Source organism: Scatophagus argus, chromosome 1 (assembly GCF_020382885.2).
Source record: "Scatophagus argus isolate fScaArg1 chromosome 1, fScaArg1.pri, whole genome shotgun sequence".
NCBI lineage: Eukaryota > Metazoa > Chordata > Actinopteri > Scatophagidae > Scatophagus > Scatophagus argus.
In genome coordinates, this window is record NC_058493.1 from 18,963,009 (window position 1) to 19,107,187 (window position 144,179).

Below are 144,179 nucleotides of genomic sequence, written 5' to 3' on the forward strand. Positions count from 1 at the left end.
TTAGGAAGTTGTCAGATTACACACATTAGTGACTGAAGTTGTAATTGTATGTAAATATCACCTTTCATGAGTGGAATCGCAGTGGATTTGTCAGATAAACTCAGCAGCACAGAAACATAAATCAAAGCCAAGGCTGAGTCGAAAGGTGAACATGAGTTTAGGTCAGTTACAGACCGTTTGCCGAATGTCAATCAATACAGAAAGGAATACAACACGACGCCGTCTTCTTGGAAATGAATTTTCATGTCACTTATTTGAAAAGGCAAACTGATTTTTTTTATTTTCAGTGATGCTTTTCTAACAAACACATCTGGCAGGTTGTAAAATGTTGATAATGAACTGATCAGCATAACGCTCACTATCAACATTTCTTATGTATTTCTTCAGTATTGCCACCAATCATAGCAACTCATGTAGGATTGTTTTTTATGGTCATGACCAGTAGTGAAACATAATGAACGGAATGCTAATTTACTCAAATATTGTACCTATGTACAAAATTCAAGGTACTTGTGCTTTACTTAAGCATTTCTTCATGCAACTTCTACTCCACTACATACTACTCAAAGGCAGATACTTGAGTAAAAAGTGCATTTTGTTGATGATAATTACATCCTTTAAATAAGGTTTGAATGTAGGATTTTTACTTGTACTGGAGTATTTCACGGTTCAGTATTAGTACATTTACTAAAATAGTGCAAGATCTCAATCCTGGTTGGTTGTATTTTATATCTCAAAACACCTGGCTAAGGTTAGTTTACTTTGACATGTGACTTCAAGCACAGTTTTTCCTTAACTTCAGCCCTAAATGCCTAAACCTAGACACACACAGTACATGTAACCCCTGAGCTCAGGTGTCAGAGTCCGGCAAAAGAAAGTGGTGGTATTTTAACATGATTCAAAGGAGACAGTAATATTTAGCATTTACTGTCAGCTGTGCTTTGTAAAGAGCATAGAGTGCCAATACCTGGCTGTGTGTAGTCCAGTGACAGCATATATGTAATGCTGGAATTAAATATTTTTTGAGGTTTATAAACAGGATAAATGCAAAAAGTTAAATGCGCTAGCCAAAAGTAATCAAAGGTTCAACGACAGTCGGGACTTAGACGACACATTTCTCATGCCAACATCCTGTTAAACCACCCCATAGAGTTAACATGACAATTGGGTTCATGTAGTACTTTTCACTTGGCTCTTTGTATGTTGAAGTGATGAGGATTTTGCACTTTGTACTGTTGTCTTTAACTGTGCAAGCATCTGTTTCAGTCTTGTTTTGGCTTGCTTTGATTCATCTTGGCGATACTGTTCTCCTTTAAACAAAGCTTACTATCAGATTCTGACTATAATAATAACATGCTCCTAACCCCCAAGAAAGAGCATCCAAAAGTGTTTTGGGACGTACAAAGGGCAAAGGCTCGGAGTGTAGGTCAGGTTAGGTCAGGGGCAGGCCAGCGTTCAGGCCAAAGACGGCCAGAAAGGAAAAACATAGTGCATGCTTGGCAAGTTAATGAAGTCAACACTCATATTGGTTTGATGTTTCAGGTTTTGAACATGGAAGAAAAAAAAAACATCAAAGAAATCTTGATTTCTTTGTCAATTAGTTTACTAGCTTTTTAATTCCTATGAGGGTGGCCAGAGTTACAAATAGTAAAAGATTAGAGACATAAAAGATGTTTGTCGTACTTGATGAATTTCAAATTTATTAAAGTGATATTAAATTAATAAACTGACATCCTGCGAGTTGCTTATTTGCTTTCTTGATGAGAAGATTGAAGCCATCGTGTGTATGGTACATATAAAGTCACTACCAGCAGCTGGTTTTCTTAGCTTAGCAATAAGACTGAAATCAGGAATTAACAGCTAGCCTGCCTTTGTCTAAAGGTACCAAAATCCACTGACCTACACACTGACATCAAATCAGGCGTTAAGGTGATTAGCGCAAGGTTGTGTAGTGGAGTGGCCAGTAACTGGGCTAGTATCATCATTTGGCCAGTGGTACTCGGTTTCAGGCTTCTGGCTTGGGAGCAGCAACTCTTCCAGAGAGCCCCATCGTGAGTAAATTTGCAGAGCATTTCTCCTGCCCTACTGGTGCAGCCTCCTTACCTCCATGATGTTAGAGGCCCTGAGCAACATATAAGAAAGTCTGGCAATCTCTGAATATTTGTGCCTTTCTTTGGCCTACATGAGAGTATAAATATGTCCAATATGTTCACTGACTAGTTGTTAAATTCACCTGTCTGCCTTTTGGTGCTGAACAGGTAGAGTACAGTGATTATAGTCTCTTTGCTGAACACAGCTGCCTCCCACAGCTGTACGGTGGTCATCAAACCAAAATAATGTGTTGAACAAAAACATTGGGGATCTGTTGAGACAGATGAAAACTCTCTTTGGTTCATCACTACGAGCCACATCTTCCACATCATTTAATTCATTGTTACTATGAAAAAATATTGATTAGTTCAGCTTTTCATAAGTTTTGATAGGACAGTCAAAACTTGTGAAACTTACAACAACCTGTAACAAGTTGTTCGTCTGGGAATGAGAGGTCATTTTCAGGGCTACAGTAGCTCCAGACTTGAGCATTTGGTAAAATATCACAAACAGATTTCAAGGAATGTCACAAGGAGAAACATTTTCAACAATTTTTGTTGTCTACAAGGACAGACTAGTGGGGGGAAAAAAGCGAGTCACGATTTCCGTGCCTGCCATTGCCTTATATTGAGGAGTGCATCTTAAACAACATAGAGGCTATAAATAGATAAACGTGTAAATGGCATCACACACCAACACAAACAAACACACACATCACAGACATGTTGTGCATTATAATTGTCTCCCCATTTGAAGTAACTCAAAGTGAATATGTGATTTGTCAATTGATTCTTTTTCTCCCAGGCTATGAATAAAATGCTTTAATTATTGATGTCCTGACGTCAGATGTCCGCTTGAATGTTGTATGTGGTGCAGACCTCTTTCTCCGGGCAAGCTGCTTTCTCCACCCTGCTCTCAAGCCAACAGCACACCACCACCACCACCACCACCTCTGGCTCAGCAGACACCCTCATGTGCTCCCTAACTGAACATGCTTTACCTGGCATGAATATAACTCAAACACGTTGCAGGCAGCATGCAGACAGACCTCATCCGACTCGAAAGGTGTTGAATACACAAACTGAGTCTGCCTTTCTGTGTTTGCAGCCCCTCCCCTCAATCAACTGCAATCCTCCCGACCAGAGGCTTGTCTGTGCTGTTACTTTGTAGAGCAACTGGTATCTTTAATAAATGCATATCAAAAGAGCTGGGCATACATGGAAATGTGGAGTAATGATTCTACAGTTAGTTTTAAAAACATGTTATGAGAGTCACTGTTTTTCACACAAAGTTATCACTCTGTTGATTTTACCAGGATTTAAATCTCTGGTGCATTTCAGAGTTTGTTCTTCCCTAACAAAGCAAGCAAAACTGCTCGAACTTGTCAAGTTTTCCAAAGAAAAACGGGAGTATTTATATTCTACTCCGTTCTGTACGAGGAAGAATGCGAAGGGTTTTGTTTTTGTGATTTTCACAGAAAATTTTAATTAAAAAATAAATAATTAGGATTATTTATAGCTGCAATTGACAATTACATATGGTCATATAGATAGTTAACTTGCTGATCAATTAATGAGTTGGTCTTTAATATATCAGTATTACTTCCCAGAGCTGCCAAAGATGATGATGTCCTCAAATGTCTTGTTCTGTCAGTCCAAAATCTGTACATTTAATTTAAAACATTATATGTATGTATGTATAAGTACTCTACAGTAAAAGGAACAAAATATAAAAAAAAATCTGTAGCTAGAAAATATTTCAAATGATCGATTGATTACAGCTACATTGTGACCAAAGACTTGTCTATGTTCAAGTTTGATAGTCGGTGAAACAGAATAAAAGAAACCATTTGAAAATGTCATATCTATTCCAACACAAATAGATTAAGGTTATTAAAAAACATTTGTTATTGTAAACATTTGCATTTAAGAAAATACATAAATCAGATACCAAACGCTGAAGAACCAATGAAACAAAGCAGCAAAAGCTTGTGTAACTGGTGCTATAACTGTATAACTGGTCTCTGCTAGTCTCAGAGACATAAATGACTGTGACAATAACAGTCAGTAGTTCTTGTTTTGAGAATCTATTTATCCTAATTTTATTTTAAATATCACCAATCAGCGCTGGCTGACTGTTAGGAAAGGCCCTCGGGTGTTTAAATGATGAAGGTTTACAGGATACTTTGTGTCGGCGCGGTTGCTCAAAAGTATTGAAAGTGTTGTTCTGCTTGTGATGGGTGAATCATCACAGCTCAGATCTGCCAGCCTCGATCCATCACTAACAGTATATCCTGCATTAATGAGCTCCTTATCAGCATAAACCTACACTGCTGAGATACAGAGGCATTTGCTCTCTTAACCTGTACATGGTTAGGTCTGGAAGATATGAGAAGCTGCTGGTCTGTTGTGCTGTTCTTTGCCTAACTACCAGTGTCGAGCACAGGGGTGACTCAGTGCTTGCACCACCAAACTGTGCTCCTGTTTGTACATTATCAATACAAAACTATATTTTTCACAATGTCCAGGTGTCTAAATAAATAAATAAATAGACTCCTTTCACCTTACACCTAATCACGAATCTTGACACCTCAGATGATACCTCTTTTTTTCAGTATCCCTCTTGACTATATTTATATAAAAAAGCTTTCACCCTCATTAGTTATAAAACATTTCATGCTTGATGAGTACCCACCCTGAAGTGTGGAGAGAGACAAAGACAGACAGGCATAGCTAGTACTGGCGTATGCCATGGATGTGAAGAGATCCTCTTGAGGAGGCGGAGGGATGGAGGGAGGCAGAGGCACATTGAAGCAGATGCAGAGAAATGTGAGAGGGTGTCAGTGAGACTGGTGATGACGCGCTCATGGCTGCGGAGAGCTGGCGAGGCCGCGGCCCTGGCTCTGACTCACCTCATCCCCACGGGGCCTCCTGGTTGACGTCACTCAGCGTGCGCTGTGGCATTTCTCTGCTTCAACTTCTTTGTGAGCAGCAGCCACACTTGAGCCTTTCTCACATCTGAGAGACTCTGTGCATTTGTCTATCTATCTATCTATCTATCTATCTATCTATCTATCTATCTATCACTTTGTTTAGTGCGCACTTCTTTGTCTAGGTACCAGTGTCAAAGGTGTGAAGAGAGTAACACTCTGTACATTATAAATACAATGTCGCACTGTTCATTTTTATTACATATTTATTTCTTAACAAACCTACTCTATAACTTAGCTTTCTTAAGCATTTATTTCCCTCTGAACACACAACCAAAGCCTTGTCCACAGTTGGGTGGGGCGGGTGAATATATAACCACTGTCATCGACATTTTTCCTTTCACAGACCTTATTAGAAATACAGTACATTTGCAATACATGAAAATGATAACAGTATTTCAGTTGTGCAAATAACCTTATGTAATGTGCAGTACATTTTTATCTATAATGGTATAAATAATGGAGCAGTTGTTGCCCAGAACCTTCACCTTGTGTTTTTACTGCAGCAGAACCACACATATTCAAATACTTGCATGAACAAAAAGAAATACAGCAAAGAAACATACAAGAGATTTCTACCATGACCTAAAAATGATATTGAGTTTAAAACAATGTATTATGCTTTCATTTTATATAAACTGTCAGAGCAAGTGAAAAATACACACACACTAGGGTTTCTACATGAGGGGCGGCGGGTAAATGAGAAAGGTGCAGTCGGGAGCAGTAGGTGGAATGTTGCATTGCTCCTGCGAGTTATAAAAGTGGCTTTTATTTCTGAAGGCCAAAGTGAGGCATAAATCCTGCAGTTGAATAGAAAACCTGTTTACTGAGGCTGGAGTAACATACAAATTCTCCACTGTTTTCAATGTAAATATGCTTTAGGCATGTATACGTATAGTATGTCATGTTGATTGTGTTTTGTTTTTTTTTTGACATGGAACATTTCTATGACTAACAGATGACCTAGTTGTAAGAGGTTGTTGTTGTAACAAGTGTGAAATTCTCTCTGTATGTAACTTTATATTATTCATTTAATCCTGCATAAACTGAATGACATTGTTTCTGAACAAGAATCACTATCAAAACAAGGAATCAGTTACTGAAAACCTGCTCTGCACACTGTGTAGATACAATTTACTGAACACCGTACTTGACTTCAGTTAATTCCTGAATTTGTCACTGAGATAAATCACATGTGGTCAGTGACATGAAGGGCACAGTCATCTGCATATAAACATGGCAACTTGCTGGTATTTTATACATATCTGTGTTTGTTTACCTTGGCATTAGTTATTCTTTTTAGTTTGGGGGGCATTTATACCTTCATTAGATTGGACAGTCATAGACAGTGACAGGAAATGAGGGGCGAGGGGGAAGACATGCAGCAAAGGAACTGCAGGCTGGATTCGGCCCAGGTCACTGCCATGAAGGGATTCTATACATGGGATGATAGTATTTTTGTTTTACTGTGATGGCTCTTTGATGCACCATCATAAATCTTAATATCAAACTGAGGCACTAGCTAATGCTTGATGCTAATGAAAGAGGAACAGGGTAATGGGGAAATGGTTGAACATCCTGCAGGAGCATGCATACTTCTGTAATACTGCTTGGTTTCTGCAGTGTGTAACCAGTAACAGTAAGTATTACTGCTGGATTAGTCTTCTAGTGCACAATTTAACTTTCTGAAGACAAAAATATTCTGTCCAAAGTGTTAAGGAGTGCTTGCATTAATTATGAAATGAGCTGGGACCCATGTGATGGAGTCAGGACAGGAATGAAGTGAATCTGAAGCATTAAGACAGGGAGATAGAGAGCTTCAGTTTTCAGCGTGAGAAGAGAAGAAAATCTAAGGACTCAATGTACTGACAAACATTTATATAGAGATCAAAAACAAACTGGGTGTTGTGTTGTTTAGGTCATTTTACAAAAATTTCAAAAGTTATTTCCCACTTCAACTGTACGAAGGTAGAAGCCGTTCAGTTATTACAGCGGCTCCAAATTTAAAACAAAATAAACAGATAGGTGTCATCAGCATAAGTAGAAGTAGACTACTTCAAAAAAATAATAAAAATTAAATCAAATAATGGCCCATGGTGGACCACACATCGACAGATACAAAATAAAAAGGAGTTTTGGGTGGGATGATTTAGTAATTTAAATATATCAAATTTTTGTCCAACTCAACTATTTCCAACAGGCTCAACAACCTTTATAAATGCTTTAAAGGTGCACAAAATAAAATCCTTGACAGTAGTTTGATCTCCAAAAAGCCAGAAGAAACATACAAAACATTTTGAGTGAGGCTGATGTTGTGATGAATGACTTGTGTTTGATGTGACTAAAGCTTTTGACTGCAAACACTGTTGAACGGTCTCTGTGAATCCAAGTTGCACTCAGGTACTGGACCATGCGATTCATTCATAATTAAAAGACCTGTAAAACTATCCTTAAGTTGATACAGTAATACATAACTTGCATAACGTTTGATTTTATTTAAAAGATGAGCAGCAGCAACTCGAAGTTGAAGTCAAGCCACAAACTAAATCAAGCTAATAATACTTTCCATGGTTTGGCTGTGACAACAGGGAATCAGAAATCCTTATCTGTCTTAAAATGTTAATGCACATCTAATAAAGGTCATGTGTTTCAGATAAGGGTTGAACTTTCCATGAATGAAACAAAAGAAAGATTTTGTTAAGTTTGCTAAGCTAAGTTGAATGCATTGTCGTATCAACAAATTCTCTCAGAAACAGCACCTGTCATTTCAGCAGCTGCCCCAAAACGTTTGGCGTCAAATGGATCCTGTGGCGGCCACAGTAATAAAGACATGAGAAGACAAGGAGGAAGTCAGGTGAAGCTGTTATAATGCAACAAGCCCACAAAGGCAGGAGGTTACGTAACCCTAACCACATGTTCATTACCGTCACCGTGAAGCAGTGGTGAAGAAGTAGGCTACTTTTAACCCAAAAGATAGACAGTAAATGTGTAAGGAAAAGACATATGTTGATTAGCAAATGAAAAACTGAACCGAGCATGTTGTTTATGATCAGTGATCAGCATCCACCCGATACGGCTTCCAACACCTGGTGATCTGCAACAAAATCCCAATCTGAGCTCCTTTACCGAACCACAAAACAAGACCATGAAGGTATCTATTTAAGACTGGAATGAAGGTGTCCTGTGCTATGGAGTATTTTACACTAGCACAGACTCTATCATTTTAACCCCAGGGTGACTCTTCAACATGTGACCTCAGTTTCACTGTCATTCTAAAGAGCGGAGCTCCTGTAAGAGCCAAATGGACGACTGCTGGGAATATTTCAGGCTTGTACCCAGACAGGCAATTTTCCCTACAGTGGGATAATGGCAGTAAGTGGGGGGTGGTGGCAAGACTTAGTCATATACTGTACACCTACTTGGAGGGTGGTGATTTTATTCTGCTGCCACTATCCAATATATCGCCTCATTGGTGTTGATTACAGGCAGCTCCTGGTTTCTAGGTTTTACCATCTCACCTCCTACGACCTGATTTGAAGGTAGTTGTTTTTTTTCCTCCAATGTTATTTTATCTCTTTCTTATTTTGTTATTTTACCAACATGTAGGAAAAATACCACTTATTTTACCAGTAAAGCATTTGGAGAATTGCTTTGAGATGAAACACATTTTGATGACATGGCTTGAACTGAATTTAGGAGAGCACAAAGTAAGTCACAGATCATCAGCTCACATTTTCAGTGGAGCAAGTTCAGAAAGAACACCATGTTCTCTCTTGGTACACGTTAACATTTTGAGATTTACAAACCAAAAGTAATCCTTAAATTTTTTCCTCCTGTATAACATCATGACTCATCTTGCACTCTGGTATGTTCACACATCATGTGATCCGCATCTGAATATATTATCAAGACAACAAAATTGAGCCTTGACATTCACACCTGGTATTAACAAGCATTCACAATATCCCTTCAATTAAGAAAGTGCCATGGAGCCAAACTTCTTGATTAAATCATGACGTAAATCAATTTAAAGAAATGTCTTAAAGCCACTTAAAGAAAGCTTATGTTCCACTGGAGAGATGAAATTTCTTAATATGAAATTCATTTTAGTATTGAACAACAACAGTGCTCTCGGTCAATCCAAAATGTTAATAAACCTTAAACCTGAATATTTAAGGAAGTAAAAATGAGGTTTTGGCTTTCTTAGGAGAATATCTATGTGTGCACAATTATTGAGCAACTGCAGAATTATTATGCAACTAAAAAATGAACATTATCCCATCTCACTTGTTTATTTTCATCTTCGATGCATGTGATGGAGCATTGTCCTGCAAAAAAACAAATAATCATGGTCTTCTTGAAAGATGCAGACTTTTTCCTGTGCCACTGTTTAAAGAAAGTGTCTTTTAAAAAATGACAGTAGGTTTGGGAGTTGATTTTGAGTCCATCTTCAACCCGAAAAGGTCCAACTAGCTAATCTTTAATAATACCAGCCCATACCAGTACCCCACCTCCACTTTGCTGGCGTTTGAGTCGAAGTGGAGCTCTGTGCCCGTTACTGATCCTGCCATGGGCCCATCCATCTGGTCCGTCAAGAGTCACTCTCATCTCACCACTCCATAAAAGCTTTGAAAAATCTGTCTTCAGATATTTCTTGGCCCAGTCTTGACGATTCAAGTTATGTGTCTTGTTCAGCAGTTGTCGGGTTTCAGCCTTCCTTACATTGGCCATGTCTCTGAGCACTGAACACCTTGTACTTCTGGGCACTCCAGGTAGGTTGCAGTTCTGGAATATGACAGCACCAGAGGATAATGGGCTCCTGGTAGCTTCATGTTTAGTTTCAAATCTTAATTTCCGTCTTTTTTTCTCAACACGTTTCTCACGACCCTTTTGGCTTTTTGCAACAACACGTTTGATGGTTCTTTGGCAGTAGAACGTTAATTTTTTTATACATTTATGGGACTCCCTCTTGCAGGGTTGGCGCAGACAGGGCTTTAATGCAGCCAGACAGAAATAAACAGGTGCACAAATGCAACTGGCTGTTAAAGAGGGCCAGTGTTGTCTCCTTCAGCTTGAGACTCTTGAGTAAGCGAGCTGACATCAGGTCACCCTGTACACCACCTGACACAGCAAGTGGTACAGCGATGATGGGTCAGACAGAACGAAGAAGCTGTGATCAGCTTGAGCTCCAAGAGATGCTGAACACCTTGGATTTATTTTAGGCAGTTTAAAGGTGATGAATTTGGGTAAACTCTAAGGAGGGTAGCACTTGTAATTAATGCTTTCAATGTCATATTTTAATCCCTTCAACTGAGTTTCAAATTGAAAGTCAGCAAAACACCACCATAGCCCCTGGCTGTGCACTTGCGCTGTTATCCAACATGGCTGTCCTCTTTCACAGTTGGATCTTCTTCCCGTGAGACCTGCAGGCCCTGCGTCAATCACAAAAATTATTCAAATAGCTTTGACCTCAGTGTTTTTCAGTGAGAAATCTTTTTATAGCAGGCGGAGCAGCAGAGATGGGCGGGGAGTGAGAGTAGGAGGGAGGGAGTGAAGATGTGGATAGAATGAGCTTTCTGTGGCCACTTCAGTCTGTTCTCCAACACTGTGAAACTCATACATTCTTCAGTCTGTCGGAGGGGGAGCCACAGGCTGACGCACGTCTCTCTCTCATCACACAGAGAGTTAATGGTCACAGTGCCTGGCTCTCTTCTCTCCGCCAGGAATGGAGAGATAATAGAAAGCTACAGTCATGGGTTGATGAATATCCAGAGGTAGTGCACAGTCATTCATTGTTTTGGGGAGAGGAGGGAAGATTGAGTTACTGCTTCATGCTTAAGTCTACAGCTCATTTTTCTTTTTTGTTTTGTAGTTGTCAATTTTTTGTCTCGTCTTTGCATCTGCTTCAGGTTTTTCAAAATGCTGAATTTACTTCAATAAATTGATTTTTTTTCTTTAAACAAGCATTCTGAAAGAGCACTGGATGCAATAATCCAAATTTAGACACCAAAATTCCAAGTTTTAGGTGTGTCCTAGCTTATATTTCACAATAACAGAATTATTATCATCAATCAATCTGCAGATTATTTTTTCAATTAATCATTCAGTCAAGAAATAGTAAAAAAAACAAAAAAAGATGTTCAGAATATGGCAATTTATAATTTAAACGAAAGCCAATCATCTTATGTAGAACAAACAATCTGACCACAAAAATGACAAATGAATCAGTTATCAAAATCGTTGCAGATCATTATTGTTTCCCCTCTAAACAGAATAGATTTGGGCAGAAAAAACGGTGCTGCCAGTCTCCTTCAATGTATCAGAATATTTGTAGTGCTGAAGAAATGAGCAAGTTGTCACAATACATTTTCATTCCCAAAAAAGATGATTGAAGTTCTACTGTCTTCATTTAGAGTTACAAGAGCAACTCAGATGTCTCCAGAATGTAGATCATCTTCTTTATTAGGAAATCAAAAGACTGGAAATTTTTTAACAGCTGCCAAGCTGTGTGTTCCCCAAAAACAAAACTTTTACTCTAAGAGACAAATTTCACAACAGAATCCTAGAGAACAAGTCAGAAAATTACAGAAGATAACTTTTATCGTTCATCACAGGGATGTTTACAGAACCAGAGAAAAGGGTAATTTCAACTGGTAATACCTTTGGGTTTACCCTAAAGAGGGTAGCATTTGTAATTAATGTTTCAAATGTCACGGTTTAATCCCTTGAACTAAGTTTTAAATTCAAAGTCGACTTGCAGAGAGACTTGCAGGCCCTGCATCAACTCTTTTAATGTTATTAATGTCCAATATTATGTGGTGAACAAAGGTATTTTGAAAATTTAATGGTGAAAGGATAGCGTTAGCATCACTGATACACTTGTACAAGTTTTGTTTTTTGGTTTTTTTTAAGTAGAACATGCACATTGTCAAAGTACTCCATTGCATGTAAAAATGCAAAAGTAAATATAAAAAAAAATGTCCTGCATTGAAAACATTATATGATGTTTAAGATTTTACTGTTGCAGGTTGTAGCTAAATTGAACTACTTCCTATCCATTTATGTAATCTATAACAATCCATCATATCTAATAAAGCCATATATTTGCATGAAATTGTAAAAGAAAAAAAAAAAGTACAAGTACCTCATATTTGGTTGCAAAGGCAGTACTTACTAAATGTATATTCTGCCACTGGATAAATTTTAAGAACACTTGGTCCTGCAATGTCAAAGAACTACACTAAGCCCTGAAACGTGGCATATCAGCCAAAAAAAAAAATAAATAATAATAATAATACACATGTGAGCCACCTCCTGGTTGTACTCATTCATAAAACAAGTCTTCAACTAAACTCCCTGCATTGACGTACTGAGCAGGTCCTATCAAGCTGCATTCAACCATAAGGCACAATCCCTGGGTATTCTTAGCTTGAAATGAAACAATGAAAGCCAGCAGTGAAGGAAAGACTATGTTCTGAATGTTTCTCCCTGTACTGACTGAGGACCATTCGTTCGTTCCTTAGTAGCAGGTTAGAGGACGCTCAGTGTGTCTGCACTTTCAGAGACGTGATTCAACTACAGTAGACTGATCCAAGTCCACAATAATAGCATCGTCTTTCAGTATGTTCACTGTTATCTGAGGTTACTGTTTCCATGGTGACTGAGAATTTGCAGTTGTAGATAACAATAATTTATAATCACTGAAGTTTCTGTAGCATCATCTCCTCCTGTGATGAGCAACAAACGTCAGTTGTGTTTTATGTTCGGAGAACAAAATTTTAGACAACTTTAAAGAGTGTATTTTGGTTCATTCACTTGTCATTGTCTACTCTGACACTACTTACACTGGATACACAGTTGCCCTGTTATTCAGAGTGTCTCTTGCCACAAATAAAACCATTAAATAAAGCATCCTTGTTTCACCAGAAAGTGAGAAAGTTTGAGTTTTGACATATTAGACATGATCCTTTTTGCCTATACCTTGTACAACATGTGTGACATAATCTGAAACACTGTCAAAGTAGAAATACTACAATGAAAACTCCAATCAAAAACTCTATGTTAATATTATTTGGTAGTACAAGTGTTTACTAGGTAGGACAATTTATTTTGTATGTACAATCCTAATCTGCAAAGTAGAAAGTAAGTAATACAGAAGTGGCAGAGTAAAAACTACTTTAAAATGTAGTCAAGTAGAAGTATAAAGTAGCAGAAAGAGGAACTATTTCAGTAAGGTACAAGTATGTTTCATTAGGATTTATCAAAGTATTCACTGATTTAAAGTCAAAAAAGAAAAAAAAGACTGATGCAGCAACATTAATATTTTACGGTATTGAGGCAACGATTTTAAAAAATACTTCTATAAAATCTAAAATTGAGACACCAGTCTAATCACATCAGAGCTGTGGGTACAGTACATGTGGTGAGCGTGAGGTTGCTATAATCTGTAGATGCTGACTCAGTGTCCAGAAGACTGTATTAAAACACACACACACATCATCATGACCACAACACGTCCTGCACTGCTGTGTAAAATGGTGGCAAAAGACCACTAAAAAATGTCAAGAAACAACCTTTCAGAAACAAAAATTACATTCATTAATATGTTCATTAAAAAAAAAAGTGGGCATCCCTCTCATGTTTCTTTAATCTTTTCTATTTATATGAACACTTGTCATGCATCAGTGTGAAACGAAGTCGTGAGTAATGTCTTCTTACCCATGTTCACCTCCTGTTACATAGTTAACAGAGTGATTCAGTAAAAATTTTGTGGCAATAAACTACAAAAAAAAAAGCATCCAAAAGATTAAATGTCATGACATATTCCATCAACAGGGATGGTGATGTACATGAACTCACATCCACTGATGTCAAAAGGGAGAGACGTTCAAACTCACGATACGGCATCATTTCATATTAGATTAAAACGGCATATAATTTTAGACACAGTTAAATGTTACTTGCGCCATTTAGTTTCCAAGGTAACAAGAAGGGTATATTTAGAGTGCACTAAACTGAGACAGAAGAAAAAAAAAAGTGTTAATAATCTTGATGGAGAAATTACAATTAGTCAAAGTCAAATAGTAAAGATCAAAACACCTCATCTGCTTACAGACGAAGGTGAGAGAAGGCTCAAGAACAACCACCCAGCTCATTCAGCACCACTTCTGACAGTTGCGTCATTCAGTATTTAGTGACATTACTGATTCACATGGTACAGTAGAGGTTTCACTTCAGCTACTCATCAAGGGAGGTTCAGGGGAAATATAGACGTCAATGGGGAAAGGTGTTGTTTTTTATTTTGTTATATATGTTGAACCATGAAGGTGCAAAAAAAAAAAAAAAAAAAAACACTGAATATTCTGTTAAACATTAGCAATGCGAGCAAACAAGATATATTAGAATTGAACACAGGAATGAGACTTTAAACATTGAAATTCATCAAAGTGTTTTAACAGTACTGTACAGGATTATTGCATAGCCAAACCAAATGTGTTTTTAATATAAAACTGGGGTGTAAAAAAGAGAAGCTTAGACATATGAACTGAACAACACAAATGCTTTTACTTGGGCATAAAAAGTTTTCACCACAATTATAGTTTTACGCAACACCTCAAATTTTAACCAACTTTCACATGGTTGTAGCTCTCACTCGAGTTTTGGACAGGTTGTTCAGCGCTAAGGAAAAGTGAGTGAAAGACAGACTGTTGCCCAAGCAGACTGGTGTTCAACTTTAAACATAATCAGCTTCTTCTACTTAGAACCAGATCTTTATTTAACTCATCATTAAAGTTCTTTGAGAGGCCTTTGAGAACAGTACAGGTGACACCTGAACCAGCCTGTTCAGGTGTGACTGTGAGATGTCAGTGAAAACTCTGAAAGCGAGTGAGTGGATTTTTGAATTTATATGATTTTGTTCCATGTAGAAATATTTGTTTGAACTGCCTGTTTCATCCACATTTGAAAAGCCCAGTTTTCTATGAACATCACTCTGCTGACGTGTGCTTCGTTTCTGATGCCAGTTTTTATTTTTCACCCGTCAGTGAAAACAAATATAATAAATATAAACTGAGCTCCAACCAGCAGCCATATTGAGTGTGGGATTCATTCATCCATCACTGTGCAGCACCTTGACCAACAAAAAGAAGACACTAATGCAGTAAAAGCCCTCACTGGCTAAACCATTGAACGCTACCAACTGTGGGTCATACAACAGAGCCAGAGGAGTCGCTAACAGGATTAAACCCTGGGTCTCTGCTGTGGTTTAAGCTAGAAACTAACAAATGTATTTCTTCTGTGTACCAAAGTAAAGGAAAAGTCAAGATAAAAAAGAAAAAAACATCTACAGCAGACAGTGCAGAGGTATTATCTAAATTCAACTGAAGTCTTTCATTTACGTGTTTTTCGTATTAATCGTAACATTTTACATGGTTGTACAAAAGCTCAAATATTTTGATGAACAGATAAAAGTTTTTTGTTCTCTCATGGTTAACATCTGAGCGCTGCCCGAAGTTTAGCGGAGCGTCCTCGAGGATTCTCCGTTACGTCGTCCTTCTCTGGGATGATCACTTTTCTCCGCAGCGGAAGCCAAAAATCACTCCCACCATCTTTTTTTTCTTTCCTGGTACTTTGCTTCCTTGGGCTGAAGTGATACTGATCTAGATTAGACAAGTCGTTTCCCTGCAGGAAACGTTTGACCAGTCTGTCTTCCAGCGAATGAAAGGTGATCACGCAGAGACGTCCTCCAGGTCTCAGTGCAGCCTGGGCAGCACGCAGGCCTGCATGTAGTTCGTTTAGCTCATCGTTCACAAAGATACGCAGAGCCTGAAAAGTCTTAGTGGCCACATGTGCACGTCGGTGGAGCCGGTCTTTACGTGCAAAGACGACAGCAGGAGGAAGCGATCCTAGAGACAAAGAAATGGGCAGAGTGAGAGGATCTGGATGTGAGCCTAATGCACTACGACTGTATTTTTACTGTTAATAATAAGGCACAAAAAACTAATACAAAAAAAAACTCCTATAAACAGAAAAAAATGTTGGGAATTTACAGGGGAGGCTAAAAACTAAATATTTACAAGCTCAAAAAACATAAGAACTGAGATGTAAACACACTCAAGTCTGCAGGAGACCAAAATGAACAGAAGAATAAACGAGTGTGGACAATTCTAAGGCTGTAACGATTTCGATTAAGCATTCACAACATGGTCAAAGGAGCCATGTTACCATTAGCTTATTTTTATGCAAATTCTGAAGCATCACATTAGAGAAGGTTGGGGGAAATGGCTAATGGCTTTTATGCTAACAACAAGCATGCTATGTTCGAGCTCGCCTGCTTTTGAACTTTTGCCAGGTGGAATCCAGTCTGACTGTACAGTAAGACAGAAATTCATCCGCACTGAAAACCAGACCTTGAAACAGTATTCCTTGGAATTACATTCATATTGGAACCACAGCAGATGGGTGGATGGGTCATTAGCATTCGTGACTATCATGCTTGACTCAAGGTTAACAAGTTAACAGTTAATGTTGACTTTTCTTAACCACGACAACTTATCGTACTGTTCCGAACTCATGCCCATAAACTTAACTTTTCCCTTAACCCTTAATCATGCATATTTGTCACTGTTCTATAATATCAGAAGGACAATGCAAAGCAACACAAAACAACCAGCTCTTCGGAGTCAATACTACACAATCTACATGCAGTTAAAGGACGGGAGAAGGAGCGAAGGAGGCAATTTGTGTCAAACTTAAACAACCATCTATGAACAAAGTGGGGGGGGGGCTGCCACACCATTCATCAGCTACCACTCCATACTGTGAGTCGTGTGACTCTGAAGGCTCTCATGTGACCTAATGACTCATGTAGGACCCTCAAGTGTTATCAGTGTGTGAACTATGCAAAAGACCGAGAAATGCCTGGGTTCTTCACTGATCAGGAGAGGAAAAGAAACCTTTGAAAGGAAACATTTTCAAGAACAAAAACTGCCTTTGACTTTAAATTTGTAGATATGTAGTCTTCTCTTTGGTTGACAGGAGTCTTTCAATTAAGTTCAAAGAAAACAAGATGGAGAACTAGAAACATAGGTTGTTAACACACACATATATATATATATATATATATATATATATATATATATATATATATATGTATGTATCTATGGACTGAAACCAGTGGAGAGAGGGAGCTGCTGCAGCAGGACTGAGTGGCAGGTGCATCAGAGGCTCTATGTGGAGCAGATGGAGGGTGGAGATGGTGTTGATATGGCTGATGTGTCACCAAAATAAGTAAAAGCAGCCAAATGCCCGTCATGATCTCTCAGTTCACAGAATATTCAAGTTAAATCTTACTAAGCACAAACAATTGCCCATGTCCTAGAAAAATAACATGTATATATATGTATATATAAATTAGTTTGTAATTTTGGTAATTTTAGTTATAACTTTAGTTTGTATAAATAAAAATAAAGCATGATTAGCATTATTTATGATAACTCACATTTCATCCAGTTATACATAGCTGAAGAAAATATATGTATGTATATGTATATATATATAATCTACATCCTCCCCCAAAATGCATATGCAATAAGAACAAAGACATTACTAATGACAAGCATACAAAGAAGGCTTCAGAAGACAGAAGGCATTCGTATGGTCTACGTTAGGTTAGGTCTACATAATATATATGGTTAGGGCTAAAACTGAAAACTGAAATTTAAAATTCACTGAATTCACTGCAGATTTAAGTTTGGAAAACATTACTGTCTGTCTTAATTCATGTGAAAAGTTTGCGGGGTCCAGCTCTCAACCACCACACAGAAGACAAAAAGAACACTTAGACACTTATACAGGTCTAAAGAGAAACTGCAATAAATAGAGAAGTGAGTGATGTGGCATTTCTCTCCTCCTGCACTAAACAGCCCAAGGTGTGACTCACACTGCAATCAATACAATGCCTGCACAGCAAGGACCAGCCCTGGTCTGGCCTCACAAGCCATATGCTCTCCCTCTAATTCATCTTTCAAAGGTCCTACAGACATATCCATGGAGAAAAGAAGAGATTTAGATGTGCACATAAAGGGGAAAATCAGGTAGTTAAGAGGGAACCACAATATTGTGAATGTATTACACAGAACATAAAGAAATTAGCAACTCAAAGCTCTTGCTGTACTTTGTACTTTGTGTTGTCTCATCTTAGGTTGCCATGTTTGATGTTTGTAGCATGCATCAACAAAGGCAAAAACGTAACTACATTTGACAACAAGCTAGTTGGACAAGAACAGTGTTTGATGCTTTGGTGTTACTGGCCAAACAAAACATGCTTGTTTGTTCACAACAGCAGGATGAATGGAACAGGAGAACATGGGCACACATTTGTAGCACAACAGATGAGATGATGTATTGGTTCAAGTTGAAATTTTTTAAATATGAGCCAAAAATCAACAGAAACACTAAACTGCCGAGAATTAAGGGGCAGCAACACAAATCTGGGATTTATGAGTGATTTGTCACACAAGAAGGTGGCACAGTTTAAGTCCTAACCAAGCTGGTAGTTTGGTGATGTAGTAACTCCTTGCAGGGCTTGCTCCTGTAGGTCGTGAGCAAACTGGCTAATATGCTAGTGCGAGCCAGCCACAATAGTTAGCCGCCAGTTAGCAAGCTAGCCAGCTCAGTTGTTAATCATGCAGTGATTGTCTGGCTCATGAGTGACTGTAAACCATGCAGTTTATACTTTGGTAGACTAGCGCTAAGCTGATACAACCCATTACCCAGTACTTCATTACTTCGTTATGGATTTTCTGGATTTTTATTCATTGGCAGGTCAGGACTGTAACTGACACAACGGTTTGCAGCTGATCAACAACGAAAAGTCTTTTGTCAAAACTGAGCAAACCTATATGTGCCACAGTTTCGTGATGACCTTCTTTGCTTTCCTTAGAGAACCCACTGATCCATCCAAATGCGAGTTGAATATGTACACAAGTTCAAGTTGCAACATTTATGTTCATCAAATATGAATTAAAAAAAAAATAACCACTGAGAGACCTTTGTAAACAGGGTTCTTTTGGTGCAATTTTAAGGAACTATGCAACAGATTGAGTTTTTCTGAATGCATTAAAATTTACCAGTGATGACACATCCCACAGTGTATGTGCTAATGAATTAATTTAGGTAGATCACAGCATGTGTTTTACTGTTACAGATGTGGCTCTGGGTGGAAAAACAGCTTGCTGGAATTTAAATCAAAAGGTAGTAAAGTAATACTGATAAGTAAAAGTAAAGTAATTAACTGGAATTAGCTTTATAAATGTAATCCACACCCATCCAGCACCCTAACCTTCACACCCTTTCCTCTACAAAATCACTGCCACACTGCCTCCAGTGCTGGAAATAAACATTGGCACGTTAGATGAAAAAGTGCCCTGAAGTCTCGTCCAATCTCAACAGACCTCCTTGGGACACTGGGATGCTGTTTACATCACACTGGAGAAAGAGCTGAAGAACAACTGTGCAGAATATACATAAATCCCAACCACCCCCCAAGTGAAGTAGTTGTTAAAAGTCTACAGATACAGCAGTAAGTCTGTTGTGAAGTCTGCACACAATGTCACAGCACAATACGTTTTTACCAATGTACGCATGGCATATGCATGGTTTTTTTTGTGGGTCCGCATCATTGAGGCCCCTCGAGTGTGTATAAGCACTGCTATTTCACTGCCATGCTTACATTTATACATCCAAATGCTGTATCCATATGATTGTGTAAAATTTAATTCAAATAATTAATCAAGTAACAAGGTTCCCCAGTGGATGCTGATGCAGAAAATCTAAGTAACAGCAACACTCATTATTTGCTTCAGTTTGTCATTTTCATCTAGAAAATTCAGCACTTTGGATAAATATTTACTACTGTGCAGTTTGTAACATAACCTCAAAGACCCTTCTTGTATGATGTCTCAGTACCATCAGCTCCCTAAAGTGTCCCTCACTCCCAACACACACACACAAACAAAGATGCTCTTACTCACACCTGTTCTCCCAGGGTGACACTGACGCACATACTGCTCTGTGCAATAACTATTGAAACGACATCTCACTCGTTCAGCAGCTCAAATCTGGAGGCATGCGGCTAAAAAAACAATCAGTGAGGACAAACAACGTAATCCCAGCGTTATGCACGAGTGTGTCGCGTGCGTGTGAGCATGTGTGGGTGTTTGCATTTGTGTCAGGTGCGTGTGTGTATTTGTAAGTGGAGAAACGGGGGAAATGAGAGGGTAAAAAGAAAAAAGAAAGCAAAAATGCAATGTGGAGGGTGGGTGTGTGAGTGTGTGTGAGAGAGAGAGAGAGAGAGAGAGAGAGAGAGAGACATGGATTACTGTATGTGAGATACTGTTTGCTTTCAAAGCCACAGTCTGCTCCCTCTGTCTTTGTCTCAACTTTAAAGGAAGAAAGGCACCTAAAACAGAGGCAGGAGAGAGGATGCTGACTGAGGTCACAGTCCGCGTAATTTTCTGAGACAAACACGTCCCACCGGGAGACAGCCTTAATAACTCCACTTGTGTTTTATTTTCCCTTGCAGCCTCCAGAATGCTGCGGGGAATTAATCAGGGCAGTGTTGAGCTACCTGCCACCACGCTGGCCAGCTGCTGTGTCCGAGTGATGGGGTTGACACGGCGTGCCTCCACGATTGCTGAAGCTATTTTCCTGGCATATCTTTCTTCCCCATATGCAGTGAGGATGGATGCAAGAGCCTGTTGATCTAAGGTATTCACAACGTCAGCAGCGCAGGGCATGTCGGGGTACCTACGCACAAACAGAAGCCCAATTAAGCTGTTTGACGTCACGTCCTTGCTGACAGTGGCGAATCATGACAACTCTGAGATACAGCTGAAAACCTTCATGGCAGTTATGAAGAGAATGACTGTGAGGGAGTGAAAAGAGAAATGCAGCCTGTGTATCAGCTTATAATGTGGTTATCTTAGCAGGTTGCTTTACACATTATGTTGACGTTGTAAAGAGATTCACATACATTTCTGAAAACATCAAGAAGCTTTATATTGCATCACATACAGTCATACAGTATGTATGGCATCTAACCACACACCCACATGCATTTACATACACATGCACACACATATATATTTATACATATATACACACACACCACACATACATATATACAGATAGAGATGTAGGCTTGATAAATACAAGAATGGCACACATGAGTGTCTGCAGTGGGGTTTAAGATACACTTTAGTGGTAGTATGCATCAGCTTTCAGTGATACGTAGTTATAATACTGCCATAATTTTGCATTTTTGCATTGTTTCTTACAGCAAATATTCAAATGTAACTTCAAAGTATAGCTCAACTGACTGTGGATGCTTTAGGCCAACACATATGGACCTGACCAAGTTTAAAAAAATATTTTTTAAAAATCTGATACCGGTATATCGTCTGTTAATCATTTAATTACATACACACCAAACTAAAACATTTCTCATAAGGAGCCATTAGATTTGGTCATTTAAGAAAATATGTAATACTTTCACAGATTCAAAATTAATTTAACTTAAGCAATTTTGTACTGTACTGTTACTCATCGTCAAGTATATACACTCGCACTGATATATCAGGAATATGCTTACATTGTTTCCTCTGCAAAGTTGACACACTATCACAAACCCAATCATAAAAAATCCATAAAGAGCATTTTATTCCTGTTAATTTCTCGATCCACGATAACATTGTAGCGGTTAGCCGTGTCACATTTCACGATTTTGTTACACAGGCAGAACAAATCAAACCTATTGATTTGTTGATTATATGATAGTTTTTTGCAGTCATGCATCTACTGTACCAAAATTTCAAATACCAGTTCACTCTCTTCTTGCATTTTAGTTTCAAATCAGTATGACTATCTGCAACAAATCCTCCAAAACGACCCATATGACCATTAAAGTATAGTTAGGAAAAGAACACTTTTTTCTTTTTAAAAATAATCACCAAATTTAGGAGAGTAAAATAATTAAAATCTAATCTATATATCTATATAAAAGTCTATGAAGATGATGCTCTCCAGTGTTACTGACTGCTCACATCATTTTTAATAGTTGCAGTTCTGACAACATTGTGCCAATGAGTACTGAGGAAATAAATTGCAGTGTGTCTTATCCAGCACCCCAAAGTTTAACAAAGGTTTGTTTTATGTCCAATATTGTATGCTGCAAATCTCTTACCTGTCTGCATCCATTCTCATATCCAAAGGCCCATCCTTACTGAGGGAGAAGCCTCTTTCTGCCTGATCCATCTGCATGGAGGAGCAGCCAGCATCCAACAGGACAGCATCAATGCTACCTGGCTTAATGTTCATGTTAGACATCAGGGCTTCAAGCTCGCTGAATCGTCCAAGCAACGGTGTCACCCGACCACTGAAGAAAGTATGGAGGGACAGGAAATGAACATGTCACATGACATGGCACATAAAAGCCTGAAGACATTTCAGCTTGTATGATGAAAATGAAAACCAGAAAATACAACTCAGTTTTATGAAGTCAATTTCATATCTGTAAGCCTCTTAATGACTTTTTGTCATCCATTTACTGAAAGTGAAATAGATGTGAAACTTTGCCTGTTATGTTAGCCATGTCCTCTGTGACACCTGCTCTAAATAAAGTTTAAGCGGGGGGAAAAAAAGTATCCCAGGACGACTTGCACACGAAGAAATTGAGCATATATTTGTGACTTCTGAACACATACTGATTTGCCTCTGATGCGGGGGCCTCCAAAAACTGTCAGCGATTAGAAAATCAGAGCTACAGTCCTGTGGTGTGAACCCAGCATTATGTTTTAACTGGCTTACTGAGATCTTTCCTTGTCACCAACAGAGCAGGACTGTGTGTACAAAGTCACATCCTCATGCACGAGTGGTAAGATCCTCCAGCCACATTCATGCATTTTTCATGTGACCTTTTAACATTGTTTGAACAAAGATGATGCCTTAAGAGAGCAACAGAATTCAGCATCTACACATTAGGAGCAGAAGGTCTTCTGCAGCCTTCTCCACCCATCTTTTACCAAAAGCTTTTGAGGTATCACTCTTCAAACAAAAGCCATCAAAACGTTGATAATGGCTGTCTTTTCTAGATGATGACTCCACCTGCTGCAAAGGCTAAGCAGCTCAAGTTGATTACACCTTCCTTATCCAGGACTCACCGTGCAATCAGTGATTCAGTATGAGGCTAACATGCATTTTTAATCTGTTTTCAAAGTTATATGCTTCAAGACCTCAATATGGAAGCTACCAAAAGGGAAACTCCTACTCTGGTCATCATGACCTCTCCTGAGGGACGCACGACTGCTGACATGACTCTGGGACAGTCAGAATATTTTCCAGAGCTACAAGTCTTATCCTACTCGAGCCTTCATAGCTCTGCTCTTGTAATTTAATGGCATCAATTTTCAGTTTGTTTACTGGCAAAATAAGGATTAATAATTAAAAAAAAAAAAATCTGCATTTTCTCCATGTATTTCTCTTATTATTTTTTTTTCATAAAGACAATATGATAATACTGGAGAGCCTTACATGTTACAGGAAGAATCAAGACCAGTGAGTCACCATTTACGTTTTACAAAAAGAATGTTATTTCTCTTTTTTTGTTGTTGTTGTTGTTTTCTCTGCTGTACTGAAACAAACCTAACCATGACCCTAAAACTGGGTTACATTCCAAACTCAAATTTCATGTATGAATGCACCTCTAATTTTAGCGTTTGCCTTCCATGTGCAAGCTAGACCACAAGCACAGGCACAGGCACTTACCGCTCTTCCCAGTCATATTGATGTACCTTGCCAACAATTTTAGTCAGAGTATGCAAAACTAATGTGACTTAATGGCTGCAGACAGGAGTCCTGTAAAGGCTTCCTTGTGGCTGCTGTGAGATTGCGGCTCTGTGGTTTTATTTAAATTTAGGATAATTTAAAGTAAACCAGCACCAAAAGCATAAAAATATAATTGCTAAGAGTAAAATAATAATAATGATAGTAAAAATAGTTATTGCATTTTGAACATTTATTTATTTCTGTACAAGATAATGAGCATGTATCAATAAGAGTACTGACACCAAGCAGCAACGGTATCAATATTGATACCCTTCTCAGATGTTTTATTAACTTTTCCCTTTCATGTACACAACAATGACTCCACATTTCTTAAGATTAAGTGGGGGCATTCGAGGAAAGAACACAAATTGGCAGGTCCTCTATTTCAAAACCCACTGAAGACAAAATGGCAAGGGAGCAACTCACCCACGCTGCCAGGGCCCTCCTTTGCTTTGCTGTTGTTATTCACTATGCTGCACTGTGATTGATTTGTTGAAAAATCTATAATAAAGGCTTTGTTGTTCTCTCCCATCACCTGCACAATCCCTTTCTCTTACTGCCTTCTCAGTTTCACTCTACCCACCATCTCCATTTTTTGTCTTTCTGTGAAACTTTTTGTTTCATTGGTTTTAGAACAGGACTGAACAATATGTGATATGTTGCTGCGATTGCGATATGAGTCACAATTTTTGCGGAAATGGTCTTTTTTGCAATGGAAGTGGATTGGTGGTGTTGGGGGTTCGTTTAAACTTTGCTACACTCACTCGTGACCAACAGTCGGTTCTCCTCACTGGTCTAGTAAGTGTCACGTTTGTCTGTTGGGTCAATTACAATGCAGATAGGAGGTTTTCGGACAACTTTTAACCTGAGAGATTAAATTGTCCTTAATTTCAAATGTTTTTGTGTGTTTTCTTACTTTTAAACTAGCTGACTAGTCCAAGTTTAAACTTCCAAATCAAACTTCAGGGCAGTTTAGGAAGGTCGCTAGTTGAGAGCAGGGCCAGAGATTGTCTTTAAAATGAGCAGAAGTTTATGTTAAGCATTACAACTCTATTTAATGAAGCAGTTAGCCTACCATTTACAGGGCAGAGTTGAGAAATAAATACTAAATACTAAAGAGAGTTTTACCTTTTTATTTTATTGGTATAAATAATTTATAAATAATAATTAACAAACAATTTGAAGTCTGCCATTTTGTGATGGACTGCATTGCAATTATACAGGAATGTTTTAAACAAATTTCTTTTAAATCACTGGAAATTAAAATTCTGAAGTCTGTGCATCCACCCACACACAGGTGATGAACATACCTTCCACTACACACTGTGGCTTCTTCTACATGTTTTTGTAAGCCACTGTAGGATTTAAAAATATGCAAAACAGTTACATAACATTTCTAAATTATTAACTTCTTTATGTGGCTTAGACACAGAGTTGGAGATATAAATGCCTTATGTAAGGTTTTATATTATTAAAGAGGACAAGTTTCAGTGGTGTATGTGCTGAGGTCCAAGTGTGGGCTCATAATTGCTTAAGAGATCTGAGCTATTTATAGTAGCAGCACCCCACAACATTGACATCGTGCAAATTTCTGTTACTCTGGCATCCCAATGGATCAGCCTAACACCAAATATGATTTTCCCAAAGCTCAAGCAGAGACAGTACAAAGATTTGCAGATCGAATCATGGGATATGACATACCAGTGACAAAGACTAAGAGCTAATGCTGATGAAACCCATGACAGTGAATGCTGAAGCATTCACCACCTATCTCATTTGTGCTGTACCATCCTCTTTACTGTTTGTCAGCTCATTATACCAAAGTCGGTCTGTCTTTTTTCTTTTTTTTTTTCAATTTATTACTATTATTCTTATCATCATAATCATTATTATCATTATTGGAGCTCTTTGATGGGCCATTATGAAATTTGGCACAGATATAAAGTGTGACCCTGACTTCCTCTACCTCCACCATAAGGTTGCCATTTACGGTTTTGTGTGGGAAAAAGAAAAAAATTTAGTTTATGACCCAATACTACTACTAACTAAGCTAAGCACAAAGTACAGTAAAATCGCCTGTTTTAAAATGTATATGGGTTCTAATAAGGTGAATCATTTCACAGTGTCTTTAAAGTACCAAAAGGACATTTGAATGAAAAATAAACACAAGGTCACCTACTGGAAATGTCCTTGTAGCTTTCAGCCACTGCCTCTGAAAAACATCTAGTAGTGACCTTGTGCTGTGATTTTTATTTCTCTCAAACTGTTCCAAGGTCAATAATGAACCATTGAACTCAATTAAGACATTGTGTATTTTGCATAAAACAGAATTTTTCCCTGCACTTTAGTATTTTCTCACTAAACATTTCCTTGCATACACTTGTTCCTATCCATCTGGAATAACAGCACACTGAGTGAACCTTCACATCAGCCTCAGTTTGAGCGCATGCTCGTTCAACGCGATGCTGCCTCTTCACAAATCAAGCCTGAAATATTCCCTTGTGTTGACCTGCTTAGTTCCTTTACCTGCGTCACTGAAGCCCAAGACAAGATGCTGATTGATTGCTTTCAGCAGGGGAGCAGTGATGAAAATATCTACAGTCCAGCGAAGAAAAAAAAAGAAAAGAAAAGGAGCTACAAACACAGAACCAACACACACAGGCCAGTGTGTATAAATGTGTTCTGCTCAAAATTTCACTTTGCATTACCTCATTTGACCTGAAGAAGGTATAAAAACCTCTCTATGACTTATTCCTTTACTAATAAAGTGACAGGGAAATTGTGCATTTGTAACCAAACGTCTGTTAAGTCTCCTAAAAAATGATTAAGGCTTCCCTGCTGTTTCTTCACTTTAATTTGGATTATTTTTATTTCCTGGTTCAAAAGCTCACTTCTGAACAGTTAGAAAACGCTTCACAGATGAGGAAAGTTTCCAAATATGGAAATCTACACTTCACTGGATGTTGTCTCCATTGTGTGATTGACTGATTGATTGAGGTTATTAATTAACTGGAACTGAGAGAACAGAAGACGTGTGTTGTACTAAGCAATGCAAAACAGCTACAGTGGACTTGATTTGGTCAAGATAAAAAAAAATCCAATAAACTGACACAAAACAGGTGAGATTTTTAAAAAGAACTGCATGTTAGGAGCAATATTATATTTATTACCTACATAGACTGTATCTTATTGTTACATCTGTAACTTTGGGCGGACATGAATCATTGAACAGCTTGTTGAGGTTTCTAAAATAACATCACTCTCTCTCACTTTCTGCCATAAATACACACACACAAGCACTGCCCTTTGTGAAATGGTTATGTAGGTTTCCGTAACATCGGATTCCTGTAGTACCGTTATTGTCAACATTTATGTGTTTCCCTAGCAACTTCAGGCACACAGATTTTATGTTATAAATTATCTTGAGGCTGTTAATGTTATTTTATTAAGTTGGACCAGGCTCAAATTTTTCTGTAATACAAAGTCAATTGGTATAGCATAGCACCCTGCTGGCATGTCACATACACGCAAACACACATTTGTGGTGGATTACTTTGTAAGGTGAATGCTGTATTCTTCCTGTTTATCTCACTATTGTCATAATGAAAGACAATATATTTGCCAATATGATAACTTTTCAGAATTGTAAAATCCATTGTGTCTGTCAGTTTTACAAACTGTTATGCAGCATTTTGGCATCTGATAAGTATTTAAAAATATAATCTGTCATACCAACTGGGGGTCGTACAACATATCATTTCCACACCAATGCACTGTTTTAGAGCATGGGTGTTTTTCAGTCACACTCCTCGCTAATGAACCGCGTTACCATCTTCTTAGTACCTAACTATCTAGCTTCGTCCATAGCATCCACTAGCAACAACAGCAAGGAAAATGGATTGACTGAACTTATGTATTGACTGAAAATTATTGTTTGCTACTGATGGGTTAGAACAAAAGGTAAAGAAAAAAAACCCTTCACAAGAAGTTGGGATAATATGAAAACAAAACCAGACCGGATAAAGTGAAACAAAACAGGAATTTAGTCAGACTGAGATTGTCAGCCCAAACAATTCACTACAATTTTGTCACATCCTCACGATGTGGACCAAACTCTTCTTTGCTTGTAACAGCAAAAACTAACAAACAAAAAACAACACAATACACAAGTCAGAGATAACATGACTGAAAACCCACGTAATTTGTTTTAAGATAGGAGAATAAAACATTTTTAAAACAGCCAAAAAAGACTTAATAGAAGAATTAATATGTAAAAGTAAATTATAACAATCTGGGCTTCATGTACCAAAGGTGACAGCCAACATGGCTCTTGTGAAATCAACAAAGTGTCCCGTGCATGCAAACAGTTAATACTACACTATATGGACAAAAGTCTTGGTATGCTGAAACATTAAGATTTCCCTTCACCAGGAGTAAGGAACTGAGCTCAACCTCAGCCTCAGCCCCATACCACACCGGAATTCAATAAAAAAGAGGTATGTCCCAATACTTTTGTCCATATAGAATATATCAGTGTAGACACACATGTAAATCCAATGTTTGCCTCACTCAGCTTTTCAATAATGCTTGGTTTCTTCTCAGATTTACAGTATTTGTTGTGTGCATGACTAAAGCAGAGCTTCGACGGTGCAGGGAAGTCATAGCAACAACAAGAATGGTAAAAAGAAGAGAATATTAAGGCTCAACGTACGGGAGACAGATCAGATTAAATACACGGCTGAATATCACTCAGGGAACAGAGGGTTACTTTCATAAACTTAATGCTTTTAAACGTTCAGGGGTGAAATTATTCTTCTTGTTCTGTGAAACTGGGTTCAGATTCACACCAGCACTCAACAGTTTGCATCGAGGTTGTACTTTCCTCAAGACATGGGAGCACAGAGGAGAGAGAAAATCCTCTAACCCTGTTGCGTGGATGCACTGCGTAGGGTGCCAGGGTCTTTTACTCAGGCTTCCAATAATATTGGCTAATTGCTAGATTTCTCTAGCTTCTCTCAACTTGCATCACGAGTAGGCGTGGAAGAGTTTACAGCAGGGGTATATTGCTGCTGACAGAATACAGTGTTCTCATTCTCTCTCTCTCTCTTAATTGTCATTCCCTGCTCACAGGCACATTGCTCTGGCAGATTCCCTTGAGAGAGGTTTCCCCAGAATCTACGTAAAAGGATTCCTTCCCACGCCATGGTCTTAGGAACATCTCATTTTCATCCTCCCGCGCCTTGCTCATATACACACACACACACACACACACACATCCTCCCTCCCTCCCTCTCACCCTGGCATTGTGTCCTCGTGTCTCCCTGTTCTCTCACTCTTTCCATTTTCTTTTTTCTCTGTCTCTATTTCTTAACTTCTCTGGGCTTCTCTCTACTCCCCCACCTCATATCCTATAGATCCTCCGTGGGAGGCAGCATCTCCCTCACACTGCAGGCGTGGGCCCTTACTCTGACAAATGACATGCAGGGCCCACCAGCTTTGCGTGGGGGGGAAGCTTTAAGTTAAGAAGGAGGAACGGATTTGATTGGATGGTGAAACTCAGGGGCTGTATCTTGACGAGCAGTATTTGATCGAGCTCAGGCAAGAAGTGAAAAATACAGGGAGAACTGCTATACTACATCACACCTACAGTATGTTTTAAGAAATAATGACCACAAGCCAAACACTGCTCAAAATGGTTAAGCTGTCGGCTGTGACTATAAAAATGTATGGCAAAAAATATGATGTGTATATGTGTATAAACATTTGTCTAGACAGCTTGTAACATAAGCTTTAACTTGCGTTTTGGTCTTGTTGATATTTTTCAATAAATCACTTACGAATGTTCCTTGGCTAACTGCTCGGCCAGACAAATTGCTGTGGGATCTCGGTCTAAGGCCAGGACTGTGACTTCAGGAGCTGTACTCAGTATTGCTTTGGTATGACCACCACCTCCAAATGTCATGTCCAGGACCACCTACACGCGAGAAAGCAAGAAAACAACACATTCATCTCACACCAGGAGTCCATATACACTATTAATCATCATCATCTTATCATCACAATCCTAATTCTTCATTCACGTGTTTAAAGTGGTGTACTGACAAGCGTCACTTTAAATTAGAGCCCAGCCGATCCTGGGTTAGCGTAAACATACCGTTTCTGCAATGATCTCTCAAACGTGGTCATCAAACACTTGTTACAAAGATATGCAGGATATTTTACAGTGTAAATATACATTTTATTGTCCAAAATGACACCAGTGCACCGAAATGGTAAAGTTCACTGTGACTTCAAAAATTAAAAATTACCCCCAAGCATTCTTTTCTGTTTTTAAACATACACAGCAAAACCAATGCATTGGTAAAGACAGTTGTGTGTGTACTTTAAAATGTTGAATGAATACAGTTTTCTTTCCAATCATATTTCCTTTTGTGAATCTTACAGCCTTGCCTACTCCCAGCCTACTATTATGAAGTTCTTGTCAGGAGTGAGGACAAAATAGACATTCAACTCACATGCAATTTAAACTTTTAATCGACATATATTAATAAAATATTCTGCTTAATAGCTCCACATCCTGTTTGAGAGGCAAACGGTAAGATTAAAAAGTCCCCACAAGTTCTTTTTACATGGTCATTTTGTTCTTCCCTTTGCATTTTAAAACTCTGTGATACATTATAAAAAATGGGAGTGTGAGAACAGTTCATTTAAAAAGAAAAAAAACAACTAACAAAGGATAAACATGGCAGGACCAGGATTTGTTTAATCATTCTTTAAATCGTCTATAATGTCTTGCAGGTCAAATGTTGATTATTTCTGTTGCTTTGTTTTGTTTATTAGAAGAGACTAAATCATTATTTCTCCTCCAGCAACCAAAAAGAGTAAACAAAAAACGCAGGTCTCAGGTTTGTGTGTGTGAAAGGTGTTGCTTGTAGTCAAACACACAGAGAATAATGACCCGACCCCCCTCTGCCCTATGGAGTGGTTTAGCCACAACACTGCTCTCATATGTCTAATTTTCACCAGCAGGAGGACAAAGCACTGATAAACCCAAGAGTTTCAACCAGGAAATTCATTAGCAGAGGTGATAATGATACAATTTTGATATATATAAACTCAGATATATATAACTTGACATGGACACCTTGCATGACTTAAGATCACATAAAACAAATATAAAAATGCCATTGGAAATCTGCTGAAGTAACTTTTAGGTCAGCTGAAAAAAGTCACATAAAAAGTATTAAGGTTTGAAAATCAGTAAAGGATACTTTTACCTTGTATTGTATATCCTGCATTTAGTATTAGTGAATGAATGTATCTATTTATGTGTGAATAACTACTTCAGAATATCCTTATATTTGCATGTCACAGTTGAAGTGTGTTACAAGCATTTGCATCTGTCAACACCGTTTATTAATCATATCATGAATGGGAAGAAGAGGAAAAAAAAAAAAGCCCAATACCTGCCAAGCATCCTGCCACAGCATCTTTGCTGTTTGTCAGGTAGCTGTAAACCCAGCTGTATTCATGGGCAGAAAACGTCTCCTGTTCTGGCATATTTCCTTATATTTCCTGACTGAAAAAAAAAAAAAAAAAAAAAAAAACCCTTAAAAAAAAAAAAAAAATCACAGCCCTGCACTGAGTGTACAGTCTGAGATCGACTGAGTAATTGGCTGGATTAGGCTTCACTTTTTATTTTTTATATATCTGCTCTGTGATTTCTTATAATGTCAGCAAATGGTAGGGAACAGATGTAAAATGACACGAAAGGAAATGCCAGCTATTCCCCACAAAAACATTAAACATGTCGATCGATAGTGACGTTGAAGGTGGGGTGTGTGCGTGCATGTGTGAGGGAAGAAGTGATCAATGGCGGTTCCCTCTCCTTTCCAGCGCACAGCAGCAGATGGGGAGGGGGTGTGGGCTAGTGGGATGAGTCACACGCATAATGAACTTGCCTGTTGTGCTATTCAATACAAAAAAAGGAAAACGAAAACAGAAACACAAACAGCAAAAGTAGGCTGGCTTTTATCGAAACAGTCAACACAAGCGACCAGGAGATGAACCAGTCCTCTACTGGAGTGTGCAGCACTTGTCACAGCAATATTTTGACACATCCTGAGGAAGGTGTGGCCAAAAAGAACAAAGGTAAAGCCTGTTTATGTCACTGGAGAAAATGATGGGAGAGACTGCAGACTGACGCTCAGTATTCTTAAAGGCAGTTGGTTGGAATTAAACTGTATGTTTATTCATATGTATATCACTGAGGACAGACACCATCCATTTTTATGTGGCTTAATAGTTAGTTTCACCCCCCCTCTTTCACTCACATGTTCATTCGCACACACACACGCACACAAAAATTAAGTGTATGCAACCAAATAAGGACAACTGAATGTTTACAAGGTCATTTATAAGGTAAATTGAATATCTAGTCCCCTCACCCCGAGCGAAAACAAGCTTCTTCAAAAGCCCTGAATGCTGTTGTGGAAAATCTTTTTCAAAACGCCTGCTGCTTCTGCCGCCAGATGGACAAAACAACTTCTTGAAAAGATTTGGTGATAATGGGTTTGGCATTTGCAATGATGATTGACACCAAACTTGGGAGTGAGTCATTCACATTGATATTTCATACAGAGGGGTGCCAGCTAGGCTCTCACCTAGACGAGGCCTTTCCAGAAAAAGCAGCACGCTGGATGGAAGCCAGAACACAACGTGGGTCTAAAGGCAGACATGATAACTTAAAATAAAAAAGTAATTACTGTAGTCTATGCTTCGTGCTCTGTTTAAGGAGTGTAATATCTGCCTTTCCCAGCAGAGGGAATAGGAGAGTTAGGAGTGGTCCGAGTGGTGCAGTCCAACAGTGAAGCTGCAAGTTGCTATAACGCAAGACACTTCAGCAGATACCCCACAGCATTCTCAATGAGACCTTTTCTTCCCCAAAGGAAAAGGTAAACATGTTACAGACTCTCATTTGATATGTTAAATCACCACAACAACACGTGTAAGGCTGTAGTGAGGGAGATTTTACCAATATATGTGATGTAGGAACAGTATATTTTTTTGCATTAATTTGATTTTGCAAACATAACACAGCTCATACAACAGTAAATAATATCCTGGCCATATGGGGGAAAAGGGGCCTCATCTCAAGTCTTCTTATAGTTGAATTCATTAGGAAAAGGGGAACAGGAACCTGAGAGAAGGCTGAGTACTTACCTAAATCCTACTTGTGACTCCCCAGCCCAGGTCAGTTACAGTGGGGGATCTAAAATGTCATTGAGGGGAGTTTTTACAGATCTTGTTACACTAACACACAGACCATTAGGGAGACAGATACACAGGTACAGGATCGCTTTTCTTGTCGCGTCCGTTGCCATGGCAAGAGTGGAGGTAACCGGTTTGCATTTCTTTCTCTGTCACACAAAGTTCACGGCGCGACACAAGCGTGCACAAATTTTAGCCGGGTTTGCAGCACGAGAGCACGGCATGAACAGATGAAGGCGGAGGGAATGATTACGGGTGGATTTACTGAGTGCAGAGAGTAGGGACGTGTCCACACACATGCCTGTTTCCTATATGCACTTGATTCTTGATCTACATGTCACACTTAAAAACTTCTGTTCTGCTCAAACTCTATCAAGACTATCTTACAATGAAATTGTTTTTTAATAAGAAAGTTACAGCTTCAGAACTGTACTTTATTCTACCTCCACGTGTTGAACTTTGAAATTGTTTAAACAAGTTTGTCCTTTCTCTGCTTTATTAAAACCGACGTAAAAGGTCTCATTGGTCTTGCAGGTAGGAGGCGGAGGTGGGGGTTGAGGTGCACAAAACAGATGGCCAGTGACAGCAGACGAACTCAAAAGGCATGAAAGCTTTCACTGTCAGTGTCAATGGTGATCAGAGATGTCTGAGATGCACGCGACCTTTTACCTCACCTAGACAACTTTAAAACTAAGCACACTACCTGCGTGTCTGAGAGTAAGACAAGAGTGAGTGAATGAGTGAACAAGTGATACAGGAGCACAAAAATGTTGACAAAAGTCTTTGCCAGTGGGCTCCTTCCAAATGCCTCCCTGTATATGTTGAGATAATCTCTCTTTTGTCAAAGGAATGCTGCAGAGTTACGACAAATACTTTCATTCCTCATCTATTCAGTGCTGTTTGCACTCTGCTGGCAAGAGTTTAAATAAAAAGCACTTGAAGAGGTATTTGAACTAGTTAGGACAAGACACGTCTACACGCGAACAGGCAGCATTGGCTCATTTGACTCTAAAAACACCCATCTGGAGTTTTGTAGGTCATTTCCAAGAAGAATCAACGAATCACATCGGAGGCGCTCAGAAGCCATAAAGAAAGGCCAGCCTTTTTCCGAGTCTGGCAGCACATATGCAAGAGACTTTAAAAAATATTTTAGAATTACTTTTTTGAAGTGTCCCCTGATGTTAGAATTCTGAGCAGGCTAATGAGAAACAGAAATTAATTATGGGAATTTGGTGAAGGGAGGAAAAAACTGACCAGCCTGTTGCAGAACTTTGTTGGAGCTCACATAAGGAACATTTAGTCATGATGTTATTCTCGTGATACAACATTTTTTTTTTTTTTTTTTAAACTTAGCCTAGCTGATGAATGTGCACCAAATAAGGAAATAAGGACCTGTTTGTTTTTTGTCTGGGGCTTAGCTTTAGGACTGAGTGGCACTGAGACTAATGGAATAGGAGAAGGCTGTCTGATGACTCTACGCTTCACCTCCTGTACAACAGTTTCATACAGAAATCAGGTTTAGGTTGTGACTAATGTTTAAAAAAATTAGATAAGCACACTTACTATATGACGTGAAGGAAGGCATACTACGGGCCAGCCCTTCAGCCCTCCTGCTGTTTCACTACTTTGGTCCACAGTCAAGTGTCAGAGACACTAACGAAGAGATTATTGCCATGAAATTTGGTGCTGATATTTATGGTCCCCCAAAGGATAAATTCTAATTTGGTGAATGTTTTCATGCTAACAGTAGGTGACGTGGTTAAATGTATGCTAGTGCTGAGCAAATAGGAAAGGGAGTTGAAAAATCACAAGAGCTGGTAAAATATAAACACAAGAGTAAAATAAACATTTTGAAATTCATTTCATCAATTGTTTCGAAGTAGGGGCAAGCCTAGTATTAATTATTCATACATCTGAATATGCTTTTGAGCCACAGCTATATATTATAAGACTTGGTCAGACTTGTTGCACCGAGGACCACACAGACATGGATTCGCCTCAAGGAAGAGGTTTAAAGGGGTTGCAAGAAGATGATCTGAGTAAAAGTTACTGAAGCTTGACTTAAGTACATCCATGAAAATGCAATTTATTTATTTTGCGTCTTTTGTTTTCTCTCAGTATCGTAGTTTGTGTCAGTCACTGCGCTGTTTTCTGTTCACTATTTTTTTTTTTTTTTAAACAAGCAGCCTGGGTCACAATGTTTGTTTTGCTGGAAATGTTCCCACATCTGCCAACGTGTACGCACAGGTACAACCAAGCTGACAAAGGTTAACACTCCTGAGGGATCAAAGGAAACCTAACGAAGGCATGATAGTACATACAGGGCTGCTATATAAATTTTACTGTTGAACATGTTCACACACATTTCTGAGAGGTTCATGCTTAACTACAGTTGCAATTAACGATTCAGAAGAAGTAGATACCAGACCCAAAGGGACGTCTTTTGTCCTGCCAATTAAAAAAAAAATGTATTCAGCTTATAATTAAATGCCACAGTTAAAAGCAATAAATGAAAATCCCATTTGAGACAGTCATGATTATTCAATTATCAGAGCTTTCACGGTTTGATTTTTGATTAGTCAGCACCAATCTTGATCCGATCTATCAAGCACATTACTGACATGATTTTGCTAAGGAAGCAACAGCAAGGTGCAACTGCAAGTCAACTATGTTCCTCTGAGGAAGGTGCGACTAGGAAAAGACTGAGGGAAAAAAGAGCCACAGACTAACAGAGACTGGTAGTAAATGTGTATCATACATCGCTCAGTCATATCCGCAGAGACGCAGTGTATATGCTGCGAAAAAAAAATAGTACTGTTCATCTTTCAATGTCAGCCATGGACACTGAAAGCGAGTGTTACTGAATAATACAGAATATTATAGTTTTGATGCGTATATCCTCTGTGAAAAATACAAAAATGTTGCCTCTTCTGCAAGTGTTTTGTCCTTTTCCTGGAGACATCCCTTTTTTGGATTGGCTGCAACAGGACATAGGCTATTGGTCTAAAGATGTGTGGTCCCACTGTATTACAAGGCAGAGGACATACTGGAAAACTATCTAAACAATTTCAGGAAGCTGGCTAGTCTGTTTGTCACAGTGTCTCCCAACACCATATATAGCAAATTTCAGGCACAATCTGAGCTGTTACGAAATGCATAGACATGGTTAAGTGTCTTTATGTTCCTCCCGATGTCACCTTGCTCTCAGCTTAGAAAAGAGTCATAAAGCCAGGGACATAAAGCAGCTTATTAACAGCATTTTATGGAGAAATATGTAAATCAAAAGTGTTGACAGAATAGTGCACATTTTACAAAGTAAAACAGTGTGTATGTCTAAACAAGCTGCAGAAATTCTGTGATATAAGAATGCTTTATTACAGCTCTTACATGGTTGTAAGAAAAAAGGGGCACATGGTTAAATAGTAAATATTATACATGTTGGAGGTCAGACAGGACAGTGTATTGTAATGAACCATAACACACAAACAACTGTCCTGATATATGAAAATAAGAAGGCAAAGATAAAGAATGATGACATCTCATCCACCGGAGAATGAAGCTCGGGACATGATGGAGAAGTGGGGAACAACATCAACCAGGGCAAGCATGAGAAGACGCAGCATCACACAGAACTCACAGTTATCAAGACTACTACTCAGTTTGCCATTACTGTTGATGGCCTGGAATCCCTATTCAATATAGCAATGATAGCCTCCAGAAAAAACAGTTCATATGCGATGAAAACCCAAGACAGAAAGAACACAGATGTGGAGATACTTCAAGAGGACACGAGAGCACACACACCGTCTTGCTATTTACTGTAATAGGTCTATCATGGAATTTCCACTTGAATATGAATGCTCTCCATGACTGTGTGGCAGATTTTCTGGAGGGAGAATAAGCAGGAGATGAAACTGCCATACACTGAATTTAAGTTGACAAAATAACAGAGAAGATACATTTTTATGGCATTCAAGCAAGCATTCATGGGGAGAAAACTATATAACTTGAATAGTTGGGAACTTTAACTCACAGTCATCACTGAGATCTACGCACACAACTAATTTAGAAAAAATTTTGAAAAATTTGAAACAGCTTGTTTTTCTTGTGCTTTTATTTTTCCAGCCCCGAAAGGGCTGTGGTTAACGTAACTTTTTACGTGTGCATGTCCGTGAATGATAAACAGACTAAGGTGAAGAGAAAACATTCAAGTGTATCAATAGATCCTGCTGCTTTCGGCTCAGGTGGATCATTTTTAACATTTTGTACAGAAGTGTGCCATGATCGCTGTCCAAGGTGCTGATCCTGGGACAGTCAAGGGAAAGTGGGAGCTGTAAGGAGATACTTAACACTATCCCTTAGGTTTGGTGAACTGTTGGCAAAAAATATATATATATATTACCTGTAGGTGTGGACGTGTCACTTTGCGTTGCTGAAAGGTGGAACCACGTGGGAACCACAACAGAAGTACCACTTTACTGCAGTGGGGTGGCAGCAGAAATCCCAGAGACACACATCAACAAAACTTATCACACACTTTTTTTTGTCGCTATGAGTACATATAGTCAATGGCCACTTTATTAGGTATACCAATCTATCGCAATTACACTATATTGAGAAGTATATCTTGGGAGCAGAATATTAGAAATCTTGTGCAGGTTTGGTGGTGAACCATACCTGTCCAGCCTGTTGGCTATACATGGATGACAAAACCATTGTTAAACACGCTGACCTGACAAAGATCCTACTGTGCAGAAGCAACATTGCTGTACCCAAATTACCTGCTAAAACACTGGTGGGTTAGCAGTGGAATCAGTCTAGAACTTAGAGGCCTAATTACGCATCACTTTATCACAATTTAAGGTTGCAGTCGCTGGAACAGGCTTGGAGCCCTAATGACCCCCTGATTTAATGGTTGGTTGGGTGGTTATTCGCCTTTCTGTAATGATTGCTTTTAAAAGCATTGCTTTAACTCACTTACTAGCCCTACATTATGTAGCTTGAGTGTCAATATAACCCTCAAGCATGGAGAAGGACATTAAGATATACCGTGCCACATTATCCAAGCTCAATGTTACCAGTACTGTGGAAAACACCAGTCCCTCACTAGCACTTTCCTTTATATGAGCTGCTGTCAGGATGACCTGACGGTAGCTCGAAAAAAAAAAATGAATGAGCCTGATCTTCATGTTTTTAAAGTAAACGGTTATAAACTTCATGTACAGCCAAAGATACACTATAAAGCTCTTGGTGAGTTAATAATCAAACATCATCATCCTCACCTCCACCCCACACACATTTTCTTCCTTTTCCTTCCTTCGCCTCCTACTGTTTTTTTTGCTCACCACCACCACTTTCAGATAATTCATGCCAGCTCTGCCTTGGTTCCATTTGTTATATTTTCAATAAAAGTCTGACTGCAAAAAGGAAAACCCCAGTCCCTGTCCTCCTCTACATAAAGCTCATAAAGCCTATGTCAAGCATCCGCCCACTTCAAGGAGTCCTGAGACGGGCTTTAACACCACGTTGGTGCTGAGGAGATCCCTGGAGAAACAGGGATAGCAGGCACTTGTATCTTCTCTGAAACTATGAGCCAATAACTCAATATTTACTGTATGTGGGCAACCCAAGGCAACGATTAGTCTTTCTAACGTTTTATAGGCTTCTTGCAATCTGAAAATTGATCTGAAAGTAATTACGTTTAAAAAATGATGACTCAAACTAGCTTCTCAGAAGGCTATTTTGACAAAGTATTAGTAAGTATTAGACTTTTACCGTCTAAATAAAAACACAGCTCATTGTGCATGACCAGGCTTTTTTTAAAATCTATTCTGCAATATTAGAAGATGTGTGTTTCAGTTGAATTTGGGGCCACTAAATGACCAAAACATCCTCGATGCAGAGGATTATCATCACACGGTAATCACATTATCAAGCAGCAATCTGTGTGCGTTTTCATTTACCTGGCATGCTCTAAACCTTTGCAAATAAAGTGATTTACAGGGGACAGAAAAGCATTGCAGGGATCTGATTTGGAGGCAATGAGTGACAGCTGGGGAAGAACTGATTGGACACTGAAAGAAATGGAAAGGGAGGGACCTCTACTGTGTGTATGAGTCATCACTCTCCACCCCCACCCCCCAGACAAACTGTCTGTTTTTGTCTTGCAGGTTGGAGATTTACTGAGCTACATTTTCTCTGCTGGAAAGAGTCATTTTTGCATAAAACTGAATGCAGACACAAAGTAAAAGTTAAAGTAAATTATTGTAACATCATGAGTCAAATTTGCAGGTACAAATTTTACAATAGTCCAGTTAGTGCAAGATATCCTAAACATACATGTGTTTAAGTATAACAATGTCAGTGTTTAATGTTAATGTTTACTATAACAGTGCCACATATTGGAATGGGGGGGGGGGGGGGCGTTGCTGAGTCCACTATAATACAGGTACGCTAAAATACTTTCTTGACACGTTCCTACATTAGCCTGTCTATTGTAAATTATAAGGATTTAACACTTAAGGTTTTACAAAAGGAAATACATCTGTCGAATCCATAAAACATTCTTCTGTTTACTCAGCATAGCGGCTCAGGATACACAACCTCACATTAGCACAGACTACAGCCTCATTTTTGTGCTGTGAGGGTCTGGTAGACAGTAGTTCATGATAATCATATTAATTTTTCCCACAGTTGAAAACAGGGGCTAAAGGGTGTGTGAAATCCTTTTTATTGCTTTGATTAGTCTAGTCAAATCACAATTGTCACAACTGAGCCAATATATAAATATTCAAAAGGACTATATTTCTGACTATATTTTATTTGAATTTGTATAAAAAATATTATTATATATAAAATAATTATAATATAATATTATTATTTCATTCTTTGTGTTATTGGCCAAAGAGAAGCTTTGGCAAACCCACTGCTGCAATATTAAAGTCCTCCTCCACTCAAAACTGCGCTTTGCTTATTGTTTCTTTACTTGGGTGTTTGACCTTCATTGGCAAAACGATGTCTGTGCTGTTTTGACACTAGACATTGATTTTCACATTCATCTGCTGAAGTTGGAGATCTTCTTGGTGCTCATCTTAGATCTTAACAAATGACTTAAGCATAATTTTGTGACATCACCCCTAGCTTGGGCGCCAGGCTCGTGGATCAGTATTAAACTGACACAAGTGTGATGTGGAAACACAAATCCTCCATAGCACATAAACTGAGAACGGACTTTTCAATAAGTATGAGACATGTTGTTTGTATGTCTATGTGAAATATCTGAATATTGAATATTTATACATTCCTGATTTTTCAGTAAAAAAGAAGGGATAGAGCTAATTCTAACACTTAAGTAGATGCTCCCATGAATAACAAATGTACTATGCTTGATGTTGGTCTGATGCTGGCTAGCACATTATTTTACATTTAAAATGACACACTAGTGAAGTTTTAATGTGCACTGTTGAAGATGGATGCAAACTGCTAATGTCATTGTCCCCTTCCCCAGCATCAAGATCTTAAAAGGGATCCAGCATACTTTTCAGGTCAATCACAGAGATTGCAAAATTTAATGTCCCCTTACTTTTGTTTCCAAGTTTCACATAACCTCATCCACAAGCAGATTTGTGTTAGTGTACACACAAAGAGAGTGCTGCAGCCAACTAGATGGCTGTTGTGTTTTAACGGTGAAAACTGAGAAACTCATATATTATTTTAAGTCTACTATTTCGTGCCCAGATTGCCCACCCCTACTGAAATTATACCATCTTTTCATAAGATGGCTGTCTCGACTAACAACAATTTGTCTGGCTGTCTGATCTGATATTCTGTTATCCTCAGACGACTACAACTGCATAGTAGTTAGAGCGCAAAATACAGATACAATAATAGACAACTGATTTCCAGTGGATGGGAAACGCCACAAACTGTGACAGGAATGCCAAAAGGTTATTTCTTTGTTTTAACCAGAAACAAGAAATAAGGTCAAAAATGATGCAGTGAATCTATTGAAAATGATTACATGCTTCATTGCTCTTCACCACTCTCAAAGGTTTATCCTAAGTGTGACACTACTCTCAATACAGTGTGCCAAGGAAACAATGAAAACTATATAAAGCCAAAGAGAAAACAGAAGAGAAACTGAAAAGAGGAGGTGGAATCATCTAACTATATTCACAAAATGTAAAGAAGCATCAGGAAAGATGGCTTTCTCTCCTGAAGGTGAATTTCATGGTACTAAAAGAAGACAAAAGAAAAACAGGGCCAAGTCCATTAGGGAGTGCAAAGAGGAGTACAGTTAAATGAAGGCTTCGTGGTGGAAGGCATGGTAATAGGGAAAAGACATCTAGAGGCATTTATGAAGATGCTTCCAGTAGTTTGAAGACTGGGCTGACAATACACTGAAATGAAAGGAAGTAGGGAATGGGGTGGGGGCAGTGGAGGTGGCTTGGGGGAGGGGGTGGTTGCGGAAGGAAGGAAGACGTGTCATGCAGCACTCTGTACTGCTGAAGTTGCCTTAGGTTTTTCCATGACTGTCATTATCACCAGTTCACCAATGTTTTCTACATCCAGTACCTGTTTAAAGTGGTGGAGGGGCTGTAAAGGCCACAGAATGCATCACATTCGGAGCAGTTAAAGCTACAAAACAGGCTCAACATAATGTAGAAGTACGTATTACATTGTTTTCTATGGCAATTCTGGTAGTATTAGCTTATTAATCAGACAGTTAGTTTAACTTCTTTTCCAATGTGGACAAGGTGTTCAGATGAGCAGTGTTCTTCTCGGACGGGGGTCGCAGTTTGCCCTAACCAATAAGTAGTGAGTGATGTATCCATCCCACCAACATCACTTCACGCTAGCAGTTAGTAGCTGTCTCCTGGAAACAAATCAGAGATGTGAGTAGCGATTCAGACATGTGCAACAACGTTTATTGCTGTATTAACATTTATACATATCTGTCTGTATGGTCATAGTGTCCATCCCTAAACTTAAGGGGCTGACACAGATCTGTAATTTGTAAAGGTGGACCAAAGGTCAGAATTTGAGCTGCCAGTGGACAAAAGACCATCAGCAAACTGTAGGCTTTCAATCTCTGACATCAGTCTTTTTAGCCCTGGGGGGGGTAGTGGTCAGTCTCAAGAGCCTCTGGCTGCCTGGAGGTTATATAAGCTTGTGTGTAACGGCCGCCTCTCAGCAGGATGCTGCTGATACAGTGAGGCTGAAATTTACTACATCAAGCACTGCTGCCAGTGTGCATATCCTGTCTTTCAGGTACTCGTCATTCAAAAGGTGGGGTTGAGCCAAAGCACATCTGGCCTCTGAGGTGCTGTTTTGAAGCAAGTCTATGTCATGACAAGAGGATTAATTCAAGCCTCATGTGACCTAATGAGAAGACTGAGGTATTCTTTCAGCAAGGCTTCCCATCAAACACTTGAAATGGGAGAAGACTGTAACCATCACTATGCTCGAGAGGAACCAAGCACGTATTTAAGAGACACATTTTAAGCAAGGGGTCTGTAGTATAGTTTCTATAAAGTCAGTGAGTCCAAGTTGGATCACTGGTTAAACCGTAGAGGTAGACAAGGTGTAGGAACAGTGAAGAGGAAACGAGGAACCTTCTTTTATTGGTTTAGGTCAGTGGTGTCATGTAGTGTTGAGCGGACATGTTCTCTCCTTCCAAATTAGTCAGGAAACAGAGTAGGTAAGGAGTGGGAGCACTCCAGCTGAGAACAACAGCACTTCATCTGGATGCTGCCAGGAATATAGATAATGTTGGTTACACAGATAAGGTCACTGCAACTGACTTTTACCAGAAAGGGTGCAACAGCAGCTTAATAAAGATCATTTAGATGCAGAAACACAAGCTGAGGAAGATCAGTAACAGAGTATATATCACACCTGTTTTAAAACACCTTTAGTTTAATTTGAGCACAGAATTCTAAGCCTATTTGAAGCCAAAGACAGTCTTTTTCTCCTCTGTCTCGACGACCAGGTAAAGAATAGAATTACCCTGCTTAACTGACCAATGCAGCATCCTGACGCTGCATTGCACTGTGTCATAAATTGAGCCTGGGGCCCATTTCACCAAATGAGATCATTTCCTCTCTTGAATTTTGTTTGTTTCAACCTTAAACGTTTCAATCATGAGAACAAATGTTATACTTGCAGCTCGTGAGCATGTGAGAGCCCTGTAGGACACACAAATGTATCTGCAATGTGAGAGCAATGATCACTTCTGAAATGTGACGCCGCCACTATTTGAGATCTGTATGTAAGCAGCGCTCACAAATCGCCCTTGTGCAACGGGCCACACCTTTGATGACATTACACAAAAAGCAAGTGTTTGCTGGCCAGTGTTTGCGGATCAGGACGCTTTGATCTACATCATCCTCCAACACGTGCATAATCACACATCTCTAATGTTTACAGTATGGCCAATAACAGAGTGGTTAGGCTTTACAGTAGATGGTAATGATACAGCAAAATGAGATCGCTGTTAAGACAAAATTTCATGCAGGAGAGAAAGCGTCGTAACAGGACAAACCATGAACTGCAAGGTATGAACATGCACTATCAAAGAGTTGTACTGAGAAGACCACAGAATCAGTTATTGCTGGGGTGCCAAACTCACAAAAAGTGTAAAATTTTGACCTTGTACATTGCAATATAATCTTTTATCTTCTTCTTTCTCTTTTAAAATAAAGAACACCAAAATATCTATAAATAAATAAATAAAATACCCTTTCTTCGAGTCTAATTATGCTGAAATGAAAGGTATTCTATGCCATCAGTATTTTCAGTCTAACAGCATGACAAGAAGTGGATAAAAAAACAGTTTCAAATAGGAATTAAAATAACAATAGATAAAAATAAATCATACCAAATGATGATCAACAGGAAACAGACTAAATGATAAATGTTTTGTTATCTAATTATCCTGAACATAAAAAAGACCACTGAGATAGTGCAGTTGGACCTCACACAAACACCAATTGAAGATGTGTTGCAGGAATGAGTCATCTAAATACAGCTGTCCACAGGGCATGTACCTGATTAGCATACCCACACTCACACACCAGGATCAAATGTAAATATTGCAATAAAACCTACAACAATAATATCAATTCTGGATCAAGGATCGAGTCCAGGTTTTAACTAAGTTTATCAATAATGGGTGCAAGTGAGCGCAATTTCAATCCTTGTTAATCAAGCTAATACAAGTCTCTAAAACAAGTCTATGCTGTTGCAGCATACCCTTCTACAGTTTATCTCTCTGCCATGCACTGTTATTTCATGTTAGGTGCATGCATCAGTTGTGAAGAGTTTTCTCTCTCAGACCCTCTCTGTCTATCTGTCTCTCTCACTCACACACACACTCACAGTCAATGTTGTTCCAGCGAATTGAATCAAACATTAATAAAGTGCAACATTTGGGAAAGTATTCAAATTTAGAGGAGCATTTAAGCGTTATTGCACAATATACTGCAAGCCTGTATGATATATTGCTTTGTGAGCGATGTAGCAAAACTGGAAATGAGAGGTTTAGGTGAACTAAGCTATGATGAACACCATCTGCTCAGGTAGATGTGGGAAAGCTTGCGAACCTGAAACTGAAAATATGTAAGATGAAAGGGCTAAAAACTACTCCACAGGACAACGTGGTGAAGCACCCACAAACAGGTTGGCTGCTCAGCAAGGCTGAACGATTTGGAGCCCTGTAGACTGAGGCACCCCATTTGGCTAATGAAGTCCCAGACTGTCTTCACACCACACCCCCACCCACCACTCCACTATGAAATGTTCTACTCATGAAAGTAATGAGGCAGGGAGGGAGAAAGACTCTTCTGGCCACTGATAACCTCAGACTAAACTTGCAACCTTACGAGACAAGGGCCTAATATCTGGCCGTCAATCAGCCCCAGCATCCCTGGCTGGAGTGTTTAATTACAAAGATCAATTATTTACCAGCCTTCTCTTTCACTACTCAGTGCTCCCAAAAAAGGAGTGTAAAAAGAAAAAAGAAAAAAAGAAAAAAAACTTTTAAGACCCATGTTGTTGGTTGTGGTGGCAAATTTAGTACTGAGAAAATAATAAATTGCTTGTTCCAGATAAAGACAGCATTTAATCTGTGCATTATATATGATAGATGAGACTGTCTGGGTTGTTACACCTTTAAATTATGACCACAACTTTTACATGCATGGTCAGATGAATATGAACAGATACAGATAAAAATGCCATTTAATTATAAATACTGATTATAGTAGAAAAATATATTTTAAAATATAAATTAATTTAAAATAAAATTAAATGGTCGCTTCTTACTAAACTCTGGAATGTTGACAAAACGCATAGGTTATTAACAACTACAATACTAAAATCAGGGATTATTTTATATATATAAAAAAAAATAACAAAACTTAATTTGTAAAGTCTTTCTTAAGAGTGTTACAGCAGTTGTTACAATAAGAAAATACGCAAAGACAACATCTTCAGAGCTCTCTATGTCCCTTGTACTTCCTATTTACTCTTAAGACATTTCTTAACTGCATCTGCATGGCCCAAACAGCAACTGCTGGGCTTTTAACTAATTTGAAGAGCCAAGATCATATTACACCTTTGCTTGTACTCACAACAGTGCTTCACTGGGCTGATGCTGGGAATATAAGCTAGAAGACACAGATTAAAGTCACAAATAAGGTCATTTTATATGGAATCTGTATATTTCAATGCCGCCTGTGCATTGACAAAGATAAGACAGAGCACATACATCACACATATTTAAAATTTCATTGAATTGTTGCCTTTCAGTTTTACAATCTAAGTTTTATAGACTGTGTATTAAGTTTCTAAATAGTCCTGCACAAAAGTACACAGTACTGCACCTACACTTGTACTGTAGACTTAGAGAGTCATTTTTCACCTCAGTTGGTCCAAAATTCAGCTGTAAGACTTTAAACTAATTTAAAAAGACAAGATCACATTAACCCTCTCTGTGCCCCTCTTTAAATGCTGGTACACTCAGTACCTGGTAAGAAATTGTCCTGTGCTAATATTAGCACTCTGGAGGGACACACTTGAAGATATGCTGGATTAACGTGCATCAAACATTGATGCATTTTTCCTCCCTGACAAGCTCCATAAGATATGAATGTAAAAATGCGAAAAGGACAAGTTTTCAACATAAAACAGCTGATGACTAGTTAACTTTCTTTCAGCTGTCCTTTACTTTTTCCTAGTCTGTTCAATGTTCAATCTTGCATCTAAAAATGCAAAAAAAAAAGAACAGTGAGAACAGCTGGCAGAGTGTTTTATGGTCATCTATCCATAGAACGGAGTGCCTCTTCATGTGTCCAAATTGCAGCCAGCCGAATAACCCAAATAACAGGGGAAGTGAAAAATGCAGCACTCAACTAAGTCTGCTGTTGTTCAGGGCCTTAACAAGCTACAACACCTGGTGATTTGTGGTTTGCTGGTTTTGTTGTATTTTTGTGCTAATTTCCAGCACCACCATGAACCTTAGCCTGGCTCATGCTATTTATGGTGTGCAAGCTCCACATCAACCATCACCTGCTTTCTACATAAGCTGATATTAATGCTTATGTTTCTCTCACGATGACCCCAGACATTAAAAAAAGAAAAGAAAAGAAAAATCCATTGCTTTTGGTGGTCCATGAACACTTTTATCTTAAAATATACTGTTGTTGCTTTTGGATGTACCAGCATTTAAGAGGTGATGTGTTCAGAGCTGAACCTAATTAAATTATAGACGAATCACTTCATCCTAATGCATATTAACATTACACTAAGTAAACAAATGCTGAACAGAAACAAAAAGTGACTGGGAACAGGATGAAATGTGTCTGTGAAAAGTCTAGTTGAACGGTCTGATGCCTTGTATGATGCTTGCATTTCAGCACCATAATTAAATGTATGCCAAAAAGCAAACTTGTTTAACTTGATTTATAAATTTCTAAAACCAAACGAGTCAGTCAATCATCACGGATAATAAATCTGAAAAATCTGTAACATCAGCAAATTACAAGGATATACCCTTTATGCATTGACTGAAATCAAGAGGAACAAGGTGTTTAATATGTCACTATCCAGCCAATAGTTATTATTTGCCTAATCCTGCTCAGAAATAAGTTGACTGAAGATCCAAAAAAAGCAGGTTTAACACTTATGGTCTCATTAATTCCACAAGGGGGAGTGTGTTGAGACTAAAACGTAAGAGTAGGCAGCTCGTTTCTCCTTCTACAGCAGCACAGGGTTTTTCCCCTGGACTCTCACTTGATGGCTCATTAATCTGTTCTAGAGGAGGTCCCCTACGCAAGCAGCCTGCGCCAATGGAGGGCTCCTCGTGCTTTGTCCTTTTCAGCACAACTCTTTGACTTTAATATTAACTAGTTTAACAATTGGCAGAGGTTGAGGAGGTTGTTAAAGAAGAATTAAAAAGTGAATTTATTATTGTTCCTTTGATGGCAGCAAATTTTCAAAATTCCATGTAAAGTGTTTTTTAATTATTTTTGCACACTGAAAAGGAATTCAATTACTCGCTGTAGTCTGCCAGTACAACCCAGAGCATTAACAGTGAACAGCTCTGTGCAACTTACAGCTTATTGTCTTTGTTTTGCAGACTGCAGCTGAGTCTCTCCAGCTCTCAACTGCAAACATTACATTTATATATTTAAATGTTAAATTACATTTAAATAATCATATATAAATGATACGATTCCGTAAAAGACTGTAACAAAGTTTGCATCCATCTGTCTTCATTTAGACTAATTTCCGAGCAGGTTAATTGTTGAAATTTTATTGCCATTGCAGTGGTACAATAAATACACTCAACATTGACTAGACACTGCAACATCACAAAATACAGAGAACGAATCAAGCTATTGTGCACCATGTAGTTACTGTGCATAGCCGTCGTACTATAGTTCACATCGTCAGTGACTTTTGCATCGCCAACCACGGTAGAAACACGTGGCAGAAAGGATGAGTGCAGGAAGAGAAGCAACTGGAAACAAACCACTCATTTCAAAATAAAGGAATGAACAGACATTTGGCGTTATTTTAGGCAGTAGAAGGCAGTAGATTTGTTTTGGTTTGGCCATGGTTCCCGTTGGCCAGGCCTGTGCAGTTAAAAGGGAAACGTTGACGAACATCCATAAAGCCACGCCGCTATCGTGGCTAAAAATCATCCCCCACCACACATTTTAATTTCTGTCCCAGCATGCTGCTTTATGCAGAAACACGTGAAACCGGTCTCAAAACTATTGCATTTGTCAATTAGTGGTGAGCTTCCAATGAATGTATGCTTTCAATGAAGAAATAAGTCATCCAGATCCAACAAGCATGATAGCCATTGGTAAAACTGTGAAAACATAGTGCAGCCAAGCACCGCAAATAAGCTACCTGCATACATATTTACAGCCAGACGTCCTGTGTGGGAGGCAACAGGGCACTGGAAGGTTCCATTTACACACTTTGGTTTAACTGCAGTACTTGCTCTGACACCCACTGTCACTTAAATACTCCATTCACACACCTGCCACTTCATCTGACAAGAGCAATTACATATTGGTGATTATTTTACAATAGCCATTAAAATTACTAATCTTACTGCCCTCAATGATTTCAGCTGACATTTGCCTCATATTAAAGTTAAGTTTTCCCCCTCACAGCAACTGATCCGTGGATGACTTAACCACTACAAATTTGACTGCTTAAACAGCAGCTCTGCCAGTCATGTCAAAATTCAGATTTGTGATGTTGCTGTGTCTACACTGTTATAATTTAGCTGTGTTAACATGTAATATGTGTCAGCACCCTAATAAGACTGTAGTGTTGCTGTGGTTATAGAGCCACTGAAACTGCAACATCACATTTGTGTCATCAAATAAATAAATAAACTAGCAGACTGCAGTGAAGCATCGTTTTAAAACATGATTTCTGAATGTTACCATGCAACCTTTCCACAGAATGTGACACTAAGTGAGGTCCACAGCATGTACTGTACAAAAAAAAAGAAAATCTATCAAACTGTTTTTATAGCATCTGATTGGCAAGCTGTCTTGGGACAGTTGGCAAATGGGCGGGCAGCGGAGGAGTTTAGAGGTGCTAAAGTTCAGGCAGGAGCGACGCAGCACCCTGTGTCCTGCCAACAGCCTTACAGTGGCGCAATTCCTGACTAAGTTGTTGACCCATGGCCCCCACCTGCCTTGACCATGAATTATATAGGGAGGGGGGAAATCACTTCCCCTCCTATGCTTGCCTGCCACACCAGAAGGCTTTTGACTCATGCCCATCTGTCCTGGTAGTACATACATTAAATGAAAGCCAAGGCACTGGCACCCTGTCCAATTCATGTGTGCTTTCATAACAAATCATTATATACTGTGTAAACAGAATTGGCAGTGATAGAAAATAATTAGCATTAAAGAGGTCATTATGTCCAACAAAACTAACACACCAGTCCTGCAATAAATTTTACCTTTGTGAGGCTTATAATAAACATTTTTATTGATCCTGTCAAGGAGGTTTTTGATTCAACTCAGTAGTGCAGTAGTCGCAGACACCATAGTTATTGGTGGTGTTGAATTAAAATGTAGGACACTGATAGGTGTTCTGACACACATTAGAAGAACAGAACAAGTTTGCATGCCAATGACATTACCACAGCAACCAAAGAAGGCTGGATAACAATGCCTGAAAATACAAATATGACCTAATCACTTGCTATTATCAGGAAGGGCTGTCAGATCTTGAGATTCATTTCAGTCACACATGAGATTTGCTGACAGTCTGAACACATTCTGTGAGCTTTAAATGTGTGAATCAGTGGGTGAATACAGATACAGAATACATAGAAAAAGGGTCTCAATGAATCTTAGACATATTTAAAAGAATATTTAAACAAACTGGAATTCACATCCTTAAGGGCATGAAAAAGCTTGCACAAATGAAACGTTTGCAAACATACCTGACGTGGTTGGATGTCTAAGTATTGAAGCACCTCTTTAAGCATGACAGGAGTGTGAGGAGGCTTTTCAGTTGAAACAGAAGACAGTTCTTCAGATCTGTACAGGAGATCAGGACCGGGACCAGGACCGGGACCGGGACCAGAAGATGCACAAACTGTAGAGGAGTGCTGGCTTAACTTCCATGACCTCCACATTCTCCACAGGGCCAGATTTGCTCTCCGTAGCATTAGGTTGGAGCGCACAGACATGTGGAAAATCATGATCCTTATAATGATCTATGGAGAAAAGAAGAGCATAGTTCTCTGGTCATAGTAGCAAAAACATCAGGTGTTTAAGCCAATTAAGAGGTGCAGGGTTTGCGATATTGCTGAATATATATATTTTGAAAATTTAAGTAAGCTGGGAGTTATGGACTTTAACAAGTGAGTGATGATTTACTTACTTACTGTAAGGTATGGTGGTTACTGTGGTGTGGTGTAGCTGTCTAGTTTATACATACAAAGTGGTTACATACAGTAATGCTTTGTAACATTAAGTATGGTGTGAAAAAAAAATTGGAACAACAAAATCAGGCCAGCAAATGGACAGAAATCTTACAATGCAGGCATACACAGAAGCTTTGATATTTCCAGATGGAATGTTTTAAATGACTTGATCAACTCCAACTAGTACAAGAGGGCATCACACTATAAAGTTTAAGTAGGGATGCACGATACTGGACTTTTGCCAATTGCTAACAGCCGATATTTTCTAATCTTGGTCGAATGCTGATACTACCATAGCTTTGGTGAACGAAAAGCAAATGTTCCGTGGCATCAAAAAATTGCACAGTATTAAAAGAGGTTGCAATAAAAACACTGAGTGACAATGCATGATTGTCTGTCAGGCTGTAGGCCATACCTGCTATAAAATCAACTTTTTATACCTACTGTTTTTACATTAAGGTTGTGCGCATCAAGATGTAAATCAAAATATTAAATCTTTCAGGTAAGGTAAGGTCCTTTATCAGAACAACAGAGGCAAACAAATGATATAATGTTTTAAGGGGTTTTTTTGGGGGGGGTAACTACAGGGAGAAGTTAACATGGTTATTATATAACATTTAACACTATGGTTATTTAATAAGATGTTTTAATCAAGGGCCCATGATTTTAGCTACTTAGCTGCTAGCCATTGAGCTAGGAGTGGGTTCACAGTTAACAATAGGTAAACTTACAGCACTGAGACTGAGTAGCTGATAAAATGTGATTTCATTTCAACAGACATGAAATGAAAAGTGTGCGTTGCTGTTTTGAAGAGCCACAACAAAGCAGCTCTGGTGTGAAGCGGGGTAGCTTTCCACCCTGCTAGCAACACCAGAACTAACGTGTAGAGTCTGTGCTGTAGTACATGTGGATTACAAGGGCAGCCTATACTTACACATGCAACACACTAACCTGAAGACAATGTATGACACTGCTAACATATATATCTTGGAGGCGACTGTGAGAGCAACGTTAAGCTAGCACACTGTTCGTTGCTCTTCATCACGTGTGTGAAGTAGCAGCTCCAACGGTATAGATCAGCAGAGGCTGGACATTTTACACCTGACTGCAGAGCGATATTGTTGTTATGCCACCATGTTGGATGTCCGCGTGCTGTTAGCTACACTGATTATCGACGAACACATGAATATGAACACGGCTACGGCACATTCACTCACACTCACAAATTGTTCAACCAACTTGAATTATGACTGCGAACCGTGCCAACACCTCGGCAAGTTAACTGAGCTTACCGTACTACACCAGAGAGATGCTCCGCCTTCAGCAGCAGCAGCATGTCCGCGCGTCACTCAGATCCGCCCAATGACCAGCGACTCACATCCAATCTGCTGCGACAGAGGAAGAGGGCTTGTTTTTGAAAATATTGGCGCTTGTCGTGGTAGCTATGGCCATATGAGCTTCGCTAGCGAATTATTTTTTTCTAACACGAACTGCTTGTCTCACATCAGAAAGCGTTTGTCGTGTTATTGGCATGAAAGATAACCGTTACTGACAAAAGGTAAGACATATTTGCGCACAGTGCATTCGACATGAAGAGAACGCTAACGTACCGCCGGGAGATGTGCGAGAGCTAGCACAGCTAGCAGGCGTTAACGTTTGCATGGCTGCCTTTATATTTAATTGTTATGCCTTTTAAACTCCATACGACAGTGTATGTTTAAATTCAAATACTTGTGCTAACGTGTTAAATAGCAACCATCCAACAGGAGCGTTATTTATGACTGGAAAAGTAACAAGGTGTTAGTTGTTAGTCAGGATTTGAATGTATTAAGCCGCGATGAAGCTTCATTGATACATTGTAGGCCTAACGGTTGGTTTAACGTACTTGTATTTTAATAATATAGAAACTGGTGTCCAATTACTACAGCGTTAGCGCATTAACATAAGTTTCTGTTTAAGTTGTAGCCATAGAGGATGTCATTTTTATCACCTGTGCAATAGTAGTGATGACAGTGCGTATTGATACAAGGCACATAAACATTGCACACCTAGTCTTATGTAACATTGTGTGATTTTTGTATGTATATACCCTTGCCACTTTTTTGGTCGCATCTGACCTCAATCAATGCATTGTTGTATACAACATAAGCTATTTTTTCCAAATATTGTACATCTCATGTTATCTCTATGGCTGAGGGTGGACAAAACTATAATTGTATGTCACAATACAGCCTCCAATATGACTTTAAAACTGAATGAAGATATCCCTGAAACATTATCAGCAAAACTAAACATTGTAACCATAATGCGAGTAGGATTGCAGGGCTACCCCCATTAACTGATGAAACCATGCTCTGCAGAGTCTGTATCAAAATTTGCCTGTGTGGTCATGTAGTCATTTTATAAGCCAAGGCAAACATTTCAGGGTGGCTTAAGAAACTTGTTGGTGCCTGAAGACAGACAAGTCTGCTTTATTGGTGTAGCCCAAAATCACAAGTTAGTCTGAAATGACTTTACAATCTGCACAGCATACAACTCTATTCTCTATCCTCAGACCCTCGATTTTACACTAAGAAGCCAAGTTCCTTCATGTGCTGTCTTCTGTCCAGCTTTCCCTGTGTCTTTCTCAAGTTGCATGGTTTAATTAGCATATTATTAAAAATTGCACTGGTGATGGCACTATGCACCGTGGGAAATTTAATTAATTCCTTCCCTTTTTTTTCTTCCAGCAACACTTGAGACACTGCAGAGGCTCCAGAATGGCAAATGATGTGTGCAGCCATGTAAAGGTGGTTGTTCGAGTGAGACCAACCAGCGAAAGTGAGAAGCGTGAAAACTGTCGGACTGTGGTCCAGGTTGTTGATAACCACATGCTCATATTTGACCCCAAGGAAGATGACACATGTTTTGGGTCACAAAGAGTACGAAACCGCAATATCAACAAGAAGGCTAACAAAGACCTGAAGTTTGTATTTGACCATGTCTTCGGTGAGAACTCTACTCAAGCTGACATCTTCGACAGCACCACTAAAGGAGTGTTGGATGGTGTGATGAATGGATTTAACTGCACAGGTAACAAATAAAAACAAGCTACAAAACATGTTGACATCCCCAGATGGCTAGAAGCAGTAACTGAACCCTCATAGAAAATGGCATACTGACCCTTTGGCATATCCCAGTCACATTTTTTTCCACTTGAAACTCTATCCTTGATTCCATTACTCTTTAAGATCTAAATTACAGTTATTTTTTGTGTTTTTCTTAATGATACAACTGCAGTATACAGTACACCCTTAGTGTGAAGTCAGTCTGAATTAAAATGAGCACACCGGTGGTTATACATTTAACAGATGAATTACTCTGCGTTAAGATACTATAGCAAGAATCACATCTTTTTCACAGCCCCAGAGTTGCCTTTGTGTTACCTTCTATTGTATTAAGTAATTTCTCTGCCTGGTCATTAATGGCTGCATTCAATATATGATTATATTGATATGACTACAGTGATTGGCTTTATTTCCAAAAGTATCAGAATTGTATCAAAATATGGTTGTGCGCAGCTGGAGCATCAGCATCACGTGACCTGCTAGAAGTTTTTGCCGGTACCTGCATGTACCTGTATTTTCACATTCAGATTATCCTTTATGTGCCTCTATTTTCTTCTTCTTATTATTACTTTGCTGTGCTGGGAACATTTCTGGACGTCACCCTTCAGGTAGCGGGCTTGTAGACCAAAAATGTAGCCACCAGGTTACATCATTGTCTCTGTCCTTTGCTCTGTCTGTGCCATAGATGTATGAAGAGCTGCAGGTGTGTGTGTGTTTGATGTGTGCATCATCTGAATTCACACAAAATCTGCCAATGTGTCACTTTACTGCCGGGTTGTGCGGAGGAGTGGGGTGTGTTTATTTGTGCTTTAGAACATAGCTGCTTCGAAACAATTAGTAAATAATCTTCTGTTTCTCTGTTTGGCTGCTTTGTCGTAACTAGCGCTACTTCTTCTCTTCATTCACCTTTGCTGCACCCTTCCACTGTGTTTCATCAAAATTGGAGTAGTAGTTTTGCCATAATCCTGCTGACACACTGATAAACCAACAAACCAGACTGAAAGCATGGCCTGTTTGGTTGAGGTAATCATATCATTCCATGGATATAATTCTAATCACAAACAGCCAGTTGTAATGACACAGTGTAGAGAGTCTTGGTTAATTAGCACCACCGCTCTGTTAGTTAGCTGTCTAAATTCAGTGATGTGTGCCTCAGCCAACCACAGCTGAGGGTGCAACAACTCACACTGTGGTCTGAGCCAGGGGGGTCTATTACAAAATATTTTATGCCAAGTTAACATAAAACCTATTGTGAGGTAATGCAAGACTTTTCATTAGCAAACTTTTAGATTTATAACCACCTGCCTTCAACCAAGTACGGCTATGAGCCACACTCGCTTCACTTTAGAGCTGTATACTTTTTTTTTTTTTTTTTCTTTCCTACACGACTTGCTGACTCACCCTGCCATATCGTTAATTGAAACTGTTTTCTGATGTTAATTAATACCCTGTTTGCTTGAGGGTTCACTTGCTGGTCACTAGCTCACAGCCCTATGAAGTTCCAGTGTTTTGTATCAGTACATTTGGCAAAGTTTGATAGCTGATATACCCGCTGCAAATAGGACTGAAGACATATTTGGCTTCAGTCATAAGTGATTGACTAAAAGATGCTTGGATCATCTGGAAATCTACTGGAACACTCAGCTGTATGGTCATTTTGGAGGCCTACTCTAGCCTACTCTTACTGATATGAATGCAGTCGATCAGATAATGGAAATACCTTTCAGTATACTGCAATATAGTTTAACACTAGTACAAACTGCAGCTTCCAAATAACTATAATCAGATGAATGAATCAACGCCTCTCTAAATCAGTTTCAACAAAAACTTAACATTATGCTCCACATGAAGGTGTATTAGACAGCATTATTTTTAGCTAGGTGTACCTTGTTTCAGTAATGCTCAGTTAAGCCAAGCTCTTCACAGTAAGTGTAGCTTTCTTAACTTCATTTTGAAATCTAGTGTATTTGAGGCAGTTTGTGGTCAACCTCTAGCCAAAGTAAATACGATAAGCATTGTGTACATGTCTTACTTGACACCAATTTGTCTTTTAATGCTAATTCATTTGCAGTGTTTGCGTACGGTGCTACTGGTGCAGGGAAGACCCATACCATGTTAGGCTCACAAAATGACCCTGGGATCATGTACCGCACCATGAAAGAGCTGTTCAAACGCATGGATGACGCCAAGGAGGAGAAAGAGTTTGCTGTTGCATTCTCATATCTTGAGGTGAATATTTGAATCTTTAATGTTTCATTTGTTTGTTTTCAGTGGTTTGTTTTGTCCTTTTAGCCAAAGTGATTCCCAGACTTTGACTGAAGGATTCATTTGTAATATTCATTGGTAATTAAGCCATACTACTTTTGTCTAAAGACATTGCAGCAGTACATATTGCATTAACAGACAAGGTTAAAGTAGATATTTTTCCTCTGATGTTTTTCTATTGTCAATTCTAATATACATGTCAATGTAAATGTGAGCTCTTATATTTATATGTCTTGTTTGTTCACAGGTTTACAATGAACAGATCAGAGACTTGTTGGCTAATGCAGGCCCTCTTGCAGTCAGAGAGGACAGTTCTAAAGGGGTGGTTGTTCAGGGCCTCACACTGCATCAGGTTAGTAGCAACATGTAAAATACACACTCTCCCATAGCACAGAAGATTATATTAAAGGTACATACTGGTGTCATTACAAAGTCAATATTTAGAATTTCTTCAATTGCTTTTTGAATTCATAATGTAAATGTAATGTTTTTAATTAGTAAATCATATCTTCAAAGTTTTGAGATAGCTGGTGAAAACAACGTTGCTACCATAACTATAACTAAGTGGCCACAAATGTTCAGGAAAACAATTTTCTCAAGTGGCTTTCTCTCACTTCATAAATTAATTTAAAGAGAATGTTGAACTGAAACACCAACTATGTGTTGACATCAGTTATAGAAAATAAGTGCAGGACAGTGTTTTGCTTTATTTTCAAGTATTTGACAAATGGATCAAATCTGCCCACAAATAAGTCTATTTCCTTTATTAGAAACGCTGTCCAAATGTTGTTCCACATAATCAGGTTACATACAGTGTTGAATGTTGATTCCCCCTTACTATTCTGCTGCTGTGGTGTGTAGTTCTGCCCTTTACTGGGTTAAACACCATCTCTTTTTTCCTCTCTCTCTCTCTCTATTCAGCCTAAATCTGCAGAGCACATTCTTGAGGCTTTGGATTCTGGCAATCGCAACAGGACACAGCACCCCACTGATATGAATGCCACCTCTTCCCGGTCCCATGCTGTATTTCAGGTATTTCAATCCAGTTATAGAAAACAACATAAGAATTCAGCTAACAAAAGAAGAAACATAAAAACTGAATCTTTAAGGAACATTATGTAGACATTTTTGTCTAGATCTTTTGTCGGTCAGAGTTTGCGCAAGAATTGAGTTGCACATAGTCCAGAATAGTAGCATGCCATGCCTGGCTATACCATGCTACTGGCTAAACCTTTGTCCAAATGGGCTCCTTTGGACCTCTTCCTGCACCTCCTTCTGGTGGTCCAAAGCTCCTGATAGCAGTGTAGACACCAACACTCCCCTGCTCAGTCATCTCACTGCATGACTAACTGAGCTAACTGGCTGATGGCAGCTACAGTGAATGAAACTTGACTTTTGAAACTTTTACTTGCTTTGGGAGATTCACTAGAACGCAGTTACTGTTATTGTTAGTTCATTAGCAAACATCCATCAATACATCACAGTTTGCTTCCTGATAGTTGATAGTTTTGTATCTTTTTCTCCAGATATATTTGAGACAGCAGGACAAAACCGCCAGCCTCAATCCTAATGTCTGCATTGCCAAAATGAGCCTGATCGATCTGGCAGGCTCTGAGAGAGCCAGCGCCACCAATGCCAAAGGAGCACGTTTGCGGGAAGGTGCTAACATCAACCGCTCACTCCTTGCCTTAGGAAATGTCATCAATGCTCTTGCTGACCCAAAGGTGAGTTTATATTACACCACAGATAACATAAAGACTTTTTTAAACAATAGAAATGTTCAAATTAGAGCACATTTCTGGTAGACAGCTTACAAAAGCGGTGCAATTGTTTTTTTCCATGCATTTAAGTGGCATTTCTTCATCTACTAAAGATGTTAATACCATTTTTACAGACAGTCTGACAAAAAATGTTTTAATGGTATGCAGCCATTCTCATTATCCCAGTCACAGCACATTAAAAAAAAACAAAAAAACGATTGTATTCTGTGTATATGTGTCCAGGGCAAAAATATACTGAATCTCCAGAAGTTTGCACAAACCAAAAAACTGCTGGCAAATAAGATGTTTTGTATTTAGTGCTGTTTTGTGAATGTTTTTGGTCATTAGTGCTTATTGAAATTTTGTGGCATGTTTTTAAGATTATTGTGGTTATAGATATATGAGGTTAACCACTAGACTCCATATGAAACAGAGAGCCTGGGAGGTGGAGTCAACCGAGTGTTTGGGTATTATTTCATTCCAGTTGCATACATTAACCTGTCAAGCAGTCTTCTCATTTTACACACCAGTCTCAAGGGACAAGGCGCAAGCAGCCACATGCATTTAAGAAGTGCTGTGAAAATGTACCGCAGCCATGTTGAAATTCGATGCTTTTTCAACAGGTTGCTTCGTTCTTGGGTTAAAACTATGCTCTTCCATGGACACTGTCCAGTTAGAATTATACTCACCAGTCTTGAGAGTTGCAGTTGTGTACTCATAGTTTGATGTGTTCAACGCCCACCACTAATCTTTAATCCTTCCCGCCTTATCCTCATGGTTATTGGTGGTCCAGTGTTTACAGACGAGGAATTCATGTTGTGACTGTTGTTTACAGCAAAGAATGTACCCACTTGTGTGTGGCCTAACATGCCATTCGTTTGACTGAGAAGAATGTCTGCTACTTCTTTTTGGGCTGTCCAGTATGTCATCTTGCTATGCTGCACAAAGGATTTTGTTGTAAGTTGTTTGCCTTAGGCGATGTAGATACAGTTTACGACATATCCTTTCTCTCTATTTTGTCATCCACGCAATGCCAGTGTTTCCCACTGTTCTGAAAATGTTGTCAACATGGATACATATGATGCTGCTAATATGACTTAATAGTGTGGACATACAAAACTGTGTTTTTTGAATATGTTGATGCGTGTTTTTCCACTGAGTTAGAATTTTTTTAAAAACCTACAAGCTATTTGTTAATAGGGTCAGTTGTCTGACAACAGAAACACAAAGACACATCTGTTCGAACTTGAATTTTGTATTGTGTGGTCTTCTGTAATGTAAAACAATGTAAGTAATAAACAGAAAGCAGTATTTTACTTGGTTGACTAAGGTTGAAACCTGTACCTCATCCATAGTAAACAGTCCTTTGGAAGCTTTCATTTTGTAGCAGTGTTAATAAGGTTATGTAATGTGCCCCACCCTGCTTTCTAGATCATGGCAGTAAGGAGTTTTATTAGCCAACTTCAACAAAGATTTCCTGTTGTTTTGATGTGTAAAAGTGGACGGCGATCTTAAAGAAAACAATCTGAAACTACTACTGTGGCATTGAATTCCCTTTGATGTGTAAAGGGATTTGAAGTTTTTTCCCACATTATGAGCTTGGTTCCTTTATTCGTGGCTGCGTTACACCTCCTATTCACAGCAGTGCAGGTCCCTCCATTCACTTACAAGTCGCCGGTGTCATTTACAGTGAATCTGCGACAGTTCCCCCATGACTGGCCAGACAAAACGAACATTTCAGTTTGGTGAAATATAGCCATCTACCCCTAGATACTGACTTTACTGAAAGACCCACATTTAAATGTCTACTCTTATTAAAAAAAGGAGATTTTCTCCCTTTGGACCTGACATGAACTATAGGTTAGGCCTTTGAATCCAGATGTAGGCTTAGGGTTTTTCCAGGGAGAAGTGCCGGCACAGCTGCAAACCCCAGAAGAGATCATTTTACACTTCTTTGTTTCTTAATTTTAATGTGACTTTCTGCAGTCCAAATGCCCACGAGATTGTGACTCACCTAAGCAGCTGTAGTTTATCTAATGCCATTATTACAGACTGAGCTGTGTTCACAGACCAGCTGCAGAAAGACTCGAGATCAGTGTTGTGGGTGGCTGCTCTCCATTTTAAAAATGATCATTCCATACTGAATTTTGTTCCCCGTTCCCCCGGTTTATCGGTCCCACCAAATGATGTAATCTGACTAAACTTTTCTCATGGAGCCTGTCCCAATGGAGAATGCATTTTAAGGTGCACCTCACATTTGTACTCTTATGCTTATGACAGCCATAACAGACTTGACAGATTTCGTGAGTTGATTTTCGAGGCCACTTTGAACTCTGACGTGAAACCAGCTATCCAAAATGGCCTTATTTCTTTGGCTAATACTAACTTTTCTCTTTTGTTTCAGAGTAAGAAAACTCATATACCATACAGGGACAGCAAGTTGACACGGCTACTTAAAGATTCCTTGGGTGGCAACTGCAGGACTGTTATGATTGCCAATGTTAGCCCTTCATCCAAGTCATATGATGACACACACAACACACTAAAATATGCCAACAGGGCGAAGGAGATCAAGTCCTCGGTTCGTGTTAAAATTACTATAACTTTACAGTTTTACGATTATTAATTGTACTATAACTGTTGCAAATCTTGGATATACATTCTATAAATAGATGAATTCCTTTAAAATAATGATATTTTCTCTCTACCCTTACCTATCAGCTGAAGAGTAATGTTGTAAGCCTGGACAGTCACATTGGCCAATATGCAGTGATATGTGAGAAGCAACGACAAGAGGTAATATGACCCAACCAACACTACTGTGCTCAATTTAAAAAGAAGAAAAAAAATCTTTTTTCTTATACTTTAGTTAATTTTTCATTTCAACAGTTGCCAGGATCAGGGGTTAATCTCTGACGGTTATTTCAATGTTTTCTTATATCTCAAAGATTCTGCAGTTGAAGCAGAAACTAAAAGCATATGAGGAGAAGAACATGGTGCCTGGGGGTTCTAACATGATCTCTTCCCAGAAACAAGCCGAGTTCAAAAGGTAAGAATTGTACGAATGTGATTCAGAGGGTGAGACATATCAGTTGTAGAGGTTTCTTTGTGTGTCATAAATCCTTTTATTGTAAACATTGTAATTGGAGCACAGGCACTGATTGCAGGCAGAAGGAGCCTGTAGCCTGAATTTGCCCAAGTGTTGTACAGTGGTGATACATTTGTAAGATCTTTTGTTTTACTTGCTTCTGGTGGCTTTATATCCATATTAACTTATACTGAAGTGGATCAGGCGGCATACACTGTAATTAGGCCCAGTGGTCCGGGCTATAGCATCAGGAATGAGATGCTAGTATACAGATCTCAACTAGATCTCTGCTCTTATTTTCTCTGTTCGCTGTTATTTAATAGTGACCTATAAAGTTTGGTATAAAAACCATAGACTGTATAATAAATAGTACATGGAGTGACCATTATGTCACCTGTAGGTTTCTGAAGAGCCTTATGTGAAGCTCGGTGTGGGTGTAACCATCTTGGCCTTGTCTGTCCTCCGCATTTTCTCACTTTTGACCGTTTGAGGTACTGCAGTTTTTGGCACCGCTCACTGGCTTGATTTTTCAGCCCCAGATGTTGCTGCTTGATAGTAATTTAGCCATGGGGAGATCAGTTACAGTGGAAAAAGTTTTTTGATAGTATTATGGTTATTCTTCTCCCTTTACATAAACAAAATCCTACAGTTTAAATATAGTTTTCAACCAGGAGCTTCACTTTCAGGGTGTGGTGCACCACAAAAAAACTAAAAGACTAAAAAACCAAAGCAGAGCAGCTTGTTTTTATCTTTATGTATTTATTTATTTATTTATTTATTTTTAGCCTAAAACAGTTCTACATGCTTTGAACGGCAACATACACAGTGTCAGTATGGATATCATTAATTGGAAATGCCAGCTGCTGTTTATTTGTTTATTTTTCCTGCCGTTTGCGCACACACACAACACAAAATTGGTGTTTTTGGCGGCTGACCTACCCAGAAAGAAAGTGTCAGAATTGTTGTTATTGTCAAATTGTGCTACATTGGTGCTAAAAAGCCCGAACCCTGTGTAGCTTAGAGCAACCCTACTTTACCTGGTATTCTTGTACTTTTTAAACAGTGTGTTTGTGTTACTGCTTTGTTTGTGTCACTCCCATGAAATGCTATCCCATGAAACAGGCCCTTGCACTTTCTGGAAGACTGTTACTTCCTAGAAAACAGTGCATCTTCAGCGGTGACCTCATGCTGCGCTGATGGGCATAACAAAAAAGACGAAATTTTCATGACAAATTTTTTTTCAGCATCTTCTGTCAGATTGAACTCCCTTTCTCTTCGTAAGATTGATAGTAACACTCTAATGTCCCTTTGTAACATTATTTTTCAAAAGGGAAAACATGTTTCGGAGAGCGTAAGGGATTTCTTCTTTTTCCTGTGTTTTCTGTCTGTTTTGTGTTTGTATGTTACATGTGTTGTTTTATTGTTTTGAAATAAGACTGCAACATCATACCAGTACCTGCGTGAAGAATATTTTTATACTCAAAGAGATTTTCAGCATTTTATATTCCTCATTCATTCCTGGCCTGTCAGTGATCCTGCATAGAGCAGCCAGATGTTAAAATATTGATAAACAGTGTGTCTGTAATTAATTAAACTCTATTTTCACCATTTTTCTTTAAACATTTCTTTAAAATTTAGAGCTCCATTTTCTTATCATTTAATTTACTGTTGTGTCTGTGCATACATTGTATTTGTCTTTAATTAAAAGGGGATGATATATGAAATACATAGCACTGGCAGTTTTTAATCTAGATATCTAACAAGGGACTATTTTACATCTTGGATTAAAAAATGAGATGTGCCCTGATTCCCAAGGACCAAGACTGAAAATTGGTGGCACTGAAATTTTGTGTTTTGAAAAAGAATTTTAATTTTCTATCTGCTGCAAATATGCAGTAGGTGAATCTGTACAAACAGCTATACCAGTGTTTGATAAAACTGCCACAGCCAGTATTAGCTGACCCATCTTTGTAATTTTGATAGTGACAGCTATATGGTCCCTTTAATTCAAATGATATATATATATATATATATATACACACACACTCATGTATTTCTTTTATATCCATCTGATCAGCCAGATTCCATCTATTTGTCTCTAAGGCACACAGTGGCATCTGTCGGGGTATTTGGGTTGGGGGCGGGGGTACACAGAAAAGCTGAATGAGTCTCACTCCCACACATTTCATTCACTGGCATCAGAATTCACAACTCGCACAGTGAGAGGCTCTGAATAGAGGCTGCACGCTTCTCACACTATTAAAAATTCAACAGTCTAGCAAGGCCACGAAGTCTCCTACGTCACTGGAGTTACATTGAAGAGTGCAGTCACATTTCAGCGACAGCTCTCCAGTCTTATTTACCTGCATGGCCCTCCTGTGTCTTCTCCTGCTTTAAATCAACCAGACAGCCACTTGCATCCAATCTGTATATCACCTGAACGCCATCCCATGAATGCATATATTCATCATTTAGCTAAGGATGCATTTCTTGCTCAATTCGAACAGCATTGACATCTTGTGGAGGCTCTAAATTATATTGAAAGGGTAACAATTTGGCTGTATAATTGACTCGAGCCTTACTGCATCATTAATTAATTGGGGTAAATTATGATTAGACGAACATTTGATGTCATTGGTAAGCTTACTGTAAGCTGTGAAATGCTTGTTTAAATGTGTTGGTAAGGCAATGAAATATCTCATGGCTTTTTTAGGATGTGTTAAATGCATGAAACAAAAGTCTGTTAGAGCTCTTGGCACGGCAATTAATATAAATTTACCTCCTTACACATGGTCCAGCAGCTTCGATTCACATCTGAATGATGAGGGTGACATTTTATTGGATTGCATTAAAATGGGAGGTGTTTCTTATATTTTGTCACACTCTGATACACACTCTGTATGTGTATCAGAGTGGATCAAACCATACAGAAATCACCTTTCAGTATATTGCAGTCCAAAACAAGACCACTACATCCAGTTAAAGCCTTTCTGACAGCGGCTGCACAACCTGAGCATTACAGCTTCAAGGCAATTTATTGCAAGGTTATTTTAATCATTTGAGACAGGCTACACACGTGCACCTATTTATTTATTTATTTATTTTTATTTTAAGAAGCCAGTTCATCCATTTTATTTATTTGTTCAAGTAAAATTTGACATAATTTCACATCAAGTTCAGATTTCCTGATAGGCCCCTTTTTAAGTTTATAACCTTTGAACATCTCTCTCTCTCTCACTCTCTCTCTCCCTCTCCCTCCCTCTCTCCCTAGGGTGTCAGAAGTTCTGCAGCAAATCTTCTCGGGCCGAGCCCAAATCAGGAGCGAGCAGCTGGATCTGGAGAGACAACTGAAGGAGAATGAGCTGCGCCAGCGCTACTGCGAGGAGGACAACATGCAGGTCCAATACTTCTGTGCCAAAGAAAAGACTGAGAAGGTAGCTGATGCTTACGCTGCTATCCACAGATTCCATCATCCCCTGCAGAAAAACAGCTGCTGAGTCATCATTTCACTTCTCTGTTCTCTATCGTTGTCTTAGCCTCTCATTTACGCCACTACAGGACAGGGTCACTGCTCCCCAGGTCCTGGCTCTTTACTGCTGTTTGAGTCCCAGATTTAGGCCTGGCTGTAAATGCCATTTGAAGTGTTTAAAAGTGAATTCTCAGGGTTTTTTTAAACACTTGTAAAAACTGTTCTGAATGCCCCATTGTCATCTAAAACTGAACCGTGGGAACAGTTTTGCTGAGGGTGGTGAAAAAGCTCTGCCTGCATCTTAAATAACAATAATAATGAATAATTTAAAATATTATTTAGATACAATTTTAAAACGTTCCTCTACAACATTGAGTCCTTCATAAAGATGAAAGATTTTAAATAAATCTGTCGTCTTAGACTGGAGCCTATTTGCAATATTGCTGCTTGCAGCTGTACTTATTGTTATTTACGTACACAGTTTAGAGTATGTAACACTAATATTAGCGCAAACATCAGATGATTCATGATGTCATTTAAATGACCTGTTGTTTTCAATAGGCCACTTGTAAGTACGAGCGGAAGATTGCAAGCTTGAGAACGCAGCAGCAACACATTTGCAAACGTCTGAAGGAAGCAGAAACACAATTTCTGGACAATGATGGCTGGCTTCATCGTGTCGAGAATGAGATCAAGTTGCTTAAGTCGAACGATCAGTCCTCAGAGGTAAGTTGAACTTACTCACCCGTACATTTACTGGTGCTGAAAAGCAGCTGATTATTTGCATTTTTGTTGTGACAGATGGATTTTTATTTCTCAATTTCAATTTCCTGATTTTAAAAACAAAGAAAAGAATAAAACAGAATCGCTTCCTGGTTCTGTATAAACTTTATCTTCTTTTGATTATAACAGCTGCATGTGGAAGTTATGTTAAATTCAGTTGTAATTGCTGTTAATTGAAGTTGTGCAAACAAAACATTTGTGGGTATATTTATGCAAATTCCAAAACCACTTTACGCTGACATGGTTCATGGATTACAGAAATTCTTTGGACAATTCTTTTAATCAGATCAGTGTATTTGCAGTGAGTAAAACTAGACACTTAATTACATAACTTGTAGGCAGGATGAAATAGTTTGAGTTAATGTTAGGAGACAAATGAGCGTGATTATATCCAGTGGAAAACTTTACAATGTGGGTTACATCTTTCAAAACTCATTGCTTGGTGTTTTTTGTTTGTTTATTTTGGAAGGTAGGCTGTGTCTCTACTGGTGTCGTGACTGTCTTTGTTTTCTTCCCATCTGTTCTCCCAGTAATTAGAACCGTGCTCATTTTATTTCTCCAGCTCACTCGTGGATCACTGAAGAGAATAAATCAATACCCTTTACTCATCCCTCACACAGCAGCCAGTTACCTAAAACCATGCCCATGTTATTTTTTTCTTCTCTATCCTTTCTTCCAGGAACTGACCCAGAACTATGACGCACTCACCGGTCAAATGTTCTCTCTGCTGTTGTTTCGTAGTTTCTTTACGTCAGACTTCTTTTTTTTTTTTTCTTTACTCCCCTCCCTTAGCCTGAGCTTTTCTGATGAAACATGGATGAAAACAAAACTTAATATCTTCTCTCTAGTATCCATAGCCTCCCGCCTCCTTTTGTTTCTTCTAATTCTGTCCACCAGAGTGCTAATTCAGTGCACTGTTATGATAGAAAGGCTATTGCCTCATCATTCCTGCTCTGTGACCTCATTTCTCCCCCTTGTTCAGGTTTTAGAGAAGGGCCTACATTGCCACAGACTGGAGCTGCAGGTACATGATCTCGAACAACACATCAAGCAGATGGTCAAGCTCACTTCACTGCAGGACCAGGAGAACAAGCGCATGCAGAAGTAGGTTGACAATACTTACAGCTAGTTCTTCATTGAATTGACTATTACTTAGGGCAGCTGAAAAAATGCACTTAATCTCAATCTAATTGTTAATTTTCTGCTGATTAAAATCTCTCTCTCTTTTTCAGAATGGTAAACATCTTGTTGCCGGCTTACAGTCGAAACTACTCTGCATTGCATGGGGCTGGGCTGATCACAGCCGCAGACGAGATGGAGAACCATGAACTGGAGCACCTTGTGTTGAGGGAGAGGGGCGTGGTCTGGGCAGACCAGGAACGGGTGGGGCAACAGCTGAAAGGTGACTCAATTGAAGAGGAATCACAGGAGGCAAATGAGGCAGGAAGCACTGGGCTCTGCAGCGAGTTGGCGCCTGTCTTGTCTTTCTCACATCTGCTATACCACCAGAGTAGCCCCTGCAGTAAGTCATTATACTCTTATTTCTCTATTTATTCTTCTTTTGCTCATTTATCATTCATGGGAGCAGTTTGCTTGGGTTCAATTACAAAACTAATGAATGCTTGGAAAGTTTTTTAGACTAACCAATGCCTTAAGTCTATAAAATATTTGTCAAATTGCCTATCAGTGCCCAAGGTGATTTTGTCTGACTGACAAAGTCAATATTAAGATAAGGCATAAATCCCCACATTTGAGAATCTAAAACTACAGATATTTGGCATTTTCCACAATAAATTAATTCATAAATGACAGTTGTCAGGTCTTTAGATTTAGTGGCACATAACCTGACAGGGAAAGTGTCAGTTTGGCTGATAAAAGCAGGAACATCTTGACCAAGTAAAACATCAGATGTTACAGTAATATGTAGTTGCTTGTAATGAGGACATCTCCTTGGGAAGTGTCTGTTAAATGTTTAAGTGCAACCAAGATGACACACAGCAGCTTGTGGATAAATTAACTGAGAAAAATCGGACAAAAAAACAAGTTACACGTGCATTCATCATCTTGTGTTGGTGGGAAGAAATACAGAGAATTCATCATTTCACAGGGAGGCAGGTCATCCCAATAATTATATATAAATGATTTGTCCCCCTCAATTAACTCTATCAAATGCATGTGACAGCACCCCTCCCCTCAGAGAGTATGAGAGAGTGAGAGGCTTTGCAATGAATGAATCTACTGTAAGCAAGGGAGATAATGTCACTAACATACAGAATCTTAGCTGAGAATTTACTGGGCGGCTCTTTAAGATAAATGTGGACACATTTAATGCTTAATATTCAGGATATGTGAGAAAAGTCTTCTCTGTTACATTATGCAACTAATGTTTAACTCCTCAGTGTGTCTGTTACATATATTGAGCTTTACATTTTTTTTATGATTATTTTATTTTGGGTTTTTTATTTATTTATTTACATTTGTGTCCATTTTGAGAAGGGGATATAGGTGCACTCTTGTTCCTGTCTACCACTCAAATCAGTTTTTCTTTTACAAGTGACCCTCTCTGTTGTTTAGATCATAATCACAGCTGTACAGCAGACACGCTGCCCTTTCGCAATACCGTGTTTTGGTCAGGATATTATTGTTAAATGCTAAGAGGTCACATGCTGTATACTAGTGACAGTTTGTGGAGTGTGTGGCAAACCCGAATCCTCTCTCATTCAGCACTTGCTGAATGCAGTTTTTATACAATTGTGGTGTGAGTGTGTCATTCGCTATGATTTACATTTGTTTTTCACAAGTGACACCTGGAAGTAAGATCAATTCGAGGGACTCATGAGTTTGAATTTGCACGGCAGTCAATGAAGCATGAACTAAAGCTAATATTCAGTCACTATGATGGTGTCTTATCATATGTAAGATCAGAAACTCTGCACCTGCCCCCCTGTTCAGCTACTGACTTTTTTGAAACTATATGAAATTCATTTTCAGTAATAAAAAGAATCTGGCCAACTCAAATTCAGATATTAATGTCAGGCTCTTGTGGGTCATAGTCTTTTTTTTTTAAGATCTTTGCAGAAGACCCAAAACAGTCCAGGTTGTCTTAGACTTTGAGCAGTTCCTTATGAATTAAAAACTCCATTGCCACAGTGCCTTGTGAAGCCTGCTTGGGCTTTTGCCTAAGGTTTTATTTTCTTTTTCCACTTGTAATAGCCAGACTGACTCTCTTAAGAAAAGACAGAATCACAATTTGTTTAGCTGGTTGAATGTCTGTGCTGTCTTCACAGTGGCAAAAGAGCTATAATTCAACATTATAGTTCTTTTTAGAGTCTTTCGTGAATACTTTGATTGCAATCTAATATACAAAAGCAACATAATGCAAGCTAGCATTTTTTTAATTTTGTGGTAATGTAACATTCTTAATGAAATTTAAAAAAAAAAAAACATAGAAGGGTTGCAAATGTATTTTATTTTTTTATTAATTCTCAGGTACAGAGGGGCGCACAAAAAGGACATCACTGTGCAGTTATGCTCCATCACCAAAAGGTAAATCTACTCTCCCCTCTCTCCTGTCTTGCTAGCATACTGTAGTGATTAATCTAAAACCTCTGCATACTAGTTAATCCTCCCCTCCCCCAGTCATTCACTTATATGCTCTCTTTTCATTTGTTTTGTGTCAGTCATGTTGCTTTTCTTTTGCTGAACACATTTTTAGCGGTTTAACAGAATGGACTTGTTCAGAGTAGTAAAATACACAGTAAGAGTCAGACATGTAATATAATTTGATTTATCATCGTGCTGCTGACATTCTGTCCTGGCCAAACCTTGAATAATGAAATGATGTGAATTCTCACAACCAGTTTTATAGAGGGAAAACTGTGCACACTGAACCTTTAGGGAAATGTAACACAAAAACCTTAGTGAAATATTGCAGTTCAAATTGGCTGTAATGATATTTACTGCAGGTGGTTCACATTTCATTTAAGCATATTGTGGGAAATGTAACTTTTTAAAAACCACTCCTGCCAGATGACCAGAGTTCATTGAATGGAAATGAAACATGAAATCACCAGGGACTTTATCACCACTGCAACGTCTTACAAGTGAACTCCTTTTATTTGTTTTTGAAAATTTTTCTGTATGGTGTGTTCATCCAGCCCATCTTTATACACCACAAGCTAGTCTGCCCACATGTTTACTGATGGGTTACTTCTGTTGTGGTTTGGCTATGAAAAATCTTACACAGACCAGAAAACCACGCTTTGCAAATTATGCTGCAGACCCAGAATAAAGCTTTCTATTTACCTTTTTATGGTATGTATACATTGATATTTTATATTTTTTACATGCTTAACCAAAAAAACCACAAAACGGTTTTAAATCAAGGGAAAAAATAATCAAATTCGACTAAATATGTTTCTATTTGTCAGGTATATAGTTCAAAATGCAACAGGAAATAGGTCTTTCATCGTGGTCATTTTTTGTAAAGTTTTCATAGAATGTACAGAAAAAGTGCTCGATTATGATGTGTATCATTACTGAAATGATAGTGAAAGTGAGATTTTGGTCATATCACTCAAGCTTCCAGTGGGGTTCAGTATCACAACTAAATATGCCTGACACAAACATGTCTGTGATATCTACATAAAATGCAAAATGACTGATGTTATAACCCACCATGTAGCAGCACCCTATAAAATCATTCGCTTTCCAGACATGCATCCCATTTTAATACAGCATATATTCAAGTCTTACATATAGCTTGCACGTAGCGTATATAAACTCACACACATACAGTATATATATATATTTGTATGTATGTATAGATACACAGTGGATACAACTTTATACATTTTGTGCAGCATTCTCCGCCATATTTAATCACAATGATTTTAAAAAATAGAGCTGAAATAGCACAGATGTGTTTTAATAAATAAAGCTTTTATTTAACATTCAGACAAACTGCTCTGATCTTATCCTGACGCTGTTTTGTCAGTCCCTTACTGCTTCCTCAGCTGTTAATGGTAGTCACTGCAGCATGTTATGAGAAATAGCTCCACCCTGCAGCTTGCAAAGCCAATCAAGTTTCACTGGTTTTTGAAAGGGTTGGGGTTTGGAAAGAGCATTAACTCTTTGTAGACTGCTTAATAACAGCGAATCGCTCCAAAGTGATGACTTTGAAGCAATATTTATTCCTTCCACAATTTAGTGTTGATCGTTACATTTCCACACATGTATTTATTAATAGCTTCATGATTTTTCATCCTCCCCCTGCCTCCTTTATCTTCTTTTTATATCCCCTTTCAATTTCCAGCCCGTCTACCTTCTCTTTTATCTATTTTTTCCTCCTTAGGCTGTGCTGTCCCTTTTGCTTCAAATGTCTGTTAGTCTGGCTTTTTCCTCCATTCTGCCTTTCTTCAGCCTCCTACCTTCAAATGTTTTTCTCTGTCTGTCTAGCATCTAACCCTCCCAATCCCTCTTGAGCTTCATTCATGAAAATGCAGCTCCACAGCAGGGCAGGAAAAAACGTCAACAGACGTAAACTCCCCTGCTCCACCAACCAGAAAAGGCGCACTATAAAAAACAGGCAGCAGCAACCAGGCGACCCTAATTCAGTGCAGCCTCCACCAGAAATAGCAACTCATGCATGTATTAATCCCCTACAAGCCAAAAATATGTGATTGAAGGAACTCTGCTGCCATTTATTGCTAGGGACAACTCTTCTGCCACAGAAAAGGGCTATTTATCATCATCTCCTCACTCTGTGCTGTCTGAAGTCTGACTCACATTTGCTAAATATTGCATTTTGATATTTAGGGTAATATAAAAATCAGTCATTCACTTTTGCATTTAGTGTTCTCACTTCCTTTATCTGATGGCATTTTTACCTTTTTTAGCTGCCCTCCTTTACCCCCTCTTCAGGAAATGTCATGAGTGTAATGGTGTTTATAATGTGATGCTAAAACCGTCATTTAACCTCATTCTGCTCCGCAATCTGTCAGCGTTTTTTATAGCTGTCTTTTTCAGATGACACCAAGAAAAGCAAGAAAAAAATATTAACATAATGAACCTAGAAAATGAACACAAGTGGGAATTTGCATTCTTGCAGTAATTATCACTAATTAATACACATTCAACCAATCTCGGTGCTATTTGGCAGATAGCATCCAAATATTTCTCACAACCTATTAGCGTTTGCTGTCTGCCAGTACTTGACTTGACTGTTTTTTTTGTTGTTGTTTTTTTCCATTTGCCCACACTAACCCTATGTCCATACAAATTATTCTATTTCTAAGCAGTTATTGAATAACAACGAAGACTACAATAAATTATGTTTATTCTTGTCCAGCTTATGGCAAACAGCATGGTATAGTTGGAGTTTCACCCACATCCTTTAACGGCAACCATCTAAACTCCTATTTCCAGGATAATTGAAATTTTTGCTTGCATTTACCTTTACCTGCCGCCATTTCCTCATGAGTGCTCCGTCAGTACTGCAGATATGCACACTCTACAGAGATGAGGAAAAAGGCGAGATAGCTCATTTCTCAAGGTGCTTCCGTTATCAGCTTCAGAGGAAACAAAACAATGTCTTAAATTCATTTTTTTTAACCACTAGCCTGTGGTTGCATTTTACTTGCCCTGGGCAAGATGACAGCTCTTAATGTTTCACCCTGGACTGACTGGCTCTGTTGGTCTTTTTGAACAGCAAAAAGGTCCTCACTAGCTTTCTAAATAGCAAAATGTCACAGAGTAGTGCCTCTCTCTGAAAACAAATATGTTTATCTAATACCACGCTGTGACCTAAACTCTTCAAGCTCAAACATTCAACTTGAAAGAACACAAACAAATATTTTTCCAGTTACTGCCCCTTTTTCCTCACAAGAGAATCTAATATCAATGTTACATCCTTCAATTAAATACAATCAAAGTTCCTGGTTAGCTATGTGTACAGGTAACCAGCAACATACTGTTAGAGAACAGTGCTTTTTAGAGTAATAGTGCATTCATGGCTCTGTTCCAACATTGTAAATTTTCTATGTGCAAGTAGGGCACTATAATGTTTAATTGTCTTGTGCTATGCATAATATCTTCAACACTGGTGATCACACTTTGATGTAACTTGTGGGAATGATCCATCTCATTTCTCTGTTGTGACGTTTTTTAAATTGCACTGTTTAGCCTAAGGCAGGCACTTCAGTGCTTATTACTGATTAAGTATGGGGGGGGGGGCATCATTTGTGGAGGGGTGTGTTTACAGCTGTCCTGCTTACTTTTGAAGTGGTTTCATTTGCTTTCAAATTCAAAGCCCTCAATGCACAGATAAATGTGTTTCAGAGATGTTTTTTGTTCTTCATTTTGTTCTGAAGGACCAAAACCGAGGCAAGCCAAAGGCTTGCAGATATTCGCACTACTGATTGTTGATGATTAATAGTGTGGTAGTGATTGTTAAAGCTACATTAGTTCTATTCAAAACATTTTATCTTAAAGACATCACTATCTACTTGAACCACTGACTTTATACAAAGATGAATGACATGAAGGGTCCTCAAAAGTGAAGCCAAAACATTTCAATCGACCCCAGGCTCCAGTATACTGTAGATGATAAATCTAGCCTCACATGAGCAGTTAGGACATCAGCCAAAACTAAAAGTAGAAGCCAAACAAGTTTGGTTTTTGTTTTTTCCAAAATATGTTTTCAGTCCCTTTTAGGCAATTCTTAATATTTATTCTTATCCCTTGATATCGTGGGTCCATCGCCCCATTGCTACTACAAAGACTTTGGCTCCAAATGACATCATCAGCTCAAGATGTTAACGCTCAACTGTCGGGTACTGACTTTGAGGTGGCACAGCATCCACATTGTGCTCGAGCTTTATTTTTAGACAGTGTCACAACATTAACAATGTTCATTGTCCTTCTTTACAGTGTAATGCTCCCACACTAGACAATGTTTTGCATTGTTTTTCCTTCTTCATTTTGCCGCACCATTTCCCATTGATCCACTGCAGATTTTAAAAGTCCCAAACTTGACCTTAGTTGATCAGCATTGATTGAGAGTGCTGTGCATTAGCCACAAACCCTCAAATTGCATCGCTGATTCAGATATTGGTGAAACCTGATTGGTCCAGAAAGTGACATCACATCTTCATAGAGTCTCACTTGCTTTAAACCAGTGAAAAGAGCGAGAAATAGCTATGGAAATCTCGAAGTTAAAATAACCAAAACCAACTTAACTTTGGCAAATGATTTTGTGTTCATGTTTGAGCTGATTGAGAAAATGTTTTTTCCAGACTCTTACTCTGAAGGAGCTAAGATCAGCTTATTTAAACTTTTGGTTAAAATGGTTGGTGCAATGGTTGATGTGCTTTTTCAATTTTTCTGTTTTTATATAAAGGAAATCAGACCGAAATGAAACATGAACCAGCTCCTAGAAAGCCTGTCAGGAGAAATCTGTGTGCATCACTGCCACCTCACAGTCCCCAGCCCAATGCCAAGAGCCAAGTGTTTGAGGAGGTCATGTTCCCACTTCAGTGCACACCAGAACCTGCTCAAATGACTCATCAGGCCCTGCTGCTGGGCTCATCCAGTGCCATGGATCCAAACATGACCTTTGAAGTTCTGGACAATGATGATCAAACTGCAAGTAATGCAACTATGGTAATAAGCAGCACTAGTCCCAGTCAAGCATCAAAGTCCGCCAACATCTCAGGTCCGAGCCAGTTGCTCCATCCTCCAAAGGCCTGCCAAGAGAGGAATCAGATTTTTGGCAAAAGGTGAGAAAATACCCTTGTCTTAACTTCACATTATTTTAAGATGTTTAGCAATATGTATAATTATTAAGAAGTTAAGTGTAAGAGTTCCCTGTGACAGCACACACTTTCAGAAGATATTTTCTCTCTTCTGAAATTCAGTTAGATAACATTACAAATCAGTTTTCAGGCTGCTTTGAAATTTGGATAACAGTTCTCTTGTCTCTACGCATACATTGTATTAGTTCTCTCATCAGTCCGTATGGTCCAGCTTTTTAACACGTTGAAATAGTCGTAAATGTTGATACACCCACGTACTGCCTACTTCACTTCTGTGGTCAGTCTTGATTTTTTTCTGCTACAAGTGTACACTACACAGTGTCTCTTGAGCATGAAATATTGGAAGAAACACTATAGAAAACGCTCCTCTTCATGAGAGATCTTTTGGGAAACACCAACAAAAATGTTTTTCACAGCAGAAAAAAACACTTGTATATCATAATCTCATATCATATCATAATTGCAGGCATACATTTTTAATTCAAGCTCAGAGAAAGAAAAACCATAACAGCTGCCACAGTTTATCAGAAACATTTATTGCACTGTCCTACTTGTCATTCGGTTCATCTCAGCACGCCCTTTTCTCCAATGGAAAGGTAGCTAGGGAGTGTTTTTGGTTGTCCCCCTTACTGTTAAAGCACATCTTTATTAGTGAACAATGTTGGCATTACAGTTGACCTCTGTGGCATAAAGAGCAGAAAGAAATCCACATTTTCTACATGTCACAAAACATAAACTTTCAGCTCTGAGCCTAACAGATGTGCCTTTTTATTTCACAATTTTTCATGTGCTTCTTGCCATTTTCTCTGGGCTGCACGCACAATTACCCAGAAGTCTCATATGTGATTAATTTGACCTCATATTCTTAATGTTGTCAGGTTAGCAAAAGTCAGTAGTCACTTTACGCCAGTTTGGGAATTTGAGAAAGAAAATCAAAGATTTGAAAAAAAATTTTAAACAGATGTAAACAGGCATTGGTCCTTGGAAATGCTTGAAGTTCAACATTTTGTGGAAGAAGAGAAATTGTGCTCATAATTCTTTGTTATATATATATATATATTTTTTTTTTTTTTACTTAAAGGCGGAGTGAGGGATTCTGGAGAAAGGCAATTGAGTATTAAATCTCATGTTTTCCCATGTTTTGGGATGGTGGCTCAGAACGAGCCACAATAGCCCTAACAGCTCTTAACTGCTATTTGATGGCCAGGAATGACACTTAGCAATTAGCCACCTTTCTCCATAGTAGTAAATATATTTTGAAGGAATTGGGCCTGGAAAGTCTTTGAAACGTCCTTGACTGTGAAGGTGTGGGAATACTGGAATTCACTGCTTCACCATGAATTTCTGAATATGCTGTTTTGAAGCGTTAATAAGAATAGCAAACATGAATAATGAATGTCATTAACTCTTAATTGAGTTTAAAACATTAGGGACATCAGCATTTTTTTCTTGATGTTTCTTAAGAAAAATAATTCTACAAAGGGAAAAACACTCCTTGTGTCACCCACGCTAATCTCGTTAAAGTGCCTAACTCTCGAACACAAGCACGATCAATCAGCATTGGTGGAGAATTCAACCCATACAGGTTTTGTACAAAATACCTTGAATTAAACATTGCTTCCCGAAGGCATGAATTATCAAATTTTTCAGCAAGCCTCAGTGCAGCACACGGAAATTTTTAAGAATTTTTGAAGAATATTTTAGTTATTTATTTCAAAAACATCTATTGCATTTTTAAAAATTGGTTCAAAGGGAACTCACAGGCATCAGTTGAATCATTTCATAAAATGTTTAAAAACAATTTAGAAACGCATCCCTCTGGCTGCCCACTGAAAGTTTTAAAGCAGTTGGAGAATTCTGTGTAAAACACACAAAATACAGTCTGAATTGTAAACAAACAATTCAAAAGAGGTAAATCCCTCAAACCCCATTCAAAACAAGACTAAGAGTGCAAATACTACAAGTAATCTCAACAGCAGCAAGTTTCCAGACTGGAACATTGGGCCAAGAGGCTTAAGTAAGCTGAGCAGTGTCATGATGTCTTCAGCTAGAAGAGGCAGAAAAAACAGGAAGCACTTCAAGCTATAGCATCAGAAAGGGTTTGTGTCAGTGAATGATGTTCCCAACAGAGGAGTCTTCATATACCACACTAAGTGTCTATCATTTTATTAAATTTGTTCCTAACCAATAAGGATGCTCAGATTGATCGACCACTGCTCACTATGGGCAGGTATTTGCTCTAAATGAGTTTACAGATCTGCTTCAACAAAATCGCAACACATATAAATCAAATTGCTTTAAAACATCTTCAAGCATGCTGCATCATTTATCGTGTTGCTTTTTTTTTTCTGAAATACTAACGACTGGGTACTTACAACCCTGGGAAATCTCATGGGGTATTTAGATGGCAAGAAAAACACGTTGCCATTTCTAAATATTTCTCAATAGGTAGAGACTCAACAACTTGAAGAAACTTTGTGCATTAGTTTTGCTCAGGCACCTGTAGTAAAGTGATTTTTGTAACTTCAGAGTGGGTGAGTGGCAGTTCCCAGGGCAGGGTTCACACAAAGTGTAGCACACAGGGACACCAGAGGGAGGAAACTGTTCAAAGTCACTTTGATATTTTAACTGTTGTGTAAAACAATAAGACGAATCTAGAGACCTGGATGAGTAAGAGATGAGGAAGGTTGATTACATAATGCTAATGATACACCTGATTTAATCAGGCTGGTTTTCTTGCTGTTAACACCTTGTTTATTTTTGATTTATCTGATTTTGAATACAAAGGGAAACCTTGCCACAGATGTCATAGTAATGTGAACCTTTGTTCTGCAGACAGCAGACGATGTCTTTACAAGACGTAAGACGAGCCAACCCGACTTACATGGACATGACGTCTGCTGCACAAGGAAAGCGTAAATTTCACGGGTAATGTGCCACTGGCTTTTTCTCTTACATTCATGTCAAACATTTTATTTTATACCAACAGTGGAGTAAATACTCTGCTCACACGTGTGATTATTTGGGCCCAGACTAAAGCTGTGCAGAACTCTATCCATCCACCCATTTTCTATACTGCTTAAGGGCAGTCGTGGATCAGCTATTAGGGTGTCGGACCCGTAACCGGTGGATCGCTGGTTCGATTCCCCGTACCGGTGTCCATGGCTGAGGTACCCTTGAGCAAGGTACCTAACCCCCACTGCTCCCCGGGCGCTGCACGCGGTCGCCCACTGCCCCGGGTTTGCTGTGTGTGTGTGCACGTCACTTGGGTGGGTTAAATGCAGAGCACGAATTTCGTTGGAGTGAGTTCCCTCCAATGACAAAATATGTCACTTTCATCTTTATGCAAGCAGCCTATCGAAGCTGACCGGATACATCCTGGACTGGTCACTAGTCAGTCGCAGGATCGACACACAAAGACAGACAGCCACACACACCTAGAGGCAATGCAGAGTAGCCGGTTACCCTAAAGTGCATGTCTGGGATTGTGGAAGGAAGCTGGAGTACCTGGAGTAAACCCAGGCAGGCACAGGCAGAGCATGCAAACGCCACACAGAAGGGTCCAGACCCAGACTCTGTGCAGAACTATAAAATAAAATAACAAATTTAATAGCCAGTTCTAAATGCAATTATGGTAAAAAGTTATAGTTGATGAAGAACTTTTGATGTTGTGTTTAAACACTTTTGCTTCTTTTCCTGTTCCCTTTATTGACTGTTGCAGCATCCGAGAAGGGTTGACTCAGGGATTCTCTGCCCCGAAGCGCATAAAGAAGGACCCCTCAGTCACCCAGAGGCCTCTCAGAGTGCAGCGTTTTGCTGGTAAGTGTCAGCCAAGAAGTACGTTGTTGAAGAAGGCATTCAGATAGTAAAGACAAAATACTTCTGTCATCCAGGTTCAGAGGAGAACAAGCCTCGAAGAGTTGTGAGAAGCATTTCTGAAGGAAATCTTAGCCTTCTTGAACCTCAGAAACCGAAGTCAATTTTGTATAAAACGTCCCAACAGATCAAACGAGTGACCAAACGGATGTAAAGCAACATTGTCTTTTAAGTTGGGCCATTTTGTCCTGAATGAACATTTTCACTTTCCACTCTTGTCCGTCCATATTCATCTTTTCAAAATATTTCTCAAAACCCTAAAAAATGCTGTCCAATGTATAGTTCTCCCCAGCCCAAGCACCAGTGTATTAAGATGAAAATGTAATTTAAGTTGCATTATTTTGTCATGCTCTTTGATTTAACTGTACATTGCAGTGAAATTTTACTTGACTGTATATAAACTTTGTATAGTTACTGTTCATCTGTATTGATTAAACACCAATATTTGTCATGTCTAGGCCTACCTTTAGATTTTAAAACTCATGTACGCACTAGCAGCAAGAAATAAAATGTCCTGTGGATGTTGGTTGACACACTGTGTTTTATGCTCTTTATGTGCTTAGAACAATTCTCTTAAACACTCATCAGTCTAGTAGGTGACTTTTCCCAGGGCAGCTAATATCAGAGGTAGACCATTTATGACCTCATATGGAGATATGGCGAAAACCTAAAAAAAAAAAATAAAAAACTGAAACTGCTCTTAAATGAGATTTGTATTTTTATTCTTTTTTATTACTGTTGTACAATTAATAACATGGGGTTATAGATATTTCATAATAAAACTTATTGCTGCTTGTAACAAAATCTGTGGCTGTTTTTTGATAAATAAGTCCCTTTCTGAAATGTAATATCTGCTTTTTTGTACTAGTGACGTTGAGTCTTTGGTTTTCGATGAGGTGTGGAGTTACAAGATGTTCCAGTGATAAATAAATGACATAGCACGGGCTACGGGAAAGCAGAAAAATACAATTGCATGAAAAATTGAACTGACCCCGGAGTGAACTGCAGCATAATTTACAAAGAAAACTTTACTGTTGTATTCATATTGAAAAATTATTTTTTTTATATGCCTTTAGGAAAATAAAGTGAATCCTGAGTGCAGTGATTGATAGGATGCCATTTGTCTGAACCAAAGCCTTAAGGGGAGTCTGGATGAAAAGTGTATTTCACCGTTTTACAGAATATAGACTCTAGAATCCGCATTCAGTCTTGAAAGATGTTAATACTAACTCAATCTCTGATGTCCAAAACTTAAGCTAAGATTCATATTTTTTAAAGAGGGTGTATAGAACACAATGCCAGTTAGCATTTTGCATTTTACATGTTTGTGTCATAGTTGCCAGGCCATATGTGGAAAGATTGTAGAGTAGCTCAGTTTATTTAATTTATTTATTTATTTATTTTGTAAATAAAGGCATATTTATGCAAAGGGAGTTTTAGGTTGGCTGATACTTTGTATTTACAATAACAAGCAAGCTGTCTTCTACAGTAGGTGTTCCCACCAACCAGAGTCAATTTATAACAAATAAAACACCACATTTGTGTTTGAGAATGCATAAAATCTTTTCTGCAAGCGAGGAGAGAACTCAAAAATAGTTAAAAGTAATGTCTAAACAAAGTAATACATAAATGGTTGTAGAAGATAGTGAAAGAAATGTCCCCATGAAATACTAAAGAGTAGCTATAGAGTTGACTTAAAGAAATGGATAAATAGTTGGCATAGCTAAAAGTAATGGATAAATTGTGGAAATATTCAGTTATGAGTAAGCACTTGCTTATATAATGGCTAAATGGTGAGAAAAAAAGGCATGAATAAACGGTTGTAATGGGTATCTAAAAGTATAAAAATGTACAAATGGTGGAAATAGTCAAAAGCGATGAGTCACTGGTTGCAGTTGTGAGCTAAGTGATGATACAGCTGACTTAAAATCATGGATACATGCAAGACCCACCCTACTCTGCCTCTGATTGACCAGTTTTCATTTGTTTAATTTATGGGTAAGTTTAAGTATGGGGGTTAGTTTACCCAATAATATGGAGAGCAGTTGTGTGTTTTCATTTGAAAATATGAAATGAATGGAATGGCAATAAACAATCAAGTTGTCTTAAAGCAATGGATAAAGGAAAGGCTGAAAGCAACACCTAAATGGTTGAAATAGACATCTAAATGTGATTGATATATATTGACATAAATAGCTGATGGGGATAAATAGTGGAATTATAGAGCTAAAGGTGATGGATATTGTGGATGAAGGGGGCAGCTCAGCTGTGGGGGTCCATTTGGGAACCACTGCTAAATATCTCTTCTGACTTGTATTACAAAGGTTTTACAGGCTTTCCTAATGTTGCATTTTTAGCCTGATCAAGTGTGAAGGATTGCTGGGAACAAGCTTTTATTAGAAATCTATACTTAAAACGAATGTCAAAAAATACCGCCTGGATCTGTGATGAGGGTGGGACCTCATTGGCGTCGGGAGAGAACTAGACTTGACACTTTGAATTCAGTCTTGCAACTTTCAGTGGCACAGCATTCAGTATGATATTTATTTTTAGCTCAGGAGCTCAATGCATATATCAGCACTGTACTGCGCAAGCACTGACACCCTCTTATGCTCTCATTCACAAGAATCTCTTCATTGTGTGTGTGTGTGAGAGAGAGAGAGAGAGGGAGAGAGCAAGTGAGAGAGTGTGTGCGCACACAGGGAGGCAGGTCTTGGCTAAAGTTTATTAACTTTCTCTCAGCCAATGGGGCAGCTTGTGCGTTTTTCCTGCTGACCAATGGGACAGATTGAGAGGTTGGAGGTGGGTGTTGCTTAGCAACTGCAGGTAGAATCTCAGATCATGTCGGACCCATTGTTTTATCTTGCCTCCCTGAGAGACATTACATGCTATGTGTTGTGATTTGTTAGTAAAAACACCTCTGTGCAAATGCGTCACAAAGTTGTTAACTCTATTTTTGTATTGTTAGACAAAGATCACAGTGACTTTAATGGCATTTCGCCCTCGAGTCAAAGCACTATTAATTGATTGTCTTTATGTTACTACATGTAGCTGTCTTGTTTTCATTGCCAAGTCACTTGAGCACATACCGGTGTATTTTAATTTGGTTGTTTTATTTTATGCGCTCCTGATTAGTCACAGGGCTAATAACCTTTAGTAAACCCCATGCAGTCAGAGATGAGTGGTTGCAGACATAGACAACAGACAGGCCTGCTATAAGTAAAGACTCTCCAAGTAGATGAAAGGTCAGTATGTGCAACATCCAACCCACCACACCCCTCGATACCATCACGCAAAGCACAGATGCAATTAATTATAATTCTTTATTCTAATTTTTATTTAAATTGTAAAAAGAAAAAAACACTTGAGTCTTGCCTTAAGTGAAATGTGAGGATGCTTTGCTAAATGGTGTTTGAAAAGAGCCTTTTTATTTGTGCACGGCCAAGAGGAGAGAGACTCTGACTACCACATACAAATAATAAGCATGCGATCCCTCCTACAATGTCCCTGACTCCCACGAGGCAACACGTCACAACTGTGAACTTTTCGTCCCCTGTCTAATTAGATGACCTGATATCTTACAGCAATATGTCACAGTGGAATAACTCGTGGAGAGCTGACCGCCTTGTACTGTCTGTCCTTTTACCGCTAATAGTGTCACTAGTTGGCTTCTGTTTTACCTCTGTTAGCCTAAAATTATATGCACGTCACCTGAATATATGTTCTCATGCTTGATGCTGAAGTGAACATGCTAGAAAAGGAAGATTTTCTGCTCAGATTCAAATAGTCCTTTAAATAACTGTCAAGAGCAGCCTTGGTACTTATTATTTTAGGCTCCCCCTCCACTTCCTTTTCTGAGGGACACACATTCAATCAAAGAAACAAAAGAGACAAATAGAAAAGGTTAAAAGGGGACGTATGTGGAAATTATTTGCACCCTGTAGTATAAAATGAATAGTATTTTCAGTGGAAAATATAGCATCATAAGCGATGCACAACAGAGTTGCTTTAGCTCTTTTTCTCTGTCCCGTGATGCTAAATGCAAATATTTAAATGGGGTTTATGGAAATTCCTGGGATGCACCTTGAATTTGGCATGTAAAGCAGGTCCAAGACGATTGTTGTTTATGACACATACATTTGTGTCCAGTACATTGAACAGCGGACAGCAAATAGACATTTAAGCGTAGGATAAAAAAATTGGAGCACATTTGGGGAGATACTTCAACTAAAAAGGCAGTCAAAAGGAGTGATTCTGGATAAGGTAAGTCGCAATAGCTTACACCCTTACAGAGAATTTTAGAAAATTAATGACCAACAATTTTGATAATCTGCTAATCATTTTAGTTCTTTATCCAACAAGCTTGAATGATCTCTAATATGAGCATTTGGTGCTTCTTTCTGGTTTTGGAGGTGAATATGATGGGCATTTTTGGCTACTTTCTGGCATTTTATGTTTGACTAAACAGTCAATCAATACGAAAAAATTGCAAATAAAAATTAATCTGCAATAAAAATAATCAATTGTTGCATGACAAATATTGATTAAAAAAACAAGTAGATTTTGAACGGTTGTCTTAGATTATTTTTTATTTTATTAAAAAAAACTAACGACTAGACTTCACTGACCCAAGGTAGCACCAAACATTCATCCTCAAGGGCAGCATATGTATACTACCTGTCCTCATTCTTTGCCCAGCAGTTTGTTTTGAGGATCATTCCACTTTACACTCTCCCTCTGCATTTTACTCGGCAAACAAATTTAGTGAGAAAACAAGGTGGCAGCAAATACCTGGCTCCCTTTATCAATACATAGCTGACTGCTGGCAGGACCTTGTGCAGTGGTTATTGTGGGGGATGGGAGAGATTTACAGTTTCCTTTACCAGGTAATGTCTCCTGTTGTGAAACAATGTGACAGAAAATCAGTACAGCTGTGATGGCTCAGCAGTGTTCTTTGCCCCTCTACATACTCCTCCAGGAGCTTATCCAAAGCCCACCTCAAATGTACTGTATGTAGCCTGTGGATGACTCATCCTCAGGAGAATGAGCTGCATGGTGCAGGTAGCCTTGCAAATAAACATTTCACGATTTGCACAAGCACTTTGCTGACTTACAGTCTGAACCCACAGACCGCACACACACACACACACACACACACACACACACACACACACAAGCTCAAACAGACAAACCTGTTTTATTCTTCCTGTAAGGCACACAGTTTAAAACATCCTCCTGTGTTAATGTGTCCCTTCTGTATTGCACATGTGATGACTGTTACACTAAAACACACAACAGTGAGACATCATTCAAGGCTCCAGATTTTTTAGTCATTTTGTTTATTGAAACAGCAGATTTGTCATCATTGCACCAATTGCCATGGAGACCAGGTTAAGTCCCAAACCTACTGGTATACAGTACATGAGTGTACGCTCATTACCCTTTACCACAACTTCCAGGAAACGTTGCAGAGTTGAGTGTATGGTGACTCCACCTCTATAGGATGGTTAGGGAATATCAAGACATTCAAATGATTTTTCGTTTCCTGGCAGCCTCTCACACCTGTTCCCTTTGCATGTCCTGCCAGTCCTCCTTTGGCCCTCCTTCAGCCTGCAGCATCCTATTGCTCTGGCGTATTCACCACCCGTGCTGTTAATACTTTGAGTTTTGCCACTATGGTGGGTGGTTGGGGTGGAGCAAGTGATACTTTGATGAGAGATATGTCTAAATCAAAGTTGTGTAGCAAAGTTAATCTGACATCCTTTTATTTCTACAATTAAACTACTTCCTATCCAGGCCTGTAGTCTGTCCTGTTGGAGACACTTCACTGCCCACACAGGTGTTTTTACTTGCTTTGCCTAGACCTCCTCTCAGGACAGTGTGGGCGTGTACAGACTGTGCTTAATTCACATCTGCATTGCCCTCCTGTTGGTTTTGTTGCACCTATTAGGGAACTATAACCTAACACCTTTATCATTTTTATTAGTGCAAACAAAAGGCTTGGTCACTTGAATGTAAATTTCAGTGCTTTTATTTTCTTTTTTTCTTTTATGTTTCTCAACACAGATGCACAAGTCTCCTTTATATTTTAACTCTAGGTATATGTTACTGTCATCAGTTTGAACTATTTCATATGGATTTCTGACTAACCCTGTTTGTTCCTGTCAGTTCAGTATGATTGATGGCTCTAAACACTGCAATACCCGAGACCCTCAGTGACCCTCAGCAAAGTACTTGCTCATTAAAACAGTTCACCGTTGCAACTGGAATCAAAATATCCTACCAGAGTTGTGACGCATCAAAAAACTGACCTGAAAGTTGGCTGATCTGAAAGCTTTTCACAAAGCAGAGTCTTTAGCTTCAGCTTGATGTTAGCAGAATTGCCATTTCCTCCATGGGACATTTTAAAGTACACAAGCTGACACCTTTGACTTTTCTGTCAACGAATTTTATGCCCATACAAGCTATAGTTACATTTTGGTTAAGTTTAAGTATATAAACAACTTGGTTAAGTTAAGGGAAAGGTTGTGATTTGGATTAAAACAACAATGTTGGCAGTGTTTGGGAAACGTGGTTTTTGGTTACAGTGACCACTACGTTAAAGTTAGAGGGCGTTCGACGTCGTGTTTTAAAAACAACTCTGACTTGTGGTTGAAAATAGTAAATGAACGGCTGTCTATCATGTTAAAGTCCATGTTTTATTGGTCCATATGTCCATTACCTGACTTCATCACAAAATAATTCTTGTGGGCATGAGAGGGATTTGAACATAAACATGCGTCATTACAGGGCACAGGCTGAAAACACTGATGCTGTCCTTCCTCTCAGGAAACATCTGTGAGAGTGCAGAGCTTTTATAAGCTGTGTGTATAGCATTTTAGGATCAATAAGTCATTATGAAATTAATTCTGAGACATGAGTGCAAAAGTGCAGACAGGAGGCAAGATGATCAGTTTGATGACTGATAGGCTCACCTCGTCTCCAGAGCTTGAAGCGCGAAACACTGAAAAGGCTGTTCTTCCAGCTGTTCACGTCGAGCAGAAGCTGACAGATCTTCTTGAGCTGTGTCAGTTACCGTATGATGTAGGACGAGTCATCTGTGTACTCTGTTCAGTTGGGATTACGCTCACAGTGCCCATCGAGTCCATGTGGGCCCATTTATGTGACCTTTTTACCTTTGTTGTCAGTTTTTGTTGACTAGCACTTAGTTGCTCATAAACTCGACGTTAAAAAGCAGCATCAGCAGTGCTTTAATCCACTTGACTTTCTATGTATACCTGAGAACTCTGTCATGACAGCTTCACCTTAGCTGAGGGATTGCAGCTTGCAATAAGTGCTTTTAATGGCATATAAAACTTATTTATCTATGTATTATTATAATGATTTAATTCTTAGTGTCTTCTATGAGGGTTTACCTATTTATATTGTCTTGCCTCTTCGGTCCTTATTTATGGTGCAAAAAAACAATAAATATATTCCAGTTACAGTTACATTATTATGCTTTCAAATTCCCTTACAACAGTTTTGTGAGTCATGTTGGTAGAGATTGTAAGTTTTATAAAGATATGATTAAGTGACAGCACAACGTAGTAGCACTGCTGAAATCCTAAAGCGTATCACAGCACTTCTTCTCAAACGCCTTTGCATGACGTTAATTAAATGATTTGACTTAATGGCAACAATCACGCAAGCAAGTTTATTTCATGATCATGCCAGTTTTCACAGGAGTTTTCATGATAGTGTAATGACAGCCTTTTGCACACCTCTTCAAATAACATGTTACCATGGATATTATAGTAGCTATACGTGGGCTGCAGATAGAGCTTAATTTAATTTCCTTCTGCCTACCATGGCCTTTAATTTTAAAAACCTGCAAAAACTTGCACCTGCTTTGTAGAGATGAGAAATTTTCCGCCGAGAACCAGCCTTCACAAAGCGTGTGGACTTTAAGAAATCAGGCTTAATGCACGGCCAACCACTCTTATCATATCTCCTCCCACTTGTTGCGTGTTCCTCCCTCAGACGCATGTGGGAGAGAGCCGTACTTCACTGCTAACACACAGAGGGTTTCTGTGTCAGATGACAGGAAACTGCATTTCCAGGCCAAAGCGCCTGTTTGATAAATAACACGTGGCTCCAGGCGCACAGTGCGTTTCAAAAAATGTGGCCCTCGGTCTGAGCGTTTCTCTGACACACATACTGTACACAGCCACACACACACACTCCTGCTCTCACACTCTTTCATATGTATCGTACACAAACACAAACACTGGGTCTCTCTTTCTCACCCTCTCTCTCTCTCTTTCTCTCTCTCTTCAATGATTAAAAAACAATATCCAGCTTATAACTGCAAGTTAGTCAGACACCCACACTCATTTGCAGTGAAAGGCAAATGACCCTGGTGATGAGTCACTGCGTTCACTCAGAGATTTGCTTTATTCAACACGCTGAAATCTCATAAGGCAGAGTGAAGCAGTGGTTCTCGCCATTGTGCCTCTGAGTGAGCTCAGGTGTGCCTTGACGTTTTTCTCAACAAAAAAAAAGAAAAAAAAAAAGAAAGCAAAAATAGCACATAACATCATTAAAATCCAGTGAAATCAGACTATGATTTCCTATCCACACACACACACACACACCTTACAATTAAAAGCTCCTTTCTCCTGTGATCACACTGGGCTTCACACAATATTTCCAGCCAGTCAATAATTAGGTGTTCCTCAGAAATTAGTTTCTCGAATAAACATGTCATTATAGTCAAAAGAATCAAAATTTGAAGGAAGAATAAATATGCTCTGTAAGGCAGCAGAAAACTGCTGTGCTAATAATTATGGCAGCAATGGCAACTATATCTTATTCATTGTGTACTTCATTGTACATTGAAATTGTGCTCAGGAATCACCAGGAATCCCCAATAACTAAAGCAAATGCGTAGTAATTAATAGTCACATGCAACTACCCTTGTGACCTAAGACTCGTTTAAACGTTCCATGACAACTTGGTGGTATGTGTTAATTAACAAAATAACACGCCGGTTTGATAATAAAGTGTGTAAAGTACATTTACCTCTGTGACTGGTTGACTGTAAGAGTTGCCTCACTGTTTGGATCTTATAACAATTTACTAAGGATGTGGCTTGTGTTTTGCATACACTTGTAAGGACATGTTCCAAGTCTTCACAGAAGTTTGAAGGGGTTTTTATGGGCGTATTTAATTTGCCTGTTCACAAAGGAGTGATAAAAAAGGATGGTGGTGGTGGTGGGAGTGGGGGGTTGGGAAGGTAAAACAAGCAAGATATAAGGACACAACTTTCATTCTGGATATTCTGTCTCTGATGAACTACACTGAGTCGTCCAACCAACTGCGGTTGGATCAGCGTGCGAAAATGCAGCTGACAGTAGGTGGTAGTTAACATGAAATTCTTAATAACAAATGTTTTACTGTGGTTAATATTCCCAGTAACATTTGATGTGTAATGAAGTAGCAGATCACTTGACATGGTCAAATTACCTTTGATTAAAAACTAAAGGGTTGTCAATATAGTTGCAAGAACAATACTTTTGTAATTATTATACAATTGTAATTATAACTATTCTAATTTTTCTAAATGCCCCCTGCTCTTCCATCTGTGTCCATCTGCAGGTCCGTCTCGTTATTTTCTGAGTGTTTCGTCAGGGCGATTGTTATTTCGGATGCTTTAGTTGTGTGCCTTCACTTCTGCCTCTCGGTGCGTGGAGAGCTGCTTTTCTCCTGCTCTGCTCTGTCACAGCACGTATCCAGATGTTTGATTTGAAAGATAACTTATAAAGAAGCAAATAGTGATAATAACTGGTAGAGTTTGTTGATTGTTCAATAACGTCCAGTCAGTTTTATTTGCGTAGTTCCAAATCACAGCAGAGGTTATCCCAAGGCACTTCTCAGAGGCACTTGAGCAAGCAGCAACAACAGCAAGGAAACCTTCCCTTTAACAGGAAGAGACCTTGAACAGAACCAACTGTTGGACAAAGTTGGTAATACATCCAAAAGCACCAGGACTGGATAGGTCAAAACACACATTTGTCAGACTTTCTATCTGTTGTGACTTCTCTGACAGGAATGAAGGGAACTCATGGTTTGGTCATCCTTTATATTGTTTTTTTTTATCAACACATTTAAAGAAAAATCATAGCAGTAAAACATAGCAATCATTCAAATCACATGTGATGTTTCACAGTTTTTCTCTACAGTGATTGCTGCAAGAGATAAATAGTGTTGGTCATGACAGATCCATATACATTTTGAAAATGTTGAATTTTTTTGTTTTTGTTCAGTGTTCAGTATGTTGTGTAGTCATGTTGGTGTAGTAAGCCTGTAATGTTATTTCTCTGCTTTTTGTACTAAAACAAAGGGGATCCATACAGATAATTGTGCTGCTTCTGGCTTGGATGTTTAATGTCACAGGCCTGATAATCCTCCTTTATATGTTTATTTTTGGGAGGAGATGATGTTTTCAGTACTCAACCTTGTGGTTGCCTTCAAAATGTTGATAGCATATGGTGGAGGAGGCCTGATTTGGTCCAAATGAGGTCTAAAACATAAATCAACACAGGATGCAAATCTTTTTCAACCTATTTTCAGTTGAATACAGCACAAAGGCAAGATATGTAATGTTAAAACTGAAAAACTGCATTGTTTTTGTGAATATAAACTCATTCAGAATTTGATATTTATTTTTAACATCACGTCCCAGAATTTAGTCTTTGTATTATTATTAATTTCTTAAATGTTCTGTTTATGAGATTTTGAACATGAATGTAACAGTAGACAAGTATTTGCTGTGTAAAGATACAAGGCAGTAATGGTGTCCTGAGCAGAGAATGAAGTCACACTCCCTCTGTGTGTGTTGTAATCTGAGCTTCTCTGTTCTTTGTCTTGGTAGCCTGTCCGGATGTCTGTGTATATTAGTGTATTTGAGTTAGAGCCCTGCACAGGCCCAAAATTCAGCACTAGCATGGACTTGGCCCATTGTGTTTAAGCCTTAGCCCAACCCCTGCTCAACAAAGTCTGCAATTTTTCAGCTCAAGACCAACTATAAGCTCTCTCTGAAGCTCACTCTATCTAAAGCACACAAAAACAAACCCCCAACAAAACAACAACCCACAGCAAAAAATAACCCTACATACACAAGGGTACATAGGCCTCAAACATGGCAGTACCACAGACAAACCGCAATACTAGCAGAGTCAGTGAAGCATAATGCAGTAAATGGCCTATATACATATTAATATTAGTACTCATTTAACTTCATTCCTTTCATCTGGCCCATATATGTGCAGAAGACACACAGGCAACAAATGTTGTTTTATTGATTATATTAATTGAGCCCTAGTCTGATTGGAGCCCACCTGGGAGGAACTGATTCAGCGGGTCAGCGCCAGTCAGGTCCCAACAAGCTTTCCCGATTATATGTAAGCTAGCAAGCAATGGTAGGAACTGTCAGTGTGCGTATGTGCATGTGCGTGCGTGTGTGTTCAGTTCAGCTTCTGACTGAGCTCAGCACTCACCAAAGACATGAGTCATTCCGTTATTTTCTTAAAGTCTCTCTTCTTTTCACACAAACCGATGACTGAGGTAATAATAATCAGCACCTTAACTGACAATGACATAACCATTAGTTGTAGTGCTAATTAAATAAATAAATTGTCATCTGAATGTTTACGAGATTTCACACAAGAAACTTCCACAGCATCATGCAAGTCATTTCGATGCGTGTTCAGTGGGTTTTAATTTGTGAGCGGACTTGTGAGTCGTGTCAGAGTGTGTGAGGGCGGTAAGACTACTTTCTGCTTACTTTTTTCTTGGCATAGAAAAACTTTACAAGCTATAGTGATTTATTTTTAACAGGAATATAGAAGATGCAGATGACAGATGTTTAACGAAACTGAAAACCAGAGCGGACAAAGATTTCCCAAGGCAGCAATGAAAAGTGTCCAGCCTGTCTGACCACAGTTTGTACAAGGCTCTTCACCAAAAAAAACCCGAATGAACTTGAGACTCATTTTTGGGCATTAGGCCTGAGGGCTGCAAGTGTTATCTGGCTGCATCAAGTTTACTTTGTTTAAGAAAAGAAAGAATAGTGGAGTGTATGGGGGAGGGAGTGTAACGGGAGTCTTTAGCAGAGAGTAAAAGGGACTGAAAGGATTTTGATCCAGTGATATTATATATCTGTCCTGGTCAGGGCAGACAAAAGCACACAGCAAACCACCAGAGAGCAAAGCATGTCATCTGAATAGTATGTCTTTTTTGCAGTGTTGTACATCCAAAGGCTTTGTGTGCCTGAATTTGGCTGGTAGAAGGCACAAAGGAGGCAGTTTGTTCGCCCCTGACAAGTGTGCTTTTATTTGCGGCGGCCCTTTGATGTATAGTGAAACTTTGGCTGGGATATCCCTCGCAGACAAATGCACAAGAAATCCCACTCCTTTGTATTATCCTTAACAATTCCCTCACCATTCACTGCAAAGCTTTTATTCCCTTTAAGACCTTTATTTTAAACTTTGTGCCTACTGTCTGTCCATCAACTGTAATGGGGAATCTTGTTTGACTTTCCTGTACAAAAGAGAGGTGTTTGATGGGAGCTGGGGGCATGTGGTTCAGATATATTAAAAAAACAAAAAAAAAAACATCACCTGGCTACGTGTTTATCAAGAAAGTTTGGTGATTATAACATTTTGATTGGTTTGGGTAGGATATGTTGTTGATTTTGACATTAAAAGAGGTGTACAAATATGAAAACATTAGACAGCAATGATAGCTAATGTTTATTTAAGGGCTGTTCTGTAGTTTTTAAACCTTCATCTTCGGCAGATGACTGCCCAGTTGAAAATAAAATGTAGCTCAGTTGAAAATAAGGTGTAGTTGTTTAGATTTCCATTTAGTCAAACAATTTAAAGGAACAGTTCAAAATTTGAGGATCATTTACTAGACCCATACCACTCTAATACCTCTACTGTAAATATCAAGCTATAGTCCACAGCTGATTTAAAAAAAAACAAAAATTCCCCTACCAGCACCTCTAAGACTCACTTATTACCGTGTTAGCATAAAAAAAACCAACAACATGTAATTGGGATCTGAGGAAACATTCTTACTAAAGGGTCAATTGGTAGCAGACACCGCTTCACGTTTGATTGGCAAACTGTCAGCTTTAAATGTATTTGCTAATTAAATTATTTATAATATATTATAATTGCTCTGTGCAACAGCACTTTGACAGTTGCTGTTGAGGCAGAGCACAGTGTTGCTTCTCCACACAGCTTTTGTCAGTCAGTTTGGGGATTTGAACTGCCAGCCTCCAAATCACGAGCCTCCACCTCCTCTGCAGGCTGCAGCTACTGTCTTTTATGTCAAATAACCAGCGAACGAGCTAAAAATCTTGACCCATCCATTCCTGGGTGCCCACAAGTGCTTAAGCAGATAAAGATTATATTCATCACAAAGGCATTTTAGTATGGGGGTCAGGAAATAGGGCTTTTACATAAAAACATTGCAAAAACAGTTTTGTTTTAAAGCCTGAGTAATACTGATATGATTTTCGCAGGGTTGCTGACCTTGTCTGACTGTATATTTAGGTTGGTTTACACTGCATTTCGCAGGAAGCATTTGGTTATAATGGAAACTTCAGCACCGACTAACTATTCTGACATAACTAAGAAAGCTTGTGTTTTCTTGTTCAAAAAAGATTTCTGTGAGCTCAGTGTCCGGTTCAGACATCCTCTGCAATGTCAATAGCCTTTGCTGCTGCAGTCCACCTCGCTGGCATTGGACTAATTCACAAAGTGAATATCTGACAGTCTCGCAATCTACTGCCTACTCTCTGAGTCTACATCCTGTACAGCCTGTGGAATGATGTTCCGTACATCTGTGAAAATCACCATTTTACAAGTGTGGTCATCTTTTTTTACATTTTCACATTACAGTCTAACCTCTTAACTACACTTGATGGTTATGTTGGTGTGCAAATAAGACTGACTATTGATGACCAAAGTCACCAAATCAGTCTGAAGTACATTGTGCTTGAAATGCAGACACACTCAAGTACATCTTTTGTTTGTTTGTTTTCCTTTCCTCATAGAGTTCAGCAGAAAAAGTGGGGAGGAGAGACAGTCATGAAATGCAAACATCTTCGTCAACGTGTGTTACATGTATGTGCTGCACTGAAGGTCAGTGATTCATAGCTCTACTGAGCAATATTTGGCTGATCATAAAGGGGCTACCATTTGCCTTGCATGCAAAATTTCAGGTCACTACCACTGGGAACCAATAACGCCTTTGGCTAAGCAACAAGATGCAAATACATCTATTCAAATTCGTACCACTCCATACACATTCAAGCTTACACAAACACTCGCACACAATCTCATCTCGGTGCACCACGCTGCAGAATTAAAATACACTGCAATCACTTCACTTGTGAATAAGTCACGGTCCTGGGGCGATATTTGATCTGACTTTTGCATCCATATTTCTGTATTCATTTTTCTTGTTCTCCAACAAAATTATCCAAGTTATTCCACATATTCGACATCCAGATTTTTATGTTTACCTTCCTTGTTGCTTACTGTAGTCTTGCAGCTTCTCAGTCCAGTGGCAGGCCCAGATTAGCCGTCTCACCCAGGCAGTCATAAAGCTAATGGCAGGCAGCATCCTCCACTCCAGGCTGTCAAGCACACGGAGGTTAGTCAGAGGTAGGAGATCAATGCACTTATATGTCACACCCAGAGCTCCAGATTTCTACCCTCAGGCACTAAAGACAGAGTTTACATAGTCACCTCGTGTTTAACTGCTAAAAGACGGTCTGGGGAAGACAGATGATACTGTACGCAGCAAAACCAGATAGAAACCCTCAATATCCCACCAGCACATTCAGTTCAATTTCAGCCTGCTAAGCCACTTGGGCAACCCAAATATCATCCATCCTGACACTGTCCGTCACACTATACATAGAACGGTGAAATTAGCACAAACGCAGTGCTTGCCATCAGTGTGAAGTATGGTGGCAGTATGGTAATTATTTACGGGCTGCATTACTTTCTGAAGACCTGAGCTCTGAGTCACCGACCGAGCCCGATAATTAATTCCACGCTCTACAGAAATATTATGAAGCTGCGCGACAGAATGACAGATGTACAGCATGAAGCACATTGTCAACAAGGTGACTGGTTTAAGTTATTTTGACTGCTTCATTATAAAGAAAGAAGAAGAAACTATGTTTTTATGTAAATGGATCGACACTTAATATATGTATTTTTTTTTCCTAGACAGTTTTTTTTTTTCATTTTGTTTGTGTAAACTACACTTTGTTTGACTGTTAAAGGAGGTTAAGAGAACAGACATGAGGCACAGCAGTTTGACTTAGAGTATTTGTTGTTTTCTGTCTGCTCTTTGTTTGTCCCACAGCTCAACTTCCTGTAGATACAAGAGGTCGGGGGCGGAGGGGGGGATACAGGGATCTGTCAGTAAGAGATAACCTGCCATCAGCCGGCCTTCTATTTTTAACAGCAGGTACTAGTAACACATGACGTGGGGCTCTTGTTATCAATATTTATGGAACAGAGATTAAGACAGAGTAATGATACACATAGCCCTGGATCCATCCTCGCTTAATAGTTGTCATTACGGCAAGGGAGAGGAAAGTGCTGATAGACTCAAAATTTTAGGCTGGCACTCTACATTTTAGTAATGATTCCAGAGACCAGACAGGACCCAAATGTAATTAGCAGATGTAAACAGGGAGGTATGATGACTGCCGTGTTAAAATGGCTTTAACCATGCTATTTTTTTTTTTTTTTTTATTGTGATTAATTTTGTACAGTTGTCATTTGAGAAGGCGGAGCTGAGCGTTCATTTTCAGGCTTTTATAGAGCGATTGTTGTCAGCTCCTTGGGAGGAAAGGCTGGATTAAATCACCTAAGATCACAAACCTAAAGGAAGGTTGCTGCTTTGGAACATAAAGACGCTTTCACAAAACTCAAGTAATAACAACAACGAATAGAAATGAGCCAATGACTAGTGAGTGAAGAATGATGCTGCGACTGTTCCTGCTGTTATTCATACACCACACATTTACTTTGCTGCGTTTATTGAACCCAGTGAATATCAATATCTATACAAATCTCAGTCTTTATTTACAGTGCAACATTTATTTCTGTATTTATCCCACAGTGCAGCCCATTGGCTACACATTTTAATAACACTCCCCCTGACAAAATATATTCCACTCCAACACTTAAAAGCTCCAAGAGTACACTCAAAAGAGGTGAAGTATCTTGGCAGACCATAGAGCAAAATGCCATGCAGTCATATGCAGCCCAAGGGATGAAGTGATTGATCTGTGACCTCAGACTCAGCCATAAGATATTGTGGCGAAGAGTGCGGGGGAGGGCATGGATAGTGGAAAAGGGACGAGCATGAGTCAGTAACAGAGTCTGCGAAAAGCTGTGGGAGCAGAGGAAGTGTTAACAACATCACAAGTAGGAGCAAGTCAAGTTACCACGTCAGGAAGCAAAAAGGACTGAGAGTAGGATGATGGTAGGAGCCCGAGAGGTGATGGGACACATACATTCTAATCATTTAATCATGTGAAGCAAATGATAGGAATTGTTCATCCACAGCATGCTGTCCACGCCGAGCTGATATGTGTTACCACTCTCCTTACGTCACTCCCTTTTATTAGTAGCCTTTAATGAGTAGCTACTGTGTGAAAAGCCTACATTTAGAGAGGAGTGAGTTCAAGGATAGGCTAATAAACTGTGTGTGACTCTCAGGACCAGCACTTGTTGCTTGTATGATAAATGAAAAGAAAAAGTGCATCTTTCTTTACAGATGGTACTTGATGGAGGGAAAAAAAATATTCTAATTTTATCTGATTATGCCATCTTGTGTCTTTGAGACAGAAATGTATGGACACAGACTGCAAAAGAAAACAAGTTTGCCTTTGCCTCTACGAGCAAAATGACAGAGTGAGTACAGAGTGCACAGTCAGACCAAATTAGAATCGGTTGTATTTGCCAAGAAGACACTTCTGAATGTGTCAAAAGTTTTGGTGGTACAATATTGACAAGTGACACTGACAACACAGATCTTTTTCCACTTCCTCTAAAGCCATAAAGCTGCGGATGAGACCCTCAAATAAATGAATTTTTCAGTGCATGTGTGAAGAAGAAGGGACGGTGCTGCCCTCCTTTTAAACCCACGATTCACGTGTAGATGCGGACTGCATACCGTGTCCCCGACTGGCAGCTCTGAGTGGCATCCAGTTACCTAAAACACTTTGATGAGCAGCTTTGTTGTTGTTGTTGTTGTTGTTCAGTGAGAGAAGTCCGTGGATTTGTCAGATTGGTGCCATTGTCTCCTTGCAGACACACGCCTACAGGTTCCAATAACGCGCCACTCATGCGGCGTGATTTCCATAAACTATGACAAAATAAAAGTCATTTATACCACAAGAATGACACATATATTTTCTTCTTTTTTTTTTTTTTTTACAAACACTCTAGAAAGTTTTGGGATGCTGGCAAAGAGTCAGACAAATATCACCTATTACTCATGTTACTTCGTACATTTGGGGCTTCACTAGCAAGCACAGCGCCTCGTCACTGCATAACAATCAGATGGCTGAGTGTTGGCAGTGCAACTGATGGAATTTTACTGAAAACAGATTTCGCCTTTTGAACTTCCACATATCGCTGATAGAAAAGTATCACTCCTGGCTTTAATCGCTCTGATCGCTTCTCTCAGTGTAGTTACGCCTCTGGAGGACGTGGATTAACTTTTTTTCCTTCTTCTTTTTTTCTATATATATATATATATAAAATATACATATATGTATATATATTTCTGTCCGGGAAAACGCAGCACTTTAACAGAATTTAATAATGTAAGTATACGTGAGAGTGTTTTGGGTCCGGCTGAGAGTAAAAACGAAGGAGATAAAGAAAGCAAGACAGCGATGTTGGTGGGGGGGCTGGTGGTGGTGGTGGTGGTGATGGGGGGGGGGGTGTCCTTTTTCTGCAGCAACAAGTTCCTCAAGAACTTGACAGGCAGACACAGGGGCGCTATTAATGTGCTGTTTGTTTTGAGAAAGCGACCTGACTGTGTATTGTCTGTATTAGAGAGATAAAATAATGATAATAATAAAAACATCCAAATGACCGGAGTTGTGTGTATGCGTAATAGGCCTATGGCCCTTCGCCAAAGAGGGAGTCTATAACACAGTCTATAATACAAACACGTGAATGTGGATATGTTTTGTTTTGGGGCTTTGTTTTTTTTGTGTTCAGATAAAGTTTTATGTGTCTGTCACTGTAGCCCGATGCGGATTTAAAGATCTGAGGCGGCGAACGAGCGATCAGTCAGGAACGAGTATCCCCATAAACTTGGATTGCCGTCGCTTATTTCAATCACGTAAGACCCCTAATGGCGTTGTCCGGGCGAGGGTGTTACGTATATCTGTACAAGCTTTTCTGACTACCGAGGCTTGATGATATTTGTCTTTACTGTAGAGAGCCGCCAAGGTGTTGCCTAAGAGAGTTTAAGCACGCCGATATTGCAAGGGGTTATTAGATTCATAAGTCAGCGAAGTGGTGGGCGATCTACTGAGCACAGCAGAAGTTCTCATATGATGACTTCAAACAAGACACATTACCTACCAGCATCTGTTGGAGTGAGTGGATATTAAGACACTTCTATCTCCAGGACAGCGTAGGGGGAAAATGGTAAGTAGGAATGGAAACACACAGCATATAAAGGATGATTACCAGTAAATAGTCGTGCTTGCTGTTTAGTCTGGCAGCGCATTGCTGGAAGGGTTGGACTCAGTGGCTACTTGAGAAACTCAGTATCGAGACCCATGTCTGATGAGGCTGATGTTGACAAAGCTTGTGTGAAAGAAGATTGTGTGGCATTTCTCGGCTCAGGGTATGCCGGTACAGTGAGAGAGGTAAGGAAATATTGCATTGTGTCTGCGCGCAATGTGTGGATGTGATGTAGGCTAAGGACTGTCTTGGGGGGCTGTGTGTGTGTGTGTGTGTGTGTGTGTGTTGGCAGTGAGGGCTTTATATTTTATGCATGTATGTATGTTCTTTTACTGTGCGGCGTTCATGTTTTGTTTTGGGTTTTTTTTCTAAAAGGCAAAAGCAACATGTGCCACTTACCTGTGACACTTGACATAAGCATGACATTAAGAACAATAGGACTCAGTATCAGCGGTGACAGTTTGTAATTTGGCGTGAGAGCAGAGCAGTGTTTTTTTGGTTTTTTTTTTTTGTTTCCCTTTAAAGCGACTATACACTGAATTGGAGCCGGCGTTTGTGATAAAGGTGCTGCTATCTGGAAGGAAATGTCCGACCAACATGTGATCAAATATTAACAGGACTGGTTTGGCAATGGTGGTGGTGGTGGTGGGGTGTGTGTGTGGGGTGGGGGGGGGGGGGGTACACGTGACAAGACGCGGGGAAGCATCAGAGTAAAAAAGCAGTTTAAAGTGGGCACTCAAAACAAAAGTATATAGACATTTTCTTGCCCCCCCTCATAGTTACCCTGGCTGTGTTATGCTTTCAGCACGTTGGACAGAGGCACCGGAGTCGTGCATGGACTAAAACGCCGAGTGGACGCCAACTCTCTTTCTCTCTTTTCCCAGCCCCCCTTTGCCAAACCTGGGACTGTTTTTTCAACTTTTGGTAAGCTTATTCTGAGGGAGCCTGTGGTCTGTAAAACGGAAAATAAACGGGATTCTAAAGACCAAAAAAAAAAAAAAAGGGCAAATCTAAAAATACATACGTACGCACATATAGGGAAAAAGAAAAGCGCTTGCCTTTAAAAGAGCTCGTGCTTTAAGATGTGTTTTTGTAGAGAATTGTGAAAGTTGAATTGTTAGGTCGTCGGGTCTTTTGCACACCACATTTTCGGTACCTATAAGCCCCCCCACACTGCGTTAAACTTTGGGACATGCAAGTCTTGGTCGCGGAGATCTAACCACGCACATAGTGGTTGTCAGCCCTTGTAAAGGTAAGAGCACTATCCATTGTTTTCATGTCACTCTTTTGTTCCTGTCGTCTTTACGGGCTTCTGCCTTTCTCTCCCCCCCACCCCCTCAAATTAACTTCGGCTTTAAAACTACAGCATGCAGCCTTCGCACCCGGCAGTGTGTTAATTGTGGGCATCAGTGACCGAAATAACTCCGATATGAAATCCGATCCAGATGACCAAGATCTCATCCACCGTCATTTTTGTCTGCTAAATTTGAAGTTATAATGTAAAATAGTGGTACGTGCACGTCAGTGTAGGCTGTAAGTCATGTGAGACGTTGAAATTGCTTCTCGTTTTCGTGCTTGGGGTTATTTTTTACATATCAGAGCTTTATGAAGCGTTTCTGGAGTTTCCGAACACTGCCTGCTGCAACATAATTTGCGTAATCGTTGCGTTGTGCCTAATCATGCTCCCAATATGGGACTTAAGACGCTGCAGTGATCCTTCCAGCCTGCACGAACTGGAGTACCGAAGCTGGTGCATATCATAAAATTGTCTGGAAAAGCCTCTGTCTTTCATCTATCTATCTGTCTGTTTATGCTTATTTTTCTTGTCTGATGTGCTGCATTCATGTTTTGTCTTGATGTCAAACCCTCTGGATTTTGTTATCGACCAAAAATAGCCCTACTCTTTACCCCTCCAGCGCCGCCGCCGCCACCACCACCACCACCACCCCTCCCTCTCTCCATCGCCCCCCCTCCTCCCTCCCTCCCGTCATCGCCATCAAATCACTTGTGTTTTTACTACGACCGCTCCACGGTTTCATTCATAAGGTGCTTTTCACTTCACCTGCTACCCTACCCCCTCTTTTGTCCATACGCGGCTCTGTGTCGACCTGCCAAACGCAGGCTACCGATGAATAATATATATATATATGTGTGTGTGTGCCTCTATATAAAAAATAATAGAATAAAATAAAACAAAAAAAAAAACTAAGAAAGATAAATTCATTCTTAATCGCTTTGAATCGTGTAATTTACTGGCTCTGCCGACTCTCGTCTGCTTTACAGTATAGAAACTGTGCTGTTATTCCTGGGTAAAATTACAATAAAGATGGGCGTGGTCAAAGTGCATCCACTGACAGATGTTATGGCTGAATGTGATGGAGATAAGATGGCTTGATATGCAATTGTTCTGGAGGCGTCGATTTCCTTTATCTGTCCTCTCTTTTTTTTATTATTATTATTACTTCAAATTAAGGCACGCGTAAAATCTATGACTCGAGGCTGTTTAGATTTAGATGATCATCACACAAAATCTGCTCTGGGATTTTATTTCTCTGCTCTCCTGAAGGACTTGTAGCCTAAAAATTCGTCTCGCACTGATGCAGAAGCGGTTGGATATTGTCTATTTCCTCCCTCTCCTCTCCTCTCCTCTCTCTCTACATCTCTCACTCACTCACTCTTTTCTCGTCTTCTGTTTTTTTTGCTTCCTCTCTCTCGGTTGGTCAAAGATTTAAGATTTCCGATCCAGGACGAAGCAATTGCATGGCTAAACCAACCGCAAGAGAAGAGAAAAGCCCCAACGCCCACTGTCAGTCCTGCCTTAATCAAGACTCCTCTTGCAGGCTGCGTTTTCAAATAAATCCTCAAAACGAAATGTAGCCAGTAAATTCCTAATTGCATTTGAATTATGTGGCTTCTCCGCTGGCGTTTTCGCTCATTTTATTTACCCAGCAATGTATAATGCGCACAGATCGGTTTCTGCATATTACGGCTTATTATGCCTCGTTTTATATGACACAGAAACCAAAAAAGATCATATTACTCACGAGGATGCCCGACAATCCTAAAAAAAATGCTCTTGTAATAAAGGCTGCGTCGCAAGTGGGGCAGCCACGTTTCAGCCTTATCAATACCACAAAACCGCTTATTGCACAAATTGCGATGCGTCTGTAATTTATGGAACGAAAATGATAAGCGTTTTAGTTTATATAAGGTCTCTAAAACTGTGCTGCTTTAAAGAAATATTTGATCTTTTATTCGCGGATGCCACACAGTTGCAGATTTCTTTTATTGCACCATCTTTTCCGGTTGTATTTTTGTTTATAAATATAATGCGTTCTTTGCAGAACACCTATTTTCTGGCCATGTAGCAGTATTTTTTTATTGTTATTATTATTATTTTGTTTTTTTTTCTACTAAGACGTGGGATTATGGTGTGGGCGTGGGCGTGTTGGGTGGAGGAGGAGGGATGAGCGGAGGCGGGTTAGGAGGGGTCTGTGGGGTGGCACGACACACTTTGTATGTATGAAGGTTTTTTTATAGCACTTTTCTGCAATGTACGTCAGCGGATCAGTCCATAAATGGGGCTGCGTGTGTCTGTGTGCGGGCGTGCGCCTGCGTGCGCTCGCAGCTGTGTGCGTGCGTCTCCGCGTGTGTTATCTTTACCGAGAATCTCCCCTCTCTCTCTCTCTCTCCCTCTCTCTCTCTCTCTCCCTCTCTCTCCCTCTCTCTGCACTCTCAGCTCTGCAGAGTTGGGGTGGGCGTCAATAACAAACCTGATGGTAGGTTTCATTGCAAAAAAAAAAAAAAAAAAATCAGATGAAATTCTTTCAGTAGGCCTATTTATTTAACCGAAATAAAAAGAAATAAAATAAATGCATTCCGCGGAAATTAAGTTTAGTAATATACTGGATTGTTACATATAGCTAATATGTTGTTGGGGTTTTTTTTCACGATGTAGATGTTGGCCTTTGTTTGTCGTTTATTCCCTTGCGATCAGTTCATGCACTTGTGGGGGCTAAAAGGATTTGGTCAAATCTGGTTTTCAATTAAGGATGTTCAATTTTCTTTTAACATAAGTGATCGGCAGTCCTAACCTCTTTCCCTTTTTGTTAAAATTCCATTTCGGATTGTGCTTGCCCACTTTTTTTCCCCCAACAACGTTTTCATTCATGAAATGTAATAATAGCCTATTATTTGTCCAAGATGATGCCCACATGCAAATTATAACTCGGCTATTGATTATTTTGGGTTATAGATGACAAATCTCGACTCACTGCTGGACGGGCGTCACGATATATTTAGAGCGAAAATTAATCATCTTTAATCATCATGGAAATGTAGGCTATGTTGCCTGTCGCCGCCGCCGCCGCCGCCACCGTCGCTGCTGCTGATGCTGCTGCTGCTGCTGCTTTAGTCACCACCACCATCATCTTCATCACCAACACCTTCATCCAATTAGCAGGCTTGTTTAAACAAGTTATGGCAGGAGGCGAAGCCACGAGCCTTATTCCGAACCTTTAATTATCGGTTATTCGTCACAGTGGCGCGATTGTGGTTTTACAGTAATGAAGCCCACGAGAAGTTATTAATACTCAGTGAATGTTGTTATTCTGCATGTAAAGACATTTTATATGTCGGACCACTGCGGGACTACAAGGATGCTTCACGCTGTGTGTGTGTGTGTGTGTAGAAATGTTCGATCATGCCGGCAGACCATTCAATGTGTCTCTCAGCATGTGAACACGCAGCACATTTAAGTGAATCCAAGCAACTTCCCGAAACAGTAAAACATGTGTGTGTGAGAGAGAGAGAGAGTGTGTGTGTGTGTGTGTGTGTGTACCCCGAGTGTCAGGGAGACTAAAAGTGAATCAAGTTTTGACAAACTTATTGGCTGATATATTTTTTTTTTTCATTTACGTTCTTTATTCAAAGGGAGGGAATAAAAGACGCATCTGTAGTCGCACATGCTGGCAGGATGTGTCATATTAAAGCGAGCAGGAGGCACATTTAAGCCACTGATTCAGCTTTCTGCAGCCTCGTTATGCGTAGCAAATGGAAAATGCCTGCTTTTTGAGTCGACGACCAAATATTTGCAGCATTTCCAAGTAACTTTGTGGCATGATTAGTGTGTTTTCCTTCAGCAGGGAACCATGCAAAGGTTATTGATGCTGTGGTGATATTGGATTTGGGGGGGCGGATGGTGGAGGGGGGGGGGGGGGGCATAAGCCAAGAGAAGAGACAGACAGACAGCGACAGAGAGAGGCTTAATAGGCTATGGAGTGATTTGCAGTCTATGCCACTATAGAAATAATGTACCAGCCTGTGTGAGGATGTGGAAGGAGGAGTCGTCTTCTAAGCTCCACATATATGTGGAACTTATATGACTGGTCTTCTGCGCCTGCCTTATGATTATAATAAAGGTTACTGTCATCACAGGAGGGATGACATTAAATCCTCCCTCCGGCACCTGATTATAAAAGGCCTGTGCTGAGTTTACCTGTTTATCAGTCTGGAGTTTTCTCAACTGTTTTCTCTGCGCGCCCTCGTCTTGTTTGACGTCATCCAACCTCACGCAAAAAATAAATAAAAAATGTTTCTTTTTTTTCGGTTGACGTGTTTTCCTCTCGGAGGAGCAATGCAGTTTCACTTTGATCAGAAATACCCTCGTCGCTTTTCCTTTATCCCCCAGTGAAAATGACATTTCACAAAATGTCATTTCGTCCGTGTTACACGGTTCCTCTCTCGCACAAGGAGGCATAATTCTACTTGTTAAGTGAAGCTTTCGGCAGTGCGGACCTGTCAGCATCATGCTGCATTTGGCAAAGAGAAGCCTTTAAAGGTTATACAAGTGTGTCGTGTTGTCAGCTCCCGGTTGTTGTTTCTTCTCTTCTGCTGCACAAACAGGCAGGAGGTTGTGAGCGGGGAAGATGTGGGGAGACCTAATTGTCATCGTGTGTGTGTGTGTGAATGGGGAGATTAGAGAGATTTGTCATTTTAACATGCAAAGATAAAAGGTTTCATCCCAGCACCTCAGATAGTTTGAAGTCATTGTTCCTGAAATCTTAAACCTAAAGAAATCTTACACCTCAATTCCGATGAAACAGTTGTTCAGCAGTTTTCAGAAAGACCCTGTTTCCTTAAAACAGGCCAGTGCTGTCATGCTTCTGTCTGACCCTCAGTCGCATTGAGTGACACACAGATCCTAATACTGCTCCCAGCTCCCAGACTTTTTTTTTTTTTTTTAATTTTCATTCAGAAATCCAATCCTTAAAGCCCCAAAGCCCTCTGTTGATACGCCACCTTCAGCTGTGTTGTATTTGCAGAAACCAGAGAGAGAGAGAGAGAGAGAGAGAGACCATGTAGTTGTTTTTTGCTCTTCTAATGAGATGCCAAGTGATTTATTTATGAATTACTTGTTTGGAACAGCCCCCTTGTGCAGTGTGCATTTTTTTTTTATCCTCTTTGGAGTCATGTCGCTCAGTGATTGCTGATGCAACTCTTTGTCATCCAGAGTTTGCCCTCACCTCCTGTGAGCCTTCGGGGAGGGCTATATCTATCTTGGCATGTCCCCGGGTGTGTTGGAGGTGGGAGTGACTCATTAAGCAGGTGTGAGCATCCACTCCGATGCTGCTGCTGCTGCTACATGCCAAACGAGAGCTTTTCCAGCTCATGAGCTCGTGCAGGGAAGAATCATGATGGCAATATAGCAAACACATCACAATAAATCTTTGCACTGGACCAGAGCCAAGTCACAAGGATAATGAGCTGCTATTGCCCCATTATGCTCACTCTTGTATTCATCAAGAGGTGGAGTTTCCAAACGTTCATCACCCATTGAAAGGTTGCGGCTCCACATGACGTTTTTATTTGAATCCTGCGTTATGAAGGCAATGAATTGTTCCCAGTGTGTTCTCGATGAGGGGAAACGGAGTATCGAGAAGCAAAGCGGTTTCGTTTTCCGATTGCTCTGTGTATATAATTTAATCGCGTTTGTTTAGCTGACATTTGGTAATAATAACCTGTGAAAAAGCTGGTTACTACACTGCAGAGCACTTGCATGGGAGTCATCCATCTGTTGTGGAGATGGCTCACTTTTAAAAGCAGGGAGAGGCACGATCGTTTTCAATAAGTTCACATCTTTGGTAGCCTCCAGTACCTGTTGCCATCCAAATTTTTGGGATGCACGTAAGATTCTGCAGCAGCTAAATGATAAGCCTCCTCTGTGCTGATACATTGCATTGCATTTAATAGGAATGACTCGAAATCACACCTTATGCGGAGCACATTACGTGAGAGTGCTGTCACAGTCTTCTCGGGCTGTGGTGTAGACTCATACTGCCGAAAATGAATTCAAATGTTAAAAAAAAAAAATAACAAAAAAACACCTTCTTTCTTAAAGCTTATTTTGATATACCCCCCCCCCTCGCTATCCGCGGATCAGTACAGGAAATGCTTATTTTTACTTCTCTGAAAATCTAATTTTACACAAATAGGTCATCTCTAAATGGCACGCAGTGTATCACGACTTGGTGGAGACGCGCTGTTACGCAAAACATTCAAAAAAAAAAAAAAAAGAAAAGAAAAAGAAAAAATACGCCACCTCTCTGGCCTCAATGAGCAAAAACATGGAAGACGAGAGGCTTTAGCTTGTGCTTAACGTGTTGCCAGACATGACGGTATGGATGCAGGCTGCACGGTATGCGGACAAACAAAAGCAGATAATGCACACTGAAAGCACACTGATAGTTCCGCCTCGGGGCTGCTTAAACAGGAGTTTGGTGGCGACCGACCAGCCAGCCAGCGGCAGGTCACATGTTGCAGCGTCATTGTGTAGTAAAGTTACTGTAGTTGCAAGGAGGCTCCTCATTTCAGCTCCAGAGGTCTCTCATCCCGTGCTGCTGCCGCTGCGGCGTTTTCAGCATGCGACAACTTCAGTTTCAGACGATCTCCAAAGGAGCCGTGCAGCCATGGGAGTGCATTACCTCAGCCATGCAATTTCCACCATCAATAATTTAATCTATTTGCTCCAAAGCTGAAGAGATATCCTGAAGCTTGTCGGGAGAGCACAGAGAGGGGGAAAAAATATCGCTTAAGTAGCCTAAATTACTCAGGGAGTTGTCCAAAACATCCCAGATGACACTACTGTCCTGTTGAATGGTCTGTTTTACGACTGGGCAGTAAAAGGTATGTGTCTGTTTGTTTTTCGATAAGTTGTTCGGAGCACTTTGGCTTTGTTTGATGCTGCTTGAGGGGGGAAAAAGGTGTGTGTGTGTGTGTGTGTGTTGGTGTTTGGGGGGGTGGAAGTAGGCTACAGGAGAGGGGAGGTGGTGGTGGTGGTGGTGGTGCTGCTGGTGGGTGGGTGTGGGGTTGGGGGGGTCTAAAAGTAGCTCGATCAAGTCCGGTTATCCTGCGAACAGACAGCGCCGCAGCCCGAGAGGGGATATGTGTAACCTTATCCTCTCGTTCATTAATAAAAAACGGAGTTATTATGTTGATTGGGTTTCCAGTGGAGAGCACGGGCTCGGCAGATGTAATCTCGAGAAGCAGAAGAAAAAAAAAAAACAAAACAAACCAACAGTGTTGTTTCATTATCAGTGCAGCCTGAGCAATGTGTCTTCTTATTAGTGTTTCTCGTAAGTGGAAACAACCCAGCGTGCTTCTCTGTATGAAATCGACCACGTTTGAACATTTAAGTGCGACCTTGCGCCCATAAATAGCTCAATAAACTCTTTGTTCAGCTTGTCTATAGTCTATATTTGCTCATCTAATCTCTTGCACTGTGAGCAAACACAAACAAAACTCCACACAGTGTTTTTTTTTTTTATTATACTGTACTGTTGTTCTGGATGGGAGAAAACAAACAAAAAAAACAACTTTGATGAACTCATTAAGACTTTATAGGAAACCCGAGACCTAAACGCCCAGCTACGTCGGCCAATATATCCTGTTGGGTCTACTTCTCGCACTGAACAACTTCAAATTACCGGGCAGAATAAAGCACAGATTAAAATTAAGTCCCATTTATAGAGTGGTGGAAAACTCAGCTCATTTATGACAGCTTCTTGTGAAAATATCTTGTCCAAGAACTTATCCGAGGATCACAGCGGCACTCAAAGGGCTCGCTGGATGATGGTTTCATCATGCCTCCACCATGCACTTTCCAAAAAATGCAAATTATGGCCACATTTCTGGTCAGAGTGGTGGATAAATACCATAAAAGTTAACTTTATAGCCTGTTTACGATCACGCACGATCAGAACTGCTTGTGGGTCCTGGATAAGACATTTTGTTTTCCTATCTATCTATCTATCTATCTATCTATCTATCTATCTATCTATCTATCTATCTATCTATCTTATTTCAGTGGAGGGATGGAAGGAAGGTGGAGGGAGGGAGAAAAGAGAAAGAGCTCTTGTTATTTCACGGTCTCACGCGACCTCTAGTGTACGCAGTGAAGAACTGCAGGAGCTGTGTGTCTGTCGGTGTTCCTTCAGTGGTCAGGGGTAAGAGTTGGAGTTCAGAGTTGCATGTTCCTGCGTTAAAATGAACTATGGACTTTCACTGTTGAGACTGCATATGTTGATAAACCAGTCTGGCACTTTTAAGGATGTCTGTTTAGCTTTAAATGAGAGTCAGATGGGATTTTGTAACCTTTCAGTTTTCAGCTGTTGCACACAGTATGGGAGGGACGCAGTGACTCGTTTGGATAGCACATATCACTCAGCAGCTATTTGAATGCCTGGCTTTCTGTGGCAGTAGCCGGGGTTGGCCTGCAGGCCAGGTATAATCCCTCAGTGATGCTCATCTATTACTAAACGTGCTCTGAAACTGTGTCAAATTGAAAACAGATCTCAGAGAAGCAAGTCCTCCACATGTGTCAGCCATTACTGCAGACAACTCTAATTGCATTTTTTTTTAAAAAAAGTGCTGCATTGTGGCATGCAAGTAGGGGTGGGTGGGGTGGGGTGGATGGGTGGGGGTTCCTCGGGTTGAAATTTTGATATCATGTGCTGTGCTTTTCTCTTAATTTTTCTCCTTTGGCAAAGTGTGCTACAGTGTTGAACGTGACAAAACATGTTGCTAGGTAAATGGCTCTAACCAACACAGTTCTTGAGGAATAGAACAAAGACGGATGCCCACAAGGGAGCAGTGGTAGCGGGAGAGAACAAATGTTGCCATAGGTTATACATTTATATTCAAATGTAGTGGGTACATTTCACTCTTTCATTTCCCCTGTTTGATGTGTGTGCTTTTTCTCCCCGTCTAACGGTTCCTAAGATATCATACATGCTGTTGGTGAAGATTAAGCCATAAAGTGTGCTGACATATCCATGGAGGCTGGGGAACGTAACTGAATGTGTAACAATACTAGCCGTGCCAGGCCTTTCATGCCTTAGAGAAACTTTTCAGCATCTGTCAAAGGAGTCATTTATCGCTTTAATCCCCACCTGGCACAAAGAATAAATGCGAGGGTAAGTTACATATCCCGACCTTACAGCCGTGCTCTCAAAGCAGATGAACAGGTGGTCATCTGGAGACGTCAAAGCCAAACAGTAGACAGAGTGCACACACTCACCTGCTCCTATTGTTCTGGGTGTTTTATGCTCGGGGTGCGCTGTCATGAACAGGCGTGTTTGAGCGGCGGTTATTTCAGGTTTTATCTTTCTCCACTTCATGCTAAGTGATTTACGTTTTTTTGATCATACATGCATGACCATGACACAGCTGGATTGGCTGGATGTACCTGCTTTTCATTATATTTTAAACACTCTAGATGGAAGAAATGAAAAAAAAAAAAGTACATTTTATTCCAAACATTCCTCCATATGTGGTTCCTCCCTTGCTTTATTATTTATGCTTGTTGTGTTAACTCGCAAGCCGCTTTTTTATTAACTGCAAAACCCAGCGGTGCACATAAAACGTTCCTTCTCTGGATGTATAAAACCAGAGCAAACCAATCAGTTGTCACATTTAGCCTCTAGTAGATATAAGCCAGAGATTCTCCACCAGTCCCACAGCAATTAAATGATTCATTGGCTTTATCGCATTTTAACAGGATGTTGATTGAGAGCATAAGCCATATTGATTGTCCTGATGGAAACAGGAAATCACAGAGATAGAAATAAAATCATTTGTTGTTCCCGGTGTGAGGATACCCAGGGGAATGGCATGCAATTACACACTGTTGAGTGGCATTACCCCCAGCAACCTCCTCCCATCCATTCTGTCCCCTATGGAGACCTGGAAGAGACGTCATCTGGTGGTTGTTATGCTGCGAAATGACGCTGGCACTCTCTCCACCCCCTGCTACTGCAATATTACCCCTGTGGTCTGTTACGGAAGATGCAGCACTCTTCGTCTGCACCATTTCCAGCATGAAGTTTGACGCCTAACAGTAATCAGCCTGCCTTCATTTCCTTCATGTGGAAGTGGAACCATTTGAGCGTGATGCTGATAATAATATCAGCCTAAATGCATCCTACACATAAAGCTCGTGACTGGCCTCGATCCCGTAAAACCTACATGATTTTCTGTGCTGGGAAGCCTCGCAGAAAATACTTGTTATTGGAACCAAACGCTTAACAATACTGAAGGGTTAATAAGCTTGATTTTGCATGTTAGATTGACTTTATAATTAATGAAAAATGCACCATTCGCTCCGTATTTTTGGCTTCGTCCTCATTGTTGTTTTAATTGGTGAGAGGAAAAATACCCTCAACACATTGAAGGCAGCCCCTCCCTATGCCCTCCCTCTAACACACACACTCACACACTCTGGAGGAGCACGTCACTGAGCTTGGGGAATGAGTGGCTCATTAAGAAGAAGGATGTGATATTCTGAAAAGAGACTGTGAGACTCCCAGCACATCTATTTTTAGACGAGATATCTCTATGGCAGTCACCGTGGTGTTGGTTAATTGCAGCAATGGCCCCAGATACCAATTAAGAATGAAACAAATGCTTTTAAGGTGTAGTTTTCGCTCCTCCCTATACTGTAAAGGTCCTCGTGTCCGTTCTGAGTCAAGGCGGGATAGTGTTTGTTTGGTGTGCTCTCCTGTATCAAGTTGGGACATGCAGAATGCATTCAAAGCCTCGGCCAGGCTATTTTTAAACGAGCCCCTGTGGAAAGCAAGATCCAGATTTTCTTTTCATTATGGTTGCTTTGTCTCAGGCTGTTGGATGTCCACCAGTTCATTAATTTGCTGTGAATCTTAGAGCTTCTCAAAGGTAAGGGATGCGTGTGTGCTCAAGGATGTATGTGCAGTATTTCTGCTACACCTGCCCAAAACCCCCTGCCGCACCCTCCTCCACCCAACAGGGCTTTGCTTATGTTTTGAGTTGCGCTCCAGAGCCGTGACATTGGTACTTTATTGTGCAGGGAAGGTGACACATCTTTCTGTCATTCAGTTTCCTCATGACATCCTGTTAGCTCATCCTGCGGTGCTCTCGCCGTCCACCTGCCAAAAAACAAACACTGTCCCTCAACAAGCTCCTGATTCCCGCTCATGACTCTAAAGTTCACCCTCAGACCTGTCTTACAGCACGGACCAGTTTTTAAAATAATAATAATAATAATGACACTGCAGCACTCGTGTTTGTCAGAGCCAACATGAACACATTTCCCACTCAGTCAGTCAGTAAATGCTGTCCATGTTGGGTTGATAATGGTGATTTTGTTCGTGGGGTAATATAGTCACAGTCAAAAGAGAAAACATGAGCTCCTCAAACAAACAAAACCATATCCTTATGTCAACACACACAGAGCCTTTTCTGAATTTTACCAGCTCACACAAGTGACTCTCACGTGATTGTTAATTGCTATTATATCGCAAAGCGAACTGCATGACCTGACAAAGTTTAAGAACACGAAAATCCACCATGTCTTTCATGGAATTTTAACATTTGTTGAAGTTATGAGCTCTCAACGCTGACAAGACAATGATTCATGCAGTGAGGGATGAAAAACAGATCCATAAAACTACACATCATCACACACTCTGGCAATTAACTGTACAGTTTAACACACCAGCAGATAAAATGCATAAATAATAACGAGCCTGTAAAGATGTGGTGACATCTATTTGTGTAATCTTATCTTTTGTAATAAGCGATCTCTGTGATGCTCAGCACAGGCTTTTGTACATTGCTGCCAACAAATAAAAATCTAAGCCAGACCTCACATAGGAACAGAATGATTACAGTTTGTAAACAATTTGAAAACGCTGATGACACAGCGCCAATATCAGTTTAGTAATGGGAAAAGAAAAAAAAGCAAAAAAGCAAACATTTTGTGATTATTCCAAAGCTACTGGCTCCCTTTTTGGCTTGCGTAGAAAGAGTAGTGGGTGTAAATAAGAGGAAAGGCTTCCACGGTACATTATGGATCAAGAATAAGCTAACTTCATTGAAAATACTCTCTGACTAACCTTCTTCTTCTCTCTCTCTCTCTCTCTCTCTCCCCCTCCCTCCCTCTTGTTTTCTGTATCCCCCCCCCCCCTCTCTCCAGTTCCACCAGGTTAGAAGAGTGATGACCATCCTGTTCCTTACTATGGTTATTTCATACTTCAGTTGCATGAGAGCTGCGCCCCTGAGAGACGCCCCGGGCATGCGGGGCCATCGGACGGAAGGCTACTTGGGCGCCGCTGCGACGGCCGCACGAGGCCACGGGACTCCACAGAGCGGTGGTGGGCCAGGCCAGCGCGGGGAGCTGCCCTCGCTCACAGACACATTTGAGCAGGTGATAGAGGAGCTGCTGGAGGTGGAGGGAGAGGCGGCACAGCTGGGACAGGGGGCTGATAAGAGCCAGGGAGGTGGGGGCCCATCCTCTGTGGTCTCCACAGAGACCAAGGATGTCGACCTGTACGACTCGCGGGTGATGATCAGCAACCAAGTGCCTTTGGAGCCGCCGTTGCTCTTTCTTCTGGAGGAATACAAAAACTATCTGGATGCCGCTAATATGTCCATGAGGGTGCGGCGACACTCCGACCCCTCACGGCGTGGAGAGCTCAGTGTGTGTGACAGTATTAGCCAGTGGGTGACAGCTGTGGATAAAAAGACGGCAATAGACATGTCTGGGCAGACAGTTACCGTCATGGAAAAGGTCCCTGTCCCCAACGGCCAACTGAAGCAATACTTTTATGAGACCAAATGCAACCCCATGGGGTACACAAAGGAGGGCTGCAGAGGAATAGACAAGCGGCATTATAATTCCCAATGCAGGACAACCCAGTCCTACGTGCGAGCGCTCACCATGGATAGCAAAAAGAAGATTGGCTGGCGGTTTATAAGGATAGACACTTCATGTGTATGCACATTGACCATTAAAAGAGGGAGATAGTGTATAAAATGTATAGATTTTATTGAAGAGTTTAAAAAAGAGAATAAAGAGAAAATATCTATTTGTATATATACATAACAGGGTAAATTATTCCGTCAAATGAAAATTTTATGGACTGCATGTAAAAAAAGAAGTTTATACAGTAAAAGTGATACTACAGTCTATTTATTGAACATATTCATGACCTTGTAAACAATTAAAAAAAATCTGATCAGTCATTTGCGCCCAGTTTAAATTACTATATCACATTCCTCCAGACATTGTGATTTGTTTACGTTGCCAAGAACTACAAAATGAAGGAAAAAAAATAAAAAAAAAAACAGGCAAGGAATGAGAGAGGACAGTTTCATCTTCAAAAGCTTGCATGCTGCTTCAATTGTGAATTGAGAAATTCTCCACTTACAAAAAAGGATATGATGCTGACCAAAAAACATTCCGTTTACATATTCAGCAGAAAACAATTTTCCTCTCAATTTATCTGTTTACTGTTCTAAACTTCTCAAGGTAATGTTGGAATTACATTCTATGTCAAGGTGCTGTTGTCAAAGCTTTGCTGTTTATTTTTTTATCCCCACCAGAGGACAAGATATATATATATAAAAAAATGATATATATATACATATATATATATATATATAAAATTTATTCATTGACATGTTTCTGGGTTAATATTATTCATTTTGTATGTTGTGAAGTTGTTTGCAATATTAAACTGAAATATTTGAAGAAATAAAAATGACTATAGGCAACTGAAAAACAAAATCAATGTCGATAAAGTTTCAACAGTGCACTTCCAGGTAGGATAAATAACTTTACTATACAGACAGGGAGGACAACAGACACACACATGCACACACAAACACACACACACACACACACACACACTCACACACATGCATGTGCTGCCAAGATCAACCAAATTAAAATCATGAACGACCAAGATCAATAACAGTGAATTTAGTAACTTCAACTTTTACAGGCCGCAAGGAAATAACGTATTTCCAGTGGCAGATGAGCCAACGCATTGGGTAACTCATAGCGACCACAATAATCACAGTGTCATGGGTGGAGATGATTTATATTTTGCACTCCTTGATGTGGAAAAATACTCCTAAACCATATCCCGCTCCCCACTAGCACATTACTGGAACACAAACTCCCTTCACGTCCGTTTACACTTTGGCATCTATACTCTGTTGATCAGAGATTTACTTGATGGTGGCTCGAGTTGTACATGTGATATATACACAACTACAGCACTTGACGACACAAGAAATGTGCTTACACATGGAAGGGTAAAATAGAACAAAGGGGCCATGGTTGTATGTGACACATGCCTGAGTTTGACAGTGATGGATTCACCCACATATACGTTTGAGTACATTCAAAACACGCAGCCAATATTTTTCTGTCACCGCGTGGCAGTCCCACCTTTAGATCTTACTTTATGCAGCAGTACGTTCACTGTGATCAGAAGTAAAAGGTATCTGGGTTAGAAAACTACTGCAGCTTCATATCAACATCCTCTACAGCAGATTGTATCTCAGTGACATCATGACAGCCCGTCGCTTGCCAAGACGAGATGCCACTGTTTAAGGTCGTAGCAGGATAACAATCAAATGTGTTCAAATTCTCATCTTAATATCACGAAATCCTTCAAAATTAATCATAACATAACATATATAACACTCATATATAAAAAAATCAAACACAAACCTTCACCAAAGCTTCAATTATGTCCTACGCTCGTCTTATATGTGACCCCAACCAACTCGTTACGTCTTCTTCATCAACCTGAAGGTAAGTTTAAGTCTGAAGAGAACAAAATAAACCACAGAGATTTGGAAAAACACACAGCTGAAAAGAGAAAACCTTTTCATGAACAGACGAAAGATTTTCTCCTTCCCTCGGATCCTCCAGAGGAGGCTGATGAAGATGCTGTAAGTTACTTTCCTTTAACAGAAACCGAGGACACCGAGTCTCTATGCCACCGTCTGAGAAAGAAGACAAGCATGCAGTAGTGTCTCTCAGACGATCCATTGTCATGAACAAAAGCTAACGAGGTTTCCTGTCATTGCCACACTATACAGACAGGAGAATTTTTCTATAGTCCCACAGGTAGAAAAGCAGTTGTTATGCCTTGCTCTTCAAAGAAAAAAAAATCCACCTTAAGATAGAACTGGAATGATATAGTAAGATTTTTCCTGCATGTCTGAGCATTAACAATCCCCAGCACACAGGAAAATGAAGCAAACTCTCTGCAATGTATCTTAGACAAGGTATTCTGAGCTTGCTACATCTATCATCGGTAGAAGATTTGGGCTATTTCTGATAAATATAGCTTAATTAATAGAAAACTGTCACTCATCAGTCACATCTTTATTAAAGTAATGGAACAAAATGGCTCTGAATTCGCCACTTCACAATGAAGTCCATGTTTGAAAAAAAGCCCAGCTTATATTATCTTTGTTGAGCATAAATACTGCATGAATGAGTAGATTTCACATTACAATGTCAAATTACTTTGATCCAGAGCTGAACAAGTAGAGAGAAATCAGCTTAACATTTGAAACAATCAATGGGCCTATTGTATAAAAAAAAAAAAGGCAAAATTGCTGTTCCTCCTCTCAATGTGGTTCTTTCATTGAAGTGTGTTATGCCTCTGGCCACCCCCTCCGATTCAGTTACGTCTTAGCTGTCAAAGGAAAACACTTTATATGTCATCACCAGCTGGGGTGTGGTCAGAGGTGAATCATACTTGAAAGTTGCAGCCCGCAGAGAGCAGTGCAGCAGCAATTTTCTGCAGTGATGTACCAGAGTCTCAAGAAGGTGTGCAGCGCATAACCAGTAGATGGCAGCAGAGAGAGAGAGAGAGAGCACTCTTCCCAGGTGCCAGCAAAAAGCCAAAGAAGCTTCTGGCTGGTTCCTTATCACCACTGTAGAGGACATAATAACAAGCCCATGAGCCACGATGCACCAAACAACCGATGACTGCTGATTTTGTTGACTGAATGATTATTAAATGGTGATATGGAACTCGGATCACAGTGGGCAACTATCGCCACCTTTTTCCTAGAAGTTGGCCAGCAAATTCCGTTGCCCATTACAGCCATGGGTGATATTGTGGTGTATTGATAAAAGAAATATGCAGTCATGCTAATTGTACAAAGGGATGAGATAATACATAAAAATTTAATAACTCGTGGGATATTTGTGAATGTATAATTTATTTTTTTGGAGATTTATCATTTAAAAACATTTACTGATTTGCCATGAGGCAAAAGGCCTTGGGTTTTGGGTCACGAGCAACTATTTAATACAGAAAATAACATGTTGAGTTCGGTGCCTTTCCACTGTACGAGGATTACGTGAACGCACCATGACACTGTCAGCTAGCCTAGCCGGCTAAATTGGCTAATCTGATTTATCGTCTCGGTTAAGCGCACGTAACGCTAGACAGGATTACCAAATTTAGTTTCTCATATTTATCGTTTAACGCAATATCTGTCTGACGTCAAATAGCCACCTATTTCAGTAATGGCATCGCTTGGGGAGCCCGTGCGGTTGGAAAGAGGTAAAGTTAATCGGCTAGCTAGTGTTAGCATAGAAATATTTGTTGTGATGCCAGAAAGACATTAAGCTAGCTTAGCTAGCGTTAGGCAAATGGGGCTGCTGATGGTTATTGACAACATATTTTCTTGTTTAGTTAGCTAACGTAGCGTTAACGACGTCACAGCTAACGTAAACGTTTGAGGATTTGATATGCATGTTCTTGGCAGTGAGTTAAGGTAACGATAGTTTTCACGGCTACATTGTGTTACTTAGGGCACTATCAGAGCTAACTAGGGTTAGCTAATCATAGTAGCCAGAGACAGAAGCTAACCTAGCTTTGTTCTTTCAGAGATACAGCGTGTTTTTTCATCATTAGCAGCAAGGATGAGCAGGATTAAATATTTACAAAACACACTTTAATTCCAATTCATTCGTTCTGTTAACAAAATGTTTCATTAGCTTCTGCTGTGGACAATACAGAAAAGCCATATTTTTATTTTAACCAGTATCCACATTTGTAACGTTAACTTTAACTTGGGCTGCATGAAAGGAAGTACATATGCACTATATAGATAATGGTACTGGGACACGCCTCTTTACTATTGAATTCAGGTTTGGTATGGGGCTGTTTTTCAGAAGCTGGGCGATGCCCCTTACTTCCAGTGAAGGGAAATCGTAACGTTTCAGCATACCAAGACATTTTGGACAATGCTATGTTTCCAACTTTGTGGCAACAGCTTGGGGAAGGCCCTTTTCTATTCCAGCATGACAGGGTCCATAAATACATGGTTGGATGAGTTTGATGTGGACGAAGTTGACTGGCCTGCGCAGAGTCCTGACCTCAACCCCGTCTTCTCGTCCAACATCAGTGTCTGAATTACAAATTTTCTACTGAATGGGCAAAAATTCCCACAGAAACACTCTCAAAATGTTGTGGAAAGCCTTCCTTAAAAAATGGAAGCTGTTATAGTTGCAAAACGGGGGACAAACTTCATATTAACGTTTAGAATGTGACGTCATCAAGGTCACTGTTGGTGTAATGGTCGGGTGCCCCAATACTTTTGTCTATATAGTGTATGTGAAACACTTCCTTTGTTACTGGATGTACTGAAACGTTGAAGGAAGTTTTAGCTTATGATTTTCTTGGAATCAGCAACAGCAGCAGAATCAGTTCTGACCATTTTAGTAGGACAAACTAAACTTTAAATGTAAAAATACGAACGGTTGTTATTTATTTTGCCTTAACATCTGGTATGGTTTGCCCCATTCCATCTGTGGTGATAGGCCTCTATCACCACAGATGGAATGGGGCAAACCACTTACCTATTTGTAAAACATGAAGTTAATGATGTTGTATGTGTTGCTCTGAAGTGTGATATCATGGAAGTTGCCACATTAATAGTATTTAAATGTTATCTTTATTTATGGTAGATAAACAGTGCTGTAACCACAGAGACTAAGTATAAAACATAACAAATATCGTGCAAGTCGGCATGAACCACTTTTATAAGTGGCTACACTAAGCAGCTGTTGAACTTAATCATGGATTCTTGCATTTTACTTTTCATTTGGCAGAGATTGAGTTCTGACACTCCAGCAGGGAATGGTCATTGCTTATGTAAATTTCTCCACTTGCAGATGTAAATGTAAGCCTTGGTTGTGCCATGTGTTCTTGTTGACAGATATTAACCGTGCCGTTGAACTGCTTGATAAGCTGCAGAGGACCGGGGAAGTGCCACCCCAGAAGCTGCAGGCGCTGCAGAGGGTCTTACAGAGTGAATTCTGTAACGCTGTCAGAGAAGTGAGACACTTTGTTATTCTTTAAACACTTTAACTGTGAGATGGTTCACTTTTCTGTTCTGATCTTAGACTCAGTGTTGTTTAAATGGAGTTTGGTTTGACAACTTTGTGATCACCTTTAGGAAATGTATGCAGCTGTTGCTTTAATGGCACAAAACATTGTCCAACAATGTTTCTTCAGGTTTATGAACATGTTTATGAAACAGTGGACATCAACAGCAGTCCTGAGGTCCGGGCCAACGCTACAGCTAAGGTAGACCCCAGTCAAAAATACACAAGAATTTAGTTTCTGCACATGTTTTTCCAAGTTAAATTTCAGACCATTTGTTTCTTAAAGGTCTTCCGGTTGAACACCTCAAATTGCCTGTTAGATTCAGTAAATGCAGTGCCTTTGCAAAGGTTGAACACGATTGTGTTGTGTTTGTAGGCTACTGTGGCAGCTTTTGCAGCAAGTGAGGGTCACTCGCATCCTCGTGTCGTGGAATTGCCCAAGACAGAAGAAGGCCTTGGTTTCAATATAATGGGTGGAAAGGAGCAAAACTCACCGATATACATCTCCCGAATCATCCCAGGAGGCATTGCTGACCGACATGGAGGTCTGAAGAGAGGCGACCAGCTTCTCTCTGTTAATGGGGTGGTAAGTTCAATTCATAGTCATGACTTACTCCATCATATTAGATTTGAAGCTTTGGCATGATCAGATCATAAGAACTCCGTCATGAAAGTACCCTGTGGACGTTTCGGCCACTAGCAGGATGATTTTGTCCTAGATTTGTCAGTGAGGACACTCAAACATGTACCGGTGAGCATCGTGCATGCGTACTCAGTCCTGCTGATGGCTTTTATTCCATTGATGGACAAGAAAAAATGTAAGAATTATAGCCAAATAAATGAAGCAAAGGCCAACAAAGGTAAGGGAGAAGAAACCGGTATGAAGAAAATATGAATGTAAAGGATGGAAGTTCCATATTCTTCCAAAACTTTTCTCTGAAGATTTTTTTTAGGATTTAAATGCATTTAACATGTTCATTAGGCCTCAGGGATAGGTACAATATGTTTTGGTGAGAGAATGAATGTAAGCTACAACACGCAGTAGTTGTTTTTGGTGCCTGCTGTGATTATGTTGCAGTTAACGGATCAGCAAAAGACAATCATCCAATTGACTTTTGTTTGTTGCGCAGTTTGTTCTCTCATTAAAATGTCCAAATTACAAATTACTATTTATATGGCAACTGGAACTACATTGCCAGACGTTATGTTGTATTTACTTTAATACCCATAAAAAAAACTGAGGTCATTGTTCCTTCCAAAGTTACTACACACCTTGTGCTTAACAGTTTCCCACAGTATATTGTTTCTGGATTATAAACCTGTAAAAGCTGTAGACTTTACTACAGTTGTTATGCTGCTTTGTGATTAAAATCTTACAATACGCTTGTGTGTTTTTTCCAGAGCGTGGAAGGTGAGCACCATGAGAAAGCTGTGGAACTCCTCAAAGCAGCTCAGGGCACAGTGAAGCTGGTAGTAAGGTACACCCCCAAAGTCCTTGAGGAAATGGAGTCACGCTTTGAGAAAATGAGGTCGGCAAAGCGCCGGCAACAGAACAACTATCCCCAGTAGGATTTTTCCGTGCTCATGCCCAGCTCATAACTCTCTACTCTTCTAGCTTTCTGGCCATTTGTTCTGGTCTCTTTCTTATCCCCTTACCCAAAAAACCATAACAAACGTACTAGAAGTTTAGTCTGGTTCCTACTCACACATACTGGATATTGTTCTTCTGCCATTTTCTGCAGCATTTGTAATATTCACCGTTGTTACACTGGACACTACAACTCTAGACAAACACTAGAATGATCATGATTGTCAGTGTAGGTGGTCACTCACATGTGTGCATTATTTTTGAAATGACAATTTGAATGCAAGCTTGAGACAAACTACACAACTCCTTAGACTGGATCAGTAGTGTTTTTAATTCTTTCATCACAGCCACTACCAAGTGCCTCAGGGCAAACACATTTATCTTATGTACTGTGTTCACAGTTCTTTATTTCTTTTTTTTTTAATGGTTACAAGTCAAGTACTGGTAATTAAATGCTTGTGGCAGGATTTATTACATGCTTTGCATCAGTTATTCTCAAAGATCATTTCATATGATGTAAATACATATGAAACATATGTAAAACCCTTTAATTGTGCAGACTTATAAAAGATGCAATTTTATTTTTACTGGCACTCTACAATAAAGACTCATTCAGACTTGTGTCTGAATGAGGAAGATTTGAAGGAGCTGAAGACAGTTTGAATTAATATAAAAAAAAAAGATATGTTGATAATAAGGGAAACACAAACAAACAAAAATAATGGATTACCTTTAGTGTTTTTCTCTGGGCTTGCTCTTTAGGTTTTCTAAAGTTGTGCCACACTACAAAAAGCTCAGCAGGTACTGCAAATGAAGTAATTGGGGGGGGGGGTCTCAACAACTTTTGAACAAAATTTCTGCCACCACAGAAACTCAAATTTTTTACTTGAATCAAAGTAAGAAATCAGATGCTGTCAGCATGACGAGACGAAACCTGTTTGGCCTCAGATTAATTTGTCTTGGCATAAATCAGTGATGTTCTGTATTCAGGTGTTCTGTGTGTTGCCAGGTACAATGCGTACTTAATAAGAAGTCAGAAGCTTAACATTTGTCTTTGATGTCTGCGAAAAACTCCTTGTTAGGATTGTTAGCATCGTTCAGAGTGAAATCTCATAACATGAAACAATCTCTTAAAGTCACAATGATGCCTGATGCAAGCTTTCATCATTGTTTTGATTAATGAATTGGCAGATATCACACATACTGGATATGTTTGCTGCGTAGTCATCAAGACTTTACACACTGATCAGGCCCTAATTCTGTTGCACACCATTCATTTTTTTATTTTTCTGTCTGTGCTGTTAATCACAGTCTTCTTAAGTGAAACAGTCTCTTCATTTGCAATTTTTTTTTCCAACCTGGTAATTGTTGACATTTTTAAAGTTTGAACTCCATTCAAACACAGAGGTACATTTAATGAGTTTAAACTTTTTCTGGCATGTGTGTCATCGCATATTTATTTTCATACGTACACATTTTTGTCATTTTTCTTCTGTGATCACCAACATTCACCTTTGCTCCATTAAATAGTCTAGTGGCACTGATGTATTATGTGTGTAATATACAAACTGCACAGTTGGTTCTGATATGCTGCTTTGAAGCAGGTTCAGAACATTATGTAAGCTCTCCTACCTTTACACATACAACATATTTTGGTTTAAACTGCTTACAGTATGCACGTTTAGCTTTCATAGTCATATTAATCATATCATACAGATTGTGAATTTCCCCATTGTGGGACAATAAAGGAAAACTTATCAGGATAAAACTTCCTGTCATGCGCAAAAACCTGCCTACATGCAACATGTCAGTTTATTATACAACGTGAAACAGCTAAAGTGAGTTTTCTTGCTAAGGAGTAAAGTCGATTTCGATGTAAATGAATGTCACTCGCAGTCACCTCATCACCCTGTCTTTCGGTGTGTGCAACAAGCTGAATTTTGAAGACTTATTCTTAAGAGTGTTGTGTTTCCATGGTAAATGCAAGCTAATGTACAGAGTATCACGTGAACTGGTGTTTAGCTGATTGAAGCCATACTGTCGTCCAGCCTCAGGATCAACACATCACATAACTGAAGGCAGTAACAATGAATTGTCATTTATGTAACTGATGCAGAAATTCGATGGTGGACAAAGTAACAGAAACATCTTTTGTCTGTTACATTTTCCACATGCGTCCATTATTACCCATCATGTATACACAAAATCTTAAAGTTCTTTTAAATACCAAGTTCACTTGAGGGATTGGCTTCATTCAAGTCACTCACTCAAGTGGAATTAACTTTAATTTAATGGCGTTACTTTAAATTGTGAGAAAAATGATACACGATGACCACATAGCTCTATTACATTTAGTGTGTGTGCTCCCTGTAATCCATTAGTCCTTTGTTCTGAAAAATGCTGAATTTGGGGAGAAAAATAATAAAATAAAACACACAGTACTGCAAAAACTGAATTCTTATCAATTATCTATGCAAAGTCATGTAAAAACTTGAGAAAAATCCTGCAATGGTGCAAAACAGCTCTCCTTTTACTGCAGAAAGTTACTAAGATGCTACTACTTTAAGACTGTGTGGATGCTTCTAATGTAAGGGGACTTGTTCAACAATACCGGGACCACTACACTGAGACACAGTCACACATTGTTATGACCACACATATGGTTATGACACATTAACAGTGTTTGTTATTTTAACACTCTCATGTTGATCACCATGTAAAGTAGCTGCAGTGAAAACTTCCATGTGATTCTAGCCTCGCCGCTTAATCAACGATAGTCAGGATGCATGTAGAAGAATACGCGAATGTGAAAATGTGGCTAGCAGTAGACCGTTTCCACAGGCTGCTTTCAGCATACTTTTGTTCCGAGGCAGAGACATTTAGCAGAAGATTCATAGAGGTGTACATAAAAGTTGAGAGGTCTTAATATAATGTATAGTTTGTCCCTTACTTGTGTTTTATCCAGCAATAGCTTACTAGATTCATTGCATAGACACAGGAAAAAAAAAAAGAAATGAGACTTGGTACTGATACTGCACAGTCACACTCTCCACTGAATGTCACTGACCATCGTTTAACTTAGTTGCAATATTTTGAAAAGTACCCTCCAACTTTCTACCCATTTTCCTTGTTTATATATTGGAATGGTCAATAGAGTATTTTTTATAATACTTTTGTTTTGATATTTTTCTCAATTTTTATATGTGATTTTCCTAAAAACAAATGCCAGGACCGATTGGTACTTCCATGTGGACTGTGTACCAGGGCCATATCAGCAAAGCTCCTCTGAAAAGCAGCTCTGATGGAGGACGGTTGCAGAAATCCCCTGCAGACCTAAGAGGAAAAACTGTCCTACATCAGCACCTCCTTTTCTGAGATCTGAGCTGATTTTTTTTTTCCTTTTCTTTCTAGTACCAAGACCAAATTTGCAACATTTGTGAAAACTTTGATAATGTTTTGAAATGTTTTAGTCTGTGCTGTTTAGGATTACTACCTGTAGGTTGTGTTGTGTTACTTTGTGTTATTCTCTGGTTTCTTACTTAATTTACTGTGTATTGATGTGGAATGTAAAATGTTGTGATGTAGAATATAATAATTGGACTGAAGGCTAAATAAACAATAGATAAATGTATGACTTCTGCAGGTCTCCTTGAACATGATTTTTTTCTCAGCATTCGTTTCAGTTTTAGGTCCAGTAACATCAAGAAAAACCACTAAAGGCCATGAAAGAACAGAGAGAAGACACGTGCGATTCTGTCAAAACAAAAACATGTCTCTCGTTTAGTTTAAGTTTTGTTCCAAACCTGTGAGATCTGGCTATTCTTTTAAAAGATGTGCTTAAGCTTCATAATAATGACTTCACTCTTCCTAGTAAGTTTTATGCCTGACACATAGATATTTGAAACAATTTCAGCATTAAGAGTATGCACACGAACACACAGCCACAGCTCTTTATGACGTTTTTGAGAATGTAAAATGCTTGCTGTCAATTACTGTTGGAAGAATGAACCCAGAATGAATTTAAAGTCTTGGCTAAGTTTATTTTCTGACAAATATCACAGACTTTTGTCGACGTGCACTGCAGCGGCTTGCCAATAAAATATTTGCCCTTCCACTCCAACACTCCTCTTTCACCGTCTTACCTTAATTGTCTGAAAAGATGGAAGCAAAAATTTGTTAAGAGCATCATGGTGGTTTCAAAGTAGAGTATATTCTAAAATGTTCAATGTTTTTTAAACTCTCAATTCTGTGGTCAAAAATCATCGAATATGTGAGCAGAAACATTTAAATATACAGGGGTGACTAAGTGGATTCCTACTTGAGCCTTCAAAATTAAACCATAGACTGCATTTTTCTCATTAGTTGCAAATGAAAATGAAATTCTAATAAAAAAAAATTACAAAAGGGCTAAAATTCTTTGTATGTGTACACATACTTTGCCAATGAAGCTGATACAAAAAATATAGTCCAATAACAAACGCTACCTTTGTGAATGTTTGCCATTGTTACATTATAATCAGACAGATTTTCTCTTGTCAGGGGAGAGAGATTTCTTATTTCTTAAGATAATGGTCTTTGACAAGTAAAATTGGGTTGTTGTTCAGTGTTCTCAAAGCATTTTCTAAAAGGTGGCTTCATTCAGATGCATCCATACATAACAAGTGTGAAACGTGCGTGAGGTAACACACACGTTCCTGTAACAGGAGCTCAGTGGTAGATCGGTGGCTGGTTGCCTGGAAGCGAACAGTGCACATGACAGCAATTCATTAGAGCTGGTTGTTCACACTACAGCTTGAGACCAGAGCACAGCTGCTGGCTTCTCATGGTGTGGATCCAATCCATTGCAGAGTGTCATATCACTTCATCTTTTCTGGTAACCAAAATCAATCACACCCAGGAGCAAGTCCAGCAGCAGCAGCAGCAGCAGCAGGGGCTGGGGATGAAGCAGGAGGCCAAACTGGACCAGGAGCCAAATCAGCAGTAGGGAGCTGACAAGGAAGAAGAAATTGATTCATGTAGTAAGATACTGTACAGTAAAATGCACATAAACATTTGCACAGATTGTTTTGAGGCCATTCTGAAAGGTGAACGGAGAAATAAGACCGCTTTGCACTGTCACAAAGGCATAAATCTTTCCACAAAGAAGACAACTAATTCTAAATAAGCTAATTGTCAATTCCAAATACATAAAACATCTTCTCTGACGTAAAGATTTAAAGCTCCCGCATGACAACTTCTGCAGCAAAAGCCATAGAGACCCAGCTGACAAAGAAACAGTCATTAAATAAATCACAAACGACAGAAAAACAGAAAACTGACTAAAGAAGCCTAATTCATGTATCCATGTTTTAAAAAATAGTGGGTTTATTTATATTGTTGTTGTTTTTTAACTCTACTATTGTAACATTTATTGTATCGCTCTGATATTGCTGCATAATTATAAACAAAACTATTATATAAATGTTTTGAATACATAGACCCAAACAGAATTAATGTATAAATAAAGTTTAGGTGCATATTTCAGGGACAAAGAGGAGATTTCCAGTTACACTTCTTGGAAGATTGTAGCACTTAATAATAATTATCTCTTGCATTTCACTGCCTTTTCCATTTTTTAAAAAAGAATTTATTTTAGGGATTGCATCTCGTGAAGTGGTTAATTGTTTAGGTTGATGGGGGTATGTTCTTGCTGAGTTTCTCGCAAAGTAATAACGTTAAAAATAACAGATGTTAAACTAAAATAGAGACGGTTTATTTTAAATCAGGTGGTTCCGTGTAGAATCGCAGAAAGTTGAACTGTGTTGAGGCGTGTAGTTAAACTCTCACTCTCCAGTACAGCAGGTAGCGATTTACATGCTTTGGGGTATTAATGCAGGCGAAGAAGAAGCGAGGTTCCTTCCGCTCTCATCCGGTGACGCAACTTCCTTTCTATCCTGCTAACCTCCGAGTGAACACGCGTTCGCCTGTCTAGCAAGTGAGTGGCTTTTTATACTGTAAAAAAATATGTTGGGTGCTGAGAAAACACGTTTGTCATATGAAAAAACAAGTAAACATCCAATCCCGGAAGTTTCAGAACCGTAAAAAATGGTATTTTGCTCATCTTAATGCATTTTAATCACCACAACGTCTGAGCTGGCTAAGTTAGCTAATTTTAACGGAGCCGAAAAGCTCGCCACCACATGGGTCGAGAAACTGCTGTAGTATTTATCCTGCTGTCACATTGTGCACGATTTGCCTAAGTAAATCTAACTAGTTTTCCGTACAGCGGCTTTATGCGAAGTAATTACTAACGCGAAGCTCTCTCCGTTAATTCGCAATCTCAGTACATGTTAAGATTGATGCGTGAATATTTGCCCTGCTTAATACTACCAGAAAATTAGTTTTAAACTCTGTTGTACTGAGTTAGAATTGTCTTGCCTGTTCAACTCATAAACGTTTTAATGTTAAAATCCTCTAAGTTTATTGTGATGATAGTGATGTGCTACATCAATGTTTCGCTTGCTGCTAATATCAACTACAGACTAGCTAAACTTTCATAAGCACAGCCCACAGATATTTTTCTGAGATTCTCAAACTAAGACGCGTTGCACGTATGACTGGGATTCATCCTATATGTATCTGAAAATCAGATGTGAGAGACCGGGAGAGGCAGGCCTTAAGCTGTCGGACTCGAGTTTGAAATAGTTATCTTTGGTCAATACTGAAACATGCAAGCTTGCTATTGTGAAATTCATCTTCTAGAGACAAGGAGAAAATAGTGTTGTGCATAACATGACACAACTAGTGTTTTAATATTATTCTGCAGTCCTATTTTAAATAAATATGTGTTAAGAATTGCAGTAATTGTCGTGTTTTGAAAATTTTCAGCGCAGAGGTTTTGCTTGTACAAGTTTTGTATTTTCTGATCTGTCTGGTTGGTGATGGCCATTAACATGTTTCTCCCACCCCCTTCCAGGATGCGTTACGTCGCCGCTTACCTGCTCGCTGCCCTGGGTGGCAATGAGAGCCCTGAGGCCAAGGACATCAAGAAGATCCTGGAAAGTGTTGGTATTGAGGCCGATGACACACGTTTGCAGAAGGTAAAGCACAAACTGCTTATCAGTGTGTTTGTAGTTGTTGTTGTAGCTCGTCATTATCTTTCTGATCCTTACGAATTTCTCTTAACAGGTTATCTCCGAGCTCTCTGGCAAAAATGTGAATGAAGTGATCACCTCAGGTGAGTGTGCCGGCCTGCCGTTTGTATTTTATAAATGTTAGATTTGCTGTAATTGATAGGTTTGTTATTCTCCCTCCATTAAATCAACAACATGCTGGATTTTAACATTGAAACTGAAAGGGAAAAAAAATTCATTCACAAACAGCCTGTGAATAAGAAGATACTTTTTCAGTATTATCGTATGGTGCAGATGTATTGTTTTCACCTGATTGAGGCTGTATAGAATCAAATCATAACTTCTGAATCGGTCATAAAAATTGAAGCTTTTTGATTATGTTAACATATTTACTATAAGCTTGAGAGCACACAATGACTGTCTATCAAGCAATTGGTATTTCACTTTGCTAAAAAGGTAAAATAGATTCAACACGTTCCCACCTGGAAACTAAGAAAGGAATAGATTGAATATATGTCAGATTATTACAGTGCAACTTAATGACCAGGTTATAATGTAACAATAACAAGCTAGTGTTCTGACTTCCATGTTGTTTCTGGCAGAGTGTCAGTTTTATGACTTGTGCTTCATGTCTGCTAACTCATGTCTCTTCAGGTTACAGTAAGCTGGCCAGCATGCCAGCAGGCGGTGCTGTAGCCGTTGCCAGCTCTGCTGCTGGTGGCTCAGGCGGAGCCGCAGCCCCTGCTGCAGGTGAGCATTGCAGCTTAGCACCTTGTTTGTGAGAAACACTGACGCTTGGCACACTGTGCCTTTGGCTTCACCTTGTATATTAATATGAATACATTCAGCCAAATTAGTTTAGTCCTCATTAGTTAGTTTTTCATGGAATTCAGTGTTAAAGGCAGACATAATTTTACCCTAATAGAATTTACCTGATGGGTACCAGCCATGCAGACTTTTTTTTCATTTATTTATTCATTTTTTTCTTTCATTTATGATTATAAGTACAGCAACATGACATTAACACAATAGCTGCCTAACATGAATGACGGTGACTGCAAAAATTACTTTAGTGACCTCATAAGCATAGATTTTAAGTAAGTTGTGATTAAAGCATATTGACGTCAAGGGCTTTTTTGTTTTGCAGCTGAGGAGAAGAAGGAAGAGAAGAAAGAGGAGTCCGAGGAATCCGACGACGACATGGGATTCGGACTGTTTGACTAAACTTCTCCAAAAGATGAATAAATTTTCTTTAAAAAAAAAAAGCCACTGAAATGTCTTTTTCACTGCAGTATGCCATTTTTGTTTATTCAGTCCAAAAAGGTGTCACTGAGGTACAATGTGAGCTCCTTTCTAGGGGGGGGAAATTATAAAGCAGCCATTTGTATCTTGAGGTTTTTACGCTCGTCAAAGCAGAAAATTGCTTTGACTAGATAACACAGTCAGTTTTTGTTATGAGGACCTTTTTTCAAATAATCAAAAACAAATCTAACCAGTTTAAAAGAGGTCTGACTCTTGGCTTGACAGTGCTTTTCTTTGTGGCAAAATTCAGTAATTGTGCAGCTAAAGGACGTCAGAGAAACTATTGCAGCCTGTCGCTGAGTCGTGTAATGGAGTCCAGTGGTCAGCAGATGGCGCTGTTGAATTCTGCATCCCACACAGGAGGAAATTGAGACATCGTCCATGTCAGGCACTGTTTGAAATACTTTGATTTACATATATGAGGATAAGCGTTGATCTCTACGACAGACTGTGGTCTGCATTATTTACTCTTACGGTTTAAAAAAAAAAACCCGTCCCAGCGGATCAGGTGACCTGCTGGCACACTCGCACGCATGCATTTCTTTGTCGGCCACAGTGGGTTGATCACGTGATCACGTGATAAGTGACGCCAGACACATTGAAACCTCAGATAAATCCATTTTATGGTTTAAACTCGCGTTGAACGACAGGCCACACAGCGACGATTTGTGAATAAGAAACAATTTTCCACTAGCTAAATAATCTGACGAAGGATAAATGGACACGTCATTGCCCTGAAGTGAAATGAGAAGGTGATGATGATGATGATGATGGTCTGTAAGGGCTGTGTGTTGTCTGTTGCTGTGGCAACTCGTGTCGTTACTCATACAGGAGGGCGACAGGTCTCTCAGTCTCAGGGCAAAAGTTAGCTTATCATGTTCTGCTTCCATTTATTCAGTAGTGGAATAAATACTCGTCTCTTGCTCAAGTAGGAATACACACACAGTGCAGAAATACTCAAGGCAAATTACTGTATTCAGACTTTTACTTGTGTAAGGATTAACACAGGAGCTACTTAAAGTACCAATACCCATGCAGAATGGTCCATTTCTGAATAATATATATTACTGGATTATAGTTATTGACACATTAATGTGTAGGTCACCGGTAAAGATGTAGATAACTTCATTTACTTTATATTATACTGATAGCTTGTATATTTACCCCGAGGATCAGTCCAGTCGTAACCTATAATGTATACACAATTTATTTGTCGACTGTATTTTGTAGCAACGTGAAACGCAAAGTAACTGAAGTTACCAAATGTAGTGGAGTAACAAGTAATCTACTTCTGTCTGACATGTGGAGTTTAAAATGGCAGATAAAGGAAATAATCAAGGAAAGTACCTCAAAATTGTACTGAAGTGCACTGCTTGAGTAAACATATTAAGTTACTTTCAACCGCTGAATTTATCTGCCCTCCCAAACTCTTGTATAAGCTGGGATGTTTGAAAATGTGATGTGAATACCAGTCAAGGTTTATTGAAGATTATACACAATGTAAGTAGACTTTTGGTTCGCTTGGAAAAATCCATCTACAAAACGCATTTGAAAGATGGCACAAAATACATGTCCAGCTGTTTTAATTTTAACAACAATCGTAACCAGTAATTAACCTGAAACATGTGAAAAGCAAAGTCAATGTTTCACTCATAGTAAGTTTCACTCAGGTCAGCACGTGTCACTAAATATTCCCAGTTCGTATGGTTCAGCTGTCAGTTAGTCATGACATCAAAACCAGCAAATAATACAGGCAACTCTTTTCAATACTGAATTCCTTCTATCCACTTCCCCTCTCTAATGTCATGTGCTCATGTTCATGATCAACATGGCAACACCAGACCTTTAACCAGATTTTAAACTTTTGGTTCATGTGTGTTTCATTCTGCGTACTTCTCTACAGGAACTGATACTTATTACTTTAAACATAGGGTGTACTCACACTCTTAGTGCCATCACTTGGAAAAAGGAATTTATCTAATAAACGGTGGTGATACAAGCTTTACAGAAGTTACTGCAGCGTGAAGGACAGAAAAGGCCATTTTTCATACTGTGTTAATTATATGTTTAAAAAGACAGAAAATTGTGTTTTGTTTCATTTCTTAGGTTTTATTTAACTGATTTTGTGTCCCCACTTGTCAAACTAAACACACTCATTCAAATCTGTCAAAGTTGCTAAGTCACAATGTGACCTCTGAGTACAGACGAAAGAAGATTACGCTACAAACTTTTATCAAGGAAACTAATACAGCATGTCTCAATAACACAGTTAGTCATGTCCTGGTATATGACAACAAGACTGTTGCTTAATACACAATTTTTCAGGTTTTGCAAGGCCACTGAAAAAAGAGCTGAATCATATAATGTGTTCAAAGATGAGCGAGTAGATGGTAACTCTACTTTTTATTTTATTTACATATTTGTTTGTTTGTTTTTGAGTCGAATGTCTGATATAAACCTGTGATTTTAGGCTAAAAAATGTATCCCTTTCTCACACTCTAATGTTTGTAATTTTAAATATCCTGTCAAAACAAGTAATCTATTGTATCTTACTCGTTCACAATCATGAGATGGGGCACTGAAACATAATCCTAACTATTCTATCAGCATAGTTGTGTTTTGTTTCTACAGTATGAAAAACGGTAGACTTTTAATTTACTGAACTTTAGTCCATGGGTTCATTAGAAGCTTAAATGATAAACCCCTCTTTTACCACGGTTTGAAAAATACTGTAATCAGGGTTTTACTTAAGTATTATCAGCAACATGTAGTTAAAGTGTCAAAGTAGTCATTGTGCCGAAAGGCTTCTTTCCAAGTGTTGTTCTACTGGATTATTTTCATTGATGCATTTTAATGTTGTAGCTGAACAAGGCGGCCCTAGCTCGGTTTATAAACTGTTAGACAGTGAAATCTTGGATACATCATTCGCCATTCTTGAGTTCTTCTTGAGTTCTGAGTCAAAAGTTCCATATTTTCCCATGAAGAGGCACCTAAGTGTGGTCAAGCGGATGTATAAAGTAGCACATAACAAAATTACTCAAATACAGAAACACTACAAAAGTTTAAGGCTACATGTTCTTTTCGATTCACTACGGAAAGACGCCTCTGAATATTTATATAAATGTATTATATATTAGGCGCGGCAGTTCTCGGATTAGCCTTCGTGTCCTAGCATGCTTGTCCCTCCCTCTTCCGGTCACTGACGTCACGGCCCATGCCATCTGCTTATTTGTCGACTTTCAGGCCGACATTCACAGTAGATCGTCTGGCCAGCGGACAGTGAAGGTTACCTGCTTCAACAGTGCTTGAACGGCAACCTTTCAACTGTCTTGAAATAATCCTACCATCGACAACACCTAATCAAATTTTAATTATTATTACAGCATCAGCTAACGCTAGCTTATTCGTCGTAAACATTCCTAGCTCTCTAGCTAGCTCTAACTGTTTTGCTAACGACGCAAGCGACTCGAGCAGTTTTTCGTCATCCTCACAAGAAGACCCGCCAACAAGATTTGGTAAGAGTACATCTATAATCTTTTCTCTCATGTGTATTTCATTGATGGACCTACGGAGACAACTGCGGTAATATCGGTAGATGATCAGATGAGTAAAACACGTTGTAGTGCCGTTAGTACTGATGCAATTGTTTACTTCTAGTGTGGCCTTGGCGCAGTTGACTTTGGCTACGCAGCTTAATCTGTTCAGTGCCAGGCGTGACACACAACAACACTGCATCTGTCAAGGAAAACGCTTTGATTAAGTACCGTCTGTTTTTGCGACTTTAAGCTCTCTTTATTTAATTCTTAGTTACATGCGACCTTTGACACATCTGTAACCGTTATGTTAGAGCTGGTTAAAAAAATACACCAGCTGTGAAGTTAACTGTTGTTTAACGTAGCCTGTTTAACAAATGTACCCTTGTTAGTACTGAGGTAATTGAATAAAAAAAAACGTTTAAGTATTAAACAGGAAAACTGAGAAACCACATAATGTTTTGCTTGATAAATAATTTGGAATTATTAACTGAAGTAGACGACTGAGTAATGGACTAAACCTTTTGCGCCTGAATTGTGATATATCTGTTCATTTTTTTATTTACACTCACATTTGAATTGTGTAATTTAGTGTTTGTTTGTCTCCTCGCTGTGTTTTAGAACAATGAGTTCACAGGTGAGACAGAACTTCCACCAGGACTGCGAGGCTGCAATCAACAGGCAGATCAACCTGGAGCTGTATGCCTCCTACGTCTACCTGTCCATGGTGAGAGTCCAGTAGGTCGACCGAGCAAAGCGTTCAGGCAGTAGAAAAGCATTTGAGTGAGTGGAAATGAGTGGGGGAAAACCCAGGGCAGAACAACTGATGATAATACAGGTAGAACAAAAGAGGAACAGTTACATTGAAAGAAGTTAATATGGAGAAGTGATTTTTAATTATTTTTAACTCCTCTGCTGTGGTTATGTAACTGCAACACCGAGTGGGCTTGTGTGGCGTTTATCTTCACAAGTGTTGCCACTGTGCCAACATGCTTCAGATGGATGAACGAATCGCATGGGAGGTCTGGATGAGGATAGTAAGGCAACCCAATGCCTTGGTGAACAAAAGCCACCCTCGGAGCAGCCATTTTCATTAAAAATTAACTCGAGAAACCCAGCTCAGGTTTTAGTGTGAGTTTGATTATCATGTGTTTGAACTGAATGTTGTTTGTCAAAGTCATAAAGCAAAGGTTGAAGTTCCCTTCAAGAACATATACAGAGACGGGGCAGAGAGTGCATCGTCTGCCTGGAAAACATGTGCTTCGCTCAAAGTGCGGCTTTGTAAAAATGTTTCCATACCTCGTGTGTTAAATTTACATATTTTTGTATTTCAAAATGGATTTATTAGTTTATAGTAAATACATTTAAGTGTTTTGTTCAGTTTAGATGTTTTTGAGACAGCAGTTCACTTTTCTTAAATATAATAAATGCAAAGCTGTGTTTGACAGGTGCTCATGTTCTTCTTTTATCGCAGAATTGTGCCTGTCTGGTTTTAGCTGTGTGTGATAATCTTGGCAGCTGGGTAGTTATGTGTTATGTTTTGTCCACATTACAGGATTGCACCTGAGGGAAATAATCGGTTGGTTGTTTGATTGGTTTTGAGAAGACCTACATTCTTCTCTTTCCTCATTGCAGGCATATTACTTTGATCGGGATGATCAGGCATTGAACAACTTTGCCAAGTTCTTCCGTCATCAGTCACATGAGGAGCGCGAGCATGCTGAGAAGCTAATGAAACTGCAGAACCAGAGGGGAGGAAGGATATTCCTACAAGATGTCAGGGTATGAGCTCACATTTGGTCTAATATTGTTTTTATGTGGGTTTTTGTTTTTTTGTTTGTTTTTTAACTGAAACACTGGGCGTGAGACTTCTTGTTCTGGGCTATCACATGGCCCATGTTGGGAGGGCAGCATAAAAACTTAACGATACTGAGGGCGTGTGTGTGCTGTGCTGCTTATCTTTCAATGACACACAAACAACCCACTTAACGTTTGAGTTAAACGTTAAACTGCAAACCCACTTTGAAATGATCAACAATGGCCTCTTACCTTTTCCTGACTTGATTTTCATTACAGAAGCCAGAGAGGGACGAGTGGGGCAGCGGTACTGAGGCCCTTGAATGTGCCCTGCAGCTTGAGAAGAGTGTGAACCAGTCCCTGCTGGACTTGCACAAGCTCTGCTCTGATCACAATGACCCACATGTGAGTATTAATCCAGGGCTTGATGCTTGAAGTGTCTTCAAACATGTTTGTGTTCCATTTTAGAGAATAAACACTTAACACACACACATTGGTTGCATGCTTGAGATATAGATTTGGATTTTTTCATTGTCGTTAGATGCAAATTGTGCAGGTTCCTGTTTTCATTTTCTGCAAGATGTGAAAACATCTGTTTTGGTGCGACACATCAAGTATTTTGCAAGTACTGCATAGCAGTTTGTTGAATTGATTTTTGTTTTTGTAAATTTTCCGTACAGGTTTCTTTTAAATCCAGTGATTCAGCCAGAGCCATAGCTCACAAACTGATTGAAAAACACCTGACATCAGAATAGAATCACCACAAAAATTCTGCTCTTATGTAACATCTGGAAATATTTCAACAGGAAAACAAAACGGAAATATCAGTCAATTTAGGTGTTTTTGTTCAGTTAAATTCAGTGATTGTGTGTGTGTTTCAGCTCTAATTTGTTTGAACTCTCCCTGTCTTTCAGATGTGTGATTTCATTGAGACACACTACCTAGATGAGCAGGTGAAGTCCATCAAAGAACTGGCAGACTGGGTGACCAACTTGCGCCGCATGGGAGCTCCTCAGAACGGCATGGCCGAGTACCTGTTTGACAAGCACACCCTGGGCAAAGAAAGCAGCTAAATTCCTGCAGATCACACTTACAAATGCTTTCTACATATGTATATTTGTATCCTGCTTCTAAATGTTTTTGGCATATGAGGCAATCTGCATGATACTAGCTAGTCAGTTGAAACTCTTACATCACAGCATGTTAATTTTTATTCTCACTACATTACAGTTGCTTGTATAACCCCCCTTGCTGTATTTTGCATTTCTCTCTCTTCTGTCAATGCCTCGGCCATTACTATGTGTTTGCCCTGTTTTATGCCAGGATGTGCTCATCAAAACAAATAAAACAAACCCTCTGGATTCTGATTAGTCTCAATGTCTTTAATTCTGTCTGATGTTAAAAACAGTAGACCGATTGAATAGTTTACTTTGAGCTCCATTTCCAAAGAACAAAAGCAACTCTCACAATGACAAAAAGGGGTAATTATAGTACGGGTGATCTGTTTCACTTCCACTAGTAGTACCAGAGAAAAAAGAAGCTTATGCATGTAGGAACTTTTAATTCAAGTCCCCATAATCTCTGTTAATGTCCAAAAGCTCTACTATAGGATTTGCTTCTATCCTTGAAAATGAAGTGTTTTTAAAGGTCTAACTGTTGTACTTAGACTAATGGAGGGCAACATTTTGGAAGTTGAAGGACAGTCCAAAAACTGGTAATCAAGAAAATAATCACAATATTTATCTGAACGTGAAGAACTTAATAACTGTTTTCTTCACAGCCTGTGGCTTCTAGTAAATATACACTAAAAATCCAGAATAAGCAGCTTGAAGTGAGACTAATTATTATCAGCTGTCCTTTGTGTCTCTCAGGCATTAGCAGATTGCCACTTTTCTCTTTTGTGTCAGGGCATTTCATAGATAGTTTTGATCTCCTTTAATCAACGGTCCCTAAGTGTATACACACATATATATACATATATGGAAATGGAGAACTAATCAGGGTTATTCCTACTCAGAAACGTTTTGACATTTGACAGGAAGCACAGGTGAAATGTTTGAGAGAAGACCTGCGTCACCATTTGTTCCACTCCTTTTGTAATCACAGACATTTCAGACGTAAAGACTCTTTGTTCCTGTGGTTAATAGCAGTTTCACACCCTCTATTTGTGTTCTAAGAGCTGCCAGCACTGCCAGAGATAAAAATGTTTCAGCATGTTTTAAATGATACATAATTAATAATCAACTCAATAAAGGAAAAACAATCCATGTTTTTATATTCACTGAGTACACGGCATGCCAAAAGAAATGGGTCTCAACAATAAGTTACACCATCTGCATTACACGTGGACAATTTCAGATTTCTGACCAACTTTATTGTTAAAATGATGTTTCTTATTTGTGTTTCTCCTAAAAAGCACCCAAGTTTGTGATATCTTTGTTGGAGTCAAATCTTACTTGTAGACATGGCCTGTACACGTTAAAATACATGAAGAAAATATAAGAGTGTTAACTTTTTTATTCGAGCCCTTTTCATTTTGGAATCTGTATCAACACAGTGACATCATTGTGTAAAAGTAAATTGGAACAGTCATGTTATGGTTAAAATACAAAATCCCACGCATTATAAAACAAACATAACACTATCATTCAGTATATCTTCCCTTTTAAAGTACCGAATGGGAACTCAGCTGGACTTGCAAAGTGAATACAAAATTCTTTTGTGTTGAAATCAAGTTTCTTTCTACAGCATGTACTGGATACTGTATGAAGTAATAATACTCTGGGATAGTGGAAAGAAGACATCTTCTAACTCAAATGCCAAGAGACACTCATTAAAAACAGTCAGAAACAAACAACAAAACGCACATCATATCATAATTTATTACCAACAAAACGGGAAGAGGCAAGAACAGCATTGAAAGTGAACAGGAAGAGCAACTCTGAGGCACCTTTCTGAGGTTCTATAAAGAACAACATTACAAAATGGACATTTGTTGTCATCGTGATTCTCAAACTGACTGTAGAATACATAATTAGGAATTAATTGTTCTCCTAATGTTCTCCTGTCAAACTGAGGTGTTTACGCTTCTTCGAGCTCCACCAGCACACCGTCACAGTCTTTAGGATGGAGAAACATCACTGGTTTCCCGTGAGCACCTATTCTGGGCTCTGCTGACAGAGTTCTGATGTTCTTCGCTTTCAGGTCGACGATTGCAGCATTAATGTCGTCTACCTGCAACCAGAAGGAAAACTACTGTTTATTTGTCTAACCTTTGATTAGTCTGATATCTACTCGATCATATCCGCAATCTTTAAACATGCACTAGAATGAAATGCAGAAAACATACTAAATTTACCGTTTTAATAATACAACAGAGAGGTCGAAGCAGTTTAACTGAGGTTCAAAAGGTGCGACTCTAAGCATCGACACACGTCCCAGCATAAAAACACATGACATGCTACCTCTTTCAGTCCCAAACCCAAGTACATTCTCAATAGCACACCAATAACCCTTAAATATTTATTTTTTATAATTTAGACTTTACATCAATTCAATAAATTTATAAAATGCATCAATATTCCCTCCAAAGATGTTAGGTATGAAAGCACAATATGTCTTCCACTGAAATGTAAAAGCTGGAGCAAAAGTGCAATTTCTCTCCAGACTGCAGACCCAATGCAAAAATGTGCTATGGTTTTATTCCCAGTTTATTAAATCCATAACTTTATAACATTAGGTCGTTCTCATGGCAGACAACGTGCAGGCAACGTGCAACATGCTACTGTTCAAAAAGACAGATGAAGCACACTGTCCATCAACCAAACTAACTTTATTAAGCTCACACAGCAGGAGCAGCGTAGATGAAAATAATAAAATTAACGATGGCTGGATTCTGTTTAGCTGGGTACAGGGCTCTGGTATTGTACATGCTGGCTCATTGTCACAGCTTCCTGGGACAGATGAATAGAACAGAGCTATCAGTAGTGGAACACCTGCTTTTTTTTAAGTACTACAAGTCTAAAATGTCTTATGAAAAAAAGATGGCAAAAGCTGGCACACTTGCACCCATATAAAGTTTCTTAGTTACTGTACCTGCTGTGAGTAACTTCTACTCAAGCTTATGTGAGGATTAAGGAGGTTCATGCATAATACTGATATGTACTTAATAAGGTGAGAGTAATCCCACCTCAATACAGATGTGGTGCATCCCTCCAGACTTGTTCTTCTGTAAGAAACCAGCGATTGGGCTTTTCTCCCCAAGAGGATGCAGCAGCTCCAGTTTGGTGTTGCCAAGCTCCACAAACACTGTGTAGACGCCGTGCTCAGGCAGGGGCACCTTGTCACTGACTGTGGCCCCCAGCACATCCCGATACAGAGCCGTGGCCTTCTCCATGTCAGGGACAGCGATGGCAATGTGGTTCAGCCTCCCGAGTTTCCACAACGAGCCAGGAATGCCCTGATGGAGGGCTGCCGTCATTGAATGTGCCCTCACGAGAGTGAGACGAGAACATTTGGAAAGACCTGCCACTGAGTAGACACATTTAAATATAGTGAGATTAATTATGAAAAAAAGTTCTTACATGCAGCTTTTCCTTCTCTGCCTTTCAAATGGCTTCAAGGTTTGGAAAAAAATATTTTATTCCAGCAACAAACAGAATATTCTGTACCAATTGTTTCAGCTCCTCAATTTAGCTGTGGGGTATTCACTGAGTGAACCCAAGACACCCATCAGATGGTAATACTCTACTTCACTCTGTCGTGAATTACTTTATTAACATTTATCCCGAATTCAACCTCACTTTGGTTGGACATTGGAAACTAAGGATTCTACACCCGACTTAAAAATAAAAGTCTGTGGGTTTGACCAATGTTTCAGTTATATCATTTAAAATCTGAGTTGAAGAAGACCGTACACTGATGAATATAAGACTGGACTGAGATCAGGTTAAACTGCTTTCTGTCATGCCTCAATAAAGTAAATACCGTCATCACTTTTTTGACGCAAAATCCGATAAGCACCAAGTACTCAAACGCAGTAGCAATCCGTCATGTAACGTTAACGTGGCGCTCAACTTAAACAATAAACTAACGCAGCTAAAGTTCCGTAATAAACGAGAGGTGGACCATACTGATATGTGTGATTGCAGAATACAGTACAAAAAGCATGTGTTATGAAGTTAGATGGTTAATGACACAAACAAACCTGCAACCTTCAGCACGGCGGACGCCATGTTTGAATCCCGGAACCAGATAAACCAGCGGAAAAGTTTCTCGGAGAACCTGTTTACCTGCGACACAGAGGGTCACACATGTGGGGGAAATGATGGCTAGTGGGGATGTGCGGAGCGTGCTGGAGGAGTGTGTAAAGGAACTAAATGCCAACACAACACAACCAGAAAACTTTCTTAGGCAAGTGTTTGTTGTCTTTATGCTTAAGATGCTGAAAAAGCGGTTGTCGTAACCACTTTGACGCTTTTTTTGATGAGAAGAGGTCCAGCTAGCTAACGATGTTAGCTAAAGCTAACTGCATGAACTTCTGGCTTATCACCGTGTTTCGTTAAATGAGTATCAGGCTGTCACAGTTAACGTCTTGCATACTTTCAGACGGGTTTAGGTAGGATAGTTTTTATTTACCAAGTCGTTGTTTCACTGTAACAATTCACGTCATGGTACAAATTATTATGTCTTTAAAAAGAGGACTTGCGCAGAAATTACAGTTGCATTAGATTAGAAAAAGAGGAACCCGATCTTCTTTTTGGAATCGTTTTGGAATTCATTAAGAATAATAATAACAATGATACGCATTGTTATTATTATTCTTAATGAATTCCAAAACAACGACAGAAAACACAAGGATGCTTGTACTGCTGGACTTTATTTTACTATCCTACCCTACAGCACTGACACAAGTGATACGTAATAATCAGTACAAAGCTAAGAAATATTGCACGTGATGGAGTGTGTGATGATGGGATTGTGATACAAAAATATAAAATAATGTAGAATGTTGTCTGCCTGAAATCAGATTGATTTAGCAGTCTCAGAAGAAATGTCTTGAATGAATAACACCTTAATGTAAACTCAAATTTGGTTTCTAGCAGCATAATATTGAAAATAAATTTAAAAAAATTGCTGTGAGTACTTGTCTGAACCACAGCATTGAAGATTCCGATTCACAGATCTTTGTACATCTTTATGGGTGTCTTTTCCATAAATAAAATAAAATAAAAAACAGTGGGATGCTTTTAATAATGCACCAGACTGGTCATACTGATTGTGTGTTCCCACCTTTTCAGCCTTCAAGATGGAGTTGCAGCAGACTTTATCTCTCTCACTAAGACCCTGTATGACCTCCACAAAGCTCAGGAGCCTGCAGATTATAAAGGCAGCCCGCTGGCTCAGCTGGTGGTGGAAAACTTTGATGAAGAGCAGATCTGGCAGGAGTTGGAGCTGCAGAACAATGCTGTACTGAAACACTTTAAAAATGCCACTGACGAGGTTTTGTCAGATGAGACATTAACATTGTTGGAAGAAGAGGAAGAAAAGAGTAGCGATGAGGAAGAAGTAGAGACTGATGATGACAGTGTAGATGAGGACGAAGAGGAGGAGAAACCACCCATACGGTCGAAAAAAATGGCTGTGCAGGCGGAGGATTACACAGATGAGGACTCTGACTTAGATTTTGATGTTGATGCTTTAGAGAAGCGAGAAAAACAGAAGAAAGATATTGGAAGGAAGAGCTCCAAAACAAAGATGGTTCCCTCTGAGGTTGATGATAAGTTCTTCAAACTGTCAGAGATGGAATCGTTTCTTGATGATATGGACAAGCAAGAGGGAAAGGAGGATCAGAACGAGGATGACATAGACTACTTTCAGGACCTGCCCTCTGATGAGGATGACGACCTCGACCTAAATCAAATGCTTTCAACCAAAAAGCAAAAGAAAAGCTCTGTATGTATTTTATCAATTATTTTCATATATCTTAATGTGTCCTGTTGGTGCAGAATACAGGAAATGTATGGATTTTTCTTGATATTGACAGGCAAAAAGCTCCAGGAATCTCAAGTATAAGGACTTCTTTGATGCTGTGGATAGCGAACCAGCTAAAGCAGATGACCAGTCAGATGGTGAGGATGACAGCATGGATGAAAGCCATGAAAGCCAGGAAGCAGGTGAACAAGAAATGGATGACGAAGATGATTATGATGGTGAAGAGGAGGATGACGATGAGTAAGTGTGATTAAAATTATGTAATGTGTATGATTATGTGTGGGAGGAGCACATTTAGTAGGGGATAGTTGATTCCAGCATGTTCGTCTTTGTGCCAGGGATGAAGAGAGAAGTCAGTCCAAAGCATCTCGTAAGAAAGTGACCTTTAACGTCTCTGGGGACGAGGAAAGCGAGGGAGAGGACATGGAGGAAATTTTTGGAGGAAAAAGTCCAAGTTCAGCAAAGTCTGAATCAAAGTCATCATTTGAGAAACGGCAAGAGAAGGTAACCAGGTGTAAAATGTAACCAATCTGATTTGCTAGTCTTGGTGGTTTATATGTGGTGCAACAGTCATAATTATTGGGTTTGAAATGTATTAATGTAGCAGTGCTACTTGTAGGAATGGCTATCGTTTGAAAATATTTGATACTCCTGAGGTCAGTTGCCATCACTTTAACATAAAGGGGGACATGTCTAATGAATCTTGAAAATCCACTGAACACATGGAGCTGCACTTCTTGGATTGTGTGTCATGTTGTACCTGAATGCAACCCCTTGCACTGCGTTGTTGCTAATAGTTGTTATTACATCCTGTCATGATTCTAACCTGCAGATGTCAAAGAAGATCGAGGAGTTGGAGAAAGCGGCTCTTGGGGAGAAGCCCTGGCAGTTGTCTGGAGAGGTGACGGCACAGACTCGTCCAGAGAACAGCATGCTGGAGGAAGATGTGGAGTTTGACCAGACATCCAGGATGGGTGGGTGACTCCAATGTTATGTTCATGTTATTTGATTAAGGTAGCGGTTAAAATAGTAAGAATTCCTTTCTGTGTGTTATTTAAAATTCAACAAAAACATTTTATCTTTGCTGTTTTAGCTCCTGCTATCACAGAGGAAACCACGCTGCAGCTGGAAGACATCATCAAACAAAGAATTAAAGATCAGGTTAGTCACAATAACTTGTGTTTTACTTTGTCTTATGAAATATATGGGTTGTTTTTTGTTGTTGTTGCCTGACTATAATCCAGTACCTCTGGCTTGTATTTCTGCAAGGCGTTTGATGATGTGGTCCGCAAGGAGAAACCCAAAGAGGAGGTGTTTGAGTACAAGAAGAGGCTGACGTTGGACCATGAGAAGAGCAAACAGAGTCTAGCGGAAATTTATGAGCAAGAATACCTCAAGCAGAATCAGGTTTGACTTTTGTCTTGTTTTCACTGTTACTACAACACATATGAACCCGTCCTGCATTGATTTTTGTATTCTGTTTCTTATTTCAGCAACACACAGAGGAGGAGGAGAACCCAGCCCATGTAGAAATTCAAAAACTTATGGACACGCTATTCCTAAAGTTGGATGCTCTCTCCAACTTCCACTTCACGCCTAAACCTGTGAGTTTTGTCTGACAGCACTGATTGAAAATTGCCAAATACGCAGAAAATACTGAGATTTATTATGAAAGAAATATTTTGAAAATGTGTGCATGCCAGACCTCATCAGAAATCTGTAATTTAATCTGTGATTCTTATGCATTTAAAGTTTTTGGACTTAATACTAAACTTAAATTGCAAACTGATAATTTGAACATATCCTTGAGAAAATGATTCACTGTTAAGGGGTACCAAGCTGGTGCATTAATCTTGCCTATTGTCCACAGCACATTCCTGAGGTCAAAGTGGTGTCTAACCTGCCATCCATTACAATGGAGGAGGTGGCTCCAGTCAGCGCCAGTGATGGTACGCTGCTCGCACCAGAAGAAATCAAGGTTTGTCGTGAATCCATTTTCAAACACATATTTTGATCTTGGTATATTTATTTACACAGCTTGTCTAATAATATTCTCCTCTAACTAAAGGAGAAGAACAAAGCAGGAGATATTCTGGGTGATGGTGAGAAGACATCAACAGACAAGAAACGCGAGAGACGCCACAAGAAGAAGGTGAAGCGCCTAAAGATCAAGGAGAAAGAAAAGAGACAGAAGCTTAGAGAGGCCAGTGTAGCTGGAGAGAACAAGAAGCCATCAAAGGCTGAAGTCACAGAAAACTTGAAGAAACTAACAAAAGGAGGCAAAGCCACGATACTTAAGGTGGGTGTTTTTTCACAGATCAGTATACATTCAGAGCCAGTATTTGTCTCAGGGTATAAGTACATGAAATAGTTAAAAATGACTGCCTCTCGTTCAACACTACAACATTAAAACGTTGCTTACATGTTAAAGTATCAGAAATGGTAATCGCATCATGTTATATGTAGCCATATAACATTGACAGAAGCCATTTTTTCTGCATGACAGGCACTTTTGATACTTGATGTAAATTTAGGGAGGATTTCTTTTGTACAGACAACTGTGTCTTTGTAGTATTGGTAATTTCAATCAAGTGAGTGGTCTGATTACTTCTTCCCTAACCAAATCAACAAAATGTTTAGATGAATATGTAACCGGTCCTGGATCAGCTGATGTGTTAGGTGCATATTGCCTTCACAGAGTGTTTATTTTGCGTTGTCTAAGTGTTTGCTGAGTCTCTGCTTTGATCATTACATCACAGCTTTTGATGCCAAAATAAACATTACATTAATTCCGAGATAACACAGAGGAGAGAATTTCCAAGGAGACTTGACTAACCCGGCATTCCTCTGTTTCAGGACGAAGGAAAGGACAAAGCTCTGCGGTCATCTCAAGCCTTCTTCTCTCAGCTGCAGGACCAGGTCAAAAGTCAGATCAAAAGTGCAAAGGATCCATCTGTAAAGAAGAAGAAACACAAAGAGGTTTCTGCCAGCAAACTAAAGTTATAAAAACTGTGATGTTTTGTTGTGGTGGAACAGCTTTTTATTGTACAGATTCTTTTTTATGAGAAAACTGCAATATATTAAAACGTGAAAGTCCCTGTTAAATGTTTCCATTTTCATTGAAAGTAATTCCAGTGTCCTGATGTGTTTGTGTGTGTTTGTCAGCAAGTGGAGCATTTTGAACCGTAGTGATGTACATGTAGTAATATTAAATCACATGAAAAATATCAGAGCGCCTTTTCTTGTGCAGAGGTGAATGTACAGTGCCTCAAGGTTTGAAACATCTTAACCTGGTATAGGTATTACTTAAATTCAGAGTTGGAATTAACTGTTAACAAAGTAATTTAATACTCAAACAACATTTAAAGTCCACTCTTCCTCGGTAGATAGATAGATAGATATACTTTATTGATCCCAGGCTGGGAAATTGCAGTGCAGCAGCAGCAATACACACAACAAGCTAAACAAAAGTTAAAAATAGCAAACAAAAAGTGGCATATATAAAATATATATACAAGGCAATATAAAAAGTATATATACAACAGTAAAGAGTGTAATGTTTAGTTTAATATAATGCTAATTCAAATCCTAAAAAGATGAATTTATTTGAATTAAAGATGATCTAGACATGCTCTATTTCTAAAATGTCATGAGATGTGATTATTGTGATTTGGCGCTATATAAATGAATTTTTCATTAGCCTGTATGATGTTTTGCCTGTGGAATGACACGCAGTACATAGTACGTAAGTAAATTTTGCCTTCACTTGAAGTTTGAAGGCCCCGCCCCCTGAGGTAAAATTCCCACGACGTCACCAGAGATAATCACGGAAGTGAACCAGGCGACGAAACACAGACAGAAACCCAAATAAGTTGGTGTGTACGCTTGACTAATACTAGCAGGTGAGTCTCTGTTAATTTGCTAACTGTTGATCGTTTAACAATGATCCTGTCATTCAAACACCCCGAGTGTGTTTGATCAATTTGTTTTTATTTTGCTAGCGTTGAACGAGGGCTAAGTAAGTTAGCTAGCGCAAACGATGACAGAACAGAAGACTGCTAACAAAGCAGCGACTAGCTAAAAGCCAAGTTTTGGCCGCAGTGACAAATAGGGTTTCTTAGCGTGTCTTTAACAGTGTGATTAAATAAATAACTGATAGAACAGAAACAGTGGCCAAGATGGTGACGTTTAAAGTAGCATAGCTTAGGTGGCCCCATTAGCTGTCCGTCGCTAACTCAGGCTAAAGCTAACTGTGCTAAGCTGTCAACGTTAATCGTTTGATAGTAACTAGTAGTGGATAGCAAACTAACTTAAGCTAATGTTTGTTTGTTCCTGTGTGTTGCGTCTGGGGTAAATATGCGGAGTCATTCTGCTGCGATGGGTTGGTCATGCTCACATGATTAAGTGACTCACTGACCCAGAGGTGGGGGCGAGGTTAGATGGACTATGTAGGTTGGTTTCGGTTGTATGTTATACTTCCGTGTGGATTCTACTCCTCTCACACTCTCCTGTTCTGTAGTCTCATCATGCTGGGAGGAGGATTCAAAGCAGAGAGGTTAAGAGTCAACCTCCGGCTGGTCATCAACCGACTCAAACTCCTTGAGAAAAAGAAAAGTAAGTCTTAATAACCAATACAAACTCTACTCCTGCTGCTCTTCTACAGTTGCTGTAGATTCAGTGGGTTATTGTATGCAAGACAAGTTTTTCATTTTCTGTTCCTCCCTTAATGGCAGTTTACGTTTTTCCTCTCCAATTCACTAATTTAAAATGAAGCTGAGCTTGCTCAAAAGGCAAGAAAGGAGATTGCAGATTACCTGTCATCAGGAAAGGATGAGCGGGCACGGATCCGCGTGGAGCACATTATCAGAGAAGACTATCTAGTGGAAGCCATGGAGATCCTGGAGCTTTACTGTGACCTGCTGCTGACTCGCTTTGGCCTCATTCAGTCCATGAAGTGAGTAACTTAGCCAACAAGGGGCACCAATACCACTTTTTGAACACACTGCTACATCAGTTACGGGAAATGTGGAAAATTAACTTCGTTACTGACTTTTTCTAAGGCTGTTATTGTGGTCTCGTTAACTCCTTTTCCCATTTAGGGAACTTGATCCAGGATTACAGGAGGCAGTGTCCACCCTCATCTGGGCAGCCCCTCGTCTCCAGTCAGAGGTGTCTGAACTAAAAATTGTAAGTATTGTCTAGATCTAAAAAGGTGCTGGCAGAATTGCCAACAACATTTAGCAAGTTCTGTCCATTTATCCATATCAGGCACATTTTGAAAATCTTTCTTCTAAATGCTTCTTCCAGGTATCAGACCAGCTATGTGCAAAATATAGCAAGGAGTATGGCAAGCTGTGCAGGACAAACCAGATTGGCACAGTCAATGATAGGGTAGGTAATTTTTTCCACTGACTGCTCACAAGTCTGTTCAAGAATGCATGAGCCTTTAGTCTTGTGAC

General features: G+C 39.4%; 9 protein-coding genes across 14 annotated transcripts in view; 7 read left to right on the plus strand and 2 right to left on the minus strand.

Moving 5' to 3' along the window:
• Positions 1-15,085: 15,085 nt before the first annotated feature.
• On the minus strand, positions 15,086-52,128 carry mettl15 (methyltransferase like 15). 4 transcript variants are annotated; one of them, XM_046389359.1, is made up of 6 exons: positions 51,998-52,128; positions 50,220-50,495; positions 29,800-29,936; positions 22,323-22,514; positions 20,709-20,887; positions 15,086-15,984 (listed from the first exon to the last, which is right to left on the minus strand). In XM_046389359.1, the coding sequence occupies exons 2-6, from the start codon at positions 50,478-50,480 to the stop codon at positions 15,569-15,571; spliced, it is 1,185 nt and encodes a 394-aa protein (XP_046245315.1). In that variant the 5' UTR covers positions 50,481-50,495; positions 51,998-52,128; the 3' UTR covers positions 15,086-15,568. The 4 variants fall into 4 exon arrangements, with proteins under 4 accessions (XP_046245315.1, XP_046245324.1, XP_046245334.1 ...); XM_046389368.1 differs by having other exon boundaries at positions 51,929-52,014; XM_046389378.1 differs by having other exon boundaries at positions 51,923-51,999.
• On the plus strand, positions 52,120-78,665 carry kif18a (kinesin family member 18A). The gene is made up of 18 exons (XM_046389340.1): positions 52,120-52,263; positions 53,435-53,777; positions 55,884-56,041; positions 56,325-56,429; positions 56,999-57,109; positions 57,604-57,801; positions 60,242-60,418; positions 60,559-60,633; positions 60,786-60,886; positions 64,197-64,359; positions 64,956-65,120; positions 66,160-66,281; positions 66,410-66,699; positions 68,667-68,723; positions 73,576-73,954; positions 76,826-76,918; positions 77,712-77,809; positions 77,884-78,665. The coding sequence occupies exons 2-18, from the start codon at positions 53,465-53,467 to the stop codon at positions 78,018-78,020; spliced, it is 2,742 nt and encodes a 913-aa protein (XP_046245296.1). The 5' UTR covers positions 52,120-52,263; positions 53,435-53,464; the 3' UTR covers positions 78,021-78,665.
• A 19,188-nt stretch (positions 78,666-97,853) lies between these two features.
• bdnf (brain-derived neurotrophic factor) lies at positions 97,854-111,871 on the plus strand. 2 transcript variants are annotated; one of them, XM_046389400.1, is made up of 2 exons: positions 97,854-97,906; positions 110,162-111,871. In XM_046389400.1, exon 2 carries the CDS (start codon positions 110,183-110,185, stop codon positions 110,990-110,992), a length of 810 nt encoding a protein of 269 aa, XP_046245356.1. In that variant the 5' UTR covers positions 97,854-97,906; positions 110,162-110,182; the 3' UTR covers positions 110,993-111,871. The 2 variants fall into 2 exon arrangements, with proteins under 2 accessions (XP_046245356.1, XP_046245348.1); XM_046389392.1 differs by lacking the exon at positions 97,854-97,906 and adding an exon at positions 104,493-104,838.
• Positions 111,872-114,317: 2,446 nt separating this feature from the next.
• Positions 114,318-121,622, plus strand: lin7c (lin-7 homolog C (C. elegans)). Its single transcript, XM_046389413.1, has 5 exons — positions 114,318-114,566; positions 116,227-116,345; positions 116,526-116,597; positions 116,772-116,981; positions 117,797-121,622. The coding sequence occupies exons 1-5, from the start codon at positions 114,530-114,532 to the stop codon at positions 117,962-117,964; spliced, it is 606 nt and encodes a 201-aa protein (XP_046245369.1). The 5' UTR covers positions 114,318-114,529; the 3' UTR covers positions 117,965-121,622.
• Positions 121,623-123,801: 2,179 nt separating this feature from the next.
• LOC124059438 (60S acidic ribosomal protein P2-like) lies at positions 123,802-126,360 on the plus strand. The gene is made up of 5 exons (XM_046389427.1): positions 123,802-123,957; positions 124,939-125,062; positions 125,151-125,199; positions 125,750-125,845; positions 126,243-126,360. Exons 2-5 carry the CDS (start codon positions 124,940-124,942, stop codon positions 126,317-126,319), a joined length of 345 nt encoding a protein of 114 aa, XP_046245383.1. The 5' UTR covers positions 123,802-123,957; position 124,939; the 3' UTR covers positions 126,320-126,360.
• A 3,235-nt stretch (positions 126,361-129,595) lies between these two features.
• Positions 129,596-133,094, plus strand: fth1a (ferritin, heavy polypeptide 1a). Its single transcript, XM_046389451.1, has 5 exons — positions 129,596-129,912; positions 130,552-130,657; positions 131,566-131,712; positions 132,007-132,132; positions 132,642-133,094. The coding sequence occupies exons 2-5, from the start codon at positions 130,556-130,558 to the stop codon at positions 132,798-132,800; spliced, it is 534 nt and encodes a 177-aa protein (XP_046245407.1). The 5' UTR covers positions 129,596-129,912; positions 130,552-130,555; the 3' UTR covers positions 132,801-133,094.
• Positions 133,095-134,591: 1,497 nt separating this feature from the next.
• On the minus strand, positions 134,592-137,087 carry mcee (methylmalonyl CoA epimerase). Its single transcript, XM_046389463.1, has 3 exons — positions 136,934-137,087; positions 135,917-136,257; positions 134,592-134,961 (listed from the first exon to the last, which is right to left on the minus strand). Exons 1-3 carry the CDS (start codon positions 136,959-136,961, stop codon positions 134,809-134,811), a joined length of 522 nt encoding a protein of 173 aa, XP_046245419.1. The 5' UTR covers positions 136,962-137,087; the 3' UTR covers positions 134,592-134,808.
• Positions 136,992-141,947, plus strand: mphosph10 (M-phase phosphoprotein 10 (U3 small nucleolar ribonucleoprotein)). The gene is made up of 11 exons (XM_046389439.1): positions 136,992-137,139; positions 138,027-138,681; positions 138,773-138,960; positions 139,059-139,224; positions 139,553-139,694; positions 139,814-139,881; positions 139,990-140,127; positions 140,214-140,324; positions 140,591-140,698; positions 140,789-141,019; positions 141,577-141,947. The coding sequence occupies exons 1-11, from the start codon at positions 137,051-137,053 to the stop codon at positions 141,724-141,726; spliced, it is 2,046 nt and encodes a 681-aa protein (XP_046245395.1). The 5' UTR covers positions 136,992-137,050; the 3' UTR covers positions 141,727-141,947.
• A 536-nt stretch (positions 141,948-142,483) lies between these two features.
• Positions 142,484-144,179, plus strand: part of ist1 (IST1 factor associated with ESCRT-III) — a 5,550-nt gene continuing 3,854 nt past the window's right edge. For both annotated transcript variants that reach the window (XM_046389477.1, XM_046389485.1), the window contains exons 1-5: positions 142,484-142,622; positions 143,240-143,334; positions 143,494-143,674; positions 143,820-143,907; positions 144,028-144,111. In XM_046389477.1, the coding sequence (XP_046245433.1) occupies positions 143,247-143,334; positions 143,494-143,674; positions 143,820-143,907; positions 144,028-144,111 (441 nt within the window). In that variant the 5' untranslated portion in view covers positions 142,484-142,622; positions 143,240-143,246. The remainder of the gene's footprint in view (positions 142,623-143,239; positions 143,335-143,493; positions 143,675-143,819; positions 143,908-144,027; positions 144,112-144,179) is intronic.

Bases quoted from the DNA above. Each gene is read 5' to 3' on its own strand.
- mettl15 (XM_046389359.1), bottom strand. From the start codon at position 50,480: ATGATTTTCCACATGTCTGTGCGCTCCAACCTAATGCTACGGAGAGCA. The intron at 22,515-29,799 runs GTAAGTGATTTA...TACTTTCTTCAG, and splicing joins CAGTTAGCCAAGGAACATTC to TGGTCGGGTGACACCGTTGC. The intron at 15,985-20,708 runs GTAGCTCAACAC...CTTTGTCTCTAG, and splicing joins GCTGGCCAGCGTGGTGGCAG to GATCGCTTCCTCCTGCTGTC.
- kif18a (XM_046389340.1), top strand. From the start codon at position 53,465: ATGGCAAATGATGTGTGCAGCCATGTAAAGGTGGTTGTTCGAGTGAGA. The intron at 60,419-60,558 runs GTTCGTGTTAAA...CTTACCTATCAG, and splicing joins CGAAGGAGATCAAGTCCTCG to CTGAAGAGTAATGTTGTAAG. The intron at 68,724-73,575 runs GTAAATCTACTC...TTTTATATAAAG, and splicing joins TTATGCTCCATCACCAAAAG to GAAATCAGACCGAAATGAAA.
- bdnf (XM_046389400.1), top strand. From the start codon at position 110,183: ATGACCATCCTGTTCCTTACTATGGTTATTTCATACTTCAGTTGCATG.
- lin7c (XM_046389413.1), top strand. From the start codon at position 114,530: ATGGCATCGCTTGGGGAGCCCGTGCGGTTGGAAAGAG. The intron at 114,567-116,226 runs GTAAAGTTAATC...TCTTGTTGACAG, and splicing joins GCCCGTGCGGTTGGAAAGAG to ATATTAACCGTGCCGTTGAA. The intron at 116,982-117,796 runs GTAAGTTCAATT...TGTTTTTTCCAG, and splicing joins TTCTCTCTGTTAATGGGGTG to AGCGTGGAAGGTGAGCACCA.
- LOC124059438 (XM_046389427.1), top strand. From the start codon at position 124,940: ATGCGTTACGTCGCCGCTTACCTGCTCGCTGCCCTGGGTGGCAATGAG. The intron at 125,200-125,749 runs GTGAGTGTGCCG...ATGTCTCTTCAG, and splicing joins GAATGAAGTGATCACCTCAG to GTTACAGTAAGCTGGCCAGC. The intron at 125,846-126,242 runs GTGAGCATTGCA...TTTGTTTTGCAG, and splicing joins AGCCGCAGCCCCTGCTGCAG to CTGAGGAGAAGAAGGAAGAG.
- fth1a (XM_046389451.1), top strand. From the start codon at position 130,556: ATGAGTTCACAGGTGAGACAGAACTTCCACCAGGACTGCGAGGCTGCA. The intron at 130,658-131,565 runs GTGAGAGTCCAG...TCCTCATTGCAG, and splicing joins CCTACGTCTACCTGTCCATG to GCATATTACTTTGATCGGGA. The intron at 132,133-132,641 runs GTGAGTATTAAT...CCTGTCTTTCAG, and splicing joins CTGATCACAATGACCCACAT to ATGTGTGATTTCATTGAGAC.
- mcee (XM_046389463.1), bottom strand. From the start codon at position 136,961: ATGGCGTCCGCCGTGCTGAAGGTTGCAG. The intron at 136,258-136,933 runs GTTTGTTTGTGT...GTGTCTACTCAG, and splicing joins CGCCGTGCTGAAGGTTGCAG to TGGCAGGTCTTTCCAAATGT. The intron at 134,962-135,916 runs GTGGGATTACTC...TTCTGGTTGCAG, and splicing joins TGCACCACATCTGTATTGAG to GTAGACGACATTAATGCTGC.
- mphosph10 (XM_046389439.1), top strand. From the start codon at position 137,051: ATGATGGCTAGTGGGGATGTGCGGAGCGTGCTGGAGGAGTGTGTAAAG. The intron at 138,961-139,058 runs GTAAGTGTGATT...TCTTTGTGCCAG, and splicing joins GAAGAGGAGGATGACGATGA to GGATGAAGAGAGAAGTCAGT. The intron at 139,225-139,552 runs GTAACCAGGTGT...TCTAACCTGCAG, and splicing joins TTGAGAAACGGCAAGAGAAG to ATGTCAAAGAAGATCGAGGA.